Source organism: Podarcis erhardii (genome assembly GCF_964252035.2).
Source record: "Podarcis erhardii genome assembly, chromosome: 12".
Lineage (NCBI taxonomy): Eukaryota > Metazoa > Chordata > Lepidosauria > Squamata > Lacertidae > Podarcis > Podarcis erhardii.
Window position 1 is genome coordinate 32,432,950 of NC_138513.1, and position 126,596 is coordinate 32,559,545.

Below are 126,596 nucleotides of genomic sequence, written 5' to 3' on the forward strand. Positions count from 1 at the left end.
AGCAATTTATTCTGCAGCTGACAAGTACTAGATTCAAGGAAGCAGCTCGTCTGGATTGCCAGAGGGTTTATACAGGCATGAAACACGCACCAAAATTGTAATTAATGCAGCTGCTCTGAAGAATCAAGAAGGCATAGGGGGCAAGAGTGAAGACCAAACTACCCATAATGCCTCCCTCCAGTGAAAGAGAAGCTGTTTTCGAGAAGGAGTTTCTGGGTGGAATTGGCCTTGCATTCAAAATGCTGATCGTATGGGTGATTATATATAGAATATGGCAGGAGGAGTGGGCAGGAGGCATGTGAATTTAAGAACAGTCCTTGCTGGATCGCTCAAAAAGCCCATCTGGTCCAAGCACCCTGCTCTCATAGTAGCCATCTTTATGCCTGGCAGAACAGCAGACAATTTCATGGAGAAGGCCATGCTCTCAGAGCCACCCAAGGCAGATCAGAGTCTACTGGTAGATCTCTGGGTGATTTGCAGCAGATGCCCTCCAATTGTCTAGCAGGGGTGTCAACGTGAATTAAATATGATTGGACGGGAGACAGGTAAGCCCCATCGTGCCTAATCAATCATACGATCCGCCGCATGCACACCACTTGAATGGCAATGCCCGTCACAAGGGAGGGGGCCTGGACGTCTCAAATATTTTATTGGGGGGTGCCAAAGGTACCTTGGCCCCTAGGAGTCGGCTCCTATGTTGTCGAGCCACACCACAGCATGGCCAACAATGAGTTTTCTCCACCTAAATTAGGCTGCTAAAATTAAGCTAGCTAAGGTAAAAAGGTAAAGGGACCCATGACCATTAGGTCTAGTCGTGGCTGACTCTGGGATTGCGGCGCTCATCTCGCTTTATTGGCCGAGGGAGCCGGCATATAGCTTCTAGGTCATGTGGCCAGCATGACTAAGCCACTTCTGGCGAACCAGAGCAGTGCATGGAAATGCCATTTACCTTCCCGCCAGAGCGGTACCTATTTATCTACTTGCACAATGACGTGCTTTTGAACTGCTGGGGTGGCAGGAGCAGGGACCGAGCAACGGGAGCTCACCCCGTGGCGGGGATTCGAACCGTCAACCTTCTGATCGGCAAGTCCTAGGCTCTGTGGTTTAACCCACAGCGCCACCCGCGTCCCTTAGCTAAGACTCTGGGTCAAAAGGATTGTGAGCTCACTTGAGCTGTACGACCAAAACAAAAAGACCGAACCAGAGGCACAAGCTGAACATTGCCTCCTCAGCGGGTTTGTAGATCTTGGGTTCTAGTAAAAAATACAAAGTACAAAATACAAAGTAGATTTAACACGCCTAGTCTGACTGAGCTAGGACTCAACTAGGCTCATTACCAGTCTAGCTGAGTCTATCTGGTGGCACAATGTTATATCACACATACAATGCATATAAATCACTTTTTCTTTTCCAGTCTAGCTGAGTCCCCAGACTGGCAAAGAAAAAAGCGATTTATATGCGCGATATAACACTGTGCCACCAGACGGCGACGTGGAGCCCCGTTTTTCTCTACTGTTTTCCCTGTTAAATTTTACGACGCTTTAAACTGAAACGCTCCTTTGATGTGTCTAGATCCAGCCCTAGTGGGTCCAAGAGTGCCCTCCTTCTGGTCACCTACCTGCACATAGCAACTAGATGGCTCAGCTGGTCAGAGCGCGGTGCTGATAATGTCAAGGTTGCAGGTTCGATCCCTGTATGGGGCAGTTGTAGAATCTCGCATTGCGGGGGGGGGGGGGGGGTCAGACTAAATGAATCTCAGGATCCCTTTCCAACTCTGCGATTTTGTGATTTGAAAACAAGTAGGTGGTATAAAACCACCCCGCCAAATCGGAGCCCTCCCACTGACTCCAGACGCAATTGCGCCCACGCTCTGCACACGCTCAGAAGCAACCTCATTGTTCTTGGTTCCACCTCGGCTACTGAAAAAGGTTCCAGAGCTGAGCGCTGCTGGGTGGTCTTCACCTGAGCTCTAGGGGGCGGGGAAGCAAGGCTCTTTCCAGAAATCGGGGGCTCACCTGTCCATCTGGCATCTGGTCCATCTGTTTTACCTGTGTGTGTACTCCCTCCCTCCTCCCCCAAGTGGCGTCGAGCCACTCCAGGAACCCCGGACAGCGAAGCCAAGCCACGGGGCGGAGTGTGAGCTAAGCGGCTTCTCCAAGGCCCGGCAAGAACTCGTGGGAAGGCGCGCTCGGCGCTCCGCCCCCTTCCCACCCCCTTCCTTCCTCGGGCGCAGTGGCGCCGCGCTCTCGCCGTGCTCCAGACCTGGGAAGGTGGCGGACGCGGCGGCTCCTCTTGTCGGTGCAGGGCAGGTGAGTGCCGGGGACCCGGCGGCGCCCCCGTCGCCCCGCTTTTTGGTCGGGGCTCAGCGGGGAAAGGGACCCGAGAGGGAGAGAGTCGTGCGCGCACCTGCCTCTCCTGCAGTCCAGGTGGGCGCACCAGAGAAGCGCGGTTGTCCGCTCCAAGTTCCCTGGACCCTCGACCTGGGATGGAGCCGAGAGCTGCGCCCCCCATCCCAAGGTCCTTAAAAAAAACGCACTTGCCAGGGAGTAAGGCTCGTTGAACAAAGCGAGGCTTCCTTCCGAGTAAACGCGCCTAGGCTTTGCGCTGCTAATCGGCGGGTTGTTTTGGGGAACAGAAAGGGACTCTGCTTTTCCTTACGCACACACACATAAAAAAACTCCACTCCTGGTTCCTCGACGCCTTGTTGATTTCAGCAGTATAATTTTTAGGCGGTAGGCGGGTGAGTAGGAGGCATGCTGCTGCTGTTGGTGGTCAGACCATTGGGGACCAGAGATCCTTGGCAAATCCAGATCTCTCTTCTTCAGCTCACCTCTGTTGAAAAGTTCCCCCATTCCGCAGCAACCAGGTATCTCCCCAAAAGGGGTTCTTTTGCCAGTGTTACTAAAGTGCCCACTTGGTTTCCAGCATTAGGGAGTTATTGGTGCGGAAAACGTGGGAAGATTCAGAAGAATTGCTTCTGAATGTATGACTTTTGCGTCTGGCTCTCTGGGTTTGGGCTGTTTATTTCTTAAAGACAAAGCCCCAAGCTGTCCTGGCCTTACAGCCCTGGAAAAAGTATAGGCTTGGTCAGTTGTCAAAGTGGGTCCATTACAAGGGCTTGAAATAGATCATTGTATTATTTATGAAAGGCTGCCAAACAGGAGCCATGTTTGCTTTTGCTTATAAAATACTCGGAAATGGAATTTGCAGGTGAAATTTCCAAGCTCTTGGGAGACTGGAGGATTTTCCTGGAGGTTTGGGGGAAGGTTTGCCTGTGGAGGTGGATCTGTATATGGAAACATGCTTCCTCTGAGCCGGCAAGTTTAATGATTACCTGTTTATAGTAGCTGTAATTATGCAGCACATTCTTTCTCTCTCTTTCCTGCTTCTGCTCAGTGCGCTTTCTTGAAAATAAGTTCCATTGGACTTTTTTATATTCATTATTTCTTTATGCTGCATGTATATTGCTCGATAATGACTTTCAGAGCTTTGTACATAATAGTTTTTGCTCAGTTTTCTTCTATATATTCCCATCAATCAAGTCCTAGAATTGTTTCCCCCCCTTTGTGAAGTTATTTTCTTGCTTATAAGAAAGGTGACCCTATATTGAAAAGATGGGGCTATAAATACTAGATCCTGAATGGGAGGGATGCATAATAATTGCAGAGCCAAACGAATAGATGGAAAGAAGGTGTATCGTCTGTTGTAAGTAAGAGCACCTGTTTCAGACTAGGGTCAGGTTGGCTGCAGCTGCAGCCTAATGCTTTAAAAACTAAGGCTTAAATAGTGGACAGAACATCTCTGATTAAAATGCTGTGGACAACAGTCACTTTGTGGTGGGTTTTCCCTGGGGGGAGGTGGGGGGGGCAGACAGGCCAGCAGGCAATCTAATACACAGAATTGCAAATTTGGAATCTGGAAGAGGAGGGGGGGAAGCAACCCTCATACTTCTCAGTGGCCTGGAGGGAGTTTTAAAAAAAAAATGTTGGGGGGGGGGGAGAAATCAGGTGTATGGCAAAAGGATGCTTGTCTGCAGCAACTGGATTTGTTTCAGGTACGCTGATGTTTTCTGCAAGAAGCCCATTAAATAGCGAGGTGAAACTTGGAGATATGCGGCAATCCCATCCCCACTTACCTGGGAGTAAACCCCATTGGACTCAGAAGAACTTGCTGCTGGGTAGACATGTACCAGATTGCACTGAGAGCTGCTCAGAAAAGTGTACATCATTATATAAGACAAGCTGCCTATAAAGTTATATCTAACCGAAACAGTGTGTATGCGAAGTATTAAGCGTTGTAAAAGATCTTATCAGATTCTCCATTTTACTTTTATCTGCATTCCATCCCCCCAGACAGTGTCTGACCTCCATTTTCTAGGCACTGTGCAAAACTTGTTCTAATAAGCTTGATAGCCCTGGTCACCGAAAAGAAGAAAAGTAAATTAGTTCTAGGGCTGTGGCGTTCTGCCGGCATTTGAATGACTTGGATGTTTGTAATGATTTGGTACTAGTTTCTCTCTCCCATTGAAGCATGGTGGATTCAATAGATGTAATTGCATATACATATTTTATTGAGCTTTATGCCTGTCCTTGAACAGGAATATTCATTTCATTAAAAGAGGATGATGCAGTGATGTAGTACTGTTGTTATTAGGGCTGCCATCCAACTGGATAAATCTTAATTAAATCTGATTTGTTTAATTCATTATGAGTGCAGTCCTACCTCAGGGCCCGAAATGTTCATGGCTATAGGATGATGATATGAACGCCCTGTAGATGTGTCTCTGCTAGCCATGGGGTGGTGGTTAGGATACCTCTCTGCTGGGACATGAGAACACTGCTCCCCCCCAGGCAAGGGGTGTGTGTGGCTTCTCTGCAGCAGAGACACCCTCCCACTATGCCAGGGGTAGGCAACATAAGGCCCATGGGCCACAAGCAGCCCACGGGGGCCATTTAACTGGCCCATGAGCTGCACCCGAACCAAGCCGCCCACTTGGCAAGTCCCCGTGTGCGGCGTTAAACCGGCGCAGCGCGGCATGGGGACTCGCTTCTGCAGTGCCGGAAATCGCGTCTGCGCATGCTCAGATGCCAAAAATTGCATCTGCGCAGACGCCAGAAATCGTGGCTGCACACGCTCATGCGCATGCGCAATCCAACCCACAGAGGGATCTCCTCTGGAGTGAACTGGCCCAGGCAAGGTAAACCTTGCCGACCGCTGCACTATGCCCAAAGAGATGGAAAACTATGGTTGGCAGTTCTCCTACCAAATGGTAGCAAATAGCCCCCAAATGGGGTGTTTCAGGGGTAGGGCACCAATGGTTTGGGGTCCATTGTATCCAGAACTCCATGGTTCCTTCAGGGGTTCCAGTCATTGAACCCCTCAGCTACACCAGCCAGGAACTGGTGAAGTTGAAGACAGGACATTAACCCACCACTTTCCACCTCAACTGACACAAGGTGGCTGGGCTTAGGATGTGGCAGCGGTTCTGCTGCACCACTCCCCCCCCCCCTTTAGGATTGCTCTGCCCATTTGAATTCATTTGCATATGGTTTTAAAAAGTAGGTTTTTGGGGAGGAAATATGCAGTCTTTGTTTTTAGACGGTAGATGTTGCAGCAGGTGCCATCTGTTTGGTTGAACTACACAGCGGCGTAGCGTGGGTTATCAGCACCCGGGGCAAGGCAAGTAATTTGCGCCCCCCAACCCGGGGCAAGGCAAATAATTTGCGCCCCCTAACCCGGGGCAAGGCAAGTACAGTAATTTACTCTCCCAAGCAGCAGCAGCAGCGAGGCTTCTCTCCTTAATTGATTCCCCCTCCACACCGCGTCGTTTCCTGGCTGCTCCCCCCCCCTTCCCCTCTCTCTCCTCCTCGCTCTGCTTGCCTTGCCCTGCCCTGCCTGAGGGCACCCTGAGGAGACTCCGCTCTCCTTTTTGACCAGGCGAGGTGGGAAAAAGGGGGGAAAGTCTCTTCCCGCCCCCTCGCCAGACTCCCTGCTCCGCTCGGCTCACTACCCAGGCGGCCAGTGGAAAGAGAGACGCAATTACCTCTCCCTCCGCTTCGCCAAGCTGTCAAAGCCCGGCGGCAGCGGCAACGGCAGCAGCAGGCGCAGCCAGACCCCCGCGAGCCAGCCAGCCCGCCCGCCCGCCCGGCTTCCTCTCCTTTTTTTGCCAGCGGCAGAAGGCTTTGCTCTCCCCCTTCTGCGACCTCCTCGCCAAGCCGAGCGAGCGCGGGCTCCCTAACCAGTGGATTTTAGTAGGGGCAGAGAGCTGCTAGTGCGAGTGCGCCCCTGCCCAAGTTGCGCCCGGTGCGGCCGGCACCCCTGGCACCCCCCACGCTACGCCACTGGAACTACATGTTACCTTAAATGTGTTGCTTGCTCTCTGTTGTTGTTGTCATGGTTGGTTAATACTGAGCACATAGTTCTGCCCCTCCCCATTTTATCCTTGCAACAACAACCCTCTGAGGTAGCTTAGGTTGAGGGACAGCGACTGGCCCCTAGTCACCAAGTGGGTTTCATGGCTGATTTGAACTCTGGTCTCCCAGGTCCTAGTCCAGCACTCTAATCGGACCACACTGTGCTGCAGATTCATTTTTCTCTTGTTGAGGGGAAGATCTCCGTATCCTGATCTGTACCTTGATATGTTGTGAGGCTTGCCATGAAACTATGCATGTCCAGATGCACCCTAAGAAAATCTCTCTTGTCATACTTAGCAGTATCTGCTTTAAGTGATTGCTGATCCATGGCCATTTGATGTACCTTTGGGGACAATCAATTTGCTGATGAAGAATAATCATCGAAACAGTTCATTATCCTGGAAGAACTGTTCTGTCTGCTGCTGTGTTTGCAGCACCCTATTGCTACGTTTGGAGCACCCATCACCTCACATTTGTAGGAAATGGACTTTGAAAAGGCATTCTGCCTCCAGTTCAGTGATCTTTAACAGTGACTTACCACGCCTACCATTCCTGTTCATGGAACATTAATTTGATGCTTATTAGTTTGTGACTCCATGCACATATTATATGTCTTCTGTTTATGAATTTTGAAATAGCATAGTGTTATAAGGGACGCGGCTGGCGCTGTGGGTAAAACCACAGAGACTAGGACTTGCTGATCAGAAGGTCGGTGGTTCGAATCCCCGCAATGGGGTGAGCTCCCGTTGCTCAGTCCCTGCTCCTGCCAACCTATCAGTTTGAAAGCATGTCAAAGTGCAAGTAGATAAATAGGTACCACTCCGGTAGGAAGGTAAACGGCGTTTCCGTGCACTGCTGTGGTTCGCCAGAAGCAGCTTAGTCATGCTGGCCACATGTCATGGAAGCTGTACACCGGCTCCCTTGGCCAATAAAGCGAGATGAATGCCGCAACCCCAGAGTCGTCCGCGACTGGGCCTAATGGTCAGGGGTCCCTTTACCTTTACCTTTATAGTGTTATAAAAATATTGTCAGTATATTATTAGCTGACATGTTGCTCGTTGTTGTTCAGAGTGTTCTGTTTGCAACACAGGGGATTTTTCTTTGTTGTATTATCTTCCCTCCTGGCAGTTATAATCAATACTTTTCTGGCTGAAATAGTAAAAAGGAATGTTACAGTCAAGGATTCTAAAGTTTTCCTATGCTTCTACGGCTGCATCAACTTAAGTATCTTCATGCTGGCTTGCAATTAAAAAAAAATGAACTGAGTTCAGAAGCTAAACAACTTTACTGTCATATGTGATGGGTTCGTAGGAGAAAAGATGGCTATGCCCTCTCACCCCTCGATAGCGCAATCTGCTAAAGAGGTATATACAGACAACATTTCTCATAGTGGACAGCTTTGATGGATTGACGCCGACTCTATAGCGCAATGATCTGCAACCATTGGAATCAGTGGTGCTTGTAGTTTAGCTAATCTGAAGGTTCAGCGCACAGGTACTGAGATACCAAAAGACCAAAAAATAAATAAATCTTGATGTATGCTACAACTGTAACTAGAAATGGTTTTTGCCCAGAAATGGAAAGAAGTTGTAGTACCAACCAAAGAAGAGTGGTTAATTAAATTAATGGATTATGCCAAAATGGCAAAGTTAACGGGTGTAATAATAAGAAATTATTAAAGATTGGAGGAAATTTGTGGAATATTTGAAAAGCTCCTGTATGCAAATAAGCAGCCCTGTTTAGGGAAGCTTTTAATGTTTGATGGACCACTGTATTTTAATATTTTGTTGGAAGCTGCCCAGAGTGGCTGGGGAAACCCAGCCAGATGGGCGGGGTATAAATAAATTATTATTATTATTATTATTATTAAACTCATTAGCAGGGTTAACGTAAAACAAGCAGTTAAACATATTACTAAGAGAAACTAAAGAATAACTTAAAGATGGAGAAATGTGGAAAATGCAGTATGAAAATTAAAAGTAAAAAGGAACCACAAAAGGGGGGGGGAGTCAAATATATGTGTATTAGAAATGTATGTGATTTGTGTTTTTATAATTTGTGTATCTGTAAATGTTTGAAAAACTGAAAAATAAGATATTAGGAAGGTTCAGCTCAATAGCCGTTAGAAAGGGAGAAGCAGCAAAAGTATATGAGCATCTGTTGTCGTTGTTTGTTGTTTTGAGCAACTGGAAAAAACTGCATGGGCTGATTGGTCTTGAGTTTGCACAAAGGTCTATGGGGTCTGTCCCCACAGTCAGCTGATCAATGTGGGGCCCCAGATAACTTTGCCTGTAGATTCTTCCCCTCTTTTCTGGCATTCCAGTTGCACTGCCCGATGTCTTCTAACCACTTGGAAACCTATATGTGGCCTTGACTGCCCTGGGGAAGTAGAGATCTTTCCCAGCCGGCTTCTGTATTAGAATTGTTTTCAGAGGTTCCCCCGCCCCCCATGTGTGTGTTTGCAGCCCTGGGCTCCTTTGGGAGGAAGGATGGAATATAATATACCATAGCTCCCAATGGATGAGAACAAAGGTCCGTCTAGCCCAGCCTTACCCAACCTGGTGCCCTCATATTTTGGACAACTGCTCCCACTAGCCCCAACCAGCATGTTTGCTATTGCATGATGGAAGAGTTGTGGTCTAAAACATCTGGGGAGCACCAGGTTGGAGAAGGCTAGTCTGCCCTCAACTTCCTGTTTCCTACAGTGCCCATTAAGTGTTGGGCCCACCTAAAAAGCCTTCTGCTGCATTGATTTTGCTTGCCCTCACCTTACCAGTGGCCAGCAAAACTGAGCCTAGGAAGCTGCCTTACACCGAGGAAGATCATTGGTTAGTCTAGCTCAGCATTGCCTACACAGACTGGCAGCAGCTTTCCAGGGTTTCAGACAGGGGACCTAGGAAGTGGTATCTGAGATGCATTTGACACAGGATTACATATTTTAAGACAGCTCTGGTGCCCTCCACGTGTTTTGAACCACCAGCCCTATCAACCCCAGATAGATGGCTCCTTGCCCTAGCTCACATTACAAAGCAGTTATTTAGCAGACCTGGTTTTTTTTATTATTTTGCCTCTTCCTCTTTTTTTTTTGCAGAAATCCCATCTTTTAGCTATAAAATCACAGGCTGGGAGAGGAATTCCTGCATTCCAGGGGGTTGGACTAGATGACTCTTGGGTCCCGTCCAACTCTACAATTCTATGAATCAAAAACCCAGTTAATCCAACCCAAACTTATTGCAATATAATGGCTCTTGGGTCTCTCTCTCTCTCTGTCTCTCTCTCTGTCTCTGTCTCTCTCTCTCTCTTCCCTCATTCATTCTTGCTTTTCAACAATGGGTAAAATCTATGTTTCTGTTTAAAAATAACATCACAGAAAATTTAGAACTAAAAAACATTAAATGTATTACTATGGTTGATTTAATTCAGTTTCAAGAAGTGGAATTTCACCCTCAGTGAACATACCTTTATTGTTTGCATTCTTTTTTTTTTCTAATCTGTCATCATGTTGATTCAGGCAATGAATTTAAGACCATAGTCCTATGCATATTTGCAAGGGAGGAAATATTGTTTGCATGTTTATCTTAATCCTTTGTAAGAAATGATTGACAATGGTCAAGGCTTTACTGTAATCTAGGGACTCTGCCAAGGATCGGCTTTAATGTATGCCTTTGTGCTAAATTTGCTCAGGGAGACTGTTTGGCACCAGAGTGCAGTCGCTGTATCTCCTGGGTTGGTATGAAAATGCATGTGCAAAAATGTTTCTGTTGGAGGTAGCATTGTCGGGTCACATGAATTGGGTGCCTTCAACAGGAGAGTGGTGCAAATCTTGAGAGCCCATCTGCACTTGCCTGCAAAGCCCAGAGTTTCTGTATTCGGTTTGTCACCTTGAGGTCCATACCTGAGCTCCTTGTGCTCTGGTATATGGTTTTTAGAATGTGGTGTTTCTTGTTCTGCTCCCAGGTTTTCCATTATTCATTCTTTCCAGCAATGCCCAACCCCAATCCTCATGGATTAACTGTCTACAGTGGGAAAAAATGAGAAAGGCATAAGCAGGCTGTGGTTTTAAAACCAAGTACAGTGGTACCTCGGGTTACATACGCTTCAGGTTACATACTTCACTAACCCAGAAATATTACCTCAGGTTAATAACTTTGCTTCAGGATGGGAACAGAAATCGTGCTCCAGCGGTGTGGCAGCAGCAGGAGGCCCCATTAACTAAAGTGGTGCTTCAGGTTAAGAACAGTTTCAGGTTAAGAACTGACCTCCGGATCGAATTAAGTACTTAACCCGAGGTACCACTGTACAGGCATACCTCGGTTTACAGATGCTTCGGGTTGCACGATTTCGGGTTGCGCACCACGCCAAACCCAGAAGTACTGGTACGGGTTACTTCCGGGTTCTGGCGCTTGCGCATGCGCAGAAGCACTGAATCTCAACCCACATGTGCGCAGATGTGGTCTGCAGGTTGCGGATGCTGCGGGTTGCGAGCGTGCTTTCAGGACAGATCACGTTTGCAACCCGAGCACCCACTGTACAGTGGCACCTCGGGTTACAGACACTTCAGGTTACAGACTCCGCTAACCCAGAAATAGTACTTTGGGTTAAGAACTTTGCTTCAGGATGAGAACAGAAATCGCGCGGTGGCAGCGGGAGGCCCCATTAGCTAAAGTGGTACCTCAGGTTAAGAACAGTTTCAGGTTAAGAACGGACCTCCAGAATGAATTCAGTTCTTAACCCGAGGTGCCATTGTAGGTAGGGGAAAATCTGGATTTATAGGGGAGAAAGTGAAAGCAGCTGCTTTCGGTGAATGTAGCATAGACCAGGAGGAATTAAAAGCTGCAAAATCCAAGTTAAGTAGAAGTGTGGATTGGCTTTGATGAGTCTACTTACATATTGACCAGCATAACAGACTAGTTTAACATCCAAAATAAATGCAAACACTTAAATTTCCTCACTTCCTCCCACCTAACACAAGATGTCGGGCATCACTACACAAAACACAACTCACTATTCTGGGTTGGGTAATTTGCTTTTCTTTATATCTGCTGCTTTATTTCTATGCTGCTAAATCAAGAAGAAGAAAATCTTCTCAAAGCAATATACATAGTAAATAAAAAACCAAAGGTAAAAATATAAAAAGAACATAAAACTGGGTCACTTTTCTGTGATGGTAGTGATATGGGGATGGTTAGACCAACGCAGTATTTGAGCACAGCATGTCTGAGATGCTCACCTGGAGATAAAGACCTACCTTTTGAGACATGATAAAAGACCACAATGATTAGATGTTTGGAAACAAAGCACCACTGAAACGATCCCAAATTGGATGTTCCTTGCTAGTGTTTCCCCAGGGGTCAGTTTAAAAGCTGCTACTGCTGAGCCTTTTTGATACTAAATGTCAAAAGTCAGGTTTCACTTTCAGTTCACGCAAACAGTCACCTGCGCTGGCCTCCATCTCTGCCAGAATCTGAGAGAAAGCTACCTTGGATAGTCATGAGGATAAATGTGCCTATGCTTAAAGCAATAACAGATGAAGAGAAGGAGGAAATGAAAATCATGCCAGGTGCCATCTTAGAAGAGAAATCATTTCCTGTATGAGAGGAGAGGGGGAATACCTCTTCTAAGAAGCCATCTGAAGTTTTGTAAGCATTTAAAATGATTGTTTATTTGCCTGATAAGCAAGGGCTGTTTTTTTAGGTTATGAAAAAACACTCTTGCTGCTTAATGTATTCTAGAGTTACCATATATCAAAAGGTGAAAATCTGGACACAAAAGTTGTTGATTTCTTCTTTTTGGCCGAGGTTGTTGAGCTTTGTTTTAGTTTTTTTAAAAATAAGTTTTTGAGCTGTTTTTAAGCAAATTCTCCAAAATCTACACTGCCATATGTCCAGATTTTCCCGGACGTTTAGCAATTTCCGCCCAGACAGTTTCCAATGGCCGAATCCTGGCTATGTCCAGAATATTCCAGATGTATGGCAACCCTATGTATTCAAAACCTGGCTTTAGTTTACTCATATTTTATTCCGTCCGTCCAACACAGCCTCCTTTGTAGCACACCTGCACCGATAACTTCAGCTGTTATTTAGAGCCAGCTGGCAGCAGCAAGTGGTGGACCCGGTAAATCTTTTAATTTTCCTCTCAGATATGAAAGATGACTTGAACAGATGTACAATGCTGGTTTTCTTTTTTTCTTTTCCTCCTCCTTTTTCCTGTCATTATACAATCCTGGTTTTCTATATAACTTTGATCCCACCTGGAATACTATATCCAGTTCTGGGCACTACTGTTTAAGAAGGATATTGATAAGCTGGAGATAAGGGTATTGATAAGCTGCAGAGCAGGGTGGCCAAGATGATCAAGGATCTGGAAACCAAGATAATAATAATTTATTATTTATATCCTGCCCATCTGGTTGGGTTTCCCCAGCCATTCTGGGTGGCTCCCAACAGAATATTAAAAACACGATAAACCCAAGGTTTATGAAGAATGGTTGAGGGATCGAGGGGAGTTTAGCCTAAAAAAGAGGAGACTGAGGACTCAGCTAAAATAGTAAAAAAAAGTTTTGGCTGTGTTATAAACATGCAACACCAGATGGCGGAAGAGAGCAAAAGAAAATCAATGGAATTTTTACATAGTGGTTTTTTTCTTTTGTTATAACAATTTAATTTTTGAATTACAGCGTTCCCCCCCCCCCCGTGTGTAGATCCACCCCCAGAGGAGACATGGTAGCCATCTTCAAATAACTCAAGGGATGTCACACAGATGAGGGAACAAGCTTGTGGGGTGACAAGTGATTCCCAAGAAGCTTCTGATTATAGCCCCATGAGACTCTGGATCCTCAGGGGTTGTAGGTTCGAGTCCCACATTGGACAAAAGTTTCCTGCGTTGCAGGGGCTGGGCTAGATGATGTCGTGGTCCCTTCTAACTCTGCTTACTCAATAACCTTATAAACGTGGGGTGGGACTGCAGCTCGGGAACAGAGAAGATGCTTTGCATACAGAAGATATTAGGCATCGCCAATGGAAAGGAGTGGGAAGCAGGTCATAGGAGAGGCCTGCTTGAGTTCTTGGAGAGCTGCTGTCCATCTGAGTAGGCCACAGACAGCATGGTGCCCTCCAGATATTTTTGAACTGCAGCTCCCATCATTCCTGACAATTGTCAACGCTCGCTGAGACTGATGGGAATTGTAGTCCAACAGCACCCAGAAGGCAGCACATAGGGTACCCCTGGAGGAGGAAATAGTGGGTTAAATGACCAAGTAGTCCGACTTGGTGTAAATCAGATTTCTAATGACTATTGTAGTCTAGGCAATAGCAGATCTAGCTGCTATCAAGATGAACCTGTCCTGTATTTGGGATCACGACTCTGTGACCTTCAGCATGCCCACTTCAAGCTTTAGGTAGATGAACAGATGGAAGAAACTAACAAAGATTTTTTTAAAAAAGTCAAACAATAACTGCCTGGGTGAATTGTATTGCATTTTAATTTACAGTATTGACTTGAAAAAACAACAGTGCCTCTTGCTTTCCTTTTCCTAAGGCTACAGCGCTTAAAATACCTGCTTTTAAAATAACATTCTTGAGTTCCATATCCTGATATTGTTCAGGGGGGTGGGTTGGTGCTTTAGTAACAGGTATGTTGCCCTGAAGATCCTAGCAAATGGATATTGACCAATAAGCTTGTTTGTGCAAAACTCAAAATGTAAATGCAATGTCCTGGGGGGGGGGGGGGTTGCTTGCTCAGTTACAAGGAAAGCTTTGCAAAAATGTACCTCATCGGAAAGGTGGATCTAGTGCACCGATGTGAGATTGCCGGGTTGCAAACAGGGCAGAAGTGGAAACCGTGGAAACGGCGAGATGGTGGAACATTTTGAGCAAGGTCTTGAGGGTGTGCATAGCGGGATCAAAATGTACAAGACTAAATATCACTAGGGAACCTACAGCTGCTGCTGGTTCCTGTGACTCACAGAGCCAAGGACAAAGGGTGAACGTGCACTCGCGATGTCTTGAGGGAGGAAAACAAGCTGTGGCTGCGGGTGGAATCACTCGTGACATTTCCATGCATGAAAGGGAATTTGATGGAAGCAGATAAGCTAACAGTGCTGCTGTTATTATAAACACTCTTGGGAACATTATTCAGACAAAGATGCAGGTTTGTGGTGCTGTAGGCCATTAGGAAATGGTTGAAATGTAGAGTCATACTATGTTCCAGAGACTCCTGGGGTTTCTCAGGAAGATCAGCCACGATTCTCTGGCCAAGAGGTCAATAATTTATTTTTACTACAGTGGTACCTTTGGTTGCGAACGAGATCCGTTTCGGAACCCTGTTTGCAACCTGAGCAGAACGCAACCAGCGCCTGCAGGTCGCGATTCGCTGCTTCTGCGCATGCGCGTGATGTCATTTTGAGCATCTGTGCATGCGTGAGCGGCGAAACCCAGAAGTAACCCATTCTGTTACTTCTGGGTCGCCGCGGGATGCAGCCTGAAAACACTCAACCTGAAGCGTCTTTAACCCGAGGTATGACTGTATTTGTTAAATTTGTGTACTACCCTTCATCCGAATATCACAGGGGCAGTTCACAACGTAAAAATGCAAAATGAGGACACAAAATGCCTAATAAAACAAAAAACTCCCCTCCCACAAACACGTTTAATCAGCCCAAGGCAACATTTTCGCCTGGGGCCTAAATATATGTAATGAAGGCACTAGGCGAGCCTCCCTGGGGAGAGCATTCCACAGATGGGGAGCCACCACAGAAAAGGCCTGTTCTCATCTTGCTGCCTTCTATGCCTCTCTTCTTGGGGCACACAAAGAAGGGCCTCAGATGATGGTTCCAGGTCAGTTCGCATGGGGAGAGTTGGTCCTTGTGGAGTAAGTAGAAACCTCTATAAATGTGGAATAAGTAGGAATCTCTGTGGAAGTGAAGAGCTAGAAATTTAAATTGGTTTTTAGATAATTTCTCATATCACCATGGTACCAGTTTTAAGCTGAAGCTTTTATTTTTCACGACAAAAAACCTTATTGGAGTCTGTTCTTCCAAGTTACTTAATTGGATTTAATAATTGCATTCTGTGCTGTGGGAGGGCGTGGGAATTCTGGAGGGCAACCAAGCAAAGCATAGACTGCATACATGGCATTTTTATTCTTGTTTCCTCTTTAAGCTGCTCTCCATGAATACAGCGTTAGAAACATTATTATTCTAAGTGATGCAAGGTCAGCCCCAAACAGGTTGCTGCCTGAGACAAAAATGTCAGAAGCTGACTGTACTGCCAGAGGAATATTACGGCAACATTGGTGAGGGGAAGGTGTCCTCTGCTGCAGCCAAGACTAGCTTAGGTGACACAGGTGACTCATGCAGTGCTCTTGTCCAACAGAGAGGAAGAGCTGAGGAGGGAAAGCTGAGAGGCTTTTGCTATTGGTTCATCCACACACACCAGCATCTGCCTCCTGGGGCATTCATTCTGCCTAATAAGGTGGTCACGTTAAGTGTAATGGGTTTAATTCACACAGAAATGGAAAATGTATATGCATTAATAAAGGTTTAAAATGGGGAAATTCTATTGCTAACATTGGTTTCCCCCCAAACAATAAGTTTCTAAGGATTCCCCATTGATTGTTTCTCTACTCTGTGCTGGGAGTGAAGGTAAAGGTAAAGGGACCCCTTTAGGTCCAGTCGTGGCCGACTCTGGGGTTGCGGCGCTCATCTCACTTTACTGGCCAAGGAAGCTGGCATACAGCTTCCGGGTCATGTGGTCAGCATGACTAAGCTGTTTCTGGTGAAACCAGAGCAGCACACAGAAACACTTTACCTTCCCACCAGAGTGGTACCTATTTATCTACTTGCACTTTGACGTGCTTTTGAACTGCTAGGTTGGCAGGAGCAGGGACCGAACAACGGGAGCTTACCCCGTTACGGGGATTCGAACCGCCAACCTTCTGATCAAGTCCTAGGCTCTGTGGTTTAACCCACAGTGCCACCCCGTCCTGAGAGTGAAGGTATTGGGTTGCAAATGTGCCATCTTGAAAGGTGGTGGCTGTTAGTCTTTCTCTGAACACAGCAGAGAACAAAAGCATGTGATAATAGCTCTCCAAAAAGAGCTGCTTAGCCTTAGGCAGGCTGGGACGGGGCAGGGCGGAGACACCATCTTGATTTTGGGATTACCTCATATTTCCTAAGATGCTGAGCCTGTGCTGGGCAGCACACAAAACATTGTATGGGTATTTTTTTAAAGTACATTTGATGTTTTAATGAAGAAAGTTCTGCCCTAAAAGTTTGAATAGTGTTTTTTTTATGGGCCTGGGCAATGATTCATTCCAAAAGGAGTCAGTTCTTATGCTTCCAGTCACTTTAAACTGTGTAATATTAATATCTGCAATAGGCCAGCCCTGCTTGTATGCCAGACAAAAAGTGCCTGGTTGGGATTCCCATGGTCCACACAGTGTCTGCTCCCAGTTTGAGCTGACAACATGGGGAAAGAGCCTTTGTTCAAAGCAGGGAGGGGAATTTGCTGCAGCACAGCTGCCATCATCCTTGACCATTGGCTGTGCTGATGGAAGTTAAGACTCCAACCACCATAGGTTCCTTGCCTCACACATAAAGGAAAATTCCATCGGGGAGGAAAGTGGTTGTTAGCCGAGCACTGCGTAAATGCTATACTTCTTTCTCTGCCTTCTTTTCAAGGGCACACTTTGCTGTAAGGAATAATAGCAAGATGGATCGACAAGTGCGGCTTTAAAATTCGTGGACGAGGTTCCATTTGCAAAGCTGGCGTTTAAGGCGAAGGTCGCCGCCGAATGATTGCAGTCATTGCAAACAGTGGTGTGCTCAGAAACTTGAGGCATATTGTTTCAGGGGAAGAGTGTTTGAGTCAGGCAGTGGGCAGAATACAATAAAAGTACAAATGCTAGAAAGGTTGAGGCGGGCCGAGAGTTATTCACTATTGTGGAGAAGCCGGAACATCATCGCCTGGCATGAGTAAGAAATTATGGAGCGTGAGAAGAAGAAGAGAAGAAGAGTTTGGATTTGATATCCCGCCTTTCACTCCCTTTAAGGAGTCTCAAAGCGGCTAACATTCTCCTTTCCCTTCCTCCCCCCACAACAAACACTCTGTGAGGTGAGTGGGGCTGAGAGACTTCAGAGAAGTGTGACTGGCCCAAGGTCACCCAGCAGCTGCATGTGGAGGAGCGGAGACACGAACCCGGTTCCCCAGATTACAAGACTACCGCTCTTAACCACTGCACCACACTGGCTCTCGTGAATGGTGAAGGTAGAAGAAAGGAGGAGGCAAAGTCTCAGTCAGCTTGATAGGGCCCATGGGCAACCCAGTGAGGAATAAGAGTCTGAGGCAAGAGGGAAGAAATAATGCCTAATTCTCATTGAAGTGTATTATGTGTGTCTGGACTGTATCAGGTCAGATTGTCCCATGAGGGTTCATATCTGAATGCACTTGCTTTCTTTAAAAAAGTTTAAAAGTCTTCATATAAAAAATTAGATGTCAAAGGGAATTTAGTTGTGTCCCAACACGGGCATGTTCCATGCTCAAGCTAATACAGTGGAACCTTGGTTCCCAAACTTGATCCATTCTGGAAGTCTGTTTGACTCCCAAAACGGTTCAGGAACCAAGGTGCGGCTTCCGATCGGCTGCAGGAGCTTCCTGCAGCCAATCGGACGCCACGGAAGCCGCACCGGATGTTCAGCTCCCAAGGAACGTTCGAAAATCGGAACAATCACTTCCATTTTTCAATCGTCCAGGAGCCAGAATGTTTAGCTCCCAAGGCGTTTGGAAACCGAGGTTCCACTGTAATAATAATATTACCTTCATCTTGATCAGCAACTTAGACTCAGGGGAGCCAATTTGGACCCCAGGTTATGGGTGCCCAGTGTGGTACCAGAAGTCAGGTTCCAAGGTCTTAGAAGGCCTCAGAAAGCATCTCCGATGCCTTGGAGATGCTGTCCGAGGCCTTGTAAGACCTCAGACGCTGCCTGGGGCCCCTGCGGTGTGGGGCCCCCTGCTTAGACTTCTGTTATTCATATGCGTGGGAAAGGAGTGAAGGACCTATGGATTCCACCCAGAACTAAGGTTTTATTATGTCTTTGGCTTTATGAATGACCAACCAAAGGCTTCTTTGGTGGATGTAGGATGTAAATTCAGTTTTCTTTCTTCTTTCCCTAGATCATTTTGTCTGTGATCTTTGAGAGCGGACTGACTGAAAATAGAAACTTGACAGATGCCTGTTCCACTGCCACCACCTGCTCCTCCTCTTCCACCATCTCTTTCTGGAGGAGCCCCACCACCAGCACCACCTCCTCCACCTCCTCCTCTTCCGCCATCTTTCTCTGCAGCTCCACCACCACCTCCTCCTCCTCCTCTACCTTCTTGTTCTGGAGGTCCACCACCTGCCCCGCCTCCACCTCCCCTTCCATCACCTTCTTCTGGATGTCCACCACCACCACCACCACCACCTGCCTCTTTTTCATCATCTTCTGGAGGCCCACCATCACTGCCATCTTCATGCCCTTTGGTAAGGCTCATCTTTCGATTTTTTCCCTTGATTGTGAAGAGTATAACCAACATTGAGGTCTCACAATTAAAATTCTGTTTTGGACTTAGAAACTTAGCTACAAAGTCCTAGGTTTAAAATGTCTTAACTGTAGGTGTTATTCAAATACAGGTTGTTGTTTTTTTAACTAGAAGTCACATATCACAGGCTAGACTTGGTAAATAAAAACACTAATGGTATATTCTACTCTACTCAGACGTAAACCTAGGAATAATCCTTGCTAAACTCAGCGAGGCTAGTGGTACCTCAGGTTACATACACTTCAGGTTACAGAGTCCGCTAACCCAGAAATAGTGCTTCAGGTTAAGAATTTTGCTTCAGGATGAGAACAGAAATTGTGCTCTGGCGGTGCGGCGGCAGCAGGAGGCCCCATTAGCTAAAGTGGTGCTTCAGGTTAAGAACAGTTTCAGGTTAAGAACAGACCTCCAGAACAAATTAAGTACTTAACCTGAGGTACCACTGTACCACCTTTCATCCAAGGATCATATGGCAGTTTCAGGTTGGGTGTCTCCCAGCCCGACCTGGAGTTCCCAGGCATCTTCGGCTTGCAAGGCACGTGGTCCATCACTGTGCTTCTTAATATCCTAACTTCAGAGGCTGTAGTGCTGCCATATGTCTGCAACTTCCCGGACATTGCTGGAATTTCTGAAAATCAGTGAAAACCTCTGGGGCAACATATGTCGGAAGTGTTTCTTTTTTCCTTTAAAAACTGCTAATTTCCCTCATTTAAAATAGCTCAAAAACTTTCGTGTCCAGATTTTTACTTTTTGAAATATGGCAACTCCTCGGAGGTTTTTATTTCTTCATTTGCACAGAGAATTCATAGGCCTTGGTGTCTGTATCACACACCTGCTAAGATTACCCAGCTGCTACTGCAGCAGCTGGGTTTTCTAAGGAAACTGGAATGAAGCTTAAGGAATGTAAATGGAATGAGTCCTCACATATGCATTTCCTGTCCTGCAGTTGTAGCAACTGTCCAAGATGTTTGCATATTGTCCATTCTGTTTTCTGCATCGTTTGATCACCTCCACCTATTGGGAACAGTATTTCCCCCCAGTATTGTGGATGCTATTTGTTAAAAAAAGGCTTACCTGAATACAGTATTCTTTTTTGACAAAGCCATTTCTACCACTTCCGGTTAGAGACTCACGTTAGGCCTTATAATAATACAAATGATACAAATACAACAAATTGTGAATACGCACACATGCGCAAATTGTGAATATGCACACATACGCACACTTCCTAGTGAGTAATTGGATACAGCGGGACTTCTTTATAAACAAACATTTATAGGATCAGACTACTGACTGAGGGATTAATGGACTAAGACCCATATGATAAACCATCTAACACTTTTTAAATTGAATGACATAATCATAAAAATCATACCGCTCCCTACTAGGGTTACCTACCTGCGTTTCCAACGCAGCCATTAGGCTGGAGGTAGGTCAACTCTCTATTAATGCCAGGATATGGATCTTGAAGATTCACCTCTGGCTAAAACTCATATTTTTCCCAGTGGGAGTGGCTCCATTGACTCTATTAGACCCGTTCCAGTCTAAATGGAGATTGTCACTTTATGAAAAATTGAAGGGCCTGGGGCTTTCCTCACAAGAACTTATAGCCTCAGGTTTTGAAAAGGCTAAAAGGATGGTGAGCCAGCGAATAGGAGATGTAGAGCTTCAGGATCATATGAGCAAGATAGATAAATATCCAGCTATCCAAGATTATGGAAAAGGGTTTAATCTAACACCATATTTGCTGGATCTACAAATCGCAAAATACAGGCGGGCGTTTACCCTTACCAGATTTGATGTACTGCCATCTGCCTTACTAAAGGGCAGATACGAGGGCAAACCCTATGTTGAACGAGTTTGCCCATGTGGTCTGAAAGAGGTGGAAACGGCTTCACATGTGTTGCTACACTGCGACCTTTACGGGGATATTAGGTCACTGTTTATCTCCCCCATCGTTCAGAAATTTCCAGGTCGATCTGAACTTCAGCGGCTGAAAATTCTACTAGGAGATAAAAACCCAGAAGTAACACTGAAAGTGGCCAAATTTTCTGCGGCTGCGATCAAGCGGAGGGCATTAGCTGTAAAAAAGTAAAAGACTTGACCCCTGGACAAGCCCCCTTATCTTTTAAGCCTATACATATATTGCAGTGCATAAATGTGTATATATGTGTGTGTGTGTGTGTGTGTGCATATGTGTTGCTTTTTATGTATAATTTTACAATTTTTTAAATTGACACCATTATTCCCTTTGTAAACTATTGTTGTTTTATGTTTCTCTGGTCTATGACCGTAATAAACTCAATTCAAATTCAATCTAACACTTTTTAAATTGAATGACATAATCATAAAAACTGAGTCCCATTTTCTTTAACTGGAGATTAGGAGATCGGTGCCTTCCTGCTTTCTGTGATTAGTAGAATTTGAATTTGAATAGAAGCCCACTTGAATAATTTGCACATACGACTCTGTTCACAGAATATAGCTTTTCGAAGCAGAACATTCTGGGGTTTTTTTAAACAGCCAAATTTATTCTGCCTTTCTGCTAAGCAATTAATGTTTTTCTTAGGATACTTCACTAGATTGTATTAAATCCGACATATATTAAATCACCTCAGTGAATTCAATAGGACTATTTTTGCTTAATTGTTGTCACCTTTATTTAAATAAAAGCACCTCTCTGCGCTTAACTAGGGTTGTGGGAATTTAACATGGAGTCTGGCATCTGATGTAGGAGTGAGAATAAAAGAGAAAATTGTATTGGATATCATGAAGGATATTACATAAATTGCTTTGTGGATTTTTAAAAAAACCTTTAACACTTTATTTTTCACTGGAAGGGGGTAACATTGAATTTCAATACACTAAGCTGTCTGGAAAATTACTGCAAGCTCCTGCATTTGAAGCAGGTGTTCAGTTATTCTGTCTGATACTATTGCAATGAGAAACAGTTTTCTTGAAGGCATCTTTGCAGGCAGATGGTGGCAACGATGTAAATAAGGGGGGGGGAGATACTTATTTATGAACTTCCTGCGACTGCACTGTTTCAAACACTAGAAGATGCTTCTTTGACAAATCCAAAATAATTAATGCTTTTCTCGAATAACAACCCATTCACATTGCTGTTAGTGCTGCAACAGAATCCTCTTTTAAAAAGAAAAACAATATCACAACCTTTATCCCTATCTCCATGTGCTTGGGAGTAAACCTGGTTGAGTTCAATAGGGCTTACATCTGAGTCAGCATTGTGCTGGGTGGAAAACGCAGACAAATTTGAAGCAATCTCAATTTATTTTGTCTGCAGACTGATGCAAGCTCACAAAATGTGTGAATGTCTGCTGCTCTTTACACTCCATTACTGCATTATTTACTGTTAGTTAATTAATGAAAGCAAATTAATTAATAGCCTGTCTTTGACAAAAGACACCAAGGCAGTTTTCAGCAGCACAAAAAAATGCAACATGAGTTAATTAAAACAGTCAAAGTTAAAAACAACAACAACATCTTGCCTCTTTTAGATAACACCTGAGTGGCTGACCTGGGCAGATAGCCAGCTCCCCCTCCTACCCAGAACATAATTGCCAAAGCCTGGCTCTAGACCTGAGGTCTAGGTAAAAGTTAGTCTCTAGGCCCAGGGGTGCGGAGCTCGTTGGACAACAATGGCCATTATCCCTGACCACAGACCATGCTGGCTGAAGTCTTTGGGAGCTGGAGTCTATCAACATCTGGAAGCTACAGGTTCCCCCCTCCCCCCCCTTCTCTAAGCAGTGGGGTTCTGGGAGTGAAATCTGAAAGAGGCAGGTGTGGTCTGAAAACTTAAGTAACAAGGCAGATGAAAAAAGTGAGCTGGAAACATGTACATAACTGAAAGCACGTAGTGGTCTAAATCCAAAACAGCAATCAAAGCTAGGTAGCAGGTGCCTAGGGGGAGAGTCTTCACATAAGGAGCAAGACGCTCATGCAGACTGAGGAGTGATATCTGATTCAAGGGATTGGTGAGTGACTGGCCCTTGGGTCAGGTATGCTCAGGTATTAAAGATAAAGGGACCCCTGACCATTAGGTCCAGTCGCGGACGACTCTGGGGTTGCAGCGCTTGTCTCACTTTACTGGCTGAGGAAGCCGGCATACAGCATGACTAAGCCGCTTCTGGCAAACCAGAGCAGCGCACGGAAATGCCGTTGACCTTCCCGGCAGAGCGGTACCTATTTATCTACTTGCACTCTGACGTGCTTTCAAACTGCTAGGTTGGCAGGAGCAGGGACTGAGCAACAGGAGCTCACCCCGTTGCGGGGATTCGAATCACCGACCTTCTGATTGGCAAGCTCTAGGCTCTGTGGTTTAACCCACAGTGCCATTACAAGCCTAGATAGCACATTCAGAGCACTGTGTTCAATGTGCTGGGCTTGCAGTGGAAAGATAGAATTGTAGAGTTGGAAGGGGCCAGGGTGGGTGTGGGTGTCATCCTGCAATGCAGGAATCTTTTGCTCAACATGGGGCTCAAACCCATGATCTTGAGATTAAGAGTCTCACGTTCTTTACTGACCGAGCCATCCCAGCTGCCATGTTCAGGAGGGAAGGTACAAGAACCTGACTTCTAAGAGCCCCAGTTTGAGGCCTCCGTGACACCAAGCATTTTCAACTTCCTGTAGCTGAGCCCACAGTTTAAATTATAGGGGAGCCCCCCGCCCCAGTGCAACTCCTGCTTTTCAAGGGAAAGATTTTGGATGGACAAGGCCATCAAAATGAGGCAGCCATCCAAGGTGGCAGATGTAGAGGGCAGTCTTGGCAAGATGAGTCATTGTGCCAGGGGCACTGCCCTGTGCCAACTTTGCTGTCTATGGAAAAGGCTGTCCCGTCTCCAATGCTGAAGTAAGATTCAACTGGTCCATTTGGAGGCTAGTCCATTTGGGCAAGAGCTGAGCCCTGCCAAGTGAAATGGCAAGCAATTTTTTAAAAAACTTTTATTGGAAACAAGGGAGCCTTTGTACAGCCACCTGTACCCACAAAATCCTCCTAGGAACCTGGAATCCTGATGGTGCGTAGTCCTCGGTCACACAAAAGTGTCCATCCATCACCAGGGTTGGGCGATATATTGATACCTTATCCAAAAACCAGTCCACATTATGATATCGGTTTCATCATTTTTGACCTGGCAATACATTGTGAATCATGTTGCATGTGTGTGTGCTATGCCAAAAAATCACAATGTGGGACAATCTGTGAAGCCCGCCAATGCCTCTACGTAGCTCCGTGCTTATTTCAGACATTGTGATATATTAGTATATTGTAATATTTAGCTGGTGATACCCTCCTCCTCCTCCTTTGGTGATCACTTGTAGTCGAGTAAGATTGTCTTCCATGAACACGGTCTTAGCTATTTGTCCGTAAGTGACTGTGGAGGCCAATTCTGGATCCACACTTCCTTCCACAGTGGGGACATGGCTTTCCAGGCGGGAGTTGATCACGGTGAGGGTTTGCCAAGTGTGGCTTCCTCTTAGCGCGTTTCTCCCTTTCATCCTGAGTTTGAGCGTCTTCAAAGCCCATGACACCTTTGGTAAAGCCTGTTCTCCAACTGGAGCGCTCGCAGGCCAGTGTTTCCCAGTTGTCAGTGCTTATACTACATTTTTAAAGATTTGCCTTGAGAGAGTCTTTGAACCTCTTTTGTTGACCACCAACATTACACTTACCATTTTAAAGTTCAGAATAGAGTAATTGCTTTGGAAGACGATCATCAGGCATCCGCACAACATGACCAGTTCAACAAAGTTGATGTTAAAAGTTGGTGATATATTATGAAGTTGAAAACCAGATATTGCCCAGCCCTCCTGTTTGCTTTTACATAGTTCCATCCTTATTTCAGACATTGTGATATATTGTGATACGTTGTGATGTTTAGCTGGTATCGGTATATTGCAGTGTTGAAAACCAGATATCGCTCAGCCTTAGCAGTCGCATTCTTCGCTTGAAAACCGGGGGGGGGGGGTTCCTTCTCCTACCCACTGATGAATACAAGAGCATGAACACTCAAATGGAGTTAGAATGTGTTGGATGGCTGTTCTGATCCACTGGCCCGCAGGAGGGCTTGTAGGGATGGTTGGGTGCAGGGATACCAAAGGAGGGTGCCAACAACATGAGAATGGCCCATTCTAGTGCTTTATTCAAGAAGGCGTAGACTTACGGCAAAGCATCCCACCAGTTCTCCTAGCCTTTGCAGAAGCAGGATGGACACTGCAGCAAGGAGATGGCTTGTCTGCACCCACACGTCTGGAAGTACAGATGTTCTCTATGCACAAAGCATCATGTGTCATTTTGTCTAGGACTTCCCATCACTTCACCTGCCCAGAAGAGGACATAGGTGGCCAATACCCAGTTCTTACAGATAGCTCCCTTTTCTGGGAGCCCCACAGATAACATCAAACTAAGCCAATTAGCATGTTACCAACGCAAATGAATGCAAACATTAGCAAAACATTCCCCCAGCAATCCAACAGTGGCCTTACTCCCCCTCTGCCCAAAAATTTATGTAAGTTTTTCATAGCTTCCCACGAACCTTCTATTTTTTTTTTTTAAAAAAGTGTCACACACACACATACACACACACACACATTTTTGGGAGCAAAGATACTGTGTGGTAAAAAATAGAATAACCCTCTCTGCTGAACAGTCAGCCTATTAAATATATGACTCATTCCATCTTGTTTTAAAAAGGAAAGGAAAGAGGGAGATGCAACACTTCTTATCTAACCTGACATTTCTTATATGCGAAAGAGTAGAAATTCTCCTAGTGTGACAAGGTAAATGTAGAGCCAAGTGAACATGTTCTAATTTAATAAGCCTGGGTCATAGGAATTAATTCTATCCTGATCTACCGGAGCAATTTGAGGGATTCAGTAAAACACACTGTCTTCCAGTTTTTGTCGTCTTCAGAGCCTTGGCAAAAGGCCCAAATGTTTTTCTTTCTAATGGTGTGCTCTTTGCTTTTCTAATAATAACATAAAAGGCTGAACAAGACTGACACCTTTCTCGCTGTCTCTCTGCTTACAAATTCTGCAGACTTGGAAGAAAATCAATTTTCCATTCATTGCCAGAGTTTCAAAGGGCTAATCTATTTTATTTTTTTAAAAAAAGCAAATGGGGATGTGTGTGTACCCAAGATTGTTCATCATCAGAGTCGAACTACTGAAAATAATGGACATGAATTGGTCATGTTCATTAATTGAAGTGGGCTTACTTTGAGTATGATTGGGTACAATCCAATGTATTGTGGCATTGCACCCCAATCTCCAAGTGGTGTGAGATTCCAGGAGCTTTCCCAGGGTTTGAATTTTCTTTGGAATGAGGTACAGAGACGACTGTGGTGTCTTTCATGGTATATGGTTTATTTGCATATATATGCAATCTGAGCCTACAATGGAGGGGTTTGCAGCATTCAGACCCCAAGAGGGTCTTGTTTCTCTCGTAGCCACAGCCTTAGATTCCAGCAGAAATCAAGCATGGCTCTGACCCAATGTCTTCCCAGCCTGCTGTCTCACTTCCAGCTTCTAGCACACATAACTCCAACTCTCCACTCTGACCTTTGTTTTTCTAAGTAGCAGTCAGTGGAGAGGGGCCCACCCATTTTCTATCTGGCACAAATCCATTTCCTTTGTTACCTTAATCACCCATGACCACACCAGGAAGCTAGCAGACTCTCCAAGTGTCCTATTTTTCCAGGGACAGTCTCAGATTTATAGAAGCCATTCTGATTTGATCCTGGAATGTCCCACTTTCCCTCTATTTCCATTGGAGAAGCATTGGAGGGTATGGTTATACAACCTCCAAGCCAAGGAGATAAGTAACTATACAGCCTTTAGAAGACATCCGAAGGCAGCCCTATATTGGGAAGGTGGTTTTTTTTTAAATGTTTAACGTTTTACTATGTTTTTATATATGTTGGAAGCTGTCCTGAGTGCCTGGGACAACCTAGTCAGAGGGAGGGATATAATTATTATTATTATTATTATTTATTGAATAAAAGGTAAAGGTAAAGGTACCCCTGCCCGTACGGGCCAGTCTTGACAGACTCTAGGGTTGTGCGCTCATCTCACTCTAGAGGCTGGGAGCCAGTGCTGTCCGCAGACACTTCCTGGTCACGTGGCCAGTGTGGCGAAGCTGCTCCGGCGAACTGGCACCAGAGCAGCACACAGAACGCCGTTTACCTTCCCGCTAGAAAGCGGTACCTATTTATCTACTTGCACTTAATTGTGCTTTCGAACTGCTAGGTGGGCAGGAACTGGGACCGAACGACGGGAGCTCACCCCGCCGCGGGGGTTCGAACCGCCAACCATGCGATCGGCAAGTCCTAGGCGCTGAGGTTTTACCCACAGCGCCACCTGCGTCCCTGCATTTTTATTATTATTTTTATTATTGAATAGGACATCCTTATTTTCATTGAAGAAATGTTGGAGGGTATGAGCTAGCCTAGCTTTTCCAGGAATTTGAGTCGTCCATTAGATTTTAACACTGGATTAGGTCTTAGAAGGGTCTTGGCAAACAGCCTATTCCACCCTAAACACAGGACAATATACAGTCGTACCTTGGTTTTCAAACAGCTTAGTTCTCGAACGTTTTGGATCAACAACAACACAAACCCAGAAGTGAGTGTTCTGGTTTGTGAACTATTTTTGGAAGCTGAACATCTGATGGGGCTTCCACAGCTTCCGATTGCTTCCTGCAGCCAATCAGAAGCCGTGCTTTGGTTTTGGAAGTCGAATGGACTTCTGGTTTTTTTATATATAATAATATTTATTCAGATTTTCAAAATACAAAAACATTTAGAACAAATCAACAAAAACAGAAAAAAAGGCAAAAGAAAAAAGAAAAAAGAAAAAAAGAGAAAAAATAAACAAGATTCAAAATAACTTCATTTCATTATCTTGTCTTAGACTTCCTCATACCTCCCTTTTTTGTATTCCAATGTAATCATTGTTTCAGCAAATTCTTCCCATATTTATAAAAAAAAAGAATAATTTATCTTAACAATCTATTTCAAATTTATCAATATTACCTTTAACTTTATCTTTACTTTCAAAACCATATACCTTTAAATTTAGACTTTAAATTATATTTATACTTATTATCTTCAAATCTTTCTACTAAAGCCAATTATTTCCTTTCCGCCACAGTCTATTACTACACAAATGTTACTCAGAAATAGCCAAATATATAAAAGAAAGTTCAATTCTAGTTTTGTCCATCGTCCCATTCTTCCTGGTTTCGGGTTACGTCCGTCCTTTCTTCCCTTTAATCTTAATTTTCAGTCCGGTGTTCTAATGTCTGAGGCACTCAAGTCACTTCCATGCCACCTCTGCAGATTTTCTTGTCCCTTGTTGAAGTCTTTCGTACTTTCTTCCCCTTCTCCTTGGGGAGTGGATCCCTGGGAAGTTCCATACAGTCATAGTCTCCATTTTCATTTATCAGGTTGTTCCATTCCCCCCAGTTCCACTCCCCATTGTAAAATTTGTAATCCAAACAGTAGTTGCTCCAAAAATACTTGTTCTCTTGTTTCACAGTCCCACTAGAGCTAAGAGTCCCCTTAACTCCAGAAGTTTGCAGACACCCTTTGGATTCAACGGCGTTAGGTCTCTCATTTTGCGACTTTTGAGGTATAATAGCAGTCTCTTCCATCTCCCACTGCCCTTGAGTTTGCTTTAAGTCAGTTTCCTGGGTCAATTGTTGTAAGGTTTCACTCTCTTCTTCTCCTGTCAATCCATACTTTCTAGCTACAGCAGACATGGCATCCAGTTTCTCATCTACCAAGTTCATACCTTCCTGCAGCTTCTGCAGCATAGCATCCACTTTAAGAAGGGCAGCAAGAAAAACTTCCTTCCTGCTCATTTTTAGTCAAGGTCAGGTATCTGGTCTCACGCTGATTTCCACGGCTGTTATGTCTCTTTGTGAGCTGCAACAAAGAAACTAACAAACTCCCTCTAGAGGGCAAAACTTCTGTTAACGTCCATCTTTAAAATGTATCAAACAAAGGAGAATTTACTTTCAATTTTCCAATACTTTGTTTCCTTGCAACAAGCACAAGCAGAAAGCGACATTAAAGTCTATTTGTTTCTCTTTTATTTCTATCTGTCCAAGTCCGTTTCCTTCAAAGAATCTGTCCTGACTTCCCGTCCCCAGGTTGGGGGCAATGGAAATTTATTCCTTTACTTTCTATCTGCAGGATTATATAGTCAAAATTCTTTTACCCCCTTTCCTCCTGCCGACAAGGGGGTTTTACTGGTCATAAGTGCCGGAAATTTCAATCTTTGAATCAAATTCAAGGCTAATTAGTTTGTACGATCTTTGCTTCAGTCTGTTTACAAAAACGGGAGGCAGACTTCCTTTTTATACCTTCCCGCTTCGTATCTAATTCAAAAGATTTTTTTCCTTAATCCAATCCTCCGTTTTTACTCACGGGTACTTGTTTAGAGTCCAAATGTCATCAAGAAAAAGTCTGCGCTCTCTGTCGATGGCTATGCGGCTTCCCTCCGTGAAAGTAGCAGTCGGTTCGATTGCACCACGCTGCTCACCCCACTTCACTCCGGAGCCCCAAAAAAGGGTTTCCCGACGAGTAGGGGAGGCGCTCTCGGTGCTCCGCCGAACCCCATGTCCCCAGGCTCCTCTGCCTGGGGTTTCTAGCGGGTCCCCACCTTCGCCGCGGTGGGAAGACCCAATTTTCACGGAGCCCGTTCCTCCAGTCGGAGGAACTCCGCCATTCGACGATGGCGCCAACCCGGAAGTCTGGAAGTCGAACGGATTCCGTTTGACTTGCAAGGTACGACTGTATTGCTTTGCTATTCCTACTAAAAGTAAAGATAGTTGTGTTGGGCAAGTCAAAATCCTTATTAGGGCAATACCACTATTAGGCCAACCAAAATGTTGCAAGTTCCTGGGCATTCCTAGCCATTTCCACAATGGTCAAGGGTTTACTGGCATCTGAAGTATCAGGGAAGGAAGATTGAATGCCCAAAAGTGACCAATTCCTCCTCTAATCCACCAAAATACACAATGCATTCTTGAATATAAGTACTGTGAATGAGCCGAGTTTACTACTCTGTCCCAGTGGCGTAGCGTGGGGTGTGCAGGGGGGCTGGCTGCACCGGGCGCAACATCTGGGGGTTAGGGTTAGGGGGCGCAAATCCACGGGTTAGGGGGCGCAAATCCATGGGTTAGGGGGCGCAAATTACTTGCCTTGCCCTGGGTGCTGACAACCCACGCTACACCACTGCTCTGTCCAGCCTCCCCCCCCCCCAATTATCTACTTATTTTGGAAAGGGAGGGGGAATAGCTAGTATTTAGCATGCAGAGATGACACAAACTGCAGATATATGAACCCAGGAACAAAACCACAGCTGTTAGTTCTAAATTTAAACCTACGAGGTCCTGCTATCTCACCCAAGCAGCAGAGCTACGGCAAAACGGTTTGTGGGAGTTGCTGAGTTAAATTATTTGTAACAGAACTGGAAAACAAGAAGCAAGGAGTTATTTTGTTCCAGTGATGTTTCTTCAGTTTTTCACAGTACGTATTGCTTATTCTTCCAGAGGAGATAGGTGAAATTGGTGGTAAATTCCACTGTTGCATGTGCTGTAGCATTTGCTAATTACCGTATATGACTCATTCAGGTTTTTGGTAGCGATGGTAAATAACATGGTCTCTCTGTGTAATTTCTAAAGGCTCTTGAGGACTGAGTTATGGAAGCTAATTTATAAAGCAATATATTCATCCATGCATTTATTTATTTTTTGCAACAAATGTAGCCTTAAAGAATACAAGCTATTAAAGGGATTTTACATCACCCCCCCAGGAATGTTTCTAACAGGACAGTACCCAAGTGTGCCATCTAGAGGAGATTATGCACGTTTAGAAGAAAAGGAAAATGAGGAACCTGCTGTTTAAAATGCTAATCTATAGACTGGCAGTTCCTACCTTATCATTAGGAGGTAGGTTTGTGCTACTTGTGTTATATTGGGTATCTCTTTCAGACAAATAATAGCCTGTCCTTTGAGCATTTCAGGTGTTTACTTAGTGGCATCAAACACATTCTAATTTATTCTCTGTACAGTGGTTCCTTGGTACTCAAACAACTTGGAACCCAAACACTGCAAACATGGAAGTAAGTGTTCCGGTTTGCGAACTTTTTTCGGAAGCTGAACGTGCTCCATTTTGAGTGTTACACTTCTGATTTTTGTTTTTTTTTTGTGACTGTGCGGAACCAAGTTCAGCTACTGACTGATTGTGTGACTGCAGCATATTGTTTATTGCTTTCATTTTATGGATCAATGGTCTCGTTAGATAGTAAAATTCATGTTAAATTGCTGTTTTAGGGGTTTTTTAAAGTCAGGATTAATCCATTTTGCATTACTTTCTATGGGAAAGCGCAGCTTGGTTTTGGAACGCTTTGGTTTTGGAACGGGCTTCCAGAACGGATTAGGTTTGAGAACCATGGTACCAATGTATTTTAGAAGTTCTCTCTTGTCTTTATTCCGTTTGTCATCACCACGTACCACACCACACACCCATACCACACCTCAACAAGAATATTATGGAGCTGAAAAAAATATTCAGAAAAGGGCAGCCTAGAGGATCAATGACTGCTATGAGGACAGGTGACAACATCCAGTGCTTTAGGAGAGTAAAGCAGGGATATGATGATAAAGGTGTATAAAATTATTTTTGTTGTGGGGAAAGGGTCTCCCCGGGGGGGAAATCTCATTGGCATCTGGTTGGCCACTGCTGCAGCTTAGTCTTGTCTGGATGTCCTACCCTCAAATAATAATAATAATAATAATAATAATAATAATAATAATAATAATAATATTTATTTCCCGCCCATCTGGCTGGGTTTCCTCAGCCACTCTGGGCAGCTCCCAACAGAATAAAAAAGCAATAACATATCATACATTCAGATAAGGACCTGCTGGATCAAACCAAAGATTCAGCACTGTTTCTACAGTGGCAACAACAACAACAACAAAAACCCTGTTGGAAATCTCACAGGAAAGACACAAGCACAGCAGCACAATTTTATTTTTTGAAGGAAATGCTGTTTACAGATCTGTCTGTGTCCTTTGTCAGCTCCTTTTACTCTGGAAAAGTGTTTCACTTTTGTATCCTAGCGGAGTATTGCCATGGAGATAATGTGTTGTTCCTTACGTTTGCCCCTTTTATCGACTGTGAATGAATGTCCAGGTCGGTCTAACTCTGCCAGAGAAGGGAGCAGGCATTTCTAGATAAGCTTATTTGACAATGTCAGGAATGCTATAATAAAGACTGGCTATGGGAAGAATAAAAGTGTATTAAGCTTAGCCGTCAAATGGATCTTGGGGGTTATTTCAGGTAGTGGAGCTGCCTTTTCTGCAGAATGAGATCACTCATGACAGCTGTGGTTAGAGGCAAACCTCCCTGTCACATGACTAAAGTTGTGTACAGATTTCCATTTAGTCTGACTCCTGTGCTTTCATACTACTGGCTCTTGAATCTATTTACATAGTGTCCCTCAACGATGCAACTGTCGTTTCTAAAGAAATGTCGCTGTTGGGTGTCTGTCCCCCACCCTCAGATCATCTTCAGAATGCCAGGAAAACTTAAGCCGCACTCACTTTGCGGTTAAGCTGAGGTGTGTACATTGGAGACAGCCATTGCGCATGCGCCGATGACAGCATGTGCACAGATGACAGCTTCATGAATAGGAGCTGGAGGATGCTTGCCAGGGCAGGGAAACCAAATAGGAAATGCGCATGGGGGGGGGGAGATCCCGGCCTCCTCTCCGGCGGGGAAAACAGCACACAGATGCAACTTGAAAAGCGGCAGGAGGGGAAACCAACTTGCTGTACTTTAAGCCGCTAAATCCGCTCCACTTCCTAGTGGGGAGGAGTTGCGGTGGACCTCATGGCCACCCACTCCCCACTGGGGTGGGGGACTTTGTCCCCCGTTGCCTGGGGGGGGATCCTGGCCATGTCAGAGCCTGGCCAGCCAATCCACTAGCCGGGGGCGTGTGGCCAGAACTGTTTACACCGAGGAGCGAGCTGGAGGACTTCCTCTATGGTTTGCTTCCTCAATCACCCTCCCTCCCTCCCTATTCTGCAAGTTTTAGGCACTGGCCTTGCTATGGACCTCGGCTGGTCGCCGTTGAGGGGCCGGGTAGGAATTTTTCCACTTGGCAAATTGGCACTGGCCATTTGGTTTTCGCCTTCCTCGTAGCAATCGTCACAACTTTGTTAGGGTTGCGGTTAGGCATTGTTTGACCTTGTGTGGGGAAGGGGAGGTGTGGCCATCACCTGCCCCTCCAAGCTTAAGGGTATTCCGTTAAAGGAATCCGGGGGGTGTTGATCCTGTCCGAAGCCTGGCTAGGGACTAGGGCCTTGACACGACCCCGACGGGAACACCAGGGGGGAGCTTGAGTTGGTTCGCATCGGCAGGGCTCCCCCTACCGGTGGTTTACCCTTACCGGACTTCCTGCGCAGTGGGCAGGAGTCAAATATAGTTCAGTCCAATCAATGCCTAAGCCAATACTGCTCACATTCTGTAATTCAATAAAGTTGTGGCCAAATTTGCCCAATAACATAATCCTAATATCCGTGTCCTTGTGTGAGTTATTTCCCAATGAGGGGGTGGCCGCGGGGTCTCGACACGCATTGTGTATATAGCTCAAGAGTTGCAGAGTTTAGTATGTTGACTCACTTCCTCCAGACTTGCCTTTGTCCCAACTCGCTTATGGTCAATGGAATAAACCGCACAAGCTGATCGAAAGTGGTCCTATATTGTGTGACTTCATCAAGAGAATTCCCCATGCCCGTTAGAGGAAGGATGAGTAGAAAAAAGCAAGAAAACAGCATTCAACTTGCATAAGATATGTTTGGCAGTCCCTAGACTTCAGCAGTCCTAAGCCACACCTGTCTTTTGCCCTGGTCGTAAGCAGGTGAAGTGAAAGTAAAACCCATTGTTTTCAGTTTCACCCGCTTCCGGTTGCACCGATCTGGTTTCCGCGGTCTTTGCAACAGTGAGAAATGGATTGACATGTTCAGTGAGTGTCAGTAAGCTGTAAATACAGGATCTAGTGGTGGGATTGTACCAGTATCACAGTGGGATGATGATTATTGTCCGGGGGGCGGGGGGAATGTCTGAAGAAACAGAGCCAAAAAATAATTCATAGAATTGTAGCATTGGAAGGGATCCTGAAAGTCATCTAGTCCAAACCCCTGCGAGGCAAATATATTGCAAAGAGTCGTTTCCTAAAGCAGGCATTGAAAGACACGTTCATTGTGTATCACAGAGGTAGCCAACACGGTGCTCTCCGAAGATTGCTGGACTCGGATTGGCCCTGATCAGTGGCCATGCTTGGCTAGAGCTGTTGGAGGAAGGAGGCTAATAACATCTAGAGGGCACCGTGTTGTGTACTGAATAGCTAGCATAAACATAGTAGGTGGCGATCGACGACCAGGTGGTTTTGCTCACCTCGACTGTGTGGCGACTGATGCTTATTGGGACTAGAGGGGCAGAAGGCAGGGAAACCAGCAGGAGGCGGAGCCAGAACCAATGACAGACAGAGCCAATAACAGGTGGGGGCTGGTTAAGGACCAGTTGAGGCTGGTCCATTAGGGTGAAGGGGGAGCACTGCCCCACCAATTTCAGCTTGCTCCCAGCCAGCCTTCATCAAACTGCCTCTTTTCTTACAAGAAGTCAGGGGGCAGAGCAGAGCGGATCCGCCTGTCATAGGTTCTGGCTCCGCCTACTGTTGTGTTGTTCCTCCCTCCCATCAATCCTATCAATGGGCATCAGTCACCTCTGGGCCCCATTTGCCTGAATGGACCAACCTGCCCTGCCTCTCCTCTTCTCCTTGTGCTTCTTTGTTCTTCAGCGAGCCTCACTGTCTGCTCTCCTTGACAGGCAAACTCTGAGCTGCCCAAGCAGAGGAGGGAGGACTCGAAAAGCCGCAGTGCTTTGCTACACGAGATCCAGAGAGGGACTCGGTTGAGGAAAGTATCGCAGACCAATGACAGAAGTGCTCCGCAGATTGAAAGTGAGTCTTCGGCTTCCAGAACTTCTCCAAAGCAATGGTCACAGAGCTGTTTTTTTCCAGGCTGAAAGTCCCTGTGGGCTTTTTGTTATTGTTTTGCTTGGTTACCAAACCCTAGAAAAGCACCACGTAGATAAGCCTCTTCTACTTATGTGCTGAAAGCTGCTTATATTGGCCACATTTCTTGAGGTTTGGCCTGTCCAGTTCCACACCCCACCCTGCAAGGACCAAGCCTCCCATTATAAGCCTCCTGCCTTTTGGTCTGTATTAATGTACAACTTCTTTGTATACATAGCAAGGGGGTGGACAGCCTTTTTTTTCCTTCTCACCAGCCCAGGAGTCGAAACGTGTTGTGGATTCTTTCTTAAGGCTCCCTAACCCCAGTTTGAAAAGTTAATTATGTTGCTGGAGACGGGTGTTCTAAACGCATCCTTTACTTTTTCCTTATTAGATTCCTACCCAGTCCCTGGTCTTTCCTTTAACAGCATTTATGAAAACTTGTCAGTTGTTCATTGGCCCATGTCACAAGGAAAGTGGAACTGTGAATAGTTACCATTTTCTCTGTAAAAAGGTTTTTTAAAAATCTATTGAATTTTCCATATGGCTCACCATCGCCATCTACTGTCACATTGCATATTGCACCTAAAACACACTTAAAACATTTTATTTGCAGCTGTGTAGTTGAGCCCTGGGTTAGTAGCAGTTAGCACCAATTTTAAATGTAAAAAAATCTACGTTGTTTTATCCTGCCATGTGATAAAGTTCTTTGATCCCTGCCTTTATTTTTATTTTATTCTTTAATGCTTTATTGGTTTTAAAAACAAAACAAGTACAAAACAATACAATACAATACACAATGATCAACAAAATGCAATCCAAGATCAACACTCATTACAAAAAAAAGATTGGATTCACATGTCACGAATTCCAACATGACTTCCAATCCTCCAATTGTGATTCCTAATTCACATAACGACTATGCACTTAACTTTACCTCTCACAGATTGTTCAGTCATGTTAATTTTGTAAAGTTCTCTTTTTTCATGCAGAAGTCAATCCAGGCCTGCCAAAGAATTTGGATTATTACAGTGTTCTTTGAGCTATTCTCTGTAAATATTCCACTCTTTATTAAATATTGGATCTGTATGGTCTCAGAATCTTACTGTCAAGATGGATAGATTAGCAAGAAGATCCCTGCCTTCATTCACACACCAGAGGGTGCTGTGTTTCAGGATGTGGAGAATTGTGTATGTGGCTGTTGCATCAAGTCTCTTTCTTATTCATTATACGCTGCAGGAAAAGACACTGAGGGTAAAAATAAAAAGGGCCAGTAAGTCGGAAAGCTTGATAGAATAACCCAGATTTAATTTTTATTTTATTCTTTTGTCACAGACTCGAGGAGGAGGGCCGGCAGAGATGGAGGAAGCTCAGGAACCGCCAGAAGTGACATCCCTCAGGCATTGGGGAACCTCTTTGCAGAGGGTTTTCCTGTTCTGAGACCAGTAGGCCAAAGGGATCTGACAGGTAAAAAATTCATTTTTCTATTTAACTACATTGTCCTCTTCCAGCAACTAGAGCCTGACTCTACCTTTACACCCAGTTTCCCTAGCAACAATCTTATTTTGGCCCAGGATAGGAAAACCATCAAAACAGTATTTTTATATATTTAAAAGCCACCATGAACCACTCTTCAGCCATGGCTCACAAGAGCAGTTTTTGGATTGGCCCATAAAAACAAATGCGACAAAAAAACCATATGGAAAAACTGGATAGCTCAGTTGGTTAGAGCATGGTGCTGATAACGCCAAGGTTGCAGGTTCGATCCCCGTACGGGACAGCTGCAAATTCCTACATTGCAGGGGTTGAACTTAGATGATTCTCAGGGTCCCTTCCAACTCTACAATTCTATTTTGTTATGTTGTGGGGGGCAATCTGGCATAAAAAGCAGAAACTAAACACAGAACGAAAGGAGTTGGGCAAGTGCAAGGCAATTGGGGAACCTGAGATACTTGACTTATATAAAGTTGAACCATTGGCTGTCTAGCTTTCTCTTGTCTTCACCGACAGGGTTTCAGGCAGGAGACTCTCTCCAGCCTTCCCTGGAGATGTCGGGGTTGTATGGATAGCAGAAGCTCTGCCTCTGAGCTTGTCCTTTCATATTCAGGCCCTTGGGCTGGAGCTGACAATAACACCAAGATGCCACCAGGAGAACGTCTCTTGGAAGGACATTTCAAAGAGGGAGAGGAGGGAGAAGGCAGCAAACACGGCCTCTGAGGCAGGGCAGGTTCCCCTGGTCCCAAGGCATTGAGTGAAAACCGGTCCTTTGACTTGTGCTAGTTCATTGACTAGCAATTAAGTGTAGCATTTTCTGGTGTTGAGATGTTCCATATGCCCAGTTGACAACCCCAGTGCTGCCTCTTGCGCTCACTGCAGTTCCCAGTCTTCAGAAGGCAGCCCCACCAGCAACACACTGCAGCAGTCTAAAAAGCGACGTGACAAGTGCCACTGAGACCCATGGCCAGGTTGATCTCTATATACATATGCTCTCATTCCGACGAGAGAAATCTAATTAAAGCAACCAGTTTCTTGGGGAAATGTGCATCGGACATGGCAGGCTTAATAAGCTGGGTGGAAAGGGCAAAAAACACCCAGATCTGTCCGTACCATGAATGCCTCAGGGCTTCTGCCTCGTCTCGGTGCAGCATAACTTGAGATGTACAAGAATGATTGCTCGTCCTGTTGAGTAGGAGGCTGTGAATTTCTGTCGTTCGCGTCAGAGCAGAATGTGTTGGGGCTTCAGCCACCTCTGCTCTGCCTCCTGGGAAACGGCCGAGTCACTGTTGATACTGCAGCGTCCGACAGCTAATCTGTAGGATTGGAATGGCAGGCAGGCAATGGGGATTCGTGGCAAAGGGAAACGAGATTTGTGAAGAGGACAAATTCTCATCTTTTTTGGGGGGGGGTCGTCCCTCAAAGCGAGTGGCCCGCGCCATTTTTAACCTTGGTTTATTTGCTACTTCCTAAAACTTTTATTTGGTTTCCTCAGGTGGTCGGGCGGGTCAGCCAAGTACTGTAAAGACATCTCCTCCTGCAAAGGGTCCAGACCCACCGAACAATAATGGGAAGGCCAGCAGCAACCTTCAAACTGCGTCTGACAGCCCCAAACCAGCAAGTCCATTGGAAGCATCCAAGGCCCAGCAAGCGATTCCGGCTCGTCCCAACATCCCTGCTCCTCCTCCTCCGCCGCCGCCGCCACTGCCGCTATCGCCTTCCTCCAGCAAACCTTCACTTATCTTTCCCCCTCCTCCCTCTCTTCCCCCTCCTCTGCTTGAAAATCCCGAGAGCCTCCCCTCCCAAAGCGCCGCTGCTCCTTCTCCCCGCAAAACCCCAGCATCCCCTTCACACATGCCGGCGCCGCCACTGCCTCCTCCTCCCCCTCCCTTGCCTTTAGGGCCGCCTACTTCACTCCCAGGCAAAACCAGCGAGTGCCCCAGTCCTTCGGCCTCCCAGCTTGACCTAAGGCTCAGTTCCCCTTCTGTGCCCCCTCCGCCACCGCCGCCACTCCCAGTGCCTTCTATGTCCACCTTTTCCTCACACAGGACGTCTTTGCCGCTGCCCCCTTCGCCAACTTCTCACAGTGCCTCGAGCGGCAGTGGCGAAGCCCCGCCTCCGCTGCCCCCCAAGTCGCCGTTTGTGCAGGCCCAGATGCAGAAGCCCAGCATTCAGTCGCTGCCTCTTCCCCCAGCCCCTCCAAGCACGCAGCAAGTGGCTGTGACACACAAGAGGAGACAAGGCAGAGGTGGAGGTAGGAATGGCACTCTTTAGCTGCATCACCGCTGGTCCATTTCAACGTACCATAGTCCAAAATCCAGGGGTAGGCCAGGGCCGTGGCCTGCAGCTTCCAGCATCCGCTAACATTGCCTACACTGGCTGGTGTTGGATTGAGCTGTAGTCTTTGCCACAATATTGCAAAAAGGGGTTACTATTATTGTTTTACGTAGGTTGCATGCTAACTAGCCTGTATGTTTAAAGTGGTCTCATGCCAATAGGGCTGCAACATCGGGGTTTTCTGAATATTTAGACCTGCTCTTTGCCTGTAGCCTACTTCACAAGGATGGTGTACAGGTTATTTACGCTAGCCTGAGCTCCTTGGAAGGAGGAGGAGATGTAAGTGTAGTAAAAAACAAGTATGTCTGATGCAATGTTTGCTTATCTTCTCTGAGCCTTTTTCTGATGTGTATTTTCTCTTAGGAAAGCTGATGCCACCCCCAGCGCCTCCTGCAAGGTCTCCGACAACTGAACTCTCAAGCAAATGCCAATATGCTCAAGTATCTCCCTGGCTGCCTAGCCCAGACCTCTGCTCAGCAATTAAGAATGGGGCAGTCCACATAATGGGTAACGTTGATAAACTTACGTCTCTGCCCTGCCCAAAGATAAAAATGGCAAGCTTAAAGCATGCAGGAACTTGTCTTCCCCCAAAACGAGGGGTATTCACCCATGAAGGCTTGTTCAAATAAGGTGTTTACTAATTTACTAAGGAATGGCAAGGGAAGAACCTAAACAATGATATTACAGAAAAAAGCAAATTAAATTTTAAGTATGTAGCATTGAGCTTCTTCTGCTGTAGATTTTAGATACAAATGTAACTTCATGTTGTTGTTTTGAGGTAAGAAATGGATATTTGCTGAAATAACTGGGTGGAAACTTTTTTAGAAATAGAGGGAGAATAATATCAATAATGTTTAGCAGCTATCTAAAAACTGAAAGCTGTTTACATGCACCCTCTCAAACTCTTTGTAAGGTGAAACAGTTTTATTATACTGTAAGTATCTTTACTGATATTGTAAAAATTCTGCCATGCGATAAGTTTGCCAAATCACTTAATGGCTGAGCATGAACATTCTGGCTCTTGTTTTATTAAAAAATAATTTCAAACACCACAAGTAACATGGAACACCCTCCACCCCAAAAGCATGCAAACAAAACATGCAAACCATTTTCAGGTTCAACATGCTCCCAAAGGAACTAATTCAATTTCCTGGGGTTGTTTTACAAAACAAACTAGTTCCTTTCACATACAGTTCACACGTGAATTCAAGTTCATCCAAATCATCATAGAATTGTATGGCTGGAAGGAACCCCTAGGGTCATTTGGTCCAACCCTCTGCAATGCAGGAATCCCAGCTAATATTTTTTTCAGCATTCGGAATATTATAAGCACTTTGCTTGAAGTATAAAATACACTTGAGAAGACTAAGGAAACATCAAAACGTGCACATAGAGGGATGTGAATGGTTTTATCTTTCTCAACGATTGTGATCTTTAAGCTTATGGCCCAATGAGTTTGAAGACGTGTGTGTGTGTGTGTGTGTGTGTGTGTGTGTGTGTGTAAGGTAATGGAGTTGAAGATTAACTAGAAATCATTCAAAGTTCTATCCCAAAATGAACCTAATTCACACTCAGTTCAGTTGGCAATGATGGGAACTACTTTGAGTGTAGTTCAGAGATTTTTGAACTGGTGCAGTAAACTTTGTTGCCTCAAACAACTTTATTCCAAGAACTGTCTTAGACCATTCCTTTATCATTTTTCTACAGTTCCTTGAATTGGTTGAATTGTTGTAACTCAAAGGGGTGTTTTCCATTTAATTCTCCAGATGACTTTGAATCTAAATTTACTTTCCATTCCGTGGAAGAATTCCCTCCTCCTGATGAGTTTAAGCCATGCCAGAAAATTTATCCTAGCCAGGAAGCTAGAGGTAAGTGAGAAAGTTCTGTTACAGTCTGATCAGTTCAGGATAGTTAAATTATTCTACTCCTCTTAAAGACTAGAAACGGTTGTGTGATTATGACTCCTTAGAAATTTTCAAGAAACAGTGGCCTGGTCAGAAATAGAGGAGATGCTCACTAGACAGAAGTCTGCTTGGTCAGATCATGTAGATAAAAATAATCTGCGAGAGTTTTGCAGCTAGCGTTAAAGGACTTGTTTCTATGTGCTAGGAAGCCATTGGCTTGGGTCACCTGGCTTGAATCCTCACTAGAGAATCTCCTTTAGCATTCGGAACTTGACTGTTAAATGAGTCCCTATGAAACTCATGATTCTGTTACCAGAACAAGCCGCAAGACTCAGACGCCTGCCTGGTTGGATTTGAAGGCACTGAAAGCTAAAGTGGCTTCTCCTTGCATGTCAGAAACATGCCTGAAATCTACGGACTTGGTTGTTCGGCTGTAGCTTTTTGTCATTTTGGTTTTCTAGCTAGCTTCCTATCTATTTTTTCAGATAGCACCAACAACCCTCCATTAAGGACACAAGTCAGATGAGAGATCTCGGTAGCAGGAGCATCGCTGGAAGGATCAACGGAGCTTTGTGCAACGTAGGACCCTGTTTTGATGACCGCACAGTACATGAAGGCAAAACTGGCACTACATCCAAGATCATACGTGGTAAACAGTGGGACTGACTGGACTAGGATGCAGTTGGAAACTATTGTTGTATAATTCCGTTTCAATTGCTTTAAACCTGGGCTGAGATTTGTTTTTAATTTTGTGGAATACTCAGTAGATATATATATAAATATAAAACATGAAATAGTAGCCCACCTGTGTGGGTCATACTTTATTTTAGCATGAGTGTTCACAATGTTCAAAATGCAAACGAGTTTGCATAGACGACAGTGGTTGATGTTTCTGCCTTTACTATCTGCTGGATATAATTTATTCGACCCACGTAAATCATGCTTTCAAACTAGGTTTGCTATATTTAAATGTATGCAAGTTCCCACCCACCCCCTCTTAGGAATTCTGTGCATTGTATCTTTTATATATATGTATATATATATATATTATATAAATCCCCTTCTTCGCCTCTCTGTAGTTACACAAAATTGGCTTTCCAGTTAATGCAGTGGTGTGGATTGCCAGTGGAACGCAGCATGTGTGCATACATGTATATTTCAGTGCATAGGTGATCGGCACTAACCTTCCTTAGCACAGCAGAGGATGGTACAGGTGTTCACTGGAAAATGCACAAGCTCCAGCTGATTAGCAAGCATGGAATACCTTCTCCTGAATTTTGCCATGTTGCTGCCTTTCACATGTCACCAACATCCCTCCTAGATGCTCTGTCCCACCCATCCCTTTGATTAGGAAGTGGAGGAAAACCTGACAGCTGAAATGAGGCAAAGAACAATAGAATGTATATTGACTAATGAGCATCTAGGCTACATCACTACACAACTGTGCCTCCTGGCTGTCCTGGCATAGCATATTTATGATGTTAACATCCCCAGCAAATCTGAAGGACCAAACTAGATGGTTATATGGCTCTAATAGTTTCTGAACAATTTTGCTCCAGATGAAGAGCAACAACAAGAAGCTGGAGGAAATGCGGCAGGGGAAACATTTTGTATAAGGAAAAATGGGGTTTGATACCTCCTCTGCCGTTCCTGCTTTTAAACTGGCAGTGTCCCCTGGTTGCTTTGCATTAAAAGGGGGGAGAAAAGAGATGCCAGTATCTTACTCATAGGGGCCGCGCTAGGTACCATATAGCAAAAATCTGTAAGAAGAGTAGCAGGTGTTCTTTTTTACATGTGTGCGCACTCTGTGATATTCAGCTTGGCTCCTGAGAGTAGGCTGCTAGCACCTCTGATTTTAGCAACAAACTAAAGTTCTACCTAAAGCTCTATAAGACGCACCAAACCACAATACGCACCTAGTTTTTGGAGGAGGAAAACAAGAAAAAAATATTCTGAATCTGAGAAGTCAGAACAGCAAGAGGGATCGCTACGCAGTGAAGGCAGCAATCCCTCTTGCTGTTCTGGCTTGTGGGATAGCTGCACAGCCTGCATTTGCTTCATAAGATGCACACACATTTCCCCTTTTTAGGAGGGAAAAAGTGAGTCTTATAGAGCAAAAAATACGGTACTTAAATGATGTTTAAGAGGCGGGAAAGAGCAACGTAACACCTGTTCTTTTGGCTAGCTTTAACACACAAGTTCCTAGTACGCTTATGAGACAGCAGCAACCAGAAAACGGGGGCATCAGTCTGCATTAGGGAATAAAGATGAGCAGGTTGTGGGGGCTTAATGATTCTTGATTTTGAAATAAGGGAGCAAGCATCCGTATTGGCCTCCTTGACTACTGAACTCTGCCCATTTTGTCTCTAGCAGGGAGAAAGAAATGCAAAATGGGAGTCCGTATGCACCTAGCAAAATAGCAGCAAAGTGTTTCCGTGAATTGGATATTTAAAAACAAAGAAGTGTTCTCAATAGTATGAAAAATACCATGTGATTTCATTTTAAAATGCCATGCAAAATGTAACTTCATCATTTTTCCTTCTCTTGGAGCCTGTTAAGTCAAGTCAATGGTTGAAAAGTGCTTTCATTTAGATCTGCATATATTAAATTGCCATCAGACACATGTTTTACTTACTAATATTTTACAATGGATGCTGAGATCTATTTCAGATTCCCCCTGTATATAAAAACTTACTAGATTTGGTAGAAAACACTGAGGGCCAGAGTTAAAACTAAGCTTGCATTGGTAACCAAGAGACAGTGTCTAATTCTGTAGTAATTTTTATCCTTAGGATTTATTCTTCACTGGAAGAAAAACCAGGAGGAAAGTGTACAGAAGTATTTAGCCACTCAAGAGATTACTCTGTGCAGAAACCATTTTATTAGTTTTGTCAATCGGCATTGTCTAATACACAAATCCCAGATGATTGCAAACCCATACATATTAGTTCCCACGAGAAATATGTAAACAAAGATTTACAGATTCTGACTCAATTGGATGCTGTTCATGCCAACATATCTTGGGTGAGGCAGCAGGGCCATTTTTTCTCTACGTACCCCAAGCCTTTGGTTAGCGTGTAATGCAGGAGTGGAGAACATATGGCCCTCCAGCTGCACTGCAACTCCCATTGTCCCTAGCAAGCATGGCCAATGTGCAGGGATGATGGGAGTTGTAGTTCAGCAATAACTGGTGGGCCAAAGGTTCCCTCCATCTGCTATAGAGGAAACTACAGAAGCCAAATGCACTTTTATTGCCTTCTAGCCTGTCTAAGAGTCACCAAGCCCTATAATTTCCAACTGCCTTTTGATGCCTCTTCTGTGGATTGAAATAAGCAGTAACGTGTCAACTTACTTTAGGCATTTGATTTAGAAACTGCACATGCACTTCTGACATAGTATTTGATCAATGAGGGATTTACATGGGCTCCACAAAGACGCAACAGAGCAAGCAAGGAGGAGGAAAATAGGCTGAGCCCCAAGCTAGTTTCTGAAAGGAAGAACAAAGAGAAGAGCCATCCCACAACTCTCACACTTGCTCCTGTCTCCTCCTCAGTCACCAGGTTCTTGCAGAAACTACACTTACCCTTAAAGTTCAAGATCTGTGTGTTGTTCAGCAATGGACTATGTCTGAGTTTTCCCTTCTCAAGGGTTGTGAACACACACAGCTCACGGTAGTAGGAAATTTTCCTGTGCAGAATCAGAGCCCTGACATTTTAATCTACAAGACTAGCACCATAGTTTCTAGAATTTAATCATGTTTGCTTGATACTTACAGGTGTATGATTGCTCTCGTCCTTTTTTTTAAGAACAGAAACAATGATCCGGAGCAAAGGCTTACATACATTTCAACTAATGGCAAGCCGAGTTTGATTTCCACTAACCATGTCTGATGTTAATCTACACAACACTGACAACAAAGCAAACCACACAAAGGAAGACAGATTCAACATGAACATAACAATCAGGGAAGAGTATCATGTTTATCTTCAGCCATTTCACACAATTTCACGATGCCAATAATTTAGATTCCCCATGTGAGGAAAAGAGAGATTCACATTGTACATTAGTTTTGTTTTGCTACAATTATGGGATCAGAGGCGTACCTAGGATCTCTTGGCAAGGAGCTTTATTGGCCTGCATATTGCCTCAAAATGTTGTAAGCCAGGGGTCGGCAAGGTTTACCTCACCTGTGGGTTGGATCACGAGTGTGAGCGCACCCGCTCGCAATTTCCTGCGCCACAGAAATGAGTCCCCTCACTGCACTGCGTCTGCCAAGCAAGCGGTTCAGTGGCAGCTCGTGGGCCTGTTAAACAACCCCCGTGGGCCTTAGGTTGGCGACCCTTGTTGTAAGCCAACCCTGCTACATTTGGGGCCTCTCCAGAACACCCTGCTGAGTGGTTCCCTGGTATCTTTGCCCCCCAAACCCTATCCTGATTGGCATCACTGAGGACTCCCGAACCTTTTAATAGTTGTGTTAAGAGAGAACATTTCAACAGCTACGGCGTAGGGCTGGGCAATATATTGGCCGAAACAGGCTTGATGTCCATATCATGATATGTGCTTTATAATTTTTGACTAGGCAATATATCACAAATCATGATGTGTGTGCAGGCTATGCCAAAATCACACTGTGGGGGAAAACCATGAAGCTAACCAATGCCTCTAGATAGCGCCATATACTTCAGACATTGAGATGTATCGGTCGGTATATTGTGATATTTAGCTGGTGGTAGATCACAATGTTGAAAGCCAGATATTGCTCAGTCCTAGCATGGCCTTTACTCACGCAAAAGTGTGCACAGGGCTACAGCCTCAGAGCTCATCAGGGAAATGTATAAGACCTCACAATTAGCTTTTAAACTATAAATAGTTAGATGTACAGTGATCTATTGTGCCTTGCCTATGAAATGTAATTGAACAGAAAACAGTTGCTGTAATTAGTGATTTAAATGATAATCTAATGAACATCAAGGGGGAGGAGAAGGACCATCTTATCTGAATGAGGAGCTGGCAGGTTGAGTTTGGGCAAGGGTGGGAAATGGAGGACTTGCACCCCTGCTGGGGAGTTGCTCCTCCTGGCAGGAAAAGGAAGCAGGAGCCAAGTTGCCTGGATGCTCATCCTCCTATTTGGGAGAGGAACCTCATGGGCAGCAGGGCAGCCTTCAGAACTCCCATTCTGGACACAGCACCAGCACCCTCTGTGGGCTTCTGCAAACGCACTTGCTCTCTCATCTGCCTGGCCCTGTGCTTCTAGCAAGAGTGCCAGGCTGTGAGCGACGGCACCCTTCTCCAGAGTTGGCATGTCCAGCCCCCCTGCCTCTGGCTCTTCCCAAAATGCTTGCGAACTAGAGGAAGTGACTGTTGCTCAAGCTCATTGCCACAGCAGCCTTTTAAGGGAGTCCATTGTGGTGTAGTGGTTAAGAGCGGTAGACTCGTAATCTGGTGAACCGGGTTGGTGTCTCCGCTCCTCCACATGCAGCTGCTGGGTGACCTTGGGCCAGTCACACTTCTTTGAAGTCTCTCAGCCCCACTCACCTCACAGAGTGTTTGTTGTGGGGAAGGAAGGGAAAGGAGAATGTTAGCCGCTTTGAGACTCCTTCGGGTAGTGATAAAGCGGGATATCAAATCCAAACTCCTCCTCTTTTCTCAACTCGCTAACTTTGACTGACAGGTGGTGGGGAGAGGGAAGGAAGAGAGCAATGGTGCTTCTAGCCTGCCAGGAGGGTAGACTCAATATTTTGAAAGCCCTCTCTCTTGCTGGGTGCTGCAACATCCAAAAGGGGCCTAGCATCGCTTCCTCTCCAGCACTGATTTTTGCATGTCCCCACCTCCCCGGTCCTGCGCCCCAGGCAGGGGCTAGTTTCACCACCCCCTAGGTATGCCTCTGTATATTTTTCAACTAAGTCCCCAAAGACAGCACAAAGGAACAATGAAATCTACTGCCTACCATCAGTCCCAGCCAGCATGACCAGCAGGCAAGAATGATCAGAATTGTGTTTCCAACTACATATGGAGAGCCAGAAGTTCCCCATCCTTGGTGGAAGCAAATTATCTGAACAAATTCTGGTCATTTCACTGGAACAATTGCCTTTCCTAAGCAGGTATGGTACAGTTCCCACAACCAAATTAAGGTTCTTGATCTTACCTTCAGCTGTAAGCTTGCTTCTCTCTCTCTAAATGCTTAGGCCAATTCACACTGTTCAGAACTCTATTTTGGGGAGAAATTGATGATTTAAATGTAATCTTCGCAGCCTGATATGCAGCAATATGGAACGATAGGTGAGAGAAGCAAAAAAAGAAAAGAAAAAGCTACTAGCCCAATATGTGCATAGGTGAGGCAGCACACAGCTCAATAGACCCAACTCTAAATTGCCAGAACTAGAACAAGTGAGAAGCTTATTCCACTGTTGACATTTATACCATTAACAAGGCCCATTTTTCAACTCATCATTTCTTTGTGGCAAAACTCTTTAGGAGCGCACATGTACCTGTTGTATTTTTTCCTTTTACATGTAGATCAAACTTTTCAGGCAAAACTTTTCAGACTTATTTTGATTTGCAATATTGAGAACTACATGGATTCTGGCTATTTGTTGTTCTTAGTTTCGGTTGCCCAGATGAATGAAAAAAACATTCTGCATTACATTAGCCAGCATGCACACCGCCAGTGAAGGCCCTCTTTCCATAACACACACAGGACAACACAGGAGGAAAATAAAAGGGGGGGAAGGAATGTGTTAATTGGATACAGCTACTAAGGAACTTTTCTCTAAAAAGAGGGAAGTTTCCTCCAAAAATTCGGCAATATGGCGAGTATATCTTTCAAGGCCTGAAGAGCTTTATGGTCTTCTCATGTGAAGGCTAAAGGTGTCTATGGTCACTGAAATGAGAAAAAGCAAAGCTTTAATATTAATTGTTAATTACAAATGCAAGTTTAAATGCAGGGTGGGAATATCCAAATCCATTAGGAGACTTTGCAAAATAACCACAACCCATAAAACGTCAGGTTCTTATTCACAATTGCAGATTCAGGAGTGAGATACAAAGAGACTGGACCAAACACTGAAGCCAACTTATATTTCTAAAAAAAGTAGTTATTGGTATGAGGGTATGAAAAGGACTCACTTCACTTGAAGAACTTAATTTCTGTATCAACACAGTCATAGAAAAGGTCCTCTACTTCAGAAGGATCAAGAACTTCCGAGCTGGTAATGATGCTCTCCATTGCATCCAAGCCTTGCTTTTCGAGGTCTAACATGGTTCTTCTCAACTTCTCTCCTTTTTCCTACAAAAATCCATGGACAGCATGAAACACCTATGAAGTGTCTGAAAGCCTGATCCAACAGAATCGTCTCAAAACTTGTATGTGCATCCATGTGTTAAGTTCAGGGAGAACTTAGGGGCTTTATCTGCTGTGCCGTTGCACAAACATAGCACAACAATCAAACCATAGCAGTACCTCTGTTGAGTTTAGAAATACCAGTTCCGGAAAAAAGGATGCCTTTGCCCAGAGATCATGTTGAAATAAAAACAAACAGCCTAGTTTACATATTCCTTTCTCTCTGCAATGAAGGATGGAGTACAAGAGTTTAAGATTTGAGGAAGGAGATCTTTAAACATTACACTATAACTCTAGGTGGTGTTTTTTCTGTGGGTCAGTCCAGCAGCACTAGGGTAAATGTTTAACGTCCCTCAACCATGTAGGCAAGGCTTATCACAGCTAATTTTGTGGGAGAGAACCACAGACTCTTATGTTTATCACCCTCAAAGTTTATCAGTACTGAGGGGAAAAGGACCAACAAGAATGTGCCTTAAGAAGAATGGTAATATTTACTGGACTTTAAAAATAGCTTAGAGGCCATTTTTGCTTCATACAGCAAGTGGGACTGCAACAAAATGTTGTGGTGTAGAGGATTCCTTGTCAGACAACAGTGCCTTTCTTGCACGATACTTGCCCCGCCACAATGTCCAGTCTGCCTTCCATGCTCTGGCTGTTTGGGGCTTTCCTTCCCTTTTTTGGATTTATTTTTTCCAAAGCATCTTTTGTACTACTGCAAACCTTTGAGGGTCCCCCTCATCAATGCCTACTTGGGTATGGATGGTGCCATTTCACCCATATTAAGGATCTATACTTGGAAAATGAGCTTGCCAGATAACTGGAATGAGATTTGGAATAAAGCTTCCTCATATGACTTCCTTGCTGGATCCATTACAACTAATTTATGTATTGCTGGAAAGGAAACTCGTTCATTTACACTGTACACTTTGTCAAACTGGCAGATTATCAATTTCAGTTTTCAACAGATAATGGTTTAACCCTCAAGACTACTGCACTGGCTGTCTTCCAGACCTAAGCTACAAGTATCTCCTCCTAAACACTTCCCGAAGAAACTTATTTCCCAACAGCCAACGGGCCTTTCAACAAAATACCTCATTGCAACATCTGCACCATTCCTTTGGGACCCCCCTTTAACTTATTTGGAGAAATCCAAGAAGTGCCCGATCACTCGGGCATCTGGAAATCCGAATGCAAGCATTAAAGAACTGAAATGTCAAAAGGACTGCCTCCTCTTCCATGAACCTACCCAAGCATCATGTTATTCCTAAGGGCTTGCTCTGCCCCTCCCTCGTCAGATGTAAGCTGGGTGGTGACCAGATACACAGCCCTATTTTTGAAATTCCTTCCCCTAGGGCAGGGATTGGGAGCCTGAGGGCCCTCAGATATTGTTGGCTTTCAACTCCCATCAAGCCCCACCAACATGGCCACTGTTCAGGGGTGATGCAACATCTGAAGGGACAAATATCAGGCTCCCCATATTTGCCGGGGTCTTCCTCATGCAGTTCTTGGAGCCAAGTATTTCTTACATGTCCAGGTTTTTAGACGTATCTAACACTGGAATTTCGTCAGCTCTGCTTACCTTGCATTAGGAGTTGTTGCTTCCTAGTATGCAATTTGACTACTACATGTTTTTATATAGCTGAGCAGTGTGATAATAGTTCAATGCAATAAATTTAGAGCTGAACTACATTTTCAGAAAGAGCACGTGCCACAGCAGTTCCTGAATGCAAGAGGACTGAATGATGCCTTTAAGTGCATCTGTGTGCCAGGAAGGGGGGGGGGGGGGAGGGAGAGAATTCTGCACGCAGAAAACTAGCACTTTAGGAGAGAAAGAAGGTTAAAAATATTTCAGGTGTGGATTTTCCACAGGCAAGGTTATTTTGAGGTGATGGAGATTTTGTACTTGTTGCTCAGATATGAAATATCCTCTCTTTTTAAAGTTTACAGGACCTAAAAGGGTATTTGACTGAATTTCAAGGGCTCAGGAGGAACGAAACAGAACACAAAATGTAATTTCCCCAGATTTTCATTTTTTAATTTTTCACTGGTGTATTTTCAGAGTGCATGTTTACCTGCTCATTCTCCATGACTGATCGCGCCCACTCGTGTGCTTTGTACAATTCGTGTCTACGGTCTGGTTTCTCCTGGAACCTGGGGATTTTTTTCACAGGATCATCACTACCAAAAATGGGTGACTGTACTTTTGATACTAATTTTACATTATCGACGAAGATAAAAGGTTTAAATATGGACCTGAAAGAGATCAGAGGAATCACCAATTGTTAGCTAAGGCTACATTTTATATTATCACTTAGCAGTTTGCTCAGCTTGTTTTAAAAACAGAAAGAAAAGAAAAGAAAAATTATCACACAAACTTCGATGTGTTGCACAAAATAACTGGTCCATCTGAAAAGAGGCATTAACAGTAACACAGAGACAAAAGCCATAAAACAGACTACACTTACTTTTAAACATATTTACTAAATCAGTTCCTTCTAACTGTTTGCAGATTAGGACTTTTCTTTCCTTTGATTGTTAGGGAATAAGCCAGTCTATGCCATGAAGAATAGCTCAGCAAATATATATTATTTTAATCCTGAAATATTCTGCACAGAGCTGTTCTTAAAAATTAGAATAGATGCACAATGTGTTTAGCAACATTTACAAGACAATGATGCTGTTTTTAAGAAATGCCTGTACAAATTGGTATGTTCAAATCTTCTTTGTCCCCTTTACTCTGGGGCTCCATTAAGATATTTTAGATGAGATCTGTAACACGCTTTCATTAAAAAGGGAAGAACCAGCATTTGGGATTCACTGACATTTGCTTTCGAAGTGCTAAAACTTTTTAGATAGATTTGCATACATTTTCACTTCTCTAGCTTTGAGGAGAATTTTTTTTAATACGAATAAATTGCACCAAAAAGGGAAGACCAGGAAACTGGAATAACAGCAAATCTCCTTCCGAATAATAAAATGCAGCTTTCCTTGAGAAGGAAAGCAAGCAAGTTAAATTAACAGTACTGCTTTCTGCTTATCCTTTTGCTTTTCATCCCTTTCATTTATGGAACATATTACATTAAAGGGGTTTGCTTCTACTCAGAATCTCCCTTCCATTATTGAAGGCGGGACTTTGAACAAGCAATAAATGCCACAAGGAGGATTAAAGGGTAAGACCTACTGTATGGAATGCTAATGAAGAACTATTGATCTTTTCATCAGGAATTGCAAAATGGCTGCTATTTCCCCCAAATACTTTAGAATGTAAATTGAGGTTCTCATCAACTGCAGTCAGTAGAAGAGCTGTAAACCCTTGTTCTGAAAATGACAAGAATGATCCAAAGAATTGCATTGACAGAAAACAAAGGATATGGCGACTCAAAAGTGCTTCACTTTACACCGATGCTCTTAAATAGTCTTGAGTGAAGTTAGGTGCATGACCAAAAATGATCCACTACATTCACATTTACTTTTCTTAGAGAAATTTACCAGCCTATTTAATATATGATCCAGTATTCTCTCCTGTTAGAGGTCTTATCCACACTTAAGGAACAAGCATTATGACCTATAGATTTTTAGGTAAAACTCTCTAAACAGCAGAAGTAAACATTCAAAGATGTCTCAGTGCTAATATTCCGATGGAGGGGAGAAGTAGGAAAGGACTGGCAGAAGAGACATCTTGATGAACTATTTTGCATGCAGTTTACAGCAAATGGATTAGCAGAGTGTGAATAAATGCTGATGCAGTTAAAAACACAATGCAGCTCTAGCTCTCAGGCTCAAAATGGTAGATAGGAAAACAATAAATAGCCCCGATGCAGCAGGAGCCACTGTAGGAATTTCTGCTGAGTCAACGTAACTTCTACGTACTTAGTCAAAGGCAGGATGAAACAGGCTAATAGGGTTGCCATGTTAAAACTGAAGTAGGTTCTGCCGTAGGTCACATGGCCTTCTCAGTAGTGGCACCCACCCTGTGGAACGCCCTCCCACCAGATGTCAAAGAGAAAAATAACTACCAAACTTTTAGAAGACATCTAAAGGCAGCCCTGTTTAGGGAAGCTTTTAATGTTTAATAGATTATTGTATTTTAGTGTTTTGTTGGAAGCCGCCCAGAGTGGCTGGGGAAACCCAGCCAGATGGGCGGGGTATAAATAATAAATTGTTGTTGTTGTTGTTGTTGTTGTTGTTGTTGTAGTAGTAGTAATAATAATAATAATAATAATAATAATAATAATAATAATAATAATAATATCAGCTGACTCGCTTGCCGTTTTGCCTTCCCAACCTGCCTTATCTAGACTGAGGGCAGCGATTGCAGAAATGGATTTAGGCAAAGAAGAGACCCTTTGATTGCTTCCCTGCATCGATTAACTTTGCATCAGTAAACAACGTGGAATCAGCCCGATAAATAAGTTTTTAAAATGCAAAACTAGAAATTAATTTTTGAGGCTTGAAAAAGTACTGGCAGCCTGCCAGGCACTTTCTCCAATATACCTTGATGGATCTGGTGTGCCGGTAAAATAATGGATGCACGGGGAACTAAGATTCTGAGGTAATACGGACACCATGCTTGATGTAGTAAGAAAAGACTCTGAATCCACACATATACCACCAGACTTATCCCGCAAGATGTCAATCATCATTTCCACAGTGATAGCGCCTGGAAAAATATCAAAACAGAGGCATTAACAGGGTAATAAATTTAGGTCTATCCTACACTACTGCTCCTCCACTGGCAGAGGGTTGGATTCAATGGTTGGGTCCCTTCTCAGTCTGTAACTCAAACTGGTTAATCCCATAAAGGGGGGGGGGAAGGATCTCTAAATGTTAATAAGTGATCAAAGTTTTGCTAACATTTACACCATCAGAGGCACTGATGCTTCCATAGGTCTCTTGGCTGGAAGGCAACCAAAGATCTCCAAGTCTCTCTCGCTTACAAGAACATGCATCTCTAAAGCATCACTTATACACAGAATACACTCAAGGTCTATAAGACGTTTTCCTTCCAAAAAAGGAAATGCATAATCTTACCAACAGAAGTGAAATTTTCAAAACTCAGTTCATGCTTTTGGCTACAAACTCATGTATCAAAAGTGGAGTAGTGGTGGATTTTTTACGTACCTTCTTGCTTCTCTAGGCTCTCCTTCGCCAAACAGCAATCTGAATGGTTATCAGCCTGAGAAAATACTTGAGAAAAGTTGAACTCTGTATCTGCAGTCCACCACCCTTGACTTTCCGCATAACTTCTAAGCTCAGGATGCTCTGCATCAATCTTTGTAGTTAAGGAAAGCTGGTTGCAAATGCACTTGACTCCCTCTATGAAAAAAAAAATCATTTATTCTATTATCGTTCATTAAATGCAAATTTAAGCTGAATCTATTTTACATCGTGCAATATCAATCAATTAGGCATGCAGAGATCACGAAAAGCGGGTGGCAAAATTCATTTCCATTGGGATCACCCTTCCCAGTCAAATACTTTTGAGGATTATTTGTAAATAATGTGCAGAGTGAATCAGGCATCATCACACCTGATCGTCAGTCTTACAAAAGACAGAGGCCTGGATCCAGACTAAGTTTTATTTATTTCAACTGGAACTAACATAGTTCGCTTCAAATGCAATATGCTAACGTAGGGGACAAGAGCAGGAAAGAAGTACCGTATTTTTCGTCCCATAGGACGCTCCGTCCCATAGGACGCATCTACTTTTTTGGGGGGGAAATAAAGGAAAAAAATATTTCCTTTATTTTCCCCACAAAACCAGGTCGGGGAACAGTGGGGTGGCGGCGCTGCGCCTCCCAACTGTCCCCCGAGCTTGTGGGCTGGCCGATGTCTGTCCGGCGTGCGGGGCGCTCTGCTTCAGGGTGCCCTGCCCGCCGGGCGGCAGGCTGCTATCCGCAGCGTGGGGAGCCCTGCGGGGAAGTCCTGCCCCAGTTGCACAATTTGTCTTAAAACTTAAAAATGATTTCTGTGTACACTTACAAGCCGGAACAAATTTGCGCGTGGGAGACTTAAATTTGATGGTGCACCATTTTAAAGGTTCAGTGAATGTCAGCGACAATCTGAAGCTGACATGGAAATGTCAGCAAGTCAGAGAGCCACAATTTCAAGGGATAGATGTGAAAGTAATGTGCACAATTAACCTTGAATGGGAGAACCAAGACCTGCAGATAGAAAAGATCTTTGGTCAATCAACTGTTATTTCTGCTTGAGTGAGAAAAACAAAACGCCATACAGGCAGAAACAGATTTCCTAATGCAGAAAAAGCTTTCTGAATACTGACATAAAATTCAACCAAACCAATATGTTAGAAACTTCCAGAAATTGTCCTTAAGGTTGACAATTAAAAACAACAACACAAAACCTGCTTTAAATGGCATACTACCATTACAATCTGGAAAGCAGGAACAAACATTAAATGGAAATAGAAAAGTCATTCAGGAACAACTCATCATCGCCGTGGCAAATGTTCATGTACTCAATTGCCTCCTCATAAATAGCAGGTTGGGATAAAAATTACAACGGACCTGTAATGTTCACTGCTGCCCAGTGTTTCCCAACAGTCTCCAAGACCCAAGCTTCTTTTCTGTCCACTATCAGATACGCAGTCTGGAAAGCATGGCATACACTCCCATCTTCATAATAATTGCCTCCTTGGCCATGCTCTTCCAACAGAGAGACAATGACATCCAAGGCTTCTTTAGCTGTTCCACCCCTTTCTAGACCAAGCCTGGGGAGGGAACCAAAGGAGGTAGAGAAGAAGCAACTCAACTACAGCAACAATGGAAGGCCATGTCAAAGCAAGCTCAGCAGCCTGACAAACGATAAAACGAAATCTAGAACAAGATCATCATTTGGTTAAGCAATCATGAACCCGACTCCCAAAGCCCCATTAAAAGGTAAAGGTAAAGGCCCCTGGATGGTTAAGTCCAGTCAAAGGCAAGTATGGGGTGCGGCGCTCATCTCGCTTTCAGGCCGAGGGAGCTGGCCTTTGTCCACAGTTTCTGGGCCATGTGGCCAGCATGACTAAACTGCTTCTGGTGCAACAGGACACCGTGATGGAAACCAGAGCGCACAGAAATGCCGTTTACCTTCCCGCCGCAGCGGTACCTATTTATCTACTTGTACTGGTGTGCTTTCGAACTGCTAGGTAGGCAGGAGCTGGGACAGAGCAGCAGGAGCTCACCCCATCGCAGGGATTCAAACTGCCAACCTTCTGATTGGCAAGTTCAAGATTGGCAAGCTCAGTGGTTTAGGCTACAGCGCCACCCGCGTCCTCATTATCCCTACCGGAACAATCAATTTAGTTTAAAATATTTGCATCCCATTACCACACTTAGTTCATGAACACTAAAATATGTAGTAAAGCACTAAGATACAAGAACATACAGCACTGTAATATTTATTTATTTATTTATTTATTTATTTAGTAGTAGTAGTAGTAGTATTCAGTGGACTAAGCCTATGACAGGGTCGTCCTGTTGACTCTGCAAGCTATTGGGGAAGATTTATTTTGTAGTAGCTTGAGGACAGTTGTCACAACTGTACCATTAAAATGGTTTGAAATGGGCAATAGTTTTCATTTTCATCATAGCGTTCTGCTGTGACATGGAACAGGATTTTTTGGTTCAAAATGAACCAGTGGTCCACTTTTCTTTGAATATAAACTCTTGTGGGGTGTAGTTGGTTTTTTAATTGTGCCTGTATATTCTTTAGGGCAGGGAAAGGGACTTAAGATGTCTATGTGCTCCATTTTGCCCTGTCCCACCACCAATTTACTAAATCAAAACAGAATGTTAGCAGAAAACATTCCTACGTAGCTGGAAAATGTAGAGGAATTGTCACAGGGTGAAATAAGGGAACTGGAACTTCTGATGGTCATAACTTAACCTCAGTGCTGTATACCTGAAGGAGTGTCTCCACCCCCATCGTTCAGCCCGGACACTGAGGTCCATCGCCGAGGGCCTCCTGGCGGTTCCCTCACTGCGAGAAGTGAAATTACAGGGAACCAGGCAGAGGGCCTTCTCGGTGGTGGCGCCCGCCCTGTGGAATGCCCTCCCATCAGATGTCCAGGAAATAAACAACTATCTGACTTTTAGAAGACATCTGAAGGCAGCCCTGTTTAGGGAAGTTTTTAATGTTTAATGCTGTATTGTGTTTTTAATATTTGGTTGGAAGCCACCCAGAGTGGCTGGGGAAACCCAGCCAGATGGGCAGGGTATAAATATATTTATTTTTATTATTATTATTATTATTATTATTATTATTATTGAACCTCACACTGCCTTCTATAACATAATTAAAATTAGCTCCTTTAGTAAGGACCAAAGCAAACTCTTATTAGAAAGTTACATTTCAAACATCCATAATTTTGATTAATATTGGCCTGCTGTTGCCATTAGGGAATTAATCCCAGAACCCATTCATGCTGGAGCATTTGGATATAAGCCGATTTATTCCCATTAAAGTCAGTAACTGCCAGTCTCCTGCTGTTTTTAAGTTCGAAAAGCAAAATGGATTTGTGAATAATAAAAGTGCCTCCTGTTCATAACAAAGTGGGCAGATAATAGAAGATTCCAGTGTAGAAATCTGCATTGATTGAAGAATGGGAAAGAGGAGCTTAATGTAAAAACAAAAACAAAAAACAGCTTATTAAATATACTTCTAATCAGTCATGTGATGAATTGAGCTTCTAACTAAACTGAATGGGATACAACTGTGTTTTCCCAAAGGAGGATTCAAATCTTGCAAGGATAGTTATAAGACCTGCACGCTTGAGAACTGCTTGCAACGGGGAGAATTCATGCAAAAAGAGAGAATCAGGCAAACCCAATCAGCTTGCTTAGCAGTCTTGCTTGACAGCTTGACAGCTTGTCAGATGTCAAACAGATAAACAACTATTGACTTTCAGAAGACACCTGAAGGCAGCCCTGTTCTGGGAAGTTTTTAATGGCTGATGGTTTACTGTGTTTTTAATATTTTGTCGGGAACTGCCCAGAGTGACTGGGGCAACCCAATCAGATGGGCGGCATATAAATAATAAAATAATAATAATAATAATAATAATTATTATTATTATTATTATTATTATTCGCTCCAACAACAGCCCATAGCCCTATTGCAGTTTCCAGCATGGAAGCCAATCTCATATCTTTTCCACCCTTTCCTTCTTAGTATCTCGTTTCCAGCCATAATAGTTCTTACTGACATTAAGCTAATCTTGCTGTACTATACAAACAAGACTGGCCAGAGGAACCATGTCAATCAAGCTGGGCTAGAATAAAACGATTTTCTGGAGCTCATTCGTCAGCACTTGAGTGAATGGTAAATGGTTTTCCATTGGAATGCATGAGATGCAGTATGCCTGACAATGATTTAATTATTCCAGAGTCCCCGTTCCCCCACCTCCCCGCCTTGAAGCACACAAGCAAGAATTCTAAGTCACAGTAGGCTGTTTTGAAAATGAAGACTAAAATGAGGCTCATGGGCTGTGCAGATTTACAAAGCAACTGCTGCTTTTAAAAGCACACTAGGTTGTATTCCGACTTTTTGCATCTTGGCAGATCAGCAAACCATTTTTTTTAATAGGAGTGCCCAATTATTAAAGTTTGTACCGTGCTCGCCATTCCCAGAGTTTCAAGCCCAAAGAATACATCACATACAATGCTAAAAGGCACAGAGACATGGCAGTTCATGTATTAAAGATGAAAAGAAACACTTTCATTGTACAAACACTGTACACAGTGTTTTCCATATGTGAACCAAAACGTGATGTTACCAAGAGGAAGGTTTGATTTTCTGCTGATATTTCGTACAGCTGATTCATTCCTCAGAACACTTATCAGGCTACACAACCCATCCACAATGTGGTTGTTAATCACCCACGGGGTGGATTTGATTTAAATCAAACCCATTTAAATCACGATTTAAATCACTAGTCGGTAAGACTTGATTTAAAAGACTCATTCCTGCTGGTATATTCTTAATACTTACAACCAGATGAAGGTTTCATTTTTGGAATAATAAATTTTCAGAGTAGTTTTTACAGTTACATCAAAAATTACTGATTTGGTCATACTATCAGAAATACATAGAAAGATAATTATGAAATTATTGTGAGGTTTAATAAGTTAACTGTTTATATTTGGACAACTTTTCTGCTGTACTTTATTGGAAGGGAAAAAACAATCATTTCCTTAATAACAATTTATTGAACTAAAACAATAACATTATAGCATATGTATCCATGTTTGTTAACCGATGTGGTTAAACAATTTTTAAAAAAAAAACTTAGACTGAGTTTTAGCACACATGAAAAACTTAAAACAAATCCTTATTTCCTGATGAATAGCCTCTGGACTATAATGTAACTTAAACAGAAAACTATATTTAGAAAGATTTTTCTTCCAAAAGAATTTTATTTTTAAAATCCTATTTAAATATAAAAAGAAACCGATTTAAATTTTAAAAATCGTTTAAAAAAAACATTGATTTTTATCCACCCTGATCACCCACCTGACAAGATCCATTCCTAGGAGAGCTTCAGTTTCCGAGGCTGGTTCTTTGGTGATAATGGCTTCATTGGTAATGAAGACTCCATGTTCATTTGCTCCCATTTCTGCCCCCCAAAGCCAAGAAGGTCTGCTCAGAGCGACAGCATTGGTCTTGGGCACCTGGTCAATCTCAATGTATGTGCACTACAGTGGGGGAGAGGGAGACACGACCTCACTGAATCAGATTATATTTCTCAATAGAAAGCACAGTGTTATCATATTGACATGTCACCACAATAAGATTTTTACTTGCCACAGGTAAGTGGCAACTTACAAACTCGTTTTAGACAGTGTATCCCAAAGGATCTCTCACCAGCCCCAAAAGTTACCCAATTCTAGCTGCAAAACTGACCACAAATACACAAAAGATACCGGACAAAAATAAAATACAGGCAGTTGATAATAAATATTTTTAAAAACCAAACATGTCACTTTCCATTGGATTTCAACATGTACTGGTAGAGGAGCGATGCATGAATTTCTAGCACTAGGAGAGAAAAATCCATTTGATTTTATGGCAGATGTTTTATATCGAATACGCAGCTGGTTATGATAAGCAGGTTCTCTAATAAAAGCATGTATGTTCAAAAATATGTCAGTCCTTAGGGAAAAAGAGACTTCATAAGGGGAGCAGAAAAGCAAGAGTATGTGTATCTCTGTTTCTGTAGATTCTGGAATAATCTTTCATCAGAAAGCAGAATATGCCATTTTTCTGACTAAAGTCTTTGTTGTATAAACTGCAATTTGACCCAGCTGCTGTTAGACTGGCAGTGCCTGGATTCAAAATGCAGGAAAAAAAGAGAATGGTCAGTGCTCTTCATTATGAAAACAAAAGGAAAGTGACTTGGATAACTCCAAGGTATTTGTGAGCCAAAGATAGCAGGCTCATTTTAAGATTCCTGTTTTCAATTGATATATAAATTTTCACTATCAGGTAAATGGATCCATTTTACAATATTGACCGTGAGAGTCTATATGTCACATCTGACAAACATGCCCTTTGTCAAACCCACAAATTAAGTACAAAATAAAGCTGTTCTGTTTACCTCAACTTTGCATCCTGGATCATGAGTAGCAGCGGCAAAATAAACTATTTCCTGTACCTCATCCCTGGGCCGTGCAGAGTTTTTCCCAATGACTACAAGGCCATCTTTAGTGTGTGGTGGGAACGCAACAAAACAGTAACTGGGAGGTGCCAGAGCCATCCTAGAGAAAAAGGGACATTTTAGGATCATAAGAAACTGCCTTATTCCAGGCCATTTTATTTCTCCATTTAGCCAGGGCTGGTCCAAAACATTTTGCTGCCTGAAGCGATGCAGTAAAATCGAGCCTTTCTCACAGGGCATTGTACCCAAGGTTGATCAAGTTATTTTGACCCCTGAGGCAGAAAATCCCACAATTGCCCCTCTTGCTGGCAACAAAAACAGAAGAAGAAAGAACAATTTTCTGCCCCTTTACAAGACACGGTATCTCTTCACCATGCCTAATGATAGGGCCGGCCGTACAGCTACCCCAGTATTGCATTTGCTGTCTGACAAGCCGCTCTTTGGGCAGAGAAAGGCCTTTCCCATCACCCAATTCTTTTAAGTGGTGATGCCAGGATTAAACATGGATCTCCAAGATACACAAAGGATTTGCTCTCCCACTGAGCTACAGACTCTCCCCAAATTGGTTAACTTGACCAAACTAGCATTTGTCTGGTTGCTATTCTTGTCTCACCAGCTAAATAATCCCATTTTAATGAAAGAAAGTCATCCAAAATAGACTGACTGCAGCTCAGTAAACAAAGTCCTTTGACTGTGAAAGGAGAATGATGGAAGAAGTAGTGGAGAGAATAATTAAAACAGATTATTTTCTCTTACAAACAACTATACCCAGGTACAATATAGCCAGGTAAAATGTACTTCCTAACTCAAATGTTTTAGCAGAGAGATAGGCAAGGATTTTTAAGTACTACAAACATGCCACACCCGAGACAAGGTTATTTGAAAAAATTACTTGTGCTCCCTTATAATCTCAGCCCCACCAATTAACTGACTGAAGTTTTAATGCACTTAAGTCTACTTGTTTCCATTAATTAACGTCTGCAGCCCTAATTGGATATACATTAGCAGAAAGCTATGTGTTAGTTCTTTTACTGTCTTAACTTCCTCAACAGAGAATTGTCTTAAATAATTGGAGAATACCTGGCACATCTTGTGCTATTAGTGACCAACTGCCACAATACTCTGGACCAATATTTTGGCTCAGTTCACACATCACGTCAAATCATGATTTACAACCAGCTGCCATTGGTGTGGAACCTGAGAACTCCAAACTTGTGGCAAGAAATCATGCTTAATGATTGAAGTCCTCAAAAACATACCCATTTATCGCTATGTTCTCATGATTTAAAGACTGCAATTGGCGTGTTGGTATCTTTGATGGTGTTCTATCTTTAACTGTTCCTGCAGTTTTAGAATTTTTCTGGGCGGCGTGTTTTGATTTTATCACTGGATACTGTTATTAATGCTTGTGTTTTGGGGTTTAAAATTTATTATGCCTTAGGTATTGTTGGAAGCTGTCTTGAATAGGCTGTGTCCCAAAAAGTTGGTTTATAACAATGTCTTTAATAGTAAATAAAAGACAAACAAGAATAAGACACTTTGGGTCAAAGTGGGCTGCAAACCACAGTTTGGTATAATGTCTGAAATGACAAGCGGTTATTTATCTATCACACTTCAAAGCATCTCAGAGCAATTTACATTAATTTGAACCAATATTCAAATTGGCACTAATACAATTAAAAACGAAACAAAAGCAAAGCAAGCAAAATAAAAGCCATGTTTTAAAAAATCAATAAAAGCCTGAGTGAATAAAGATGTATTCACCAGTAGCCAAAAAGGTATCTAATGAACTGTAAGGCGGGCATCCCTGAGGAGACGATTCAAAAATTGGGGTGCCACCATGGAGGGTGTCCTGCCTTGCCTCAGATGGCAGCGTCTGAGGCAGCCTTTGAGGCAGATCTTAATGTTCAGCAGGTGGGCCAGAAACATAATTCTGTCCAATGTCTGCCTCTGGAGGTTACTACGCTATACAGTGGTACCTCGGGATGCGAACGGGATCTGCTCCGGAGCCCCGTTCGCATCCTGAACGTAAGACGCGACTGCGCGTGCCGTGTTTCGCTGCTTCCGCGCATGTGCGTGACATCATTTTGACCGTCTATGCATGCGCAAGTGGCGAAACCCGGAAGTAACGCACTCCGTTACTTCCAGATCGCCGTGGAGCGCAACCCGAAAATACTTATCCTGAAGCGTATGTAACCCGAGGTATGACTGTAGTCAGAATGCTGAGCAGAAGGAATCTGAAAGCAGAAATGGAGTTCCAACTTAGTCGCTCTTGTGTCTGTTAGCAAAAAACACATTTTGGGGGCTCTAAGTTTAGCTTGGCATGATATTCAAAGTGGGCCTTCGACAAAATAGGTTGGCCTCTTCATTGTCTTCACACAAACACAACCCTACGCACAATTCATTGTTTAACTATATTCCAACATCACCAATTATTTGATGTACTTTTACATTTCAGTGACACGTTAAGTAGGGGGCAGGGGGGAAATACTTCCTTGCGTTGGCCATGCCATTTAAAAGAATTTGCCCTATGAGCTAGCACCATCACAGAGCAAGTTTCCAGCCTCTGATCCAACATAAATAAAAATGGCCTCAGCTCACACAGCAAGGATGCGGACTATGACATTCACCACTGGGATGGATGCTGATTCCTCTAGCGTTATTGCAACAGCTAGAGAAGCTGTGTTTCCCCGGCCACAAATTTCTCATTGTGTACAATACAAAGCATCACTCACTTTTTAAAAGCTTGATGAGTATGCTGCTTGCGATTATATCCCTTGTCTCAAAAGGCATAAATCCACAGAATGAGGAGACTGATACATCTTTCAAAAATCCCAGGAGAGCTGAACTGTATTATTCATGCACAGTTAATTAGCTCCAAGACACAATTTTAGCAGGTTGCTTTGATATAGATCTTATCAGACAAGACAATGGTCAGAATGCAATATCCAATTCCCTTGCGACTACCTGAAGTGACAACTTTCAAGTGATTTCTCACCGTCTAGTGCTTCTTGATGAAAATTAATCTCAAGGGAATTTGGCTGTGTGCTGCTATTTTTGCTGCTGTTTGTGCAGCTAATGCCTTTTCAGTTACTATGCCAATGTGCTTAAAATAGGCTGGCATGCTGAAGAGTAAATAGCTTTGATTAACATGTAAAATGAATTCTTTGTAAGACATTTCAGTGAGCCTAAATGGGGAAAAATTATGTATTTATTAAAATAAGAACTGCCGTCAAGAGCTCATCTGTACAGATACTCAGGGCTGTCTCCGGGACTTGTGACTTGCCAGCCACAGCGTGAACTGAGGACTGCTATTGTGGGAAGCAAACTTTTATTTTTCTTTCTTTCCTTTATACCTATATCTGCATGAATGCAAGGCTGCATTCTCTGACTTGTGACAAGCACAAGGTACGCTGTGAGACTTGGCAAGTCGACAACCCCTCGTGCTGCTTCTCAAGTTGTTCATATGTATATTAAAAGTGTCTAATTCTCAGCTCTAATGACTTTTAATTAGAGTGTGTTTAGTCTGCTTCCATTATACGCTGAAAGATGTGCAGGCAGGGCTGGTAAAATCAGCACACATTTTAAGCCCGGAAAATAGGTCAATACTTTGCAATGGTTTGCTCCGAAACAATGAGATTGCAAGCAGAGGAGGTGGGTGGGAGAGCTGGGATTTTGTCTACCAAATTGCCTTTTGTTTCAGATGGCCAGAGCCATTAGCTTCTGGTGCAAATACAGTCACTAGGAAACAGCCCACAAAAAGCCCAACCAAGTGTGGGAAAAGCCAGTCTTGCTTTGCAATGTGAACAATTGCTTACTGGACTGAATGGGAGGGTGGTCTTTAAACACTTTCCCCACATACTTTTCTAATTTGGTGCCCTTTGTTTCCATGAAACAACCTCGAGATGCTCCTTACTACCTGCTACACGTTGGGGAACATTCAGGCATGCATATTAAAAACAAACCTAGACTAATTAGTTAAGAACCATATGCTGGTATAAATGGCTTGGGTTATACGGAAGGCTTTTTCTCCCTTGATCGGTAACCTCTGTTCATGTTTCTTTGAGCAGTAGCAAAAGGCATAAGCTTTGCAGAAAACCATTTGTTCAAAGGAGACTCATTTTTCCTATTAAAAGAACTTAAGGCAGGTGGGAGCATTTCTGCTGGGAGAAAAGCCTGCATGATGAAACAATAAATCACAGCTCTGCTACCTCTTACATTCCCCTTCAGGCAAAATGCAAGTATAAATAGTACGACTGGCTTACCATTTTCTTTATTAAATATGAATATTTTCAAAGTGACTTGAATTCTTAATGCATCTGTGGTTGCCAACCCCAAATGCTCTAAAAGAGAGATTCGGAATCTCCACATTCTAAAGGGATCTTCTTGGGCACAGTAATACATACTGACTATCTTTGTAAATACACAGGCCCCAATTCAGACACAGAATCACAGAATTGTAGAGTCGGAAGGGACGAGGGTCATCTAGTCCAAACCTCTGCAGTACAGGTATCTTTTGCCCAACGTAGAGCTCAAACCCACGACCCTAAGGTTAAGAATCTCATGCTCTACCAACTCTGCCACGCTCAGCCCCACTCTCATTATAGGGTGACTCAATGCAGAGGTAAGTCAGGAATCCTCTGGGAACTGCATAAAAAGGTGCTGTGGTCTAAACCACAGAGCCTCGGGCTTGCTGATCAGAAGGTTGGTGGTTTGAATCCCCACGACAGGGTGAGCACCCATTGCTCAGTCCCTGCTCCTGCCAACCTAGCAGTTTGAAAGCACCTCTGACGGGAAGGTAAACGGCATTTCCGTGTGCTGCTCTGGTTCGCCAGAAGCGGCTTAGTCATGCTGGCCACATGACCCAGAAGCTGTACGCCGGCTCCCTCGGCCAATAAAGTGAGATGAGCACTGCAACCCCAGAGTCGTCTGTGACTGGACCTAATGGTCAGGGGTCCCTTTACCTTTACCTTACCTCCAATATCAAGCAGCTGCACCATCTTTGAATTTCAAGGCCACGCAGAAATGTGGCAGCTCTTCAGCAGTACACTGAAGCTCCCCTACAAATGTACTACAGCCCCTATACCTGAGCATCTTCCACAAACAGTGCAAAACTTTGGATGGGGCTACAGTCTCACCTAGTATAATTTAAGGAAGGGGGGAATTTTCCCTTTTCAGTCAAAAAGACTTACAGAACAGCTTACAAATGTCAGCCATAAAACAGTCCCCAACCTCATGATAAAAGGGCCTAACAAAAGGGAAAAGAAACTGGGAGAGAGGAAGAAATAAAGGCTACAGAATCTTAGGTTAGAACATTCTACAGTAGTACCTCTGATTATGAACTTAATTCGTTCCAGAGGTCTGTTCTTAACCTGCAACGGTTCTTAATCTGAGGTACCACTTTAGCTAATGGGGCCTCCTGCTGCCACCGTGTTATTTCTGTTCTCATCCTGAGGTAAAGTTCTTAACCCGAGATACAACTTCTGGGTTAACAGAGTCTGTATCTCGAAGTGTTTGTAACCCAAGGTACCACTGTAGTTCCGATGATGCTTACACGCTGATGGTAAATCAAGAGTTTCTGACTTCCTGTGAACCAATCAATAGCATACTCATGCTGCCTAAACACTGCCAATTCTCTTCTGGTATAAGTGGGATCAACAAACCAGGTAGCCTTGGCTTCCCATTATACCCAAGACAGGGTTTTGCGGTCCATTTCTCCTTTAGAAGCCATGGCTATTAGCCAACCTTTAGTCGTGTGGCTTACAGATCAGATCATGGGCTTGTTAAGCAGCAACATACTACAATCCTCAGTTCATATACAATATCCTTCCTGGCATAGGCGCCAACGCTATAGGGCCCTGGTCCCTTCGCCCCACAATAAAATATTTAGGGGGGCTGCCCCCCAATATTTTCTGCAGGTTGGGGTTTTCCTCCCTCCCTCTCTTGGACAGTCACTTGCCCCCGCCCTCAGCGGGCGCCACCCTCTTTGGCCAGCTTGCTTCCCAGCTTTCGGCACCATTTCTGAGCACGTTTGAGCCATGGCAGCTAAGGAGAGACGTGGGCAGGCAGGCAGGTGGGCAGAAGAGGCAGGCCGGTAGGAGAGGTGATCGGGCGAGGGGGGCATAAACTTCTTGGGGGGGGTGAGAGGCAAGTGGGTGGGAGGAAGTGGAGGCCTATGCCCAGTTTTGTGCAGCAGAGGAAGGTGCGATCCACAGAAGTGCAGTGGGGGGGGGCAGAAGAGCAGGGAGCAGCCCCCCCCCAATATTTTGTTCAAGTTTGTGCCTATGCTTCCTGGTTTGTTTATTCCACTTATGCCAGCGGAGGAGTGCCATTGTAATGGGAATATGCAGCAGCACTCATGGTAATTCAGAAACTTGTATTGATGCCTCTGGGACGATGCAGGCTACAAATGAAATAAATAGGTGAGCAAAATGAAATCAGGAGGCTGGAGAGAGAGATATATATTGTTAATTTATTTCAAATCTGTATTCCAATTAGTTTAGTTCACCCTCAGGGCGGTAAATATAGCCAATATATTTTGCAGCGGTAATTGCTATTTCATGCGACACATCAGCCGTTGAGATCTGCAGAGGAGTAGGAGCCGAACGGATTCTGCAACTTTTTGCAAAAAAACAACAACAAAAAGTATTTTGTACCAGCAGGATGGCAGTCACATTAATCACATTCCTATCTATCAAATGGCGTCAGGATTTGCTACAATATGCAAAACAAGTCTCTGCTCTAATAAATGAATGTCACACAAATAATATTGCACAGTGGCTGAAACTTCCTCTCTGCCCACGTCTGCGCTAAGCCACACCCACTTTTGTTATTATTTATTTTATTTCTTCATTAAATTTATATACCACCCTTCATTTGAGGATCACAGGGTAGTTTACAGTATAAAAACACAAAAATACATAACATAATAACAAACAACAACACACACACCAGATTAAAAGGCTATACAGCGGTACCTCAGGTTAAGTACTTAATTCGTTCCGGAGTTCCGTTCTTAACCTGAAACTGTTCTTAACCTGAAGCACCAATTTAGCTAATGGGGCCTCCTGCTGCTGCCGCGCCGCCGGAGCACGATTTCTGTTCTCATCTTGAAGCAAAGTTCTTAACCCGAAGTACTATTTCTGGGTTAGCGGAGTCTGTAACCTGAAGCGTATGTAACCTGAAGCGTATGTAACCCGAGGTACCACTGTAGATTGTTTAATTAGCCAAAGGCCTGAGAGATAGGCCTGAAGATATGCAATGAAGGTGTTAGGTGAGTCTCCCTGGGAGCTCTGCTCCACCTCTGGTGTGTTGCGGCAAGCTAAACCATGGTTTGGCTTAGCATGCTGTATGAACCTGGGCTCATGGTTTGTTTTGCTCCAGATAAATAATGAGCTATAACCAATGTCTGCTCTTTGTTTAAAGCTCAAGGCAAATCACAAGCCTGCGTTCAGAAGACATATTAGCTAAGACAGACCTAGCTCACAAGAGCACGAGCTGAGAAGCAGCAAAATGGCTGTATTCTCCATTCCTAGAGCCTGTACATCTGTGCTAAGCCATGGCTTGTCTCAGTCTTACGTGCTTTGAAATGCTACATTTGAACTGCAAATGAGATGTTGCTGGGCAACCGAATGCTTCTATAGTTCCCATGCTCTGAGTTCAAGGGAGTTGCAATGCTCTGTGATAGTGGGGTCTGACATGGAGTTCTCACTATTCTTCAGATTAGGGAGAGGCAAAAGATAATTTACCTTCGTTTGCTAGATCACTAGATGACCTGCAGCGGACAAGAAGAGTCTGACTTCTAATCTTACCGTATTTTTCCATGTATAAGACTAGTTCCCCCCCCCCCAAAAAAAAATAATGCCAAAAATTAAGGGGGCCTCTTATATACGGATATATCTCCCCCCATTTTCTTAAATCTGAGTGCCCAAAAATAGGCACTCTTATACATGTCTTATAGAGGAAAAAATATGGCATTTTACTTTATACATGAAGAGCAGCAACAAAAAGGCTTTTAAAAATAAACTGTTCAAATTCCAGATGTTCAACAATTCAGATGCAGATTTTTATTTGCATATATAGGCCAGTCATCCCAGTGTATGACTCACAAAGTGAAGCAAGCAATTCCGCCAGACTGCAACAGAGGAAGTGATGGGAATCAGTGTCACCCCATTGGTTCTGCTGGGAGACAGCTATAATTGGCTCCCCAATCCTAGCTGGCCATTAGAAGGACTGCTATTTAATAACTGGTGCCTGAGTTTACCTCTACCCTTTTCTATCCCTGCCACTATTTCCCCCCCCCCTTTGTTAAACATACATAAGATGTTCCGAGAGGCTTCTTTTTGAGGGGGGGGTAAAAATGCTTTGGATAAATAGTCTTCAGCCCCTCACCTCCCATGATGCCACTGGCTCAAACAAGAGGTTCACACAGCCAGGAGTTGGTGAACCCTCATGAGTTGGCAGGGGGTTGGACTCGATGGCCCTTGTGGTCTCTTCCAACTCTATGATTCTATGAGTTCTTGTAAAGTAGAAACAAAGTTTTCTCATGCATAGCCAACTCACCAGGGGTCTGGCAATAACCTCTACCAGAATGCCATACCTCGGTAGCCTTCAGCAGATTGTGTCTCAATGAGACCTCCGTGGAGCGATGCCACTGCATGATAACAATGCAACACATGCCATGGGATGCACACCTGAAAAACCTTGATCACTGTGGTACCAAACAACATTTATTAACTGTAATTTAGCTGGAAAATTATGGCTACGGAACAATACATGGGGCAATTCCTCTATCTCAAGCTGCATAAAGGCCACTGCTGCAAGAAAAAGGCAGGAGGAACAATTTTTGGGTACATTAGTGAAAGGCGTTTATAGAATATAAGCATTGTTACCCTCCTGATACAAATACAGTGTGGAAAGAATCTAGCAGCAGCTCTGCAATAATTCTAGCAGGGGTGGACTTTGGTAATATGGTGCCCTAAGCGAGGACAAAATTTGGCACCCCTCCCCTTTAAATATTTCTTATTTTCACACACACACAAAAACTTCATTTTGGTACACTTGCTTTTTATGTCTCTTCTCAGTGGGTACCTGAATAAATATTAGGTTTTTTAAAATAATAATAATAATAATTATGCTGCACCCCCTTGGCTCGGCACCCTGGCAGAGAAACCACCCACACCTCCCTAAATCTGGTGCCGATTCCAGCAAGGATCTTCTCCATATGAGCCACCAGAAATAATTACAGTGGTACCTTGGTTGACGAACTTAATCCCTTCCGGAAGTCTGTTCTTAAACCAAAGCGTTCTTAAACAAGGCGTGCTTTCCCATAGCAGTGGGGGACTCAATTTACAAATGGAACACACTCAACAGGAAGCGAAACATGTTCTTATTCCAAGGCAAAGTTCACAAGCCAAAACACCTACTTCCGGGTTTGCAGCGTTCTTAATCCAAGTTGTTCATAAACTAAGCTGTTCTTAAACCAAGGTACCACTGTATACCGAAAGCCACATTCCCTTATTTTACATGCCAGTGATGGGCGGGGCCAGAGGCAAAAGTGGGCGGAGCTAGTAGGCTAGCTTCTACACACACCCATCTTGTCCTCTATCCAGGCAAGCAAAGGGCACTATGACTATCAAGGATACATTCCATCCAGGTGAAAACACTCATAGAATCCAACTGAGAAGGAAAGTATAATGGACACTACTACAGGCACTTATACAGAGGTAGCCCACTGGGCCTATGCAGCTGAGTAGTTCAGGGGTCAGTCTAGAAACCCACTAAAATATCAAGGTCTTGCCTTACAGGGCAGCACAGCTACACAAAGGCCAATAGTGCTTTAAACTACAGATCATTAAGATCTAAAAATAACCAGAAAACCCAATTTTGTGAAAAGGAAGATGCATGTGAATCTCCAAAACCCACAATGCCATTTCAAAACCATAACCTTGAGCTAAAAGCTTGTTATTTTATGTAAGTAGATCAAACAATGGACAGAGTGGGGAAACATTTCAGTAAAGCCCAATACTTTAGCCTTGAAGAACTTTTGAATTAAAGTCCCAAAGAGACCACCTGAGCAGATGCATTTCTTACAATTATTAAAAACAAAAAAACCCCACCAGGCATTAATAAACCTACTTTCAGTTCATGTTCCAGTATTCACAATTTTAGAAAAGAAAACCATGCATTATTAACAGATCGCAGCAAAATCTCACTTTACTATTCCCTATTACTGCCCACGCTCATATTTAAATAGGAAGGAGCCAGGGGCCACAATGAAAAGCAAGTTTGTAGAAATGATTTCATTGAGTCAGATGAAACACAAAGGCTAGACTATATATAGCAGGCAGCCATATTATACTTCACACTAGATTCTAGATAGACATCACCTGTTAAACCTTTGTAAATGAGATAGGAATTGCCAGAAAACCACAGAAAGAAGCAGTGGAACTGACCTAAGGTCACAGAAGATGGATGGCAAATGTCAGAAGTGCAGGAAGTCACAGTTAAAACAGATCAGGAACTTAGCAGCAATGGAGTTACTACAGCTAGCAAGCCTACCGGTACATTTCCACCCTGCAAGCATCTCTACAGATACAGCTCCACTACACTACAGCATCTCAGCAATATGCACCTGCCCTTCAGTTATACACCCAAAGCCTCGCAGCATCCAAGGACCTCCGCCTCTCCAAAAAATCTCAGATGCGGTATCTACAGTCTGAGCAAATTAAGACTCTGTTCCCCCTGGGGCAAAAGGCGAAAGGGAGGTCTGAGGTGAGGTGGAGACTCTTCCCATCCAGTGCAGAGCTTGCAACAATCCAACTATTGTGTGAAGCGGCAGTTGTGGACCAGGGGGAGGCCACTAACACATGCAGTGGAGAGAGGAGCCCAGGGATGAGTCATCAAGTGCAAAGATCAAGGAGGGGCAAGACAGAAGTAGCCCTAGACAGTGCTATCTTTTAAGGAAAAGGTGTTGGAACTCACCTCATTCTCTTAAAATGGCAAGGGCACCCACCTGAGAGGTGCCGAAACTCAGTTCTGGTGTGTGGGGGGGGGGAGCCCTGGCCCTAGAGCTCATAGGAGCCAACTCCTAGGGGCCAACGTCCCTTTGGGCCCCCAGTTAAATATTGAGGGGCCCCGCAAAATGGATGGACATTGCCATTCAAATAGGGTGTGCGAGCCGCATCTTGCAATCGATTATGCAGGGTGGGGCTTACCTGAGCCGCGCCCCCCCCCCAATTTTATTCAAGTTGGCACCCCTGCTAGAGCTCGTTCTCCTGATTTCTGGATTGGAGGAGAGGGAAAACGTTTGTGTGTATGTGCATGAGGGGGAGGATGGGAAAGCTAGGAGGTGACCTGCCTCTTTGCAGAATCCCCAATGGCTGCACCTGCGAAAAAAGAGCAGAAGAAAAGGCGCGTCCTCGGCGAGCCCTGGCCGCGGCTCCCCATGCAGACGGCGGAGGCAGCAGTTGCGCACCTGCCGGGACCTCCAGGTGCGCCCTTGAGGCCGCCTTGCTGCGATGGGAGAGACCTTGGCAAGCGCCGCCGCCGCCTCCTCCCTCAGTCGAGGAACGGTGGCTGCCGAAGACGAGCAAACCCCCCAAAAGAGACACCCCCGGAGCGAGAGAGAGAGAGACCTCACCTTGCCGCTCGCTTGCTTGCTTGCTCCCTTCGGGCTTCCCTCCGCCTGCAGCTCCGTCTGCGCGAGGGCGAGCAGGCGGCGGCGGCCTCTCCTCCCAGGTAACAGCTGCGCTCCGGCTCACGTGAGCGGCCTGCCAGCAGGGAGGGAGCCAGCAGGCGCCGCTGCCTCCTCGCGCCTCAGCGCCGTCGCGTCTGCGCAGGGCTCCGCCGAGCGGGCGTGCAGCTCCAGCCGCGGGAATAGGCGAGACGAGGAAGCGGGAGGGTCTTCTGGCCGGAAAGGGGCGTCTGGAGTATCCCTCCGCTGGCCCGGGGAAGGAAGGAGGGCTGCGAAGAAGAAGAAGCAGCCCTTCGGGTTTCGGCTAGCGGAAGCAGAGCTGGGTGATGGGACTCTGAGAAGGGCGCCTCTGAGCATGCACAGAGGGACGCCGACTTCCCGCAACTGAGGTGACGGCTAGGAGGAGCTCGAGCTGCTGCTTAGCTCCTTGCAGTGCCGGAGTCGGTTCGGCAGCGATGTGGGCATTGGAAACAGCCCCGCAGCCTCAAACCAACGAACGACGGGAGCCGCCATGAAGCACATAGCTGTCAACCTTTCCCTTTTCTTGCGAGGAATCCTATTCGGAATAAGGGAATTTCCCTTTAAAAAAAGGAAAACGTTGACAGCTATGATGAAGCATCCTTCTCTTAAGAGCACTGTAGGGTTTCCTATGAAGAGCAATGGTCTTAGGGCACTTTTGGACTCACACATTTCTTGTGATAAGCTTGGATTAGAGCTCATTTCATCAGATGCATTAACTGGCGGGGGGGGGGGTATACGTATTTAAAAACACACCCATGTAAGGAGAAACGATTTTTTATAGCATTACCTGACCTTTTCAGAAGGTATCATTTGGTTTTCCAAGAGTTTACATGTTTTTTTAATCAAACGTAGATTTACCAAGCTAAATGTCATCCAGCCACACAAAGATAAGCAGGTTTGAACTCCTCACACTGAAAACACATTTTTAAGACCCCCTCACTGAAGAAATTTGCACAAGTTCCCCCCCCCCTAAAATTGCACGCCCTGGTGGCAGACCTCGATTTCATGGTCTTTGATCCTTTGTATCTACCAGAGGGAAACGCTTCCGTGCACCTGATTGTAACAGTGAGCTCCACTCAACCAACACTTAAAGTCACCGTGGGCTCCTCTAGGTTGTGGTGTTTTATTGCTGCAGGTTTATTTCACAACATGTTCTTGACATGATAATAGTGCATTGCTGGTGGGTTTGTTCTGCTGTGCTTCCCCAATGCCATCTGGCTATCACTGTCTGGAGGGGCTACAGTACAACAAAACAAAGATAAACCCAAACATTCGTGGTGTAAAGTTAAAGGATTTCAGCAGGAAGCTATGGGGTGTCTGCTGAATGAAAATGGAGCAGTCTGACCACTCAAAACTTCTCCAGGCATGGACAGCTTGAAAGCTGCATCACATTGTGACCACAACGATAGCACAAGCACAAATAATCACAAATGCACAATAAAAATGTTATCTGGAGGGTGCATTGAAGGTGGCCTGACAGCCTAGCCAAGGTACTTCAGTGAAATTTGGACCATGCAGTAATCGCTTGTGATGATTCCTGCTGCATCATCCCCAAGGAATGGATCTTGGTCTGCAAGCACAACCAAGATTTCAGTCACAGTACCTTACATCATGCCCAGATTGTTCCCCACCCAATTCTATGCCAACAGTAGGATTCTTAGGAATATGGTTGCATGTCGCAATCAGTTTGTCTTATTTTAACCATGGTTCACTTGTATGGCTATGCACACACAGCTCAAACCAGCCATAGTACGTTTCACACAAACCACAAGTGACAAACCAGAAACCAACCAACATTTGTTCTTGGTTTTCTTTCTGACTTGCTGCTCGTGGCTTGTTTGAAACAAACCATTGACCATGTTCAGAAAACAAGACATCACTTGTTTTGAGGGCAGGAGAGCCATACAGGAACCATGTTTATGACAAATCAGCTATTGTGATGTGAAAATGAGGCCACTAAGATTGCATGTAATTTTTCTTCTAACATGCACAAAAATAGTATCAGGAGGCGGGTATGTCAAATACAGTAGGCAGTTTTGGAGAGAAGCACTGCTACTTACTTAATGTAGCTCGGGTTGTCAAAATTCCTCCTTTTAAGATGCAAAACTAGATCCATTTAAGGTGCAGGGAATCTCTCAGCTCCCATGTCAAAGGGAATTCAACCTTTACCTGGATGTGACCTAGGTCACAGTGTAAAGGAGCAGAAAGGCAGGATATAAAAGGCCAAATATGTTGTGAACAGGAGCTTCACAAATAAGGGGCTCAGGTGTTAGTGAAGGCTTAAGGAGCAACCCAGCCCTTGTTGTTGTTTAGTCGTTTAGTTGTGTCCGACTCTTCATGACCCCATGGTGCAGGAGCACGCTAGGCACTTCTGTCTTCCACTGCCTCCCGCAGTTTGGTCAAACTCATGCTGGTAGCTTTGAGAACACTGTCCAACCATTTCGTCCTCTGTCGTCCCCTTCTCCTTGTGCCCTCCATCTTTCCCAACATCAGGGTCTTTTCCAGGGAGTCTCCTCTTCTCATGAGGTGGCCAGAGTACTGGAGTCTCAGCTTCACTATCTGTCCTTCTAGTGAGCATTCAGGGCTGATTTCCTTCAGAATGGATAGGTTTGATCTTCTTGCAGTCCATGAGACTCTCAAGAGTCTCCTCCAGCACCATAATTCAAAAACCCAGTCCTTATCTTGCAGTTACTGGAGTGCAAGTTTTTTTGGGGGGGGGAGTGAAAGGATAGATCAGCTAAGGATCAGCCTTATTGACAAGACAGCAAACAACTGGTGCTTATATCAAAGGGATTGGGGGAAAGCTTGTTATTTCTCATGGGCAAGTTAGGTGTTGGGCTCCAAACTGCTGCCACACCCAAAACTCAGCATCGCTACTTGCTCTATTGTACTTTTTCTGCTGCTTTATGGGAAAGAGATTGCAATGATATAGTCAGTGTGTTTCATCCTAAGCACAAAGGGGCTTAGGAAGGCAAGCCATTTGGAACAATTAAAATAGCGAGACACACTTCACAAGTGATTACAATTGCAATAATTAGCACACTTAACCAGAAATAAGTCCCATTTGATTTAATTCAATGGTGTTTACCTGAGCAGACATGAAAGGGATGCACTATAATATTAATACTGTTTTGTTTTGTTTTTTAAAAAAATCAATAGTTTATTGACAGAACACAAGAAAATAGACCAAATACTTAAATGCTAGAAAAGTTTGAATTTAAGAGTGGGTAGGGGGAGAACAGTGTTGGAGTGTACTTATAAGCAGTAATAATAAACAGAGGCTGGTTTTTTTATTTCATAGTTTTCTAAATAAATAAATGCACAGAGCTTTCCTATTAAAAAGTATCATTTGAACAGATGCTCCCACTTTATAAAAGCAAGTCTCAATGTTTTGTATCAATTGTAGTTCAAGTAGAAAAATGAGCAACACATTCCCCCACCCCCCAATGAGTAACAGGGAACTCCAAAAAGAATATATATATATTATAAATTTTGAAGCACCAGGTTGCCAGTCATTACTTTCTCGCTGGGAATTGCTTCAAAATGTTTTATAGCTCATCATGTGTATACACAAACTCCCTTGCAGATATAAATCCATCGCTGTCTTCATCTTCCTTCTCAAATATGTTTTCAACTAAAGAATCATGGTGGCTGTCATTGACTGGTGCACCATGCCTTTCAAATTCTTTCTTCAAGTATATTTTTACCTATGGAATAAGACAAGAAAAAAAAAAAGCTTTTAATCATTACGTATCTGTTGGATATGAGAAAGCAAGCCAATGTAAAATGGCCCATACTCTCTAGTATGTTCAGTACAGGTAACAATAATCTGTGCAAAGCAACAGCTACAGCATTCCCAAATGGATTGTAAATCTATGGAACTGGCTGTGTTCACATGAAACACTGAACACAATTTTATTTTTATTTTAAAGCCTTCTGCACTCTTTTTCTGCTCACAAAGCAGTGTTCAATCCATAAGATCCATCAAATCAGTTAATATAGCAACAAAACAATTAAAAAAACCATTGCATTTAATCAACAGATTCCTGTGCTGCAGTGAGTTTGACTAGACAACCCTCAAGGTCCCCTTTCCAACTCTACAATTCTATGATTTTAATAAACCTGGAAAAAACCTAGCCCTGGGCAATAGCCCCATCAGTCAGTATCTCAATTTAAACTCTGTAGGCATTCTAAAAAGATATCATTTCAAAGTTGTTGTTTTTCAAAGAAGATCAGTGAAGGTGCCTATTTAGCTTTTCTCCACGATCAAATTTCATAGGTAAGGGCCCACAGAAGAGATTTAGCTTGTACGTATGAGCCTCAGGTTTGCATACTCCTTCTCCCTAATATGGTTGCAAAGGAGACCAGAGGCTTTTGACTCTATTTTCAATTAACCACAGTTTCTTGTTACGTCCAAACTTGGACAAACGGTGGTTAGTGCTAACCATGGTTGACTGAAACAATGCGAACTTCAAATTGTGGTAGATGCTTTCTAGATACAAACCATAGTTAGGGTTGCCTTTTTTTAAAAAATGTATTTTTTATTAAAGATTTCTTGGTTTACAAAAGTATGTGCAATGTCTCTTTTTTCAAGTTACATTTTCTACAGGTCAGTTTCATTTGTTAAGACATTAGCGTTTCCCGACTTCTACTTTTAACTATGGATCGCTATGACGACTCTACCCATAAAAAAGAGAAAGTATCCTGGGAAAAAAAGGATATATGACAACCCTACCTAGGTAGCAGCAATCACAGACATTTGTCAATGAAACTGTAGTTAGCTGAAAATGGAAGCAAAAAAATTCAGCCTCACTGTGATTACTGTTGTCAAAGAAAATGCCAATTTTGTTTGGAAACTCTAAAACCAGAAGATGCAATCAGTAAAAGAGTAATGCAGCAATTATTTCCAAAAACAGACTTAATTTACTGAAGAGGATTTCTCCCCCCCACCCACAGTGTTATTTGTAAAATCTAAGAACTAATGTCCCTTTCTTTGCCACTCAGAAAGGCAGGCACAAGTAGCCTTTGCACTACAAATACTTACTGAATTTTAAAATGTATTTTAAAATTTTAAAATCAGCACCTTGAATAGCTCTCTGCACAGAGAGCACCAGACTTTTGAGTGTGTAAACGGAAATTGGAACTGTAATATTTCTCAATCTGTGTCAGCTCAAAACACCACAGAAAAGACTTACAAATGTCACGGTTGCAAAGCATAACCTCAAGGGAAGCAAAACTTAAATTTCTATTTTCCTGTTAAATACATTAACACACAACTGTAGAATGCATTTGCCTTTTCACCTCTTCTCTGGAAAGCTTCCAATCATCATTGAGATCCATTTGTTGAAAGGACTCGTGAGACCGTGGTCCGTTCCTGATTTCTAGAAGTTCGATGTTGAAGATCAAAGTGCTCTCAGGTGGAATTTTTCCTACCCAACATGGTACATAAACATTGAGACAAGATTACAAATGTAACCAAGAAGATAAGCATTGTCAGTGTGAATTTGCATCCTACAGCTTGTCTTGTTTCATTAGCTACTGTGCTCAAAGAAACAGAAAACCGCATAAGTGGCTATGAATTTATGGTGTAACGCATGGGTAGGCAAACTAAGGCCTGGGGGCCAGATCCGGCCCAATCGCCTTCTATATCTGGCCCACGGACAGTCCGGGAATCAGCGTGTTTTTACATGAGTAGAATGTGTCCTTTTATTTAAAATGCATCTCTGGGTTATTTGTGGGGGCCTGCCTGGTGTTTTTACATGAGCAGAATGTGTGCTTTTATTTAAAATGCATCTCTGGGTTATTTGTGAGGCATAGGAATTCATTCTCCCCCCCCACAAAAAAAAAATATAGTCCAGCCCCCCACAAGGTCTGAGGCACAGTGGACCAGCCCCCTGCTGAAAAAGTTTGCTGACCCCTGATTTAGAATACACAAGATTATAAACCAACCGCTTAAAGACTTTTTGAAATATAAAGTGGTGTACAAGTTAGGTAAATAGATGGCTTGTTCAAAGGTATTTTGATTTTCCGTTACCTAGTAATCTCCATTGCTGATTATAGAAGCAAGAAAACTTGAAGTGAAAAACTCCATTAGTGTTTTTTGTGTGTGTGTTTGTGAAGAACAAATCTGGTTGAATTACGTTGGATGAAGATGTGATAACATTTAGAAAGGCTTGGGGTTTGATCTGTTTCCATTATTCTCCTTTAGTTCTTTTCAAACTTTGCATCCATTGTTAAGAGATTTCACAATGTAATTCTATACAAGTGTGCTCTAAAAGTGCAATTCTGTACAGGGGTACCTCTGGGTGTGAACGGGATCCGTTCCGGAGCCCCGTTTGCATCCTGAAGTGAACGCAACCCGCATCTGCGGGTCGCGATTCGCCACTTCCGTGCATGCGCGTGACGTCATTTTGAACGTGTGCGCATGCGCGAGCGGCGAAACCCGGAGGTCACGTGTTGCGTTACTTCTGGGTCACCACAGAGCGCAACCCGAAAATGCTCAACCCGAAGCTACTTCAACCCAAGGTATGCCAGTACATGTTTAAAATGAGTCCCACTTTGTTTTTCACAGTTGTGCCTAATGTGTTTGCTACAAGTTATAAAGTCAATAAAATTGTAGAAGAGTCTCTTGACAGTGTTTTGCTAGTGATGACACACAAAGCACAGTATTCCTGTTTTTTATCCTTTATTCTGGTGGGCTTTGTGCAGTTATTGAAAAATATAGTAGAATAAAACGTGATCATTAGGATTCCGGTAACTCACTGATATAAAACAGGGATGGGAACCAGTGGACCTTAGTTTTCCTACCCGTGTTCTAAATCATTCCATGCTATGATCAAGATGTTCAGAATGTTTTTTCATTAAATAATAATGTTAAGGATTCCTTGAACCTGGAGAGAGTTCTCCAGAACTATTACCTTTTCCTTCTTTTCCATATGCCAGGGATGGAGGCACGGTTAGCTTGCGTTTCTCTCCTACGCACATCTGTTTCAAACCTTTATCCCAGCCTATGATAACTTCCCTTATACCGAGAGTAAACCACGTTGGCTGGGCATTGTTATGCTTGTAGCTGAAACAGACACACAGGAAAAATTACTGAGTCAGGTGCCATATAGTCACAATAAGCTGATTGCTGGCACTCGAGAAGCCAGTTGGAAAGGGCCTTGTCAAATACTTTCAAAGGACTAACACAGCAAGATAGTCCATTGTGCAACCACATGGACGCAGCCTTGCGAAGGACGAATCACTCTATATATTTAATTGTTCTTTAATTAAAAATTTGCCTGGGGCAGAAAGTACTAGGAGACACTCTTGGTGCAGCTATATACTCTCAAGGCTTGTCTTTTATCTACTAAGAACACCTGCATCCAACAAACATGAAGCAGGTGTTTACAGGATTGGCATGTAGGCACTTGTTTTAAAAACTTGCCCTCTCCATGATGCCTTTCCCTGATGGGTGATCCAGCTATGGCGATGTATTAATCTGATCTACTGGTTTATGTTGCGCTGAGGGTGAATAAAAATTCTTGCAAATAATTAATAAATGGGCATTAGGATGGGGGGAGATGTTCTAAGGTGATGCCCGTTACAAGCACATGTGTGCACCATCTGAAAACGACGTAATCAGATTGTCTTTAGAATTACTGTATTTCATTTTTAAGATAAGACAGATTTCATCAAATCAAGAAGGGCCGCATTGTGCAACTTTTTAACTTTGTTTAATTGGTTGGCGGTTCCAACTTTCTGTGCTTTTTCTTCTTTAATTGCAACTGCCGCCTTCCCATCCTTTCACAAGCCACTGATTTTTTCCCCCAAAATTTTTTATTGGTTTTCACAAAATTGTAAACACACAAACAAACAAAAATCATAACCTTATTAAAATTAATCTTATTAACATTGTTAAGTGACTTCCTCGCATCCCCCTGGTTGAATTTCAATGCATATCCTTTTAACGGTTTTCCAAATCAAAGATTTTTTTTTTTACGTTAATAACTGAAATGTGAAATTGAGCTAGGTTTCCCCTTTCTGTTCTAACTAAATTTGATTTGATTTTGAAATCTTGTTATTTTTTTTAAAAAATGTGATACCATGATTAGTTCGGGGTGTGGGTCTGTTTGTGTGTGTGCAGAACCTGTGCCTCTCTAGATGCTGTTGAATCAACCTACATCAGTCCCAGCCAGCCGTCAGGGATGGTAGAATTTTTAGTCCAACAAATGGATGGCCACAGGTTCTGCATCTATGGGTTAGATTTTTTGGACTAGGACCATGAAGATTCTGGGTTCTCAGCCACAAGGTTCATTGTGCAAACTGGGACCAGAATCTTTTTCTCAGCCAGACCTATGTAAGAAAGAGTTTTGATGGATCAGATCAAAAGCTTATCTAGTCTGCCACCACATTCTCACAATAAACAACCAGATGTCTATAGGACAGTAAATTAGGAATATGACTATTGTGGTGAGCAGCTATCAATAGCGCTATGCTCCACGAATTTGGCCAATCCCTTTTAAGAACCTACCTCACAGGCCTGTTGTTTCATGGATTAATTAGAACTGTAGGGTTAGAATGGACCACAAGAGTCATCTAGTCCAACACCCTGAAATGCAGGAATCTTTTGCCCAACATGGAATTTGAACCCACAACTGTGAGATTGAGAGTCTCATGTTCTACCAACTGAGCTGTTCAGATGTTATGAAAATAGAGGCAGCAAGAGAACCATGTACGCCTGAGCTACTTAGGAAAAGGGTGAAATTTAAATGTATCATTATTATTAATTATTAGTGCAAAGAATGTTGTTCCTAAAGTAGGGGTGGCTAACCTGTGCACCATCCCGCAGATGCTGCATTGAAAACTGACCGCACAATCCAGTCACGTTGGACTACAACTCCCATCCACCCCAGCCCACAAAGCCAAGGAATGGCCAGGGAGCATGGGAATTGTAGTTCAACAAACATTCGGAGGGGGAATCCCTGGGTTAGCAACTGCTGTTCCACAGCATCAGGTCCAACTACAGTGGTACCTCAGGTTAAGTACTTAATTCGTTCCGGAGGTCCGTTCTTAACCTGAAACTGTTCTTAACCTGAAGCACCACTTTAGCTAGTGGGGCCTCCCACTGTTGCCGCGCCACCGGAGCCCAATTTCTGTTCTCAACCTGAAGCAAAGTTCTTAACCTGAAGCACTATTTCTGGGTTAGTGGAGTCTGTAACCTGAAGCGTATGTAACCCAAGGTACCACTGTACTGCCATGGGATTTCATGCATCCTGCAGTTTTACAGAGTCTAATACAAAAGAATTCAGATGTAGTTTTCCACCATCCATTGCACATGCATCATCGTCTGTGTACGTGTGTTGAGGGAGGCATACTCACGTAGAATGAAAGAGCGAGCCGTCGTTCTCCAAATAGCCTTCGTAGTGCACCAACATCATGTCTCCCGGCTTCGTTTTCCTCTTGCAAATGAACGGTTTCTGGAGCACTTCGATCTCCACTTCTGGTTCCGGGATGAGACCCGCAGCCCCCAAAGCCACGAACGCAAAGGCAAGCAGAGTCCAAAAGGCACCTTGCATTTTCACCGCCGTGTGTGCAGCGTGTGTGCAATCTTTCAGTTTAAAAGGCAACGGGCGCATTTCCCTTAAAAACAAGAAGACGGGGAGACATTCGGACACAAGACTAAATGGCCCCAGGACGCTGAATTAAAAAATTTAAAAAGGCCTTTGCAGATTTCGCAGAGGCGATTTTATCTCATTTTCAGTGCGAGATTCTCAGTGCTGTTAGAGCAACTGGGTTCTTTAAATTTTTATTTTTTGGAGCAGCCACTCCACGCAAGCTCCGCTTCCCAGCAACTTTCCCGAACTTTGGGAGCCCACGCTTTTCCCAGCGCTCTACGCGAATGAAGGCGGGCTCCCGTTTCCGGCCAGCCCCGCGCATCCCACCGGCCCGTCATCCCCGCTCCTCGAATCCGCAGACGTGGCAAACTCGCCCCCAGAACGCGACGATTTCGCGTCCATTCATTCCCCCCCACCCTCCTCCCTGAGGGGCAGGACCCAGGCAACGCCGCCGTTCCATTGGGCCACGGACCTGCCCGTCTTCAAAACGATACACTGAAACAAACAAAACACACCCTCCCGAGCCGCTGCGAGCGGCGATTGGCTGCCCCAACATTCCAGGAAGAGAACGCCGCGCGTACATCTCGGAATCCCTCAGCACAATACAACCGGCTTCTGCGCCGCAGCCATTGGCTGGCGCGGCGGCGAGAGCGGCGGCCTCATTGGCTCGCCGCTTTCCCTGGCGTTCTTGGCCACGCCCGTTCCCCGCGGTCACGTGGGCAGCCCGTATTCCGAAACGCGTTTACGCCTCTCCTTAAGGAAGAAGAAGGAGAAGGAGGGAGTCCTGCGGGTGCGACGTCTACGCTATCGGCGTAGTGCCCCGTAGTTGGTTGGCAGGGCAGGGCCAGGGGAGGATCGGGTGGGCGGGTGCGGGAGAAAGGCAGGGAGGCGGGCCGGGCTTCTGCCAGCCTCGGAATGGCCCTGGGTGCCAGTGCTTCAGCCGTGGGGCTGAGCGCTTAAAAGTTTCTGGGGGGGCGGGAAGGCCAGGGGGAGAGGTTTCCCCTGTCCCAGGCAGATCTGGATGGGGGGGCCCTTGTCACCATGGAGGGGGTGCTGTACAAGTGGACCAACTATCTGAGCGGTGAGTAGACCGGTCCTGCCCTCTGCTCCCCTCGCCAGGCTGGGAGGGAGAGGCAGACAGCGCGTGTCTTTGTATGCGAAGGGAAGGGAAGGGGACAGCATGGCAGGCGCCCCATTCTCACTCTCCCGGTGGGTCTCAGGCATAGGATCCAACTCCTAGGGTCCCTTCACCCCTACTCAATAAAATATTTGAGGGCCCCAATAATAATAATAATAATAGTAATAATTATTATTATTTATACCCCACCCATCTGGCTGAGTTTTCCCAGCCACTTTAATACAGCATTAAATATTGAAAACTTCCCTAAACAGGGCTGCCTTCAGATGTCTTTTAAAGAGAAGATAGCTGCTTATTTCCTTCACATCTGAAGGGAGGGCGTTCCACAGGGCGGGCGCCACTACCAAGAAGGCCCTCTCTCTGGTTTCCTGTAACCTCACTTCTCGCAATGAGGGAACCGCCAGAATGCCCTTGGCGCTGGATCTCATTAAAAAAGTTGATGGGCATTGTCATTCAAATGGTTCGCATGTGCCATGGCATGTGATCGAGTCTTCTTATCTGTGCCCCCCCCCCAATATTTTATTCAAGTTGACACCTGTGGTCCCAAGCACTGCAATAGGCTGGGTCAAACACGAAGGTACCTCATACATCTTTAAGGTGCCTTGGGGCTCTTGTGTCATCCCTAAAGAGTTTCAGAGGCGCAGCAAGTGTAGGATCTGCTTCCTTGCCCCCCCCCCAAACCCCATCAAGCAGGGAGCGGCTGCAGGTTAAAGGGCAGCAGAGCGCATGAGAAGAGCAGTAGGCTCTGTCTCTGGCTACACCTCTGGTTAGACATGGTCTGAGCTGGCAAGGTGATGGGGAAGAGAACTTTGCTTGGGACAGTGAATGCTGCCTCTCAGGAAAAGGCAGCAGGAGACTAGATGGATGAATAAGGCTGACTTGGGATGGGTGCAGCATTGTGTGTTCCTGCAAGTCTACACCTGGCACCAGCGTAGCTCCTCTATGTATTTTGGAGGGTAAGAACAGAAAGTGAGAGGAATTTATTGATAACGGAGTGATAAATATGATATACATATATGTATATGTAGTTGATATTTGTCTTGTTTCTTTCACGTCTGTGTTCAGTGGGCTGTTGTTGTTGCCTTCGTCAATTGACTGAAGTCTGAGTTTCCTGCACAATATATGTGTGTGTCTTAAGAGTGTGCCTGTGCCCTGATTGTGGTGCTCAAAGTGTTGTGAAGCATATCTTCTGTTTGAGAAGTTATCCTTTGGAAGATCAAGTTGTAATAGAAATCTGGGTGAGACCTCCGGGTATAGGGTGGTGTATAAATTCAATAAGTAATAACAACAACAACAATAGTTTTGATTTAAACTAACTCGGGTTGGGAGCCATTTCCAACCAGTGAGCAGGATCCTTACCTTCACCATCCCCTTCACACCATTTTGACAGGTGGGTCGGGCCATCCACCTGCCAGTCACCTGACAACACCTTAATGTCACCATTTCCTTTCCCTGAATTATTCCAGACCACATGGGCAGAGGTTCAATGATGTGTAGGCAACTAAGGTCAACTGATTGGCAGTTCCTGCAAACCCCATATATGATGCCAAGTGAAGGACCAGTGGGCATAGCTAAGAGAAAATGGCTTTGTGGACCGAATTAGGCACATGAGCCAGAGATTCCTCACCGCTGGATGGGTCATATAGAAAAGACATATAGAAAAGGCAGCTGTGCCTAAAGATTAACTAAGTATCACACGGCAACTTGACTGATGGACTCTGTCAGCCCACTCACAGAGTTGTTACCTGGGCTTTTACCTGGGGATTAGCTTTTGTCCAGAAGATTTCATTGGGACTAAATAGGCCTAACTCAAATAGTGGTAAATAGACTTTTTAAAAAATGCTTCAGCCACTTAGCAGCACAATGTTATGCATGTCTACTCAGAAGTAAATCTTACTGGGTGTAAAGGGAAAGTATTATAGGATTGCAAAGAAAGTATTATAGGATTGCATCTTTTTACCCGAAGAAAATTCAAATTTCAAACTGTTTCCTGTTTACAGAGCAAAATCTGTAACTAAACAAAACACATAATGCATAAATAATAATAAAACAAAACCCACCAGGCATGCTTAGCAGATTTCAGCGCCTTCATTCCCTCCTGCCCACTCTTAAAACCTAAATAATGTCAGAGAAGTGCCACGCTTTCAAATATTTACAAGAATTGCATCCTCTGCCCTACAAATATTTGCAGAGCAAACCATGGCCAGGTGCATGGAATTATTGGCCAGAGCTCACCATGAAAGAAATCAGAAAGTGTAACAGTTTCTGTCACTCTTCGTTGTAGAGCAGCAAAACTACAAGGCTGAATCAGAACGAAGTGTTTCATAAGCACAGAATGGCATTTTGGTTTACAAAAGGTACATTTAAATGAAATGGGTCGTCCTCAATGCTGGGGAAATATATTGATCCCTTTTCACAAACTAGAATCCAGATGTTTGACTCGAGAGTGTGAAACGGCATGCTTTAGTTTAATGAGTTCAGAATCTTGCTGCAGTATTTAGCATCTCATCGATATCTGATGACTTGGCATTGTACAAGGGCAGTAGGAGTTCAATGATAGGACAAGGAAATTTGTACGGAGATCAGGAACTAGGGTGTGGGCAGGCAACAGATCACAAAAGCGACTTACTTCCTCCGTCGCTGACGTGCTTCCCAAATCTTCCTCACCTGCTCCTGGGCTTTTAGCACATTTATCATTCTTCGGTAGCCATGAGATGTATGAATTTGCTTTCCAGAACAAAACTGCCCTGTTCTGTTAATTGAATTCAGCTATGCTGTCCAGCACGGCAACAAGCTTCTTTGGGAGGAGGTACAGAGCAACTGCCTGATTCTATCCATGTTTTCCCCAGAAGTAAACTCTGCAGAATTCAGTAGGACTCCTTCTCAAGTAAACATACACAGGCTGTGCCAAAGAAATGTCCACAAATAAGTTGAGTTTAAGTATTAAGAGGATCAAAGCCCATTTAGGCTGAAATCTTTGCAGTAGATTTTGTAGGAGTTGGTCCGTAGTAGTTTCGGTGAGATGTGCTTCTAAATAAACATTGCACAGAACTGCACTATTACACTGGTTGGCCAGGAGCCAGTCAGTTACTTTAGGAGTGCTTAAGTCATTCCCATGCCCATGTGGGAGGGAATGGAAGAGTCTTCCTTGCTAGAGTTGAGACAGCTGACAATCAGGTTCTTATGTTTGCAGTTCATGGGTGGAGAGATAGGGCTGAACTATGCCACATATCACCTCATACCACGTGTCGTTTCTTCCAGTTTTACACTGTGAGTCATACTCTCTGTTGGTGTTTGTTGCTACGCCTTTTTTTAAAAAAAAAACCTACCTGATCTTATGGTGAGGCTCCATATAGATTATGCTTTTGATTTTTTAAAAAATCAGTGCAATAAAACAAAACAAAAACTGAACATAAGCCTACTGGATCAGGCCGATTGCCTATCTAATCTAGCATCCTGTTCTCGTAGTGGCCAACGAGATACGTATGGGAAGACTGAAAGCAGGATCCGACCACAAGAGTACTTTCCCAACCAATAACTGCCAACAACCAGAGTTCAGAAGTAGGGCTGGGCGACATATATCGTCCAAAACCAGATTGAATTCCATGTTGTGATACCGATTTCATAGATTTTGACTTGGCAATGTATCGCGAATCATGATGTATGTTAGGACTGGGCGATATATTGTCCCAAACCTTTTTGAAGTCCATATCGTGATAATTGTTTCGTAATTTTTGACCTGGTGATATTTTGCAGATCATGATGTATGTGTGCTGTGCAAAAATCACAATGTGAGAAAAACCGTGATGCCAATGCCTCTACGTACCTCCATCCCAGACATTGCGATATATCAATATATCATGATGTTTGGCTGGTGATATATCACAGTGTTGAAAACCAGATATCACCCAGCCATAGTCTGATGTGTATTGCCTCTGATCTGTGCAGGCAGAGGATAGCCGTGGTAACTAGTAGCTATTGATAGCTTAATCCTCCATGAATTGATTTAATCTTCTTTTGAAGCCATCCAAGTTGGTGGCCATCAGTAGCTCTTGTTGAAGATGATTCCCTTATTTAACTATTGGTTGAGTGCAAAAGTCCTTTTCCAACATTCTTCTGAACCTGATGTCTCCATGTTCTGGTGTCATGCAAGAGGGAAAACCCCATTTTTCTATCTGCTTTCTTGATACTATGATGCATTTCTACCATATTTCCTCTTACACACCTTTTTTCTAAACTAAGAAGCCCCAGATGTTGTCACCTTTCCTCATAGAGTTGCTGCTCCAGCCCGTTGATCAGTTTGGTGGCCCATTTCTGAACTTTTTTCGGGTATTCCAATATTCTTTTTGAGCTGAGGCCGTCAGAACTGTACAAAGTATTCCCAGTGTGGTCACACCATAGATTTCTTATATTGGCAGTTTTGTTTTCAGTTCCTTTCCTCATGATTCCTAGAATGGAATTCATATTTTTCACAGCTGGCACACACGAGGTCAACATTCTCATGGAGCTTTTTCTACTTTTTGCCAAGTTCTTGTTCCTGCTCAGTCCCCATCAGCTTAGACCCCATGAGTATATGTGTGAAATTAGGATGTTTTGTCCCAGTGTATATCACTTGCTGGTAGCGAACTGCATTTGCTAATTTACTGCCCCTTTGTTAAGTTTGGCGATATTCTTTTGGAGTTCTTCACGGTCTCTTTTGGTTTGGACAGCCCTGAACAATTTGGCCGACTCACTGCTCAGCCCTAAATCATTTATGAACAAATTGAAAAGCACATGTCCCAATTTCTGCATACACAACCTCAACAAGAACATTGTTCTCTCCCTGTATGCATGCTGATCGTTGCAAGTGGCGCTAATAGGTGTTTTTTTAAAAAATAATTTTTTATTCAAAATTAAAACAAAACATATTATCCAGAAACATATCATCCTTATTTCTCCCCCCCCCAATTTTTCCTCCCTCCCCCTCCCTCCCTCCACAGAAGCCACCCCACCCCCCAACTTCCCTCAGTTCCAGTCTTTGATTTCTCTAAAAATGCTGTTTTCTGCATGTTACACAGTTGTATAGATCCTCAACTATTTGGCTGATTATTATCAATAAAAAGTTTGTGAATGTTTATTCAAAACCAGCCAAGGAGTCCAGTTCGCTTTGTTGTGTCTTCAAATACTTTGTAAAGGGTTCCCATTCATCTTTAAAGTCACAGTTATCCTTGTCCCGTAGCCTGTATGTCAGTTTTGCCAGTTCTGCATAATCCATCAATTTTTCTTGCCATGATTCTTTACTTGGGGTTTCTTCAGTCTTCCATCCTGCACTAATAGGTTTGTGAGACAGTTACGCTTCCAGAAGCCACGCTGCCTCTATATCAGTAAGAGTTGTTCTTCAATAAGCTTGGGTCATTTTATCTTTAACAATGCTTTCCATCAGTTTCACCAGTACCAGATATTAAACCAGGCATAGGCAAACTCGGCCCTCCAGATGTTTTGGGACTACAATTCCCATCACCCCTGACCACTGGTCCTGTTAGCTAGGGATGATGGGAATTATAGTCCCAAAATGTCTGGAGGGCTGAGTTTGCCTATGCCTGTGTTAAACTAACCAGCTTCTCATTTTAGGATTACTCCTGGATTTCTTACTACACTAAAGATAGAACCCAATCATTGCCAGAATTTTGATTAACACTGAAAGCTTCCCTGCAGTAGGGCTCTTAAAATTTATGTCAATAAAAGGGGCACATTTTGTTAATACAAATTACAGAGATTTCAACATATTATTTGACCTTGAACAGGGCTTATAAGACAATAGATAGGGCCTGTTTTTCAGCTGGATTTTTAACCCTAAGTAATTTTACTCAACACATTTCTTTTAAATCCCCATTTGTGAAATCATTTAGGAATGTATGCAACTTGGTGGCCTTTGCTGGAGAGCTAGCTCAGATTAAATGTGACGTAACAGCGTAATATGGCTTTGGGATTAACCCAGTTCGAAGCAAGTTTCCATGTACTAACTCCAGAAATTAATCTGCATCTATATTGGAATTATCTGATAATATCAAATTAGAAGGGTGTGGACTTCCGGTTTGGATCGCTAGCAGTGCGGGAGCGCGGAGAAGCCTCTCCGTTCTGCATGGGGTTTTTGAGGGGCAACGCATAGGCACTGCGACCCCAGAATCTCGAGGGGGTCCCCCTCGAGAGAAGCGCAACCAGCAGCGTCTGAGTGATCCAGAAACTCCTTCGGGTTTTTTCTATTTTTGGAGAAGACTCGGGAGCGACGGGATCGAGGGACGCACTCCGGTAAGCTCTGCGAACCCCATGCGGTAATGCCTCCAGTACCCACTGAAAACGGCGACAAACCTCTGCAAATTTAATACCAGATGCCCTTGGCGTTGTGTGATAAAGGAGGATGCTAAAAATTGAGAAATAAAAACCAAGGGGCGAAGGATGTTAATAGATTGAGTTAAAAGAGCCCGACCTGTTTTCGGACCAAAGATGGCGCTGAAACTAAAATCGTAAGAGCGAAACAAAGAGATTACTGTCTACCCGCTATAGGAACGGAGAGTGAAAGTCCCCGTCGGCAGAGCGGCGGGGCAGAGAAAATAAAATTGTAAGAAAGTAACCAAGTAAAGGAAAACCTTCAGAGACTTTGTATTACTTTTGGGTGACTGAGATAGAGCCAGAGGCGGATTTAAAAGCCGAAACTAAGCGGGGAAGAGGGAAGAACGGAGCAAGGAGGAAAGTACAATGCATAGTCGACGTTGAAGAAATAAACGTCCTCCCTCCCCTTCATGAAACCGGACGGCAATATTAAAAATAATTAGAAAATTGCGAATCTCCCTCCTCGATTTTTTTTTTTTTTTTTTTCTGGACTTTACGGTCTTGACTTTTAAGATTTGGCTTTTCTTTTTGCTTACTTTATTAACAGCGGGGGGAGCGTATAGCTCGGGACCCGCGATTTATGGCTCGCCAGCATCTGTCCCTTCTTCATAGCGATTAAGTTGGATTTTTATAATTTGGCTCCGCAAAAGACTCAGTTAGATGTTGGGGGAAAACCCGCGAAACGAAGGGTGCAACATTGCAATGATTTGACCTATTTAGGAAAAGAAACTCCACAAAAAAAACTTCACCTACCTCACCCACGACCCCCCCCCCCCCGCTTTGTTAGAGGTCGACGAATAAAAGAACTTATTGGACAATTCCAGTAGTAAAGCGTAAAGCTAAGAAGCTGAACCTCGGTCCAGACCCTTTTCCCTTTGTGGACTATTTTTGCACTATAAGGAATACCTGGAAATTTTTTTTTTGTTTTGTTTTTTGTTTTCACCTCCCTCTTGCCCCCCCCTGTTTTTGTCTTTCCCCTTGTCTTGCTCTGTCTCTCCTCTCCCTTACCCCACCCCCTTCTCTGTATCAGTACTAATCAGGAACAACAGCCAGATAGTAATCAGAAAGATTTCTGAATAAAGTCCCCTCCATGTGGATTAGGCCAAACAAGTGGCTGAAGATGGTTTAAAGGAAAGAGAAATAGACTGCTACAATTTAATGAAAATTATAACAAAACTGGGTCATTGAATATATTTACAGTTCTATAATCAATCTTCACAGTTTTCCACTTAATTTTTCTTTAAACTTGCCTTCCACCCTCCCTTTCTTTCCCCTCCATTTGCCCTCGTATTCTTTTTTCCCTACCTCCTTGGCCTCTCTCCCTTAAAGACAAACATCTCTTGAATATTCAAGAGCAACAACTTCCCTAGGTGGGGATAGTATACTTTTATATTGTGTAAGTGGTCAGTAAGTTGTGAGTTTGCCTGTTTAGTGGAATTTAGAGGAGAAATAGAAGAGATTGTAAGAGTTTCATTCTGGTTTAAAGGCAAGCCAGTAAATCATTGGTTGAAATAATTAAGATCATATTAGACTGTGCGCCCTCTAGGGGAGAGCCTTAAGAAGTTAAGTTGAACTTTGTTGATTCTTAAAGAAAAGGGGAGATGGCGGGCAGGGATGGGAAGAAGGGAGCGGGAACACCACTAGAGAGGAGAACTTCACGACAGGAAGAAATTAAAGATTTAGACGCGCTATGGATGAAAATAAAAGAAGAACTTAAACAGAATGAAATTCATATAGAGAAAAAATTAGGAGAGATGCAGGATTCGATTGATAGAAAAATAGAGGGGGTGGTAGGAGAACTGTCAAATAAGATAAAAGAATTAACGACCCGAACAAAATCTTTAGAGGAATCAAACAAAAAAGTACAAAAAGAAATGAGAGATCAGAGAAAGGAAGTGGAGAAAGCAAAGGAGAACTTTGGAGAATTAAGCAAGACCCAAGATCAAGTTCTGGACAATCTAGCATTGATGGAAATGAAACAAAAACAGTTAAACCTAAAATTTAGGGGAGTGGGGGAAGAAATAAACGAAGATATTAAAGGAAAAATGACTAAAGAACTGGCGAAGTGGCTAACTATGAAAGAAGAAGAAGTAGCTCAAGCAATAGAAAATGCCTTCAGAATAAAGATAAGACCCAAACAAAGTAAACTGAAAAAGGTCCCAGGAGATTGCTTGGTGATCTTTAAATCAACAGAGATGAGAAACAGAATTTTGAGAGAGAGCTACAAGAAAAAATTAGTAATCGATGGAAGACCAATCATCATCTTCAAGGAAATACCGATTAGGCTTCTGCGTAAGAGAGAAGGCTATAAACAATTAGCTAACATTCTAAGAAAAAATGGAATATATTATAGATGGGAATTCCCAGAAGGGATCTCCTTTTTTTATAAAGAAAAAAGATTCAAGATCGCAGAAAGTCAGGAAGTCAGTAAATTTCTACGTAGATATGAGAAAGACCTTGGGAGGATGGAGGACAGAGGCGGGGGGAGGGGTGGAGAGAGGGGGGAGACAGGTGATGCGGGATCGGGAGGAGGAGAGACTGAGAGGGGTTTGGAAGGAGAGGATGAAGAGGAGAGGGAGGGGGGTGAGACAGGGGAGGAAGAAGGGGGTGAAGAAGAGGAAGAAACAGAAAGCGAAACCACTCGAATTTAATTTGGTAAAACCTAAATAGGAAAATCATTGATTTTAGTATTAGACAAGAGTAATAATGAATCTTAAAATCTTAACATGGAATGTAAACGGTTTGAATGACAAAACTAAAAGGAATAAAATTGCAAATGCTATGAAAAAGAAAAGATTGGATGTAATCTGTATGCAAGAGACCCATGTAGCCAAAAAGCACAAACATGTCTTGTCAAACAAGAACCTAGGAACAGAATTTATAAGCTCTTCGTTAGAGAAAAAAAAAGGAGTAGTAACATATGTTGATGAAAGATGGGAACCTAAACTGATCTATAAAGATGAAGAAGGAAGGATTCTGGGAGTACAAATTAATTTCCAGGGGGAAAAAATTAACATTGTAAATATATATGCCCCAAACTCAAATAGATTAGAATTTTTTAAGAAACTGGAACAAGTCCTAATAAAATTAGAAAATAACAGGTTGTTGTTATTGGGTGACTTTAATGCAGTAGCTACACCAGAGATGGATAGACAAACAGAAAAGAAAAAACGAAACCAAGGAAAACTTCCAAAATCATTCCAAGACTTGGAAGAGAATATGGATCTTATAGACATATGGAGACATAAACACCCAACAGAAAAGCAGTTTACTTTTTTTTCAGAGGTACATAAAAGTTGGGGTAGAATAGACCAAATATGGACCTCGAGGGAACTCACATTAAGAGCTACCAAATGTGAAATTCAACCGAGAACCCTCTCCGATTACAATCCAATAACACTGGAAATAAAAGGCCCAACACAAGGAGGTTTCAGGTGGAGGTTAAATGAATATTTATTAGACAATGATGAAGTTATTGAAAAAGCCAAAGCCACCCTAAAAGAATATTTTGACCTGAATCTTAATGTGGGAATAAATCCAGAAGTAGTATGGGATGCCAGTAAGGCGGTTCTAAGAGGTTTCTTCATTCAACAAAACAGTTATAAGAAGAAAATAAGACAGCAAAAGAAGGAAGAAATTCTCAAACAGCTTAGAGAATTAGAGAAAAAACTAACAGACAACCCGAAAGACGAACAAAGTATACACACAATAAAAATATTACAAACACAATATTCGATGTTAATGAACCAAGAAATTGAATGGAAAGTGAAGTTAATGAGGCAGAGATATTTTGAATCGGCAAACAAAACTGGGAAATTACTAGCCTGGCAACTGAGGAAAAGACAAAAACAGAATGTGATAAATAAAATAAAAGTAGGGGAAGAATTGATAGAAGACCCAAAGAAGATACAGGAAAATTTTCTTAAATTCTATGAGAAGCTATATAAAAAAGGAGAAGAAGACTTGATTCAGATAGAAGAGTACCTACAAAACTGTGAAGGAAAGACTGTAACAGAAGAAGAGAGATCTCAACTAAACAGACCAATAAGAATAGAAGAGATTCAGGTGGCGATTAAAAAAATGAAGTTAGGGAAAGCTCCGGGACCGGATGGTTTATCGGCAAAATACTATAAAGTTTTGGAAAATCAACTGACACCAGCGCTTTGTAAGACATTGAATAATATCCTGAAAGGAGGAAAAATACCTGAGTCTTGGAGGGAGGCATTTATAACGTTAATTCCAAAACCGGACACAGATAAACTGAACATTAAAAATTACAGGCCAATATCTCTATTAAATAACGATTACAAAATATCTGCAGACATCATGGCAAGCAGACTAAAAAAGTGTCTAGCAAATTTAATCCATAAAGACCAGGTGGGTTTCCTCCCGAACAGGTTTTTGAAAGACAATGTAAGACACGTTATAAACATAATTGAATATTTGGAGATCAACAACGAGATACCGGCGGCACTGATTTTCATAGACGCCGAAAAGGCGTTTGATAATGTCTCTTGGGCGTTTTTAATAAAATCTATGGAAAGGGCTGGGATAGAGGGAGAATTTCTAAAAGGAATACAGGCAATATATTCAACACAATTGGCAAAATTGGTAATAAATAACAATCTAACAGATACATTTAAAATAGAGAAGGGAACAAGGCAGGGGTGCCCTCTCTCCCCGCTCTTATTCATCATGGTGCTTGAAGTCCTGGCGAATAAATTAAGATCGATACCAGAAATACAAGGAATCAAAATAGGGCTGAAAGAATACAAGTTAAAAGCCTATGCGGACGATCTGATGTTATCTCTGGAAGAGCCGCAAAGAAGTATTGGTAAAGCGCTGGAGGTCCTAGAAGAATACGGTAAATCATCAGGTTTTATATTGAATAAACTAAAGACAAAGATGCTAATAAAGAATTTAAGAAAGGTGGAAAAAGAAAAATTAGAGAGAAAATATGGCATATTGGTAGCAAAAAAAATAAAATATTTAGGAATATGGCTTACATCAAAAAATATAAATTTAATTGAAGATAATTATTCGACAACATGGAAAGAAATCAAAAAAGATATGGACGTCTGGAATAGAGTCAATCTCTCATGGATGGGCAGGATGGAGGCAATAAAGATGAATGTCCTTCCAAAAATGCTGTTTTTATTCCAAAACATTCCTGTAATTAGAGGGTCTAAAGTATTTAAAGACTGGCAGAAAACCCTTTCAAGATTCATATGGCAGGGAAGGAGGCCAAGGATCAGATTTAAATTACTCACGGATCGAAAGGAGAGAGGAGGGCTCGCAGTCCCTAACCTAAAATTGTATTACGAAGCCGCCTGCCTATGTTGGGTTAAGGATTGGATAACATTGGAAGATTCTGACCTATTGGACTTGGAAGGAGCAGACAATAGGTTTGGCTGGCATGCCTACCTATGGTCAAACAAGGAGAAAGCCCATAAGGGGTTCTCAAATCATATCATCAGGGGTCCATTATATGAAGCCTGGGAAAAAAATAAAAAGTTGTTGGAATGGAGAACACCTTGGTGGCTGTCCCCAACAAACATCCTAATAATTAAAAAAATTAACATGGAAGAGCCAAAATTAACATATGAAGATTTACTGGTAAGATCGGAAGACAGTTGGAAACTAAGACCATATGAGGAGCTGAAGGGGAAGTTGACAAGCTGGCTACAGTATCATCAAATCAACGTGATTTGGACTGAAGATAAAAAAATTGGAATGAATGACAAGAAATCGAAATTTCAGACAGAAATAATAGAAAGTAAATCTAAGTTACTATCCAAAATGTATAATATATTGTTAGATTGGGATACAAAAGACGAAGAAATTAAGGAAGTTATGGTGAAGTGGGCGATAGACCTGGGGCATAACATAGAATTTGAAAAATGGTCAAAGCTGTGGAATGAGGGAATAAAATTCACGGCGAGTGTTGCAATCAGAGAAAATTTAGAGAAGATGATATACAGATGGTATATAACACCAGAGAAACTAAATAGGATGTATAAGACTGGTAATAAGGCCTGCTGGAAATGCAAAATAAAAGAAGGTAACTTCATACACATGTGGTGGACATGTGAGGAAATGAAAAAATTCTGGAACATGATATATGATGAATTGAAAAAAATATTTAGATACACGTTCCCTAAAAAACCAGAGGCCTTTTTATTAGGTATGATTGGGGAGGAAATTAAGAAAGAAGATAAAACTTTATTCCAATATTCAACGGCAGCGGCCAGAATGTTAATCGCTCAAAATTGGAAAAGCACGCATATACCAACTGTAAGGGAGTGGCAAACAAAACTATACGATTTTGTTGAATTGGCAAAAATGACGCAGAGAATTAGAGAACAAAAGAATACAAAGTTGAAAAACGATTGGTCTAAATTCATGGCATATATAGAAACTAACTTTAAAAACCTACCAACTATAGCAGGTCTAATATAAAACTTCCGATGTGCAAACTAACAATCAACATCAGCGGTAAAAGCGATATTGTAAAAAAAATTAGAAATCCGAAATCAATAGGGAAGGAAGTCAGATAGCGTGTGATTTGTATCGGTCTAATGTTTATTTTTTATCTCTATTTTTTTTATTTTTTCTCTTTTCTGACCTGTCCTTTTTTCTTTTTTCTTTTTTTTTTACTTTTTGCAATGGTGCCCTTTATTTTTTATTTAATGTTTTGTGTTTTACTTTTTTGTGAGTATGTGAAGAATGAAACTTAATAAAGAGAAATAAAAAAAAAAAAAAAAAAATTAGAAGGGTGTGACTTACTTACGTAACCAAGCTTTGCGATAGATGCAAGTTCAAATACTTGCACTCTCAAAAGTACCATATAACGATCACTCCACATCTCTATATTGCTTTCAGTGGCCTGGTTCTCACAACACAGCAAGTTCCAAGACTGCGCAAATGTGAACTGGAACGGGAGGTCCTATGCACAGTGGTTAAAACACATTTTACAGTTTGATACAGAATACTGTAAATTGGCCCTGTGCAGGAGGAGCTGTTCTGCCGCTGCAGCAAGACAAAAAAGCATAGTTAAGAATATTTATGATCAGACTCCCAACCGTGAATTAAAGTATTACATTGACTGAAGTGCTATGTATTCCTTACAGTGTCATTTTTATGCCACAGAGAGGTCTAAAGCAATTAGCTGCTACGGAACACACCGTTTCATTATCTGTTACCTGAGTTTCCGTGCATATTTATATTGCATTACTTATTTTCCCCCCACTGCCCTGCCTCCCCCCCTTCTTTTGTAAACAATTTGTATTAATTTTCAGTTACTAAAATCCAATATAAACCACATTTTATCAATCTCAAATTACAATTCAGATTCATACACACACACACAAATTATAAAGCCACTTATACATTTTGTGTGGCTTCCCGCGTGCTAGATTTCAAGGTGAAATATTTTATTTCATCCTGCTTCCGAGTCTTAATTAATCCAATTACATTCAATCTTGATCTTAATTCTTTATCAACAGCTACAGAGTTTTTGATTTCCATTCGTATTAACACATTTAATAATAAAAAAAAATTCTGCAAGAGGAGTTCTGCATCCCATCTATTTCCTGTGTGTGGTGTTTATCTTATCCATGTTGCTGCCTTTCCCGTTCATGCCTCTCTCTATTAAAGGTCACAGATTGAGGAACTGAAGTCTTCCTGGCAAGACCTCCCCCCCCCCCACTGGAACTGCAAGAGGGGCTTTGTATATTAGATTTGGTAATAGAAAGCAGAGGTGTTTTTCCAATCGCATCAGGGCAAGTACCGGTAGCTCTGGGGAAGGTTGACTTGTTTGCCTGTACTCTTGCAAGTCCTTGGCTTTAATGGATGTATTGGCAGATCTGGGCCTGGCCGCAGCTCAGGATTAAATTAGTTTGTGTGTCTGACATTTCGCCAGATGCTGCAAACAGCTGGTGCTTGTGTGAAACGAGCCAGTTTTGCCCAGGAACGACCCACCTCTTTCTGTGCAGTGAAGGCGAAGTTCTTCCAAAGCATGGCTGTGATGGCCGGCAATGGCCTCCCTCCATTATTCCAGCAGGTGTGGGCCTTGGTTTGTTCTGGAGCTGCTTCATTTTGGCTGTCTTGTTGCCGTGCAGTAGCCAGAGAAAGGGGAGCAGAGCATAGGAGCAATTCTGGAACAGACTTTGCAAGAAGAACTGAGCTAAGACATGGGCTGCAATCTCCCAACCCCCTTTCCCTGCGAGTAAGCCCATTAAATTCAGTATGCTTTACTCCTAAGGGGACATGGTTAGGATTGCGCCATTCGCTTCTCAGCAGTCAGGTGTGCACTTACGCAATGTGTCTCTTTTTTTTGTAAAAAAAAAAAGTGTTTGCTGTTAAAAAAACCCAAATTCTGTATATAGGTTGGCTTAGTGTTACGTGCAAACCAGGGCAACTCAGTTAATTCTGCCACAAGTTTGGGTTTTAACAAAAGTATACGGACTTGCTGTTTTGTGGGGCTTGTCAGCCTGGGAAGCTAGCCCATCTGGGAGAAGGAAAACTCTGATGCTAAACCTTCTCTGCCTTGTGGCTACATATTCATTCATTAGAAAGGTTTTGGTAGTAAACCCCAAGGAAAATCCATACCTGTTGCCACGTGGGACATGTTTGAGAGGAGAAAAGGCTAAGGAGTAAACCCTACACAAATCCAGAGTAGAGTCCCTAAGATGATTGGATGGTGTCTTGTCCACCTCCTTCCGTCAACTCCTGCAGCCAAGCTGGTGCCAAATGCATTTTTCTGCTTTCCTTTCCTTTGTTTTTGTTTTTTATTTTATTTATGCTTTTCAGGTTTATACATTTCACTAATTTTACAATCATTTTAACATTTCGAAACTTGACTTCCTTCCCCCTCTTTCTGCAGTTCCTTAAATTTATTTTTAATATCTTCTGCATATCCAAATTAACTTAATTTGCTCATTTATTCAACTACTTTAAATATATACTCTTATAAAACTGCAGGTTATTACAATAATCCTGACAATGTTCTTATCTGTTTACAATTTATCTGTAAATATTCAGCATACCATTTCCATCCAATAAACCATTCCAAGAATAAGAAATCAAGATAACAAACTTTTCATAAAAGTTTGTTATCTTTATTTCTTATTCTTCCTGTAAGTTTCACCATTTCTGCATATTTTGTATCCATTCTTTCTTTGCTGGGACTTCTGCTTCTTTCCATTTTGGGGCGAGTAACATTCTTGCCGCTGTAGTAGCATACATGAAAAAGTTTCTATACAGTTTAGGTAGTTCTGTCCCTATAACTCCCCAAACTTCTGCTTCCTTTGGACCACATCAACAAGGCTGAGAAGGGGAGTCTTGTTCTCTGGGCAGCCCAGGACCTCCATACACACTGTCCAAACTTGGACCCCAGGGAGATGAAACAACGCAGGACGTAGCAGTTACGAGTTGCCAGTCTCTGTAGCTACAGCAGGCGCTGTGATTCCCTGGTGGTTTGACTTCAACCCTGAAGGCTGCAGCCCATTCTCTCTCAAGACAGATGGATTCAACCAACAGTTTTGCAAATACCAACTAGATACATGTATATTCCTTCTGGCTGTGATTGAAAAAACACGTTTCTTCCCAGGCTGGCAGCCTCGATGGTTCATTCTCGCAGGAGGTGTGTTATCCTACTACGATTCACGGGAAGATGCTTGGAAAGGCTGTAAGGGGAGCATCCAGATGGCAGTATGTGAAATTCAAGGTAACTAAGAGACATGAATCTGCAGTGGGACTTCCATTGTGAACTAGAACATGTCAATTCCATTCAGACATCTACACACAGCCTCATTTGACTGTAAGTAACAAACCTTGGTTTATCAAGCCAAGATATGCTTGAGGCTTAACACACATACCCCATTTGTGCCACCCTATCTTTCCTTGACACACTACAACGGAATACTTCCTTGCTTAACTAACCAAATGATCCAGGAAACCGTGATTATCTTGATGAGAACGAGCCAGCACCTGAAACCGTGGTTTGAAGTTGGTTTCAGATCCTGTCTCTCCCGCCCCCATCCTCATTACCATAGTTTGACCTGTTGGACATAATGGGAAACCGTGGTTAACTGACCTAGGAAATCTTCAGCTACAACACGCTGAGAACGGAAGAGGGAATTGGCAGCATTCATGAGCACAGAGCTCTTGCATGATGTTGGCTTAGTAAGCTGAGTCAAGTCTAATTCTGTTGATCTTAGTTCATTCTGCAGACAATACGCGGGTAGATTTGATCATCCCTGGAGAACAGTACTTCTATCTGAAAGCCAGAAATGCGGCGGAGAGGCAAAAGTGGCTGATCGCTTTAGGAACTGCCAAGGCCTGCTTGACGGATGTCCGGACACAGAAAGAAAAAGGCAAGCCGTTCTTAGCTGAGACTTCTATCCCCACCTTACTTCCCAGCATCCCAGAAAACAACATTGCTTGCTTTGTGTTTCCAGTTTTATTTTCCAGTCAGCAAATATTTAGAACAGTTTGTCTTGTGTTTTGTGGGACCTTCCACACCACAGCCTTTAGGGCTCTATTTAGTTCCAACACATTTAGTTTGATTCAGCTTTACGTGGGCACAGAAAGAAAGAATTGCTAACTTTATTCGTTCGTTGATTAAATTTTGTCCTCCCTCCAAATAACCCACCTATGGGGGGTGGGAATTGTGATAATGGGTATTTATTTGCAGCATTGAAAAGTATTTAGTTCAGGCATAGGCAAACTCGGCCCTCCAGATGTTTTGGGACTACAACTCCCATCATCCCTAGCTAATAGGACCAGCGGTCAGGGATGATGGGAGCTGTAGTCCCAAAACATCTGGAGGGCCGAGTTTGCCTATGCCTGATTTAGCAATTTAGAAGCTTTATAAAGTTGTTTCTGATCACATCTGTTTGACTTACCTGTGTTACTGCTATTAATTCAGAGTTTACAGAAAACACGGACATTTTGAAAACAAAAATGGCAGAACTCCGGCTGTATTGTGACCTCCTTGTTGAGCAAGTGGCTAAAACGAAGGAAGTCGGCATGTCTGGTGTTTCAGCAGCTCAGGTAATGTGGTATCAAATAAAACCTGACCATGTCCAAGGTGCGAGAGAACTTCACATCCATAGCAGCAATCCCTTCGCTGTAGCATCAATAATATGTTACAGGTGGAGCAGCACTTAACGCCACATCCCAAGACCCCCTCAGCTTTTGGCTGGTCTGAAGATGCTGGCCTTTGCCTGCTGCTGTTGAGGGTTGGTTGTATTATATGCTTTTCATTATTTAGAAATTGTTTATTGAGGGTGTTTTTTATGTTCATATCAGTACAGCTTGTATGGTTCTGCCATATGCCGCTCCGGGTGCATTTATGTTTACTCATTAAATTTATCTCTCACCCTTCCAAAGAGGATCTTTAAAACAATTCCAGTTCAGATGCAGACTGGAAAAGATCAACATTTAGTAGAACGGGGTGTTATTATGGTTGTTAATTAAGAATGGCATGCCCTGGACACCCGAGTCTGGAGTTTTGGGGAGAAAGAGACCCCCCCCATATCACTGTATCATCTGTTGAGATGCTCTTGCCAGTTCCTCCCCAATCAGTAGTGAGGCAGATGTCAACAGAAGAGAGGAGATGTTATCTCACTCCTCTAGGAGGTCTAACTTGCCACTAATATTACTGTGCAGCAAAAAAACCTTTCTATTCGCCCAGAATTTGTTTTAAAAATTCTGTTAGCATTGCCTTAGAGTGTTGCTCTACTACTTCTATCTGTGCCTTTTATACTGTTGATTTATTGCTGTGTTTTTACGTCCTTGTGAACACACACACACACACACACACACCGGAATTTTAACTAAATAAATAAGTTGTTTGTGCAGGTGTGTCAACCTGTGCTGGAAAAAGCAAATGTTAGGAGCCTGGTTTGGGGCAGGCTCGACAGCCTAGAAACCAGGTAGTTCTTGGAAGGTAAAGTCATCTCCCCCTTTTTCAGAATGGAATTGATATGGGAGCACTGTTGAAATCCACCTGCACCACCTTTCTGAAGACCCTTGAAGATTGTATGCACATTGCAAACGCAGCCTTCTCTTCGGAGCTGCTCCTGTCTGAATCTCCCAGCGTTTCCAAACCAAACAAGGTAAGCTTAAGCGCAACCTCTGATCCTAAAGTGGCAATCCACTCTTCCCTTGGTTGCGCTGTTGTTCAGCACTGCATTTATTTAGCAACTTCGGAACGCATGATTTAACTAGGAGGCTGCTGTGCTGGTTTGCCTGTTTGAGTTGTACCCAATTTTGGAACTTTACAAGTTAAAGCATACAATCAAACCTCGGTTGTTGAACGTAATCCATTCCGGAAGCCCATTTGGCTTCTGAAATGTTTGGCATCTGAGGCGCAGCTTCTGATTGGCTGCAGGAGCTTCCTGCACTCAAGCGGAAGCTGCATTGGACATTCGGCTTCCGAAAAACATTCAAAAACTGGAGCATTTACTTCCAGGTTTTTGTTGTTCGGGAGCCAAAACGTTCCAAAACAGAGCCATTCAGGAACCAAGGTTTGACTATACAATAAATCAAGCTGAGGGTCGAAGACATTTTACAGTATAGTCATTGGTGAAGTGTCAGTAAGACCAATTTGATATGAGAAGGACAAGAAAAAGGGAAAACTGACCCCTAAGACCATGAAGAGCAGCATACTGCTATATAGAGGGTCGGTCCAAAACATTTTGCTGCCTGAGGCAAAAGGACAAGATGGTGCCCTTCCCATTCCATGTATAGAATGGCGGCGTGAAGCCTCTTCACACTTGAGGGCAGCAGCTACTTTAGGGGGTTCAGGGCAACCTAGCTTAGGGGACTTGGAGGAGAGGGGGGATGAGGCAGGAATGCCATTCAGCATTTTCCACATCAGATGATTGCTTCACCTGCCTAATGGTAGAGCCGGCCCTACATGCATAGGTTTGTGTCTTGAATCCTTCCATATTCTTTGGATGTATCTAAGGCAAGCTGAAGCCGCCAGTGGGAAGTGGCGGTGCCACAAACCTAGCCATCAGAATAGCTGCTGTTGACTGGGAGGAGGAGGGGTGAGGCAGTTGGGACATTGGCACTGTACGGATGCACCTGTGGAGTCAAAGTGGCGCTTCTGCTGTTATGCCCACACAGTACCAACATCCTTGCCACTACCTGTTCCCCTCCTGCTAAGGAGCAGTGAGTCTGCTGGCCAGATGTGAGGGGTGCCACAGTGGCGCTCTGAAGGAAAGTACGTTTCTGAGGTTTAATGATACTAGCATAAACAGTTTTCTTTTCCTTTCCTCCCCACAGCTAATACCTTCCGTCTTATTTAGCCGTGATATATCAGAAAGGTACGGTGCACATTTTTCTTCATTCAGTTGTAGATTGGGATGAAGCCAATTAAGCATCACTATTAGAAATAACAAAGAGAAGAAGCATAAAAGCATGCTCTTGAGGGGTGTGCGTGTGTATGTGTGTTCAATATATAATATAATATACATTCTTTAAGCTGTTCCAAAGGAGCCCATCCTCTAGGTTTCACCACCTGAAATAGGATGCATATCAGTTCCAAGAACCTGATGGATGTCAGTTTATTTATATTGCCAAGGCAGTGCTAATGAACCATTTTAAGCTGTGTTCTCTTATTTTACTAGTCTTGGGTATTTTTCGCTCTATAAGATGCCCCAGACCATAAGAAGCACCTAGTTTTTGGAAGAGGAAAACAGGAAAAAATATATTCTGAATCCCCTGCCCAGGAGAGGCTGCGCGCAGCTAAGGCTCCCCCAAGAGCCGCACTCCCTTTAAAGAGCGCATGGAGTGTGTGTGCGGCTGCTCTTCTCCCTCCTCAGGGAAAAGCCCCCAAGAGCCGCACACACGCTCCAAGCAGCTTGTTAAAGGGAGCGCTGAGCAGAGCCTCACGCCTGCATTCGCTCAATAAGATGCACACACATTTGCCCTTAATTTTTAGGAGGGGAAAAGTGCATATTATAGAGTGAAAAATACAGCATATATTTTTTAAAAAAGCTGAATATGTACACTAAAAATACATATTAGAGGCTACAGAGCACCTTTTAAAAAGTAAACCTATTCTGTGACTTTCTGCCCCAATCCTGGGATTCCTTGGGAGTGAAGCCGCATTGCGTTACATCACTCCCAAAGCATTCTGGGAATTGTGACTAGCTTGAAGTGGCTCAAGGCCGTCTCCGCTGTGACCTGCCTTCTGCACTTCTGAGCGAAACCACTGAGGTAAGCGGCAACCCCATTCTGGATAGTTCGGAGAAATTATATACAGTGGTGCCCCGCAAGACGAATGCCTCACAAGACGAAAAACCCGCTAGACGAAAGGGTTTTCCGTTTTTCGAGGCGCTTCGCAAGACGAATTTCCCTATGGGCTTGCTTCACAAGACGAAAACGTCTTGCGAGTCTTGCGAGTTTTTTCCCTCCCCCCCCTTTTTCTAAGCCGCTAATAGCCGCTAAGCCGCTAATAGCGCTAATCCACTAATCTGCGAATAGGGATGCTTCGCAAGACGAAAAAACCGCTAGACAAAGAGACTCGCGGAACGGATTATTTTCGTCTTGCGAGGCACCACTGTAGTATTGTTCAAAAACTGTAATCAGATAATTCTGTTCAAAATAACAACAACAAATTTTATTGAACTATTGAACAAACAGGGTTCTTTTCTTTTGTTCCTCCCAGGAAGATGGAATTAAAAAACTGTGAAAACGGATCTCTGTATGCAAACACCAACCTTCATGAGCGATCCCTGATTGATAAACTGACCCCTGACCCCCTGAAAACTGGCAAGATGGACTGCACAAACACGATCAAGGATGATTTGGCAGGTAAATTCATCAGTGGTTATTATTCAGAATCAATGGTGTTGACTCGTCCATTTTTCGAGTTTTTTAACCAGTGTTCCGTCCGTCTAAATGGAGCATATCAATTATTATTATGATTTAATGCAACAAGTGTGTAATTTGAAACTTCTGTATACTCTTGGCGAAAAAGAAATTGAGAAAGCCACTGATGTGGAGGCAGTCATTCTGAAGTCTGTCCTTCTGAGAATCTCAGGGCAGTATAAACAAGTCTCTCCCGCTCCCCTTTTATTCTCATGAAGCAAAGTTACCTCACAGATAAAGTAAGGTTCTGCCAAGAGATACTGACTGGCCCAAGACTGAGTGGGGGATTTGAACCAAACTACAAGAAAGAAGATTCCACCTAAACATTAGGAAGAACTTCCTGACAGTAAGAGCTGTTCGACAGTGGAATTTGCTGCCAAGGAGTGTGGTGGAGTCTCCTTCTTTGGAGGTCTTTAAGCAGAGGCTTGACAACCATATGTCAGGAGTGCTCTGATGGTGTTTCCTGCTTGGCAGGGGGTTGGACTCGACGGCCCTTGTGGTCTCTTCCAACTCTATGATTCTATGATTCTAACCCAAGTCTCCCTGTTCTGAGTCTTGAAACTCTAACCACTACACCACACTGGTCATGCATAAATCCAGAGACAGATTTCGGCAAGCTACATCCATCTCAAAAGTTTTCCTGTTCAGATTTTGTACGGATGAGAAGCTGCACAGATGAGCTAGGAAGCATGCCTGCAAAACAGGACATTTAACGATACAGAAGATATAAAATCCACCGCAGTCTCCCCCCCCCCCTTTTGTTTACATTCAGAGGCAGGTCACCAAGTTTAGTTTTCTGAAGATGTCTCTCCCTTTAAACCCAAGGTGGTGGCAATGATGATGGAGAGGACAAGCTGCTGCCAAAAGAGGACAATCAAGACGACAAATCTTTAAAGCCTGTAGTGGAATCGGCAAAGAGATCAACAGCATTGCAATCAGAAGAGAAATCAGACAAAGCTTTACCTACTTTTTTCAGCGCTATGAGCATTAGGTAATGCGCCACCTGCATAGCTGTCAACCGTCCCTTATTTGGCGGGAAAGTCCCTTATCCCAGCGCCATGTCCCGCTTTCCCTTATTGATGATGTTCCTTAAATTTCCCGGGTTTCAAAGGAAGCAGCTCCTCTCCCTCCCTCCCTGCGCTCCAACTGTGTTGCTTGCCTGCGTTGCTCACCCAATAAGGAGTCTAAGAATGACTGGGGGGTGGAGCTTGCATGCCTTGTGCCGATCAAATCGGCCGCGTTGCCTGGGGACTTGCCTTTGCTCAGCGCTTCCCAGCGGAGAGGTGATGGTGGTTTTCCTTGCTGCATCCCCTTTGCCGGGTTGCTGTGCTGTGGGAACCACTGCTTGAGACTTCGTTTGGCTGCTGGCTGGGCTTTCTGCCTTTGGCTCAGAAGTTGAACATACCTATGCTAGGAAAATCACTTACTTTGGTTGCTGATCCCTTATTTTCAAGGCTGCTGGTCCCTTATTTTCAAATCTGTAAGTTGACAGCTATGGCCACTTGGACAGAAATTGCATGGGGAACCTTAAAGAGATGAAATAAGGGGGTGAATTTGCTCTACGTCCTCAGTTTTCTGTACAGAAGGAGAGGGCAGGCTTTGGGGACATGGGAAGCTGCCATCTACTGAGTCTGACCACTGGTCCTTCTAGCTTCGTGTTGTCTGCAGTAATATTGGATGTCTGTCACACAACAACAAATCAATTTTATCTGTTGCAGACAAATATGAATATCTAGGTGACACGGGAGCATGCAAGTGCATACATTTCTGGACATGGATATTATTAACATTATGTTGATCTCTTTTATAAAATGCATGTAATCAGATTCTTGGTCCACTTGAAAAGCACTTTTCCACTCTGTGGGTTTCTCCAGTTGTATCATTTCAGCATTATCCCAGTTGTGAAGACAAATAACATAAATGGCTTTGAAATAGGATTAAAGTGGAATTAGCCCATTACCTCTGACTGCAGTGTGACCTTGGGATTCTTAATGTGCTCTTTGTGCTCTTCCCCAAAGGTTTAGTGATATCAAGCTTTTTGAGGATGGAGGTATACCCACAGAAGAATTCCTACAATCTTGTAATGAAATAGTTCCAGTCTTGGGTATGTGATTGCTTGTTTCCTCCATGGCATATGTTGCACAGTGAATATCTCTGCTTTGCTATTGAATCCTTAGTGGTTCCATTAAGAACATAATGATAAAGTGTGGCTTAGTGAGACATCAGTGAATGTAGACTATTTTTACCAAGCTTGTGTGCTCTTCCTTTCACCTCTCTTCCTCCAACTCCTTTCCCCTTCCCTCGTGGTCAGCAGCAATAAGTTCAGAAGCTTTTGCTTTTGATAACTAGAGCTTGCCATGTCATTCAGACCCCCTAAAATGCAGTTAATCTTAATTGAGGTTAGTTTAAACATGCCAACTTCGGAAACTGTAGTTAATATTAACCACAGTTTATTGGATTTGGGCAACACAACAAGCTGTGGCTAACAAAAAAACAAAAAACCTCCAAAGTACTACACCCAGCTATGTTGGATGAAGACAGTGGGTAGTGGAATGTGTGAACCCAGGAAGAGACTAGTCTTGTTCACCTGATAAGTGAAGTGTTGAAATGGAACCATTGTGTTATGTGAACAGAGCAGTGTGTTGTTTGGGCATCCTTGCCCCCAAAGAGAGAATAAACCGCATGCTTACCACCTTGAGTGTTATGATGGAAGAAAGTAGGATGTAAGAACAAAAACAAACAAACAAATCTTATAAATATAACCAGCACAGACCTCTTTATTTTACAGTGAATGTACCCGATGGCTTGCCTTTTAAGCTGTCTGGGACTTTGTGCTTGCCTTCGATCCAGTGAAAAGTCATTGAGTTACCCAAATCATCATCCTAGACAAGAACTCCTTTTGGTTACAAAATGGAGGGGAAGCCCTGCTTTATAGGGGTGCAGATATTCTTGTGTTCTTAACCCAGCTCCTCCTTCAGCTTCTTTCATGCCTTTGAATGCTTTCAAGAAAAATCAGAGGTGCTCAATCCTTTCTGCCCTGTTGCCTGTTATCCAGGTTGAGTAGGTGGAAGCTAAAGCTGACCTTTGAGGTCTTGAAAACTCATCTTCTTTCTCCTAGACAAACTTGGGCCCACAGTCTTTGCTCCCGTTAAAATGGATTTTGAAGGGAACATCAAGGTAATGGCTTCAGCTTAACATTCAGTTCTTAATGATAAGTACTGTATTTTAAAAATGAAAAAAGATGCTGAAATAATCTTGCAGGTGCTGTTCAGAAAAGGGAAGGGAAGTCACTCTGTGCATGGTTCTTTATGTGCTTCTTCAGACATGGGCGCAACCAGGATTTATGTTGGGGGAGGGACTGGGCACCTCCTGTCGTCATCCTCTGTCTGGTTCTACCAAGCAGATTTGGAACGAAATGTCTCAACAACAGTTGTTTTCAGTTACTTTCTTCTGGCCCCAAGTGCTCAGAAAAATCTCTCAAAACATTTCAGATATTCTGATCATTTTTACTTTTAGTTAAGTATTTTTATTTATTTACTTGACCATGAGTCCAGAGACATTCTTCCATGAGGCCTTGCTTATCCTCTGCCATTTGCCATGGCGAGATGCCTTGCAGCTGAGTATTTGAATCCAAGAGCCACATTGTTAGGGTGGACCGTGTGGCTCTTTTCCAGATGTTACTTTCCCCAAGAAACCATTTAATTGGACCAAGTTATGTGGTTCCTAATTGAGATGCAGTGCGGGAATTTGCTCCACCCTACCTGGGACGCGGGTGGCGCTGTGGGTTAAACCACAGAGCCTAGGACTTGCCGATCAGAAGGTCAGCGTTTCAAATCCTCGCAACGGAGTGAGCTCCCATTGCTGGGTCCCAGCTCCTGCCAACCTAGCAGTTCGAAAGCACGTCAAAGTGCAAGTAGATAAATAGGTAAGGGAAGGTAAACGGCGTTTCTGTGCGCTGCTCTGGTTTGCCAGAAGCGGCTTAGTCATGCTGGCCACATGACCCGGAAGCTGTACGCTGGCTCCCTCAGCCAATAAAGCGAGATGAGTGCCGCAACCCCAGAGTCGGCCACGACTGGACCTAATGGTCAGGGCTCCCTTTACCTTTACCTTTACCTTTATCTTTACCTGGCAAGTGTCTTCTGTTCCTTCCCTGTCAGACGCCCCTCACTATATAATTTCTGGGTATGGGTCTGCCAAAATACCAAACGCCAAAGTATGTGATCTGGTTCTCTCTCCCGTCTAGAAAGTAAATCAGAAATACATAACCAACAAAGAGGAGTTCACCACTCTTCAGAAAATTGTCTTACATGAACTGAGCTCTGAAGAGGCAGCACTTAGAAACTCTGCCACGCAGGCCCTCCTCTGGCTGAAAAGGTAGGTTGTCTAATTTTGGGGACATGGGTGAGGCTAGTTGCAATGCTAACCAAGATCCATTTTGGGCCAAAACCAAATATCCAGCTAAGTCATACCAATTGAAAGCAACAGACTTAAGTTTGTTGGTTTTCGTAGTGTGTCTCTACGACTAACACTAGATATAACCCAGTTATTGCTTTTTAATTTGGATTCTAGAAGAATGCAAAGGGCACATTTAATGATCACTGGTGACAGTAAACATGGTCTGGGGCCTACCTCCTGTGGACTCCCTTTCCTTCGTCTGGCTAGTGAATTCTCCACCCTCGGTGAACTGAAAAGGGCTCAGTACAGGTGTTAGACATAAATAGAACTTACACCAATTGTTTAGAGTTTCTCTCAACCTGCCTTCAAGCATATTGAGGCTGCTTGCAGACAGAGGGGTAGGTGGGTTTTCTTGTAAACTACAAACAGAATTTGCAACTGCACATGATCTTAGCCCAAAGGCCAAGAAGCCCTAATGGTGGCCAAGAGACTGTTACTGAGGAATTGGAAGAATAAAAATAGGATACCCTTTAACCAGTGGATTGATAGTATAACCACACTCGCAGCTTATGAATGGACTACTTTCAGACGTAGACTTTGTTTGGATAAATATGACAACATTTGGAATGAGTTTATACAGGATGTAGCAGGCTATTAATATCTACATATGTATTAGGGTCACGAAGAGTCGGACACGACTAAACGACTAAACAACAACAACAAATGTATTAGGATAGTAACATAATGTCAATTTATATAAGAATGTATGGGTGCATACTATATTGTACGTGTGTGTGTTTGTATGTATGTATTTGAACATTCTTGTTCTTTTCATTCTTGTTCTTTCCCCCCCTTTTTTTCTGTGTATCAATTTATATCTTTATATTGAAATTATTCCAATAAAATATTAACACACACACACTTCTCTTTTATTTTCTCTTCTCTTTTATTTTATTTTCTCTTCTCTTTTATTTTCTTTATTAGGCACAATATACATTAAAGATTATTCATTAAAGATATTTTTAAAAAATAAATGTTTAATAAACCCTTTCTGGTCACTGCCTTTTGAGCAACACTGTTAACATTGGAAACCAGAATGGGATTCCCCCCTACTCAATATCCCACTTTCCATATTTTCTATAAAAAACTGTATTTTAAAGTAACAATTTCAAGCGACAGTATGTGCTCTAACTTCGTTCCCTCATTCCAAACAGGGGTTTAAAATTTCTGAAGGAGTTTTTGAAAGAGCTAAAGAATGGAGAGAAGAATATTCAAACAGCACTGAGTAAGTGCAGAATATTTTGCGGAAAACTATGGAACTCCACATTTTCAAGGGTGGCAGAGGGGAAACTGGCTTAATTCACTCACATCATCACATGTACTCAGCGAGAGCAGTGTTTATAATGAAAATCATACTTGGAAATTAAACATGTTTGCTTTAAGAAGGAACATTTGTTCGATTTATTATTTTGCCAAGCCCCTGAGACGGCCTCAAAAACTTATCCTCTGCGCAGCATCTTACTAAATGTTTACCCCCGCCCCCCTTTCTGTCGAATTACAGATAATGCTTACGGCAAAACGTTACGACAATACCACGGCTGGGTTGTCCGAGGAGTTTTTGCGGTGAGTGAGCTTTTTTTAGTTAACGGTGATCATAAGAGTAGATTTCTTTAAACTCAGTTATTTTACAGATCGTATACACACGCTCTGGATATATTCATATATTGCAATGAACTGGTTTTCTGATCTTTACATCTGACTGCTAGCTAGTTCACACAGACACTGTAAGCCAGCAGAGGCTTGGACTCCAACTCCAATCAGCCCTTGCCATTGGTCAGAGATGATGGGAGTTGTAGTCACAGGTCCCCCTCCCCTGCTGTCAGCAGTAATGCCATTGACTTAACTCTGGTATTTCAGAAGCTTACCAAGAATAAAGTTGTTTTATGGGCAGGACGCCGGCTACTCAATGATAGAATCATAGAATTATATTTGGAAGGGACCCTGAGGATCATATAGGCCAGCCCCCTGCAATGCAGGAATACGCAGCTGTCCCATACAGGGATCGAACCTGCATCCTTGACACCACGCTTTAACCAGCATATACCATATTGTTTGCTCTATAAGACTCACTTTTTCCCTCCTAAAAAGTAAGGGGAAATGTGTGTGCGTCTTATGGAAGGAATGCAGGCTGTGCAGCTATCCCAGAATCCAGAACAGCAAGAGAGATCGCTGCTTTCGCTGCGCAGCGATCCCTCTTGCTGTTCTGGCTTCTGAGATTCAGAATATATTTTTTTTCTTGTTTTCCTCCTCCAAAAACTAGGTGCTTCTTATGGTCTGGTACGTCTTATAGAGCAAAAATATGGTATTTTTCAGGGAATGGAGGACAGAATTCTTTTCTTCCTTCCCTCTCTTCTTTATCCATGCCTACACAGGAATAAGCCCTATTTAATTCATTGTGGCTTCCTCCTGAGTAAATGGGTTAAGTTGGCAGCCCCCTCTGCTGTTTAATGTGAGAAATGATGCTGGGACTCTGCGCAAGCCAGTTGTGGTTGTGTTGTTTTGGGATTTGGAGAAAAATTGGGATTTTGGCGTGTGCTGCTGTTAGTCTTTTTCAGTATAAGAATGCAACATACTTACTTGTGTGTTGACTCTTGAGCAGAATCAGAGGTGCATGGGAATTTGGAAGTAGTAGCACAGAACATTTATATATTGCTACATTTATATCCCACCTTTCCTCCAAAAAGCTCAAGGCATGGTTCTCCCCCTTCCCATTTATCCTCACAACAGCCCTGTGGGGTAGGCTAGGGCTCCCTCCAGACATGCTTTTTACTGCGCATTTATGAAGACTTGCACCCATAGGAGCTGTCATATGCAAGCCCACTTTTGGTACTGTTTGTAGTGAAGCTGCATATTGGTGTATCCTGCAACTTTTCAAAGTGTTGGTGTTGACTTTTAAAGCCCTAAATGGCCTTGGCCTTGTATACCTGAAGGAGAGTCTCCACCCCTGTAATTTAGCCCGGACACTGAGGTCCAGCTCCGAGGGCCTTCTGATAGTTCCCTCACTGTGAGAAGTGAAGTTACAGGGAACCAGGCAGAGGGCCTTCTCGGTAGTGGCACCCACCCTGTGGAACACCCTCCCATCAGATGTCAAGAAGATAAGTAATTGTGCAACTTTTAGAAGACATCTGAAGGCTGCCCTGTATAAGGAAGTTTTTAATGTTTGATATTTTATTATTTTTTTATATTCCGCTGCAAGCTGCCCAGAGTAGCTAGGGCAACCCACTCAGATGGGTGAGGTACAAATACACTAATAGTAATAATATACCACAAATATTCAGCTTTATTTTTGTTCTGCTTTTGTTGAACTAGAACCCCTCCCGACAGCAGTAGCATGGTAGCACTGGGGAAGCGTCACAGAACCAACTAATAAAGCGGAATAAATCCACCACCAATGCTCTACAGTCGTACCTTGGAAGTCGAACGGAATCCATTCCGGAAGTCCGTTGGACTTCCAGAACGTTCGGGAACCAAGTCGCAGCTTCTGATTGGCTGCAGGAAGCTCCTGCAGCCAATCAGAAGCCATGGAAACCCCATCAGACGTTTGGGTTCCAAAGAATGTTTGCAAACCAGTTTGCGGCGTTGGGGAGCCAAAACGTTCGACTTGCAAGGCGTTCGACTTCCGAGGTACTTATTTTGTTGCAGAATGCAACCGCAATAAAACACCTGTCTGGAGGGATCCATAGTCTCTTGCTCCACCATACAGTGGTACCTCGGGTTACATACGCTTCAGGTTACATACGCTTCAGGTTACACACTCTGCTAACCTAGAAATAGTGCTTCAGGTTAAGAACTTTGCTTCAGGATGAGAACAGAAATTGTGCTCTGGCGGCACGGCGGCAGCAGGAGGCCTCATTAGCCAAAGTGGTGCTTCAGGTTAACAGTTTCAGGTTAAGTACGGACCTCCGGAACAAATTAAATACTTAACCCTAACATTTGATAGGTCTTCATTATTTTGCAGGACTCTTTGCTGCCTTTCAAAGAGTCACGCCCACCTAAGAGTTTGCTTATCTCCCGCCGCACCCTTCCCAGTCTTTGTGCACAATAGTTTAAATCACAAGACACCATGTGGATCTCCTTCGCTTCTGTTCCTTGCAGCTTGCGCTAAGGGCATCTCCGACGTACGCAGACTTTGTGGCTGCGCTCTCTCTCGGAGAGTGTGAGAACCAGGAAGAAGCTTTTTACAACGGAATGCAAAGGGACCTCGACATCTACCTACCGGCCATGGAGAACCAGCTCTGCATCTTGGACGCACTGTATGACGAACACGGGCTGGAGTCGGACGAAGTGGTGTGATTGCCAGCCCCACGCGGTGCCTCGCAAATTCAGGGATTGTGTCCGCTAACATAGCTTTTTATCCCCAGAAAGCTATTCTGTTTCTTTGTGTTTTTCCAGGCTTGGGAAGGGACTCGAAGCTTCCTTTTTTATACACTTTTATTACTATTACTGTTTGAATGCTTGCTCATGTTTAAACGCAAAGGTGCTATACATTAAGGAGAGATTGTGACTGTCCTGATGACAGCTGGATCTCGCCGTGTTTGCTGTGTGGCAGGCCATACATGGAGGTGGTTCCAAGAGCCGTAGCCGCGGCGTTTGGTACCGTTGGGCTGAATAGTTCAGAGCTTTTCCTTACCGGCGAAACGACCGCAGGTCAAATCAACAAAAGCAATAGTAGCTTTCAGTCTAGTGGCTGTAAAACGTAGCCAGGATTTGCAAAGCCACACTTCCCATTTTAGTGCAAGTCTTCCTTGCAGGTTAAATCGTACCCAGAACCCAGGGTGTTACCAGGTCACAAGTAACCACCCGCTTTCATCATGTTGAAGCAATTGGCTGCATCCCTCCACATCAGTTGAAACAAAGGATCTGCCCCATGCTCACTTACCATGGTGACAGATGACTGCTGACCTCTTAAGGCTGTCAACGTGCTTCCATTGCTTCCAAGCTGATGTTCTCGTGCTAAGCCAGAAGCACTGGGAAATTCCTCATGCCACAACGATCATGTATCTCGCACACTGCCTGTCTCTGCTCCAACAGAAGGTGGAGGGAATGGAAGAATGCACCACTTTGCCCCAGCACCCCCTGGTTGCAGATGCTTTCTAACTTCCGGGTTCACTTGCTTTTGGAATCGGTAGAACTCTTTGCGAGTTAGGATTGCAGCTTTTGCAGCCTGTGCTTTAGAGGCCTATTTGAAACCAAATCATAAGCATTCCGTGTCTCTATTTGAATCATTCTCAACTTTGGATTGCAAAAAGGCTGGATTTGGAGCAGAATCTGTGGAATGGTGAATCAATCCATAAACAACTGTCTTCTTCAGAGTAATTGGAAGCCTTTTTTTGTTTTAGGTCCAGATGTAATTTTAGAATACATGAGCGTTTCCACTGCTAATGGTTTTTTTTTTTTTTTTTTTGTTTTTTAATTACTAGGTTTGTCTAATCAGAGTTCAGGGTGAACAGCTTTCCTTATGATTATATATAAAATTTACCTCTGGTATATGAAAGCTGGTATATGAAATGTGTATTTATATAGGCACTAGTAGTGTTACTGGGATTACTTCTGAGTTCTTACAGACAAGGGAATTAAAAATGTTACATGATACCTGGGCAGGAACAAGAAGTGTGTCGTGTCCCCCAGAGTTAAGGGCTACATATCAATATATTGCCAAAACCAGTCTTTAGCTCAATGTTCCCCTCCCAGAAAACTGCCACTACAGTTTCTCTGTTTGCCCTTCTGTTGGTTCTTCACATTCCCCTAGTTCTTCTGTCTCATTCTTCTTCCTCCCTGTGTGTTGCATTCTCCCCACATGCAAAATGGAACCTTTGTTTTCTTGAAATCCTTTGGGGTCATTGGTCTCATGTGGAGGATCATGGAGGCCTTGGGGTGAATTGTTCTGAAGGAGATGATTACTCTGGCTGTCAGGAGCCAACAGATAACTGGCCTGAAAGCTTATTGTGTGGTCTGTAACCGTACGGGAAAGAGATTTGTGTGACCAGTCATGTCATGTCCCCCGATTTCAAAGATATTCAGAAGAAGTGATAATGCTGAGCCTAAAATACATATTTGGAGGCTGCAGTGACAATCTCACAAAGTTACAGGTAGCACTTGTTCAATTGGTACCTCATGGTACCTTAGAGTACCAGTCTAAGAGCTTCCAGTCATCTGAATACACCCTCAATGTCTTTAGGTAAAAACTAGTATGGATAGACTAAGGAGAAATTAGGCTGCAAAATCATGAAGGAACCAGTTCCAGTACCCTCAAACATCTTCCACAATGCTATTCCCGTAGAACAAGTCTTTTTTTAAAAAATAAAAATAAATCCACATTATAATTGAAACATACCTATGGACCTCTGTTGCCTTTAGGATTGAAATAGGCGATCACTGAGTCAGCAGTTTAAAAGAAAGCTTTAAATGAATTGAAGCACAAAATTGGGTACTTGAATTTAGACCCCACAAGATCTGCTTGGGCTATAAAATTGCAAATAATCTGGAATCTGGAAAATTAAGGGAAATTGTACTGTTGGGCAGAAATGCTACCATTAATACATCCCTGCTTTTAGTCACTGGCACAGAAGTCAACAGGATTACTCCAAACACATTCATATTTCATCTGCAACTTTTCATCCACGTGGAGCATATAATCATCTGTTTATTCACTTACTGCATTTATACCCTGACTTTCTGATAAATACCCAAGGTGGCGAGCAGGGTCATAAATGTGTGATTCAACAGAGCAGACTTTCTACACCTTGGGTCCTCAGATGTTGTTGGACTACAACTCCCATCATTCCTAGCCAACATGGCCAGCAGGTCAGGAATGATGGGAGCTGTAGTTTAATAACATCTGGGGATCCAAAGTTAAGAAAGGCTGCAATAGAGAAACGTTCAGCCAATAGCCCTATTTTTATTTTGAACTTCTGGTGCTCACAATGTATCATTTCCCATTATTTATTTAGATGTCTGTTGTCTTGAATATTTGTTGATAAAATGGTTTATTCTCATTACAACTTAAGAAATTTCAATGAGGCCATATTTGGGGCAGAGGAACCCAACTTTTCATTTCTCTGTTTGAATGCACAGCACCTAGATCTTTGAGGCACTTTATAAATGTTGTTGTTGACATTCTGGGTGAGGGAATTTCTCACTTGTGCCATCATCGTACCTAAATCCCCTCTGCAACAATGCAATAATTTCAAGGAAAGATTCCCTAATCCTCTAAATTCACTTTGTGCATTGGCTGTTGTTTTAGATAGGTCATAACATTTGAGCTGCAGCAGAGGGCATGTTTCCAGTTAATTTCTTCATCATTCCCAAGTGAAAATCCAAGATGGAGGATCTTTCGCTATTTGTTTATAGAGTCCGGTTCACGTGACCAAACTCAATTAGGTAGATTAAGAGGACCTGTGCAGAGATGATCATGTGATGTGTTCCCCATGTACTCTGCTCTCATTGCCTCTCTTATATCCACCATTCTCACCACTTCCAGTAGCTTGACAAGTGGTAAATTTCAAGTTGAAAGCTAGGCACAAAACCCTTCCCCTGTGGGTCAAGATTAACTTGTTTGTTTGTTTGTTTGTTTGTTTGTTTTTGGCATTAAGTGGCACCCAGTCTGCATCTGCTTACGCCAACAGCTGCCCATCATTTTATAGTAGGCACTTGTGCCAACAGCATTTTATTTTGCTTGTTTCCATTTTGTCATTGTTTCCTCAGAACATCGCCTTATCTTCAGCTCCCCCCTTGAGCAGGTGGTCTTCCTCAAATGGTCAGTTCCTCCCTTCCAACAAACATACAAAGAGAAAAGTAGTGTTCTTTTTTATAGTGTTGGGCCTCTAGAATGCCTATTTTGTTTGTCAAATGACGTTGCCTAGCAGTTGGCGGTATGGAAGCCATTTTGTATATGGACACTGCAAATAAACACAGCCGTCTGCCTAGCGGACAAAATGGCTGGTTCTCTTAACTCTTCTAAGTGTGAGCATTTTAGAGGATAGCTGGAGTGTTTTGAGGTTTAAAAGAATAATGAGGTGTCCCTTTCAGCTGAACTACAAGCACGCTTCAAGTGACAGCTAAGTGGTTAACATGTGTCACTGACTTGTGTCACATGAGCAACAGTGAATTGCAATTAGCTGCTGCAGCATGGTATGTCCTGGTTCATTTCTGTCATCTGACTCCCTTTAAAAAAAAAAAGCTGGTAGATACATATTCTCAGGGATTTGAGCAGCAAGGGCAAAAACCCAGTCGTCTTTAAAGACTCTGATTGTTCATGTAAATAATGTTGTAGACCAGTTGAGACCTTTTGCAAAGGACATTTCTATTCTAAACTGTATGAACGGTGGACTTTTGCACAAGACATAAGAAGCTTCCAAAACTGTACTGCGTGTGAACTGCTGTCGGCATGTTTGACTTGCACTCTGTATATCTTTGTAAAGTAGAGTACATGCCTGTTGTGTTTGAATGAAGGACAAAAGGTTTTACTAGAGTTACCCCCACCCCACAGGAGTCCCCGGTATGTGCTGTGTTGATTTGGATATTTTGTAATGTTTCCTTTTGAAAACACAGGTAGTTACCAAAAGGCAGCCTGAAGGGCGTAGTGGCATATATCATCACATTCTCATGATTCATTACACTGAAATGGCAAATGTTTTGAGACTGGCTATACCAATGGATCACAGCAAGGGTCTTGTTCTTAAAAGAAATATTCCTTTAATATATATATATCAGAGAATAACTTATCCTAGTAGAAGTCATGGTAGGAAAACTATACGATTCTATTTATTATTTCCACTCGCTTCATTTGAACATGTTGCATGGCTTGGGAAATGGTCAACACTTATGCAATTACTAGGCATTGGGTACAATCCAGAGATTTTTTTTAAATAAAAAAAACAACACATGGGCTTTTCCCCATTGACCACACCGACGTGTGGAATGCACTCTGCAATGCTTTGATGATGACAATAAAACTTCCTTTGATTTTATTGTGTCTAAATTGAGATGGTTATTTCTTCTCTGTAGTAGTGCCCGTGCTGTGGAATTCCCTCCTATCAGATGTCAAGGAAATAAACAACTTAACTGACTTTTGTTCAGGGGGAAGTTTTTAATGTTTGATGCCATTTTTTAATTTGTTGGAAGCCACCCAGAGTGGCAGGGGTAACCCAGTCAGATGGGCGGCATATAAAATTATTATTATTATTATTATTATATTATTATTATTATAATTATTATAATTATTATTATTTTATTATTTCACTTCTCTCCCTCCACTGAACTTAAACCTGCCTCCACAAGAGCCTCATCTGAGTACTGGCACCCACAGGAAGCTCTGTCAGGGACTTTATGCTTAGAAATGCTTTAGTACCAGAATGAAGCACCTCGTATGCTTTACGCTAATACTGTTAGAATTAGAGGTTTGGGCTAACCAAAGTTCATCAGGCACCTTAGATGTGCAACACGAGGTATCCAGAGCTGTCACTTTAAATGGTTGTATTTTGCCCTTTGGTTGCCTAAGAAATTTGCCCCCAAGCTCTGCGACAAGCAGTGCTAGCAAGGGAAGGCACCCGTGACAAACCTTCCAGTTTTCTTTGAAGAATGCCCTGCCAGCAAAGAGGGAGATTCCCCGTGAAATTAAACTGTCTTTTGAAGCCTTCAGTTAACAGGTCCTGGGGCTGCTCAGGATTAGTGCTCCCTGGCTTACGCTGGGGACAGTATAATGGGGAAATATGGACTTTGCTGCTTGGAAAGCGCTGATAAGAGCAGCAGAACAATAAGAGAAGGGCAACGAAATGGGTCCCGAACACACCAGCAGATTTATTTAGACTGCCGGCTTCAAGAAGCTTCACACATATATAGTGATTATTGGAGCGGGATTCTGGACAGAAATAAGAGATTAACCTTTAAGCATGGCAGGGTTTTCTTACACAAAACATTTCTGCATAGACAAAACCAAAGCGTGGTCTATAGTTTCTGTGTGACTTCCTATCTTCCTTATTTATTTGCAGGTTTTGTAAATAGCTTCATAACCAAAAGCTACCAAAAAGGTGTACAGTATAATAAACTCAGTAAACTAAAACCCTTTCTATAATTATTCCATAAAATTATTAGGTCACACTTTAGGGAAGGCCTTCTTAAACCAAAATAATGTCATCAATAGCCACCTAAATATCAAATTGTAAGGGGGGTTTTTTGTTTGTTTTTTTAAAAGCAAATTGCTGCAGAAATGTGGAGAACTAAACTTAAGATTGGGAAAAATGAGAAATGGAAAGAACCAAAACTGACAGATTTGTCCATCATTAGCGATACTTCAGCTAGGAATGAAGCCCCCAACTAGTCCCTGCCTTTTCAGGAAATAGTTATAGTGCTGTTCCCTGACATTTTCACTATGGGGCAGTCTTCACCAACTGTAGGAGCAGCAGACACTGATGAATAACGAAAGGGGGCAAAGATCTATTAATGTGTATGGATGGCATCTTAAATTCTGTCTTTAGCGTTAGGGTGATAAATTTGCAGATGTGTTCACAGTTTCACCATTCCAATAATAATAATAATAATAATAATAATAATAATAATAATAATAATAATAATAATAATAATGTGGTACCTCGGGTTAAGTACTTAATTCATTCCGGAGGTCCGTTCTTAACCTGAAACTGTTCTTAACCTGAAGCACCAGTTTAGCTAATGGGGCCTCCTGCTGCCTGCCACAGCACTGCCGCAGCACGATTTCTGTTCTCATCCTGAAGCAAAGTTCTTAGCCCAAGGTAATATTTCTGGGTTAGCAGAGTCTGTAACCTGAAGCATATGTAACCTCAAGCGTATGTAACCCGAGGTACCACTGTAATAATATGCCACCCATCTGACTGGGTTGCCCCAGGCACTCTAGGCAGCTCCCAACAAAGTACAGTGGTACCTTGGAAGTCGAACGGAATCCGTTCCGGAAGTCGGTTCGACTTCCAAAATGTTCAGAAACTAAAGCGCGGCTTCTGAATGGCTGCAGGAAGCTCCTGCGGCCAACCGGAAGCCCCGTCAGACATTTGGCTTCCAAAAATAGTTCGCAAACCGGAACGCTCACTTCCGGGTTTGCGGCCTTCAGAGCCAAAACGTCTGAGAACTAAGCTGTTCGAAAACCAAGGTACAACTGTACTGATACAATAAACATCAACCTGTCTCTCTGTCTCTCTGTGTTATTAGCATCATTCTTCCCCACTTGTGATTCCCACTGCTTCTGACAGTGGAGGTAGAACATAGCCCTCCTGGCTAGTAGCTATTCCTCCCAGAGGAACCAAGTTAAACAGTAAAACAACTAGTCTTGCAGCAAGAGACTCATCTGGTTCGATGTGTATCTAGATGCACACTCATTTCAGGATGATATGCAGAATTGCATGTCTATCTCTTCTGCTAGATGGGAATGGTGGCTTGAAAAATACATAAAATTTTGGCAGTAATAGTGAAGAAATCTAGTTCAAGGCAGAACTGCACTCCGCAAAACTAGTCTTGCAAGCGGTTTCTCCCAAATAATCTAGGAAATTGCCCCGAGGGTGTTGAGGAACTAAATCAATGTTGTTAACCGCTTGGAGCATCAAGGATGGGGTTATTTCTAGATGAGAGACCCCAGTGCCACCCAGTCAGCTATGGAACTAACCAATGGCATTGGCAACAAAATGTTGAGGTGTGGAGCGCTCCTTCTCAGGGTGTCGGCCACAGTCCTGTTCATTATTCTCAAGCTATCCTCTCCAATTTTCTGATTTCGCTCTCCCTCAAAAGTCAGCATTACTGTATGTGCTTGCTCAGTCCTCATTTGGCTGTTTTTTGTTCCCTCCCCTTAATAGTTGACTGGGTTGTGCTTTTGGCAATGCAACATGTGTTCAAAGATGGAGAGGTCTCCCTCTTGGCAATATGTGGGCAATATGCCTGGCACTTTTTGTGGAAAAGCTTGGGATCCTAGAAATGTGCAGGAGGGGCAATGTTGAGCAGGACAGACCAATGGTCAGGGACTACACTGATCCCAAATAGCTTCATTCCTATGCCTGGTACTAGGTGAAGCAGACTAAGCAATGGAACATTTTCTTATTAACGCTTTTGGTACAGAATTCAAAGTAGCATATTGTAGAACTTGGTTGCCACCCATTGGTACGTGCAGATGCAAATAGATTTGAAAAATGTGTGGATATTTCCCCCCTTCCCTTTTGCCTCTTGTCTTCGCCAGCACTCCGATTGTGGCTTTCTGCCAACCCTACCCCAATTAATTTAGCATCTGTTTTCAGGGTTGATATTGTCCGCTCGTATCTCATCTTCAGAGACTAGACATGCCTCAAATATTTTCCAGTAGGTCATGGTTTTCCACTTGGTTTTCGCTTAACAGCTGGCATCTAGTCTCCATCATGCAACCGAGAAGCAATTTATCATGGTTAGGTCTTGCTGGGTCTTCTCTAAGGCATAATTTCCCATTCTTTCCCTGTAACTCAATATCAGAAGAGCTCAGGTATATCACACTGAAATCGACACCCAACAACAACTTTCCAACCCATCGTCTATTAGGCGAATTCCATCAAACCACAAAGCTCAACAGAACGGCAATAAGGATAAAGTTACCTGTTTATTTGACCGAAATAAGCATTTAGAGTGCCGTAAATGCTATTTTGACACTGTTGTGGATTTATCTGTGTAGGCCAGGCTGTGAGGTGGATTCCCCCTTTTTTTCTACAAGTCTCTGGGTTGCCTAAATTATGGAAGGAGACAAGCTCTGGGACGCTGCCACAGCTCACCTCTCTAAATAAAGTGCGGAAACTTCTGATCATCTGCCTAAGTCAGGATTGTTAAGTATGTGTCCAAGCCTGGATTTAGCATGCAGCTAAGGCAACGCTGAACGGGTGTCCCTTCAGAGGAGAAATCATTCCATTCTGAAGTGCTGACAGTATGGAAAATCCTCATTAGGTTACGCCACAATGCTTCTCCCAAGCTATCTTAATGCAGAATACGGGACAGAGAAATCTGAGCTATCTCACAACTTAAGGGATCTGGGCTGCATGATGTGGACCAACTGCCACATCCCATGGCTTCACTACAAATATTATGAGTAATTAAAGAGTAGCAACAACACTTGAGTATTTTTGGGGATATCTCTTGGTGGGCTGTGTTTCTTGAGAATGGAAAAGGAATAGCGTGGTCAGTTCTTCAAAGGTTTTGGTTGCTTCCACACCAACCCTATCTCCTCAAGGATCATCCTTTGTATGGATGCTCCAGAACAAGTGACTGAGCAATGTTCTATTACGGCCTATAGCCCTAGGGAAGGCATGTTATAAAGGATCATAGAACCTTACTGTTTTCCATGGGCAGATGCCCACCCTTGGGAGCCCCTCCTCCCATCACTGTGGAAACTGTCGGCATGCAGAGGGTCGAAAGACCAGCTGGCTAGCCCCAGCTAGGTCGTTTCCTTCCAGCCGTTCCACTGCAAAGACCCATTGGCCTCTGATCTGACGTAAATCAGTGACCCAGGCTTCAAAGCCAGGGCACACTATATCAGCAGAGCAAACTGTGCACACAGCATAGGCGTGAGGCTTGTGGAAGCATACTACAACTATGGATTTATTAATCATAAATCAGGACAAAGAAACATGTCGTCTCTCTGTCTTCTCGGCAAGAGAGACAGTCTAAAGCAAAAGCTATACACACAACGGAAGTTCCCAGCAGACTGTGCTGGTATGTAAACAGACATGTGACACGTAACAGTTCCATGTCTGCAACTAAAGGTGGAATGGAATTTCCCAACAGAAACAACCACCAAATCTGACTTGACATATAGCACTTCCCTGTGTTCCTATGCTTGAATCCATGTAGGTCTTAACTCAGACCAATTCTAGAAAGTCCCCCAGGAGAGAGTGTCTACAAGCTGATAGTGTGCTTCTTCTTCACTAGACAGTAACCAACCATCATCTACCCCTGTACAGTGGGAAAATAAGGGCAGCTGCATCAAAGGGTGTGATTTCCAGGCAAGTTTCATTCTTGTCACCTTTAATTTTATATTGTTAAGCTTGAGCTGGACCACAAGGTTATTCCTTGTAGCAGAATAAAGTCTCCTTTCCTCTCCTGGTTCGTAATGAAAGGAGAAATCGCAGCACTAGAGTTAGCAAGACTGAAACACATTCAGATATATGGCATTTATTTGGATCCCTGTCCTCCCCAGCTACCTACCCCTAGAAACATAGAATCATAGAGTTGGAAGGGATCCTGAGGATCATCTAGTCCAACCCCCTGCAATGCAGGAATCTCAGCTAAAGCATGCATGACGCATGGCCATCCAACCTCGGCTTGAAAACCTCCAAGGAAGAAGAGTTTGCCGTCTCCCGAGAGAGACTCACTGAGGATTCATCCTTTCATAGAGGAACACAAGTTGCTGGAAAAGGAGGGAAAAAAACTAATAGGGAAAAGAAGCATAAATAACCAAGTTATTTTTTTCTGATTTCTTTCCAGAAATTAAATAAAATAAATCTGTAATGTAATTTCCAGTAGGAGTGCATTCCCTTAATACAATTTCGATTGGCTGGCCCTATCAGACACAACATCTCCTTTGCTGAACAAATTGGCCATAGGTCTTCTCTCTTAACTGGCTCAGTGATCACAAATGCAATCAAAACATGCCACAAGACGTTTTTTCCTCCAGCCTGTTAGAACTTGGAGTGTTGCCAGACACCAATATAGAAATGAGAAGGGGGAGAATAGGACTTCATTGTGCACATCTCTGGGGGTACTGTACAAATACATTAACCTTAGAAATGAGACAGAAGGGGAGAGGGAGGTCAATCTGCATTTACCACTAACCCCCATTTTCTAATCTGAGCTGCTTTGTCTGGGCAAAGTAAATTGCGGCGTACCCTAATGGATTTCGCAGACATCCGCTATTCACTACTGGTGAACTGACAAAGACTTCACATTTCACATTTGTCTTCTTCACACCGTCTTTCTGCCAAGCAGCACATAGCGAAGGTTCAGTAACTTGAGCCCTTAATCAAATGTTTCCCGGGAACATGTAATTACTCTGCAGCAAATGGCTCTTGAGGAAACTGCTGCCTGTGTGTTCCCAACCTGGTGCCCTGCAGTGGCTAGCAGAACCTCTAGCCTTCCTTAACCATTCCTAGAGAGGCCAAGTGACTGGGAACCTCTGAGTGCAAATCATGTGTTTTCTACTACTGGGTGACACTAAGGACATAGCTAGTTCCTTTGCTTTTTGAAGAAATTAAAATAAAAACTGCTAATCTAATCATATGATGCAAATACCAAAGGGGTGGCCTTTGGTAATACGGCGTCCTGAGTGAGGACAAAATTTGGCGCCCCCTCTAAATATTTCTTGGGACGCGGGTGGCACTGTGGGTTAAACCACAGAGCCTAGGACTTGCCGATCAGAAGGTCGGCGGTTCGAATCCCCGCGACAGGGTGAGCTCCCGTTGCTCGGTCCCTGCTCCTGCCAACCTAGCAGTACAAGTAGATAAATAGGTACCACTCCAGCGGGAAGGTAAACGGCATTTCCGTGTGCTGCTCTGGTTCGCCAGAAGCGGCTTAGTCATGCTGGCCACATGACCTGGAAGCTGTACGCCAGCTCCCTCGGCCAATAAAGCGAGATGAGCGCCACAACCCCAGTCGGCCACAACTGGACCTAATGGTCAGGGGTCCCTTGACCTTTACCTAAATATTTCTTATTTTCACAATAACACCTGTATAAATCTAGGTATTATTATACCTGTAAGAGTTCCTATATACCTGGAACTCACCCTGGATGCCTCTCTTGTTCTCTTATAATGGCAATGGCGCCCACCTGAGAGGTGCCGGAACAGAGTTCCAGCAAGTTCTGGCTGGAAAAAGGGCCCTGCTCGTTGTTGTTGTTGTTGTTGTTGTTGTTGTTGTTGTTGTTGTTGTTGTTGTTGTTTTGTGCCCTCTTGGCTCAGTGCCTATGTGCTGGAACCACCCGCACCATCCTAAATCCAGCACTGCTGCATTAGACTCCATAAACCAAATAACAAAGAATGGCCGCTCCTACAGAGTCCATTCAGATGCCATGCCCAGGGCTTTTTTCCAGCTGGAAGTTGCTGTTTTGGTACCTCTGAGGTGGGTGCCATTGCCATTCTAAGAGAACAAGGGAGGTGTTCATGGTGAATTCAGGCACCTCTTTCTCTATAAAAATAGCACTGGCCGTGCCACTTCCATGCTGGAACACAACAAGGCGGCAGGGCAACCTTCCACTTCTCTCACAGGACATCTAAGGACACAGGCTGCAGGCCATGCCCATTCTGTGCGCAGGCTTAGACCACTTCATGTACTGCTCCAAGACCTGCCCGGGGCTGCCATTGCTCAGAGGTGAGTTGGGAGGGAGCCAGAAAGGAATCTAGTCTACTCTTCCCTCCCCCCCCCCTCCTCTGTTCAAGTTTACACAGTAGGGACTCCAGGGCTGGCTCAAGACATTTTTGCACCTGATGCAAATGATCAAATGATGCTCCCCTCCCCGGCAGGGTAGAAGGGATAGGCGTAGATCTGTACCAGGAACAAGATCTGTACCAGGCACATTGGGATCTGCTGCCCCTGTGGATCCTACCACCTGAGGCGGTTTCTTCGCCTTGCCTCATGGGTGGGATGGTCCTGATGGACACTCTGTTTCTTGCTTCTGCACATACAGTACGCATGCCACCCCAAGTACTCATGCAAGTTAGCGTCATTGGGCATGTTCCAGGGGAAATTCGGCACACTGAAAGCTGCTGAAATTAAGAGTGGAATTAAATGATGTCCTGCTGAGCTCCATGGACTTACGTTTCCTTAAAATTCACAATACTGTAAGCAATTCAGATAAGAAATATGCATCCCAATTAACCCACTGTCTTTTGTTTTTAAAACTCTTACCACATTACTTTAGCATAAATCTGCATTCACACTGTAATCCACGCACCTATCCATGTGGTAAAAACGTCTGCATAACTGTTGGTTTTACTTTAATTTTTATTATAATTGTATAATATCTTTCTTATTCAACCCCCATGGAAGTAACAGAACATAACAATGATTGCTGTTGTTATACATGGGTTCATGTACTTCAAACAAACATTTTAGACCATTAAAGAAAAGGAAAACAGGAATATTGACAGATATGAAAAGAATGTCCTATCTTAATTCTAAATAAAAAAATTCCTTCCAGTAGCACCTTAAAGACCAACTAAGTTAGTTCTTGGTATGAACTTTCATGTGCATGCACACTTCTTCAGATACACTACTGAAGGTGCTACTGGAAGGAATTTTTTTATTTTGTTTTGACTATGGCAGACCAACAAAGCTACCTATCTGTAACTGGAACTACCGTATCTTAATTCTCTTAAACCTGAATCCACACATCACTATATGAAGAATTTACTCAGAGGTTTATCTAAATTTAAGGTAACTTCCACATGTATCTAACTCAGTATACTTCCAACATGAAATTTGCTCTTTAGTATCTGTTAGAAAGGAAATCAGTAATTATCTCAAATGCTTTCAAAGATAACATAACCATCTCTGACCAATCCACTTGGAATATATATATATATATATATATATGCATATATACATACAAAATCTATACAACATGTAATCTGAATAACACACTATGGGATGACTCCTATCGACTATACAAATAGGAATATATACACAAGTGGCTGCGTTCACGTTAAACCATGGTTTAGCACGACAAATAGAAGCTGGAAGGATCCTGAGCAAGCTTTGGGCATGTGTGCTTTCCCTCCCCTCTCTACCTTTGATTAGCCTGAGAGGAGGATTTCAGCAGTGATTAATTTCAGTTCCTCTTAAACTCTGCTTGTTCTGGAATATGAACTGGAATATGAACCCAGGGCAGTTTCAAAAACCGCCCAAACTCAAACCATGGGTTATAAAACTGGCTTGTTTAAACTAAGCATAGTGCAAACCACGATGCCCAGTTCACGTGCAATGGAAACCTGAGATTAAGAGAAAGTACCTAAACACTGCTGAAGTCCTCCCTCAGACCATGCAGACAGAAAAATGGAGGGAATGTGTGAACCCAACAATCGCCTGGGCTCATTTCAGCTCATGCAGGTCACACTAAACCATGATGATGTATGAACGTGGCCAATAATCCTAACTGTTGTACAAAGCTGAGACTGGAAAGCAATTTCTAGGTAGAAACCAGTAGAACTGAGTATCAGGTACATGAGAAAGCAAGTAACACTTCCTGGCATAGCAAATAAAATGAAAGCTGATGGTAGCAGTTTTGCAACAATAGTCTCTAAGGCAATTCTAAGCTTTTCAAGGTGCAAACCTCCATTCTGTTGCATAATTCAGAATGCAGATTTCAGGCGTATTAGACACAGGATATAGTGTTATAAGTCTAAGAACTTGGCAGGAACGTGGTGTAAGGGGCAGTAGGACTTTGGTTTTGAGAGCTTGTCCCACATGAGTCAAGCATCTCAAAGTAATAATCTGACGCTGAAGAATTCATTATATACAAGTGTTGACTCCCTTTTGAATTCTTCCATTTCACTCGCTCTCGATATATTTCAATCTATTTACATCTCTCACATGGTTATACAATTTCTGTTTCTAAGGCTATATCCACTTAACCTGGGAGTACT

At 43.3% G+C, this 126,596-nt stretch overlaps 4 protein-coding genes across 7 annotated transcripts; 2 read left to right on the forward strand and 2 right to left on the reverse strand.

The window, feature by feature from the left end:
- Positions 1–2,201: 2,201 nt before the first annotated feature.
- On the forward strand, positions 2,202–42,334 carry WIPF3 (WAS/WASL interacting protein family member 3). Of its 3 annotated transcripts, none has more exons than XM_081882169.1 (8): positions 2,202–2,309; positions 18,584–18,932; positions 34,906–35,038; positions 36,428–36,559; positions 38,082–38,840; positions 39,287–39,430; positions 40,690–40,791; positions 41,313–42,334. In XM_081882169.1, exons 2-8 carry the CDS (start codon positions 18,639–18,641, stop codon positions 41,351–41,353), a joined length of 1,605 nt encoding a protein of 534 aa, XP_081738295.1. In that variant the 5' UTR covers positions 2,202–2,309; positions 18,584–18,638; the 3' UTR covers positions 41,354–42,334. The 3 variants fall into 3 exon arrangements, with proteins under 3 accessions (XP_081738295.1, XP_081738296.1, XP_081738297.1); XM_081882170.1 differs by lacking the exon at positions 2,202–2,309 and adding an exon at positions 2,492–2,866; XM_081882171.1 differs by lacking the exons at positions 2,202–2,309; positions 18,584–18,932 and adding an exon at positions 30,399–30,537.
- A 5,148-nt stretch (positions 42,335–47,482) lies between these two features.
- On the reverse strand, positions 47,483–71,663 carry SCRN1 (secernin 1). The gene is made up of 9 exons (XM_081882298.1): positions 71,467–71,663; positions 59,766–59,925; positions 58,682–58,863; positions 54,694–54,896; positions 53,288–53,482; positions 52,661–52,826; positions 50,239–50,419; positions 47,953–48,112; positions 47,483–47,707 (listed from the first exon to the last, which is right to left on the reverse strand). Exons 2-8 carry the CDS (start codon positions 59,922–59,924, stop codon positions 47,954–47,956), a joined length of 1,245 nt encoding a protein of 414 aa, XP_081738424.1. The 5' UTR covers position 59,925; positions 71,467–71,663; the 3' UTR covers positions 47,483–47,707; position 47,953.
- Positions 71,664–74,595: 2,932 nt separating this feature from the next.
- FKBP14 (FKBP prolyl isomerase 14) lies at positions 74,596–81,543 on the reverse strand. The gene is made up of 4 exons (XM_081833934.1): positions 80,905–81,543; positions 78,459–78,610; positions 76,843–76,970; positions 74,596–75,248 (listed from the first exon to the last, which is right to left on the reverse strand). Exons 1-4 carry the CDS (start codon positions 81,159–81,161, stop codon positions 75,090–75,092), a joined length of 696 nt encoding a protein of 231 aa, XP_081690060.1. The 5' UTR covers positions 81,162–81,543; the 3' UTR covers positions 74,596–75,089.
- Positions 81,544–82,068: 525 nt separating this feature from the next.
- On the forward strand, positions 82,069–116,957 carry PLEKHA8 (pleckstrin homology domain containing A8). Of its 2 annotated transcripts, none has more exons than XM_081882188.1 (14): positions 82,069–82,221; positions 98,258–98,374; positions 98,868–99,023; positions 99,578–99,702; positions 100,626–100,769; positions 101,944–101,984; positions 103,331–103,476; positions 104,359–104,524; positions 105,552–105,637; positions 106,652–106,710; positions 107,777–107,907; positions 109,143–109,213; positions 109,490–109,551; positions 112,084–116,957. In XM_081882188.1, the coding sequence occupies exons 1-14, from the start codon at positions 82,182–82,184 to the stop codon at positions 112,279–112,281; spliced, it is 1,542 nt and encodes a 513-aa protein (XP_081738314.1). In that variant the 5' UTR covers positions 82,069–82,181; the 3' UTR covers positions 112,282–116,957. The 2 variants fall into 2 exon arrangements, with proteins under 2 accessions (XP_081738314.1, XP_081738315.1); XM_081882189.1 differs by lacking the exon at positions 82,069–82,221 and adding an exon at positions 84,591–84,635.
- The last annotated feature ends 9,639 nt before the right edge of the window (positions 116,958–126,596 follow it).

Bases quoted from the DNA above. Each gene is read 5' to 3' on its own strand.
- WIPF3 (XM_081882169.1), top strand. From the start codon at position 18,639: ATGCCTGTTCCACTGCCACCACCTGCTCCTCCTCTTCCACCATCTCTT. The intron at 39,431-40,689 runs GTAACGTTGATA...TTAATTCTCCAG, and splicing joins TGGGGCAGTCCACATAATGG to ATGACTTTGAATCTAAATTT. The intron at 40,792-41,312 runs GTAAGTGAGAAA...CTATTTTTTCAG, and splicing joins TCCTAGCCAGGAAGCTAGAG to ATAGCACCAACAACCCTCCA.
- PLEKHA8 (XM_081882188.1), top strand. From the start codon at position 82,182: ATGGAGGGGGTGCTGTACAAGTGGACCAACTATCTGAGCG. The intron at 104,525-105,551 runs GTAATGCGCCAC...TCTTCCCCAAAG, and splicing joins TTCAGCGCTATGAGCATTAG to GTTTAGTGATATCAAGCTTT. The intron at 107,908-109,142 runs GTAGGTTGTCTA...CATTCCAAACAG, and splicing joins GCCCTCCTCTGGCTGAAAAG to GGGTTTAAAATTTCTGAAGG.
- FKBP14 (XM_081833934.1), bottom strand. From the start codon at position 81,161: ATGCGCCCGTTGCCTTTTAAACTGAAAGATTGCACACACGCTGCACAC. The intron at 76,971-78,458 runs GTAATAGTTCTG...CATGTTGGGTAG, and splicing joins ATATGGAAAAGAAGGAAAAG to GAAAAATTCCACCTGAGAGC. The intron at 75,249-76,842 runs GTGAAAAGGCAA...CTTATTCCATAG, and splicing joins GGAAGCTTTCCAGAGAAGAG to GTAAAAATATACTTGAAGAA.
- SCRN1 (XM_081882298.1), bottom strand. From the start codon at position 59,924: ATGGCTCTGGCACCTCCCAGTTACTGTTTTGTTGCGTTCCCACCACAC. The intron at 54,897-58,681 runs GTGGGTGATCAG...TTCCCTCCCCAG, and splicing joins CTAGGAATGGATCTTGTCAG to GCTTGGTCTAGAAAGGGGTG. The intron at 52,827-53,287 runs GTACGTAAAAAA...ATATTTTTCCAG, and splicing joins GAGCCTAGAGAAGCAAGAAG to GCGCTATCACTGTGGAAATG.